Source organism: Bos taurus, chromosome 14, assembly GCF_002263795.3.
Source record: "Bos taurus isolate L1 Dominette 01449 registration number 42190680 breed Hereford chromosome 14, ARS-UCD2.0, whole genome shotgun sequence".
Lineage (NCBI taxonomy): Eukaryota > Metazoa > Chordata > Mammalia > Artiodactyla > Bovidae > Bos > Bos taurus.
Window position 1 is genome coordinate 25,932,960 of NC_037341.1, and position 144,179 is coordinate 26,077,138.

Below are 144,179 nucleotides of genomic sequence, written 5' to 3' on the forward strand. Positions count from 1 at the left end.
TCAAAGCCAGTGCTCTGTGACAACCTAGAGGAGAGGGATGGGGTGAGAGGTGGGAGGGAGGTTCAAGAGTGAGGGGGCATATGTGTACCTATCGCTGATTCACATTGATGTATGGCAGAAATCAAGATAATATTGTAAAGTAATTATCCCTCAATTAAAAATAAATAAACGTTTTATAAGCTGCCAAAGTGAAATGACAAGGGTTCAGTAAAGTTTTGTAAGACACTTTATAAAGACCCTGCTCTTCCCTCCAGATGACACCCATGACCTAGTCCCCTTTGGCACAACCTACTCTGTACTGGAAGTTAATATGTGGCTGCATTTTTATCAAGGCTAATGAAGAAGTCTCAGGTGGGTTAAACAATAGGAGAGCAAAACTCACACCATAAGGTCTAAATATCTCTTGTCCATAAACCATTATTTGGAAAGAAGTAGACATATTTGACATAAAAAGATTTAGAAGAGACAGAAATAGACACTTTTACTCCTTTGCATTGCAAATTTTATGTGATATCTTATCATTATATTCCCAAAATGTGTTCAGGGTTATGTGACATTGATTTGTTTTTAATAAACCCATGCTGCCTGAGTCTCAATTCATTTGACTGTAGAATTCTGAATAGACTATAAAAACAAATTTCTAGAGTTAATGACCTAAAAAATTGCCATTAATTGAAGTACAAGCATCTATTTCAATTAAAGAATGTCACAATATTTAGTTTACATCTCATAGCTACCACTGTAAATTTAATCATTGGCATAATTTATACTGAAGAGCAATTTGAATAATACACTGTACTTAATGTTGGTCATTAGATGTAATTGCAAATTTATACTATTATAAATGCAATATGCACTGTACTAGTCTTTATTCTGTTTATTTCCTGTTATATTGTTTACCATTAAAAAACAAAACAGAGGAAACTCTCTTAACCAAATAGCCTTAGAGAAAGTTTACCCAGTGTAATCTCATGGGCATAATCCATCTTTCATAAATAAACTCATAAAAACAACAAACTTTATAAATATTTAACATGCAAGTACTTGGGATTATTCAGCAAATTAAATACCTATATTCTGATTTCTTTTTTTGTGCCAATTAGCTCTTATTCAGCCAATATTCAATTTTTATAGAAAAAAAGCAAAAATCTGAGGTATGATTACTTCCTACTTCTAACATTCCCGTCTCCAGGAGATGAAGGCTGCCATCATCAGGGATGAGTCGGGAAGAGCATGGCGCCTTTATCCTATGGTGAGATGTTGCCTCCCCTCTGTGGTCTCCTTCCCCAAAACATCATCCCAGTCAAACTAGGGAAACCTATCAGACAAACAAAATTCTATTTTGTAAAACTGAGGGAGGTTCTACAAAATACATGCCCAGTATTCCTCAAAATTGTCAAGGTTATCAAAGAAAGAAGGCGGGGGAAGCCTGCGAACATGTCACATCCAGAGGAGGCCCAGAAGACTTGATGACTAATGCAGCCTGGTGTCCTGAATGGAAAAGTGCAGCAGGAAAAGAGCACTGGTGAGAACTAATCAAATGTGAACTCAGTGCGTTGATGTTGTTGTTGCTGTTTAGTCGCTTAGTCGTGTCTGACTCTGTGCAACCCCATGAACTGTTGTCCACCAGGCTCCTCTGTCCGTGGGACTCTCCAGGCAAGAATACTGGAGTGGGTTGCCATTTCCTCTCCAGAGGATCTTCCCAACCCAGGGATCAAATGCACATCTCCTATGTTGGCAGGTGAATTCTTTACCACTGAGCCACCAGGGAAGCATGAATTAAGTATGGATTTAGTTCATAATAATACACCAGTATGGATTCTTTCATTGTGACAAATGTGCTACAGTAAGTTGAAGAGTTAACAATAGGGGAAAGTGGGTGAGGGGTATATAGGACCACACCGTACAACCTTTGCAACTTTTCTGTGAACTGAACATTAACATGGAATAAAAAGATTAAAGTTGAAAAGCAATACTATGAAAGGACCCTGTAAGAGAATACTCAAACCGTAATAAATGACGTAGGATTAATATCCAGATTATGATCTACAAACTGATTAGGGGAAAAAGCCCCAAAAAATAGTGAAGTAAGGAAAGCACCAGAACAGCTTTTTTCCTGAAAACAAATAACAAATAATAAATATGAAACTATGTTAAATGTACACAGAGATCAAGGAAACACAAATTAAAATGGTCACTTTTTAACCATTACATTAGGAAATGTACACTGATTAAGTCTAGGTCAAGATTAGAGAAACTGGGTGGCCATTCACTGCTGACAGAGCTGTGAATTATTATAGCATCTTTGGAAAGAATTTTACAGTTTATATTAAAATTATAAATGCTTAGACCATTAAGTCCAGAAATTCCAAATGTGATTATTTATTCTAGAAATACTGTGGCCAGAAAATATGTATAAGGACATTTGTTGCTGCAATGTTTATCAAGGTAAAAACTTGACAACTCTTCCCATATTCATAAATAGCAAAGTGAAGTAAAAGTCACTCGGTTGTGCCCAACTCTTCACAACCCCATGGAATATACAGTCCATGGAATTCTCCAGGCCAGAATACTGGAGTGGGTAGCTTTTCCCCTTTCCAGGAGATCTTCCCAACCCAGGGGTCAAACCCAGGTCTCCCACATTGCAGGTGGATTCTTTACCAGCTGAGCCACAAGGGAAGCCCATTCACAAACAGAGCAATTACTAAATAAGTTACACTATTTGATAGTATATATATACTATGTATATGATACATGAGATAGTATTAAAAAAGGAGAGAGACCCAAGATTTTGTTGAGTGGGGAGAAAAGCAAGCTACCAAAGAGTAAATTGCCACACTTTAAAAAATAAATAGGAAAAATGCTAACAAAATTATATATTTCATCCGGGAACCCTAAATTATGTAAACACACAGAAAATAATGTAGGAGATGCTTCCTAAATGGATGGTAGTGGGTACATCTTGAGAGCTGGGGAAACACAACATGTGTTAAGGATCCTTAACAAAAGGACTCCAGCCAGTACTGTCTGCTACGGATTTGACAACCAACTCTCCCACTGGGGCTTCCCAGGTGGCGTCAGTGGTACAGAACCTGCCTGCCCATGCAGGAGATATACAGGACGTGGATTTGATCCCTGGATCAGGAAGATCCTGGAGGAAGAAATGGCAGCCCACTCCACTATTCTTGCCTGGAGAATCCCATGGATAGAGAGGTGCTTGGTGGGAGTCCCTGAGGTCACAAAGAGTTGGACATGACTGAAGCAACTTAGCACACACATCTCCCACTGTAGTGTCTACTGGTTTCTGAGGAATAAATCCATCCACCATGAATAATTTTATGGCTTCAAAAGCTACTATTTTAACAGCTGTATCTTCCAAGCCCATATAAAATGGCTCTAACGTATTACTGACTCTAGCCATGCTCCTTTTTTTGACTTGTATAGTTAGAACTATTTTTAAATAAGAAATAAAAATACTCTATCTGTATTATTCAGAGAGTCCAGAATCAGAAAGGTCCTGAATGGCATTTAAAAGTCCTTGGAATGCTACCATGCACTCTTGATGTTATTTAAAATTTCTATGTCAGCAATAGCAGGAATTGAACTCACATGCCCTGCGTTAGAAAGCAAAGTCTTAACCACTGGACCACCAGGGAAATCCCAAAGAGCAAAAGTTTTAGCAGCACCAAATGTGAAATCAATGTTGTATTTATGAAAGAACTCAGATGGAGTTGAAAGTTTCAAGATGTATTCGGTACCAATCAGATGAAGGCACACTGACGTCTATAGACAATAGGTAGGATGCAGCAAGGTTAACCAGGGAAGAAGAAAAACAGACTAATTGTATTCCTTCCACACAGAGAAGGAATTTGGTTCTTAAAAAAGACTGTCTTGTATTTTCAGCTAATTGATACAGACACCGTAATATAATCTCCACCTTTTGGTAAGTATGTGTGATATCTAATTTAGTACTACAATAGTTTGGTCAAGTACTCAAAGGGTTTCAAGTTTGTTAACTGTTAAATCCAACATGAAGACCAGATCACAAAACCCAGAAGTTGGGTGCTGCATGGTGCTGAGGTTCAGGTGCTCAAACTGGCATCTGGTCTCCTCACCCAGGGAGGCAGGTCCGCCTCCCTGTTGAACATTCAGTGAATTTTACATAGTGAAGGAGCTTAAGAAATCTAATGAAATATAATCTTAGTCTAAGATGCTTCAGATAGCTACCTTGTTCTTTTCTTCTCCCCTCCGTTTTATACCCCTCAGAACTTCAGTCCAGAGATCATTGTTTTGAAATAACAGAAGCATTAAAATGATCTTAAGTTGATGTGAATGATTAAATGATCTTAAGTTGAAAGTGAAAAAGTATTTGAATTTTTGAGAAAGATAATGAAAATGATATGGTTATCTCTGCTTCCTCCCACCTCAACCAAAAAAAGCTTTAAAAAAACTGAAGTGAGAAATTACTACTCCACTCAATAAATAAGAAAATAAAAAGCAAAGAAAAATTAAATTACTTTCTTTTCAGAGTAGAGCAAAATGCAGAGTTTCCTTATATGAGAATGAAGGGAAAATCCATTTCTGCATTTTATCTCATTTTTCTTTCATTTTGTTTTGTTTCAATATAATCTCCACTAGGAGATGGTAATATAATGAAGAAAAGAGGTTTGGGCAGAAAGAAAGGTAATAGATTCAAATAATGTTAATTCTCTCATTATCTGCTCTTATATCTAAAGTCTGGGTATGATTGCATTCCCTGCAGAAAAAGGAAAATATATCTGGTGGTCCAGTTATAAATAGGCCAATATTTTATTCCTATGTTACAAAAGAAAGAAATTTTAAGTAAACCTACATGTGTGCTACTTATTTGAGTAATATATTTCTAATCCTAGAAGCACTTGGGAAAATAGTATAATGCAAAGCCTCATTTTCCCCAAAGGAACAATGCTATAATCAGAGGGATAACTGTGAGATACTTTCAGTTAGAAGTAATAAAGTTGAAGAAAGAGTTAAAATAAAGTAAGATAATAGTCTGGCAAGAAATGAAAATGAAAAGGGAACTTCTATGACTTGCTGCAATTTGGTTTTATCTTCTTGTTGGAATGAATATTGAATTCAAGGAGGCACAATTATTGGCGGTTCCTAGAAAAGAATGAATTCCATGCTTAATAGTTAATAAACTCAAATTATATCAAAGTAACTTTTAAAAACTTATTTCTTTTATCTACAATATTCTATAATATCAAGCAGGTAGCTATTGGCTATAATCTCCAGGGAACTGTATCACTGTGATCAAAATCTCATAGATTCTGTACAAGGCCAACAATATAATCAGGACAAATTACAGTGTAATATAGTATGACTGTTCTTGTGCAAATGTAACGTGGCTGTCCCATTATTTGCATCTCATATTTTAAGATAGTAGGAACAGAAAGAAACCATGTGTAGAAATTCACTTTTTAAAAAGAACATTAATCTTAAATTCAGACAATATAAATACATTTACTAATCAATTAAGACTATGAAGGTCAGGTGACTCAGAATATTATATCTGGAATAATTTTTTTATTGTTCACAGTATACAACAAGAAGCTTAAAAGGGAAACTAGAACATCAATAAAATCAGTTCTAATGAAATATGCAAAAATCAGGGATACAAACGCTTGGTCCAGAGTTAGCTATTAGATCAAGTTAATTTCCCCTATTTAAAGCTTTTAATGATATGAATAGATAGATTAAGGTAGAGATACACATAAACTTTTCAACAATACAATGGAATCACATTAATTTGAAGCTCACAAATTTTGTAGATAGATCAAAAATTTTTATAATTTAATAAGTACCCTAAAGATATTCAAGAAAAGTTTATATCATCTGGGACCTCAGATTATTCCTATAATTTCAGATGTTAAACAAGGTAAAAGGTAACTAAATAGCTGAAAACACAAGACCCTATATATAAGAATCAGCAGAAATTACCGAAAACTGAAATGGATGCATAGGAACTCTCAGTTCAGTAGCTCAGTCATGTCCAACTCTTTGCAATCCCATGGACTGCAGCACATCAGGCTTCACTGTCTATCACCAACTCCCTGAGCTTGCTCAAACTCTTGTCCATTGAGTCAGTGATGCCATTCAACCATCTCATTCTCCGTCATCCACTTCTCCTCCTGCCTTCAATCATTTCCAACATCAGAATCGTTTCCAATGAGTCAGTTCTTTGCATCAGGTGGCCAATGTATTGGAGCTTCAGTATCAGTCCTCCAAATGAATATTCGGGACTAATTTCCTTTAGGAACTCTAGATAGTAGAATTATTGAACTACAAAATAAGTAATTTATTATAAGCCAAGGTTAAAATTATCCACAGCATAATGGAAACTGTTACACAGTGACTTAGATGGTTTGGAGAAAAATCAAGTATAAAGTTTAAAGCTGAAAATATAGTAACTGAAATTAAGAACTCAGTGGGAGAGTTTTCACAAGACATCCAGCTGAAGAGTTAGTGAAACAGAAGATAGGGTTAGAAGAAATTAGCTGAGTGAAACACGGAGTAACAAAAAGATTTAAAATAATGTTTAAATGTAGGCGATGCTGTTGCCGATGTTCAGTGGCCAAGCCATGTGAGACTTTTTGGGACCCTATGAACTGCAGAACACCAGGCTTCCCTGTCCCTCATCATCTCCTGGAGTTTGCTAAAACTCATGCCTATTGAGTCAGTGATGCCATCCAACCCTCTCATCCTCTGTCGTTCCCTTCTCCTGCCTCCATTCTTTGCCAGCATCACAGTCTTTTCCAAAGAGTTGGCTCTTTGCATTAGGTGACCAAAGTATTGGAGCTTCAGCTTCAGCATTAGTTCTTCCAGTAAATATTCAGGGCTGATTTCCTTTAGGATTGACTGGTTTGATCTCCTTGCTGTCCAAGGGACTCTCAAGAATCTTCTCCAGCACCACAATTCGAAAGTATCAATTCTTCAGCGCTCAGCCTTCTTTATAATCTAACACTCACATCCATCCATGACTACTGGAAAAATCATAGTTTTCACTATATAGACCTTGTCTGCAAAGTGATGTCTCTGCTTTTTAATACACTGTCTAGGTTTGTCATAGCTTTTCTTCCCAGGAGCAGGTTTCTTTTAATTCCGTGATTGCTGTGTCTGATCTGATGTTAATCTCATTCAGTCTATTTTTGTGTGTATATGTATCGTATTTTTCACCTCTCAAAGTTTCCTTTGGTCCTTTATCATGTTTATCATTTCTTTCCTGATCTTTTCCATGTTTTCTTTTATATCCTTGAGCATATTTAAGATTTATAAATGTTGTCTTAAGATCCTTGTCTCCTAATTTCTTTCTCTCTGTCATTTTTGGTGCTGATTTTCCTCTGGGTATTGGGTGTAGTTTCCTGCTTATCTGCAAACAAAGTAACTTCTTTATCATTTACTTATCACTGTGAGGGTTATGTCATTCAGATTTTTGTTTGTTTGTTTTCTTTTAATGAGTATTTGCTTCTCTGGCACTTTCACTTGTACACCATTTTGAGCCCTTCAAGGCTTGTTGCTAATCTTTATCAGTGAGCCCAGAGAAGATGACTCTAGGAGTAATTTAGCCCTGAGATGATGGTGTAACCCCTGGGAGAATTTTGCCAATACCCCATGTCATACCAGGAAAAGGCAATGCAACCCACTCCAGTACTCTTGCCTGGAAACTTCCATGGACGGAGGAGCCTGGTAGGCTGCCATCCATGGGATCACAAAGAGTCAGACACGACTGAGCGACTTCACTTTCACTTTTCACTTTCATGCATTGGTGAAGGAAATGGCAACCCACTCCAGTACTCTTGCCTGGAGGATCCCAGGGACGACGGGAGAGTTTGTGGGCTGCCATTTATGGGGTCGCCCAGAGTTGGACACGACTGAAGCGACTTGGTAGCAGCAGCAGCAGCATGTCATACCAAATTTCTTCATGCAGGTTGCGAAGACCATGAACTCTCCCCAGTCCTGTGTGAGCTCCTAGAATCCTTTGGTCTACTGCTTCCTGGTGGCTCTTTTCTTGGCTTCTGTAAATTCACCTCCTACATGTGCAAATGAGTATTTAGCCAAAGACTCAGAAGGAACCCTCTGCAGATCTCCAGCACTCTCTAATTTTCCTGGCCCTCTGCCCATGAAGTGTGACTGCATCAGCCTCCCCAAACTGCCGTCTCTGTCTCCCTAAGTCAGTAAGCCACCAGCTCCATGTATGTCCTCCCACCCTCTCCCACAGCCTGGAAACTGCTTCAAGCAAGGGCTCAGTCCATTGTTTTCCTTCTCTTGGGCTCACAGTCCAGTTTTCTAGGTTTTGTGAAAGAAGAGCAGCTTCTAAAGCATTTAATTCTTCCTGGGAAGAAGTGGAAGTCCTGCAGTAGGTACTCTTTTATGCTTTCTTAGGATTTAATAGTGCTAATGCAGCCTACATTTAAACCTATCTAAAGAACTTCCCTGGTGGCTCAGATGGTAAAGAATCTGCCTGCAATGCAAGAGACCTGGGTTCAATCCCTGGGTTGGGAAGTTTCCCTGGAGAAGGAATGGCTACGCACTCCAGTACTCTTGCCTGGAAAATCTCATAGACGAGGAGGCTGGTGGGGTACAGTTCATGGGGTTGCTAAGAGTCGAATACGACTAAGCAATTAACACTTTTAAACAGCTTACAAGTTTAATCATAGGCTGCATTAGCACAATTAATTACTAAGAAAGCATTCTTGCCTGGAGAATCCCATCTACAGAAGAGCCTGGTGGGCTGTAGTCCATGGGGTCGCAAAGAGCTGGGCACGACAGAAATGACTGAAATGCATACACACAAATGTAAAAATACAATATTTTGTCTATTTGTGTCTGAGAGTTTTTAACCCAATCAAATCCCAGGACAAAAACTGTTGGCATCTAAGGTTTTCTTCCTCCTCCTCCTCACCCCGTCACTTGACTGTTATCTCCTTTTGCTCCTTCAAATATTTGCTTAAATTCCTGTCTCTCATTATAAAATATTCAGTGATAAGATCTGACATATAAGGGAATGGATATGCCCTGCATTGGGTAGGCTGTCTACTGCCCCTCACTTAGGGAATACCAAGAAAATCTTACTGCAATGAGCTGGTTGGTCAAGGGTTAAAGATTAGTCATTTCTGTTTCAAAAATGACTATACATTACTTGTCACTTCCTGAGTGTGAGTCATTCATATCAGCCTGGTAGCTGGCATTATAAAGAATAGATCTTTCTTTATGACTTTTTTCCATCAGATTTATTTTTGCTATTTCTGAGGCAAGTGTCACAGGAAAGCAATATGTATATACATTCTCTGAGCAACTGCACCAGGAAAAACATTAAAAGGATCGGAGGCTGGCTTATAACTGTGTCTGTGAGGAGGGGCAGGGGACATGTGGAAGGGCGGGGTAATTGAGGGGAAGGATGGAGAAAGAAATTTTGAACACTTGGCCAACAAAGACACTGCTGTCAGTGCTGAAAATGTGAACAGAATGTTAGCATCAACAGGACTCTACCCCCAAAAGAATTCTAAGGTTTTAATGCTGTTTCATAATCTTTCCTACAGTACCAAAATGTTTAAATGCTGTATGTTAGAAAATTTCTCAAACAGACACAAAGGTGGACATTGATGACATCTTTGGTGGCTAAAGGGAAGATTTCTACTTCATACCATGTTTCACATTTTTGACAAACAGGCTGAGCTAATATGACAAGTTTTCTTTATTGTTAATTCTTTATGGTGAGAAAATACATATTCTTAATTTTATTACCATTCTTTTAACTTTCTCTAAACTTCAAACTTACAGATTTATTGTTCAAAAGGAAAATAAAAGTAAAAAGATACTCAAAATGAGAATTTAGCAATGATTTCAGTAGTTTGGCTTGGTAATAAAGAGAAGATGGAGAGAAGATCACAAGAAATCTTTAAGGAAAATACTACTATTATTCTAGCTTTACCAGCAAAGAACCAAAATGTCCTCGTCAAGACTCAAACTGGTCTAAACAAAATGAAACAATAAAAAGTGGGGGGGGGGGGGGGTAGAAAAAACTTGAAACATTTTCCTCTATACTTATAAGTTCTTTTGGCTGATCGAATTAAACTGATGTGAGATAGATTAACAGGAGAAAAGCAGATGTAATTTCCAATGTATGACAGGCTCACAAAGACATGAAAGGGTCAAAGGCAGTCAGGCAATTGAGGCTTATCTCCCATCCTGAGCTAAGGAGGCTGGGGTGGGGGGAGCGCGGGGGCGGTGGGGACGGGAGGCTGGGACTTCAAAAGGGAGGAAGGTGGTTCACAGGGAGATAGGAAGAGACCACGTTTGGTAAACAAATGTTTGCCGTGCCAGGGAGGAACAATGGGACACACACGCCATACACACTCAAGGGGACACAGGCACTGCCGACTCCCTCCTGCTCACCACACCTGGCCCGTATCCTTTGCGGTTCTCTCTGCTGACGGTTCTCTTTTCTTGTTTGTTTATCTGTCCTTTTTACTCAGCTTGTTTCATTTCACATAATTACTTTGAAATTTCTCATTTTGTGTATATCATGAGTGCAGTCCATTTATTCCTAAATAGTATTCCTTTATGGGGACATTGTTTTTGTTGTCTAGTCACTCGGCCATGTTCAGCTCTTTGCAACCCCATGGACCACAGCCCAGCAGGCTCCTCTGTCCATGGAATTCTCCAGGCAAGAGCACTGGAGGGGCTTGCCACTTTCATCTGCAGGGGATCTTCTGACCTGGGGACCAAACCCGTGTCTCCCGCATTGGCAGGAGGGTTCTTTACCACTGAGCCACCAGGGAAGCTTTATGTGGATATACCACAGTTCATTTTTACGTTTACTTGTTGATGTACATTTGGACCATTTCCTGTCTGGGGCTGTCACAAACATGATACGAATATGTGTGTACAAATATTCATATAGATATGTGCTATCCTTTGTCGTGGAGAAACTACCAGACTTCCCACAGTGGCAGTACCATTTTTCATTCCCACCGTTAATGTATGAGCATTCTAGCTGCTCCACCGGGAGCAGACAGTTCTTAGACCAGGCCCTCTATTTAAATCCTCTAGTCAGTCAAGGGGGATGTAAAAAGCTCTTTCTGAGCCTTTTGGACCTTGGTCATCTTCAGCTTAGAATAATCCACGTACCAGAGTGGCACATTTTGGAGAGGCTCATTCTGAAGTCCTTTAATTCCATGGAACTAAAATATCCAGAACTGGATCCAGTAAGCTTATATACAGCAACTCAAAGCACATTACCAGAGCTCTATTGTGTGGACTCTTTACAGCTCCACAGACCTCCTCCTCTGTGGCTTAAAATTTACTCTCTACGTGGTTTCCCTGGTGGCTCAGTTGGTAAAGAACCCTCCTGCAATGCAGGTTGGGAAGATCCTCTGGAGAAGGAAATGGAAACCCACTCCGGTATTCTTGCCTGGGAAATCCCGTGGGCTGAGGAGCCTGGCAGACTACAGTCCATGAGGTCACAAAGAGTCAGATACAACTAGAGCGGCTGAGTACACAGGCATGTGAAAACTAAGTTACCATCCTCATAACTGGCGATCGTGAGCAGCTGTGTCACTCCTCTGTCCAGGAAACTCCAGCAAAATTCTCAGACTGGCTCAGTTCAGGCCATGCGTGCTCAGTCACTTCAGTCACGTCTGACTCTTTGTGACCCCATTGCTGTAGGCTACCAGGCTCTTCTATCCATGGGATTTCACAGGTAAGAATACTGGAGTGGTTACCATGCCCTCCTCTAGGGGAATCTTCCCAAAATCAGGGATCGAGCCAGCATCTCTCGTGTCTTTTGCATTGGCAGGCAAGTTCTTTACCACTAAGCCATTTGGGAAACCCTCAGGCCATGGGCCCATCCCAAATTAATCACAGTGGCCACGGGGGTTGAGTGTTTAGACTGCCCTCTCTGAGTCACTTTATGGAGGAGGTAAGACCTTGGACTTCCCTGGTGGCTCAGCGGTAAAGAACCCATCTGCAACACAGGAGACTCAGGTTTGATCCCTGGGTTGGGAACATCCTCTGGAGAAGGGAATGGCAACCCACGCCAGTATTCTTGCCTGGGAAATCCCATGGACAGGCTGGCAGGCTATAGTCCATGGAGTCACAAAGAGCTGGACACGACTTAATGACTAAACAACAGAAGATCTTGGCAACTTTGCTAGGTGGGAGAGTATATTCCACAGAAATATACTCAGAAAAACTAAGTTGAATATTCAAGATTCCATAACCATTCGAGGCTGAGCACTGGAATGAGTAGTACGTAAGTATTTACTGACTAAATAAACTTGAGTCTGTGTTCTAAGATCCAAACCCATGTCCTTTCCTGCACATACAGCCTCTTATATTTTGAACAACATACCCACGTCTCTTATGTCTCCTGCATTGGCAGGTGGGTTCTTTATCACTAGAGCCGCCTGGGAAGCCCTACTGAACTACCCCTACATTCTCAAAGTGAATAGAATTCACCATGTGGATTGACAAAGAAAATTGAAACATAAAATGAGTCCTTAGAAGACCAATGCTACATGACACTGCTCTATTGTCAGTTCTTTGTACTACTCTTGGTTATAAGGATTTGCTAATGATCTTGCTAATTCTTTGAAAATGAAGCATTTTCATTGCACTCAACCCTCCAACATCAGGGGTAGTTTAGCTTAAGAAGAATGGTAGAATCTGCTGCCTTAAGAGCCAGAGAACAGGACTATTATGCTGCTACTATTTCCACCTGTGTCTTTCATCTATTGTGTTTTATCTCCTCTTTTTCTCAGATTCTATCAATAAGAATGCTTGATTTGAATTAATGGGAGAATGAGCTGCTAGTGTCTGTTAAATGTTTTTAAAAATCTGTTTTATCCTTTAAAAATCAAAACGATTTTTCTTTTCCTTTCAAAGTGAAAAAGGAAAGAGAAACCTGGAAATTATCAAGCATGGAGGGAGACATTTGCATTTAGGCTCTGGCACTAAGTTATTTTTCTGTTGTCAACAAACAGAGAGCTTGATTTTAAGTGTTGCCAGCTTCTCTCTAAGCTTCATTATTCCCTTCGGCTCCACGATAAAAAGAAAGAAGTTACAGATACTCTTTCTTTATCATCTAGGATTCCTGGGGAAAGATTGAAGCATCCTTTCTGGCTTTGAGGGAAAATGTGTGACTTTCATTAACATGAACAGGAGTGCTTTGCGCTGGTAGAAGAGACTCCATGTTTTAAATGCTTGAGTGATGATTCCTGCAAAGCTGGAAAAGGCTTTTTGTCTCAGGCGGCTCTGCCTACTGTTGCAGGACCAGAATTATGAATCACAGTAGGCCGTCCTTTTAAGACAGGCTCTCCATCCACAGTGATTCCAGGACACTTGTGCAGAAAAAGATGTCATTGCAAGCAATGCCATGTACCAGGCACGCTTCATCACTCCAGCACTACTAGAGAAGGCTTCCCGGCAACACACTTGTTACCACTGGAGAAAGAAAGACTAAGCTAATTGAAACACTATGTAACACTCTTCTTTGCTCTGGTAGGTTTAAGGTAAAACAAAAATAATAGTATTGCTTTTGTAGTTGCAAAGGCTGAAGAAAACCCACTGAAATACATGTGTACACAACCAGCTGATCCTTTTTTTTTAACATCCCGTATGTACTATGTAAACAGAGATACATACTGTTTTTTATGTTCACATCTGAATAAGAAAAATAGCCTTTTAAGTAAAATAATTATGGAATAGGAAGAGATAGCAATGGTTTTTTAAAGATCCAATAAATCATATAAACTGATCTTTCAAAAAATGTTTGTAAGTTGCTAAAGATATGAAGAGAAGAAGAAATGACTGAAATTAATTCTGAAGACAAAGCCCCATCAAAATGAGAAAGTGCACCAGCTTACACTAAATGAAAAAGCACTCATGTGGCATAAAGCAGATAGAATAAATCAGCTTTTAAAGGAGTAAAAATATTCAAAAGGAGAGCTGTTTGAAAACAAACAAAAAAGAAGTTAGAAGATGATGAAACTGCCAAAGTGAGGAATGGGCCAGGCCAGTGGCCCAGGAGGGTTTACCAGTTCTCTTGGGGCTGCCCTGCATCTCCTAAGCTGGAACCCTGCTCAGCCTGGGGATCCACCCAATCCACCAGCTGGTACCCTCAACTCTCAATGTGCGGGCAGAGGCCCACCCAGTGCACACCAACTCACCTGGCCTTGTAGACACCCAGCTCCAAAGTCCTTGTAGATTGGTCTTATGCTGCTTCGTCTGGAGAAAGGAGACTGGCAGCAGTCCAGGATGTTAAGACAGAGTTGAAGGGTCTGGGTGTGTCAGAGCTGACCCAGACATCCTCTTAGAGAAAGTGTAGAAAATAGAAACAGAATCAGGAACTGCTAGGACAACCACATGTGTATTATTTTTTACCAAGAAGACACACCCATTTTGAGTGCATGACCCCTAACAATTGTGTTGTCAGCAAGTTGGAAAGAGAAAGATGCTTGCCTTTAGGATAATATTAAACACCAAGAATTTACTGGCTGTTTTCCAGGGGCTTTTTTTTTTTTTTACCACGAAATCATGAATTTAGCAATGAGAGTTAAGAAAAGCTGGAGGAAGACACACACAGAGGTCTATTTTGCATTTCCAAAAAGATAGGTAAATCTGAAGTTAGTTGTTACTGAGGCTGGCTTGTGTCTGGTGCAAGTTCAGAATCTTTTGTGTTACTGGGAAATCTGTCAGCCAACAAGGATGTGGGGGGAAGACACACAGTGGGAATCTGTCAGAGAGTCTGGAAACACAGTCCTTACCTTTGAGGTGCTTCAACACTACCTGGGAGAATCAGACAGGAACACAGTGCAGTTCTTTTAGGGACAATTTACAAGCAAGACATTTCACAAGACAGAGAGCTATTTCATATCTCTTAGAGCCTGAGGAGTCATGTAAAAAACTTGCAAATGACTCTCCCCCAACAGTAAGCTGAGGACAGCAGCTCACTCACACCTATTTGTTAGATGAAGAGGCAAAGATGTGATACAGGAAGCAGCTTCAGGCACTGGCTCTCAAGCCAGCAGGTAGAGCAGGCACTGTCCTGTCTTGTCTGTTTCTCTGTTTTGCTTCTTGGCCCTGACCTCTCACTCTATGCTCATACCTCTGGGTGACATGCTTGTCAACCCCCAGTTTTACACCATTCCAGTCCATGATGAATTACACATGGGGTAACCTCCAGGAGACATCAACCTCATGGTCGAACCTCTCTGAGTCTTGCTGCTGCCTCTAGTTGAAGGATGTGGGTGCATCATTTATCTCCAGTCTTTCTGGGGTCTATTCCAGTGCCTGCTACTCAAGGACTCCATAATTAACATGCATAATGGATCGCGTGAAAGAAAGTTGCTCAGTCATGTCCAACTCTTTGAAACCCCATGGACTGAACAGTCCATGGAATTCTCCAGGCCAGGATACTGGAATGGGTAGCTTTTCCCTTCTCCAGGGGATCTTCTTCGAACCCAGGTCTCCCGCATTGCAAGCAGATTATTAACTGAGCTGGTCTCCCATAAATAAAGGTGTAACATCATCATCTCGCTCTCAAAATCCTCAGGCTGACTCTTTCATCCTGCCTGTTATCATAACATCTCTCCACTCTCTTGTAGGTATTTTAATTCATCTATAATGCTTCATGCACCGACTCTGTATCGGGTCACTGGCTTCGCTTTCTTCACACCTTTTCTCCTACTGTTTTGCACGCCTGGACCCCTTCCTCTCACCTGCCGCACCACCTTTTAAGTCCTATGACACCTTCTCCATAAACATGCTGTCCACCTCGGGATAGTCTTTTTTTCTCTTCTGAACATATAATTTGTGCCACTCCTGTGGCTTTTTGAATTCTAATTGGGTGTGTTCTGGGCAAGTTTTGAATTTTCTTTGCACCAGCACAGTAACTGACAAACAGTAAGAAATCAATAAAAGTGTTTGTTGAATAAATGAATAGCAGATTTGTACCCTGTCCCCCTCACTGTTAAGGGAAAATATTAGACGTTAGCAACCATATTTAATTTGCAGCAAAAGAGGAAGAAGAGATGCAAATAAGGGAGAGGGGCTTCATTGTTGCCCTTGATTTTGCCCACTTTCCCGTGCCATCCACACCACCCTCCATGTACCCTTCCTACTGCCCAAATGCCCATGCATTTGTGGATCCAGATACCCACTCTCCAAAACAAAACAAAACAAAACAATCTGCATCAGGACCGGCATTGTACTAGAGACAGCTAAGGACTAGGTGGGGGCTTCCTTAGTGGCTCAATGTTAAAGAATCTGCCTGCCAGTGCAGGAGACTCATGTTTGATCCCGGGGTGGGAAAGGTACCACGGAGGAGGAAATAGCAAACCACTCCAATTCTTGTCTGAAAAATCCCTTAGACAGAGGGGCCTACCGTGCTACAGTCCGTGGGGTCACAAAAGAGTCGGACATGACTTAGTCACTAAATGACAGCAACAGACTAGATGACAAGCATCAAACGAAATCATCGTAATGGGCTTTTCTGACCCCAACAACACATAAACCTCATTTTATTCTATTTTCTGCTTTTGAGTGAGCCATACCATCATCCCAGGCGGCATCCCAGTGAGTAATAATCCTCTCTCTCCATCATTTAGGGAGCCATGTCAGAGGACTGCTCTCCAGAAATCTCTGCATCTCCAAAAAACAGACAATGCACCAGTTAGATGCAAGTATGAAAGCACTTTGCTTCAGGGATAGTTTTATAATAAACAATGGGGACACTTGTTAAATATTTCTGATAGATAGAAGTTGAAAGGCAGATAATAATATGTTGCTACATAAATTTCACTGGTCCTAAGCGGTCATGAAAATAAATGGAATGTGTATATTAAGAAACCTTGTCAATGGTGATACTATACATTGGGGGTTTTTAATATAAATATAAAAAGGAGAAAAATAAAGCAGTGGTCCAATATGGTATGATTAATTAGGAATGTGGAGGGGGCAGAACTAAAAGGACTACTGTTACCTCATACTTGTGTGAGGATCACCTCCCACAAGCTGACATCCTGTCACGGAGGGACTTGTCCAATGTGTAAGGAATCAGGAATTTCAGTCTCAGGAGTCCTCAAGCCTCCTTGTCACTTAATTCAGAAGTCAGTGTGCTGCTGACAAAAGTCTTGCTCACTTCTTACCTTTGCAATTCACTAATTCAGCAATTGCTGACGTTTTTTTAGCGATTCATCTAAAATCCAGTTAAGACAAAACTATCACAATTTTAATGCACTAGAACCAGATCGAATTCCACAGCTTACGTGACAGCGAAAGTGTTAGTCATGTCTGACTCTTTGCAACCCCATGGACTGTAGCCCACCAGGCTCCTCTGTCCGTGGAATTTCCCAGGCAAGACTACTGGAGTGGGTAGCCATTCCCTTCTCCAGGGGATCTTCCTGACCCAGAGATCGAACCCGGGTCTCCCATATTGTAAGCAGATTCTTTACCATTTGACCCACCAGGGAAACTGCAGCTTATGACTCACATGAATCAAATGACCATCTGTTTTATTTGCTTCAGATTCTCTTGCTAGAATATTTTCAGGCAGAAACTTTGGAAAGTTCAGCTACTGTCATCCATTTGGTTGGTAGCAGGAGGACAACTGAAATCTCTATCTGTGCAGGTTTGAGAGGTCTCTGTATACACCAGGATGAAGTGAAGGGTCCATGCACTGCATTCATTGTCTTCAATGTTCTGACATTATGACAAAGTAGGATTTATCAGTGTGGATGGGAAAATTGAGGAGCATATTTTACTCATCCATCTGGCCCTCAAAGATGTCTTATTTTTTTATAATTTTATTTATTTATTTTGGCCTGTGCTGGGTCTTCACTGCTGCAGGGAAACTTCTTTAGTTACAGTACACCTGCTTCTCATTTGAAGAAGGCAATGGCACCCCACTCCAGTACTCTTGCCTGGAGAATCCCATGGACAGAGGAGCCTGGAAGGCTATAGTCCATGGGGTCGCTAAGAATTGGACATGACTGAGCGACTTCACTTTCGCTTTGCACTTTCATGCATTGGAGAAGGAAATGGCAACCCACTCCATGTTCTTGCCTGGAGAATCCCAGGGACAGAGGAGCCTGTTGGGCTGATGTCTATGAGGTCGCACAGAGTCGGACACGACTGACGCGACTTAGCAGCAGCTTCTCACTGTGGTGGCTTCTCTTGTAGTAGAGCATGGGCACCAGGGCACGCAGGCTCAGTGGTCGCAGTTCCTGGGCTCCAGAGCACGGGCTCAATAGTTGTGGTGCAAGGGCTTAGTTGCTCCATGGCATGTGGGATCTTCCTGACCCAGGGACCGAACCCATGTCTCCTACATAGGCAGGTGGATTCTTTACCTCTGAGCCACCAGGAAAGCCCCCATGGTGTAGGAAAATAGTCCATTAATTACAGGGCTCCAAGCAAGGAGAATGGGCAACTCATGCCCAAAAGACCTGAACTACCTGATTGTTTTCAAGGAAGGGTTTCTAAAGGGTCTGGGGATTGAAGGTTGCAGCTCGTGGACTTTCTTTTCATTGGGTGGTAGTAAGAAAACAGGGCAATGTTTCGGGAATCTTAATCCTTTGCCTTTCAGTTCCAGCAAGTCTGGAATCTATGAGCTTGTGGTGAGGGTGTAGTCACCACCTTCCAAGGGGGTGAGTTAGAATCCTAGTTTCTGCAGAACAACTCAAATATATGGATCAGATTACTATGGATATGCCTTGAAAAAGAATTAGGTCTCTGTTTTATAACTGAACTATTATCTAAGCTGTTAGCAACCTGTATCTGCACATTCCACAGGGAGTTTGGCTTCATTGCAATTCTCTGCTCCTTTACTTGGCTTCTCTCATGTCTGCACCCACCCCAGATACATTCTCTTATTAGACACCACATCCTCCCGGGAGGTGCCCTTGGCCTCCACTGACTATTGTGGTTCTCTTCCCACATATCAGCTGGAGAAGCTGTACCAAGCTTCCGGCTACTCATCTTCTGCCTCCCAAGGTGGTTGTGGAGACTTACACTGTTGAGGAAAGCTGGAAATATCCTAGAGAAATTCAAAATTAAAATAATTCTTCATCAGATGCATAGGTTTGACCATATGAATACTTGACACATTTTTCTCTCTGGTTAAAAATAGGAAAGAAAGTTGCCCTTTGTTAAATCAGAGGACAGAATTAAGAAACCCCAGAAAACAATTACATCAACCTATGTGGCCAGTTTTTAAAATATGATTTAGAAAGGAAAATATAAAGCTTCTTTGGGCTTAAATGTTATTTGTCTCCTTTAAGCTAACTCCCAACCTAGTGATTATGATGACTAAAATATATCTAACACAAAGGCATGAGATGGCAAAAACAATACAGACCAATTGTTGGTAATTCAGAAATAAGAAAAGGTCTCCAAGGATGGTTTTGAAAATACATGTTCTCTTGCCAAGGACGTAGACGTTAGCAAGAACGGACCATTTAGTCTTCTGGGGGGAGTGGGTGGGAAGGGATTTTGAGAACAGAGAGATGCAAGGCTGGAGCCCAAAGGTGGGAACTGCATTGAGAAATAATAGGTGTACAACATCCATCAAAGAAGACAATGGCACCCCACTCCAGCACTCTTGCCTGGAGAATCCCATGGATGGAGGAGCCTGGTGGGCTGCAGTCTATGAGGTCGCGAAGAGTCGGACTCGACTGAGCAACTTCACTTTCACTTTTCACTTTCATGCATTGGAGAAGGAAATGGCAACCCACTCCAGTGTTCTTGCCTGGAGAATCCCAGGCACGGTGGAGCCTGGTGGGCTGCCGTCTATGGGGTCGCACAGAGTCGGACATGACTGAAGCGACTTAGCAGCAGCAGCAGCAGCACAACGTCCATGAAATGTTTTCCAATAAACAGTTTCATGCAAGGACTAACAGTAAGCGTGGCCCCAGGCTCTGGGAGATGCCCAGCTCCTTGGAGTTAACTGCTCTCCTGTACTTATCTGGCACAAGAGGGTACCACCTAGAACATTTCTCACACTTATGTAAATGAGAAAATCACCTCCTTGGTGCTTTGGAAGCATTAATTCCTCCTCCTAGAAAAGCCAATTGACCCATAAGAAAAACTGCATTCACATTTCTTTTCTGTGGATATAGAAAACCAAGATCTGTGGAAGTATAGGTTTTTCTTACCTAGTCCCTGTATTTTCCAAACTGCTTCACGTTTCTGGTTATGTATGAAAATTTGAGGTTGACCATCATAACTATTGAGCTTAAGAGGCAAAATCCTTATAAGAGACTTCACTAGACACGCAAGTGAATTGTCTAATAGGGCCTCAAACATCTCTCTTGAATTTTTGGAACTATATCATATACAGATCATTTCTAAGTATGAGTAGAAGAGTAAGGGGAAACATGTTAATTATAAAGATTTTCTTAAGATTATTTTATTCAAACAAGATTTGCTGAAAACAGCTTCTATTAGGAAATTTATTTAATATGATTGAAATTTCCAGGAGTTAATTTTCATCCCAGTCTTTTGCTATAATAACACTGCAGATTTTCTTTATGCCACAAAGAAGCATCTTTATGTTATAAAAGATAACATGTTTTTCATGCAATGTATAGACTTTATTATGCATTTTTTTTTAAATCCCTTTGGGCCAGATTCTAATATAATTTCAGAAGAAAATTCCTATTGAAGTTGACTGAATTCCAATGTAAATTGAAAGCAATCAAAGTTTATCAAAGGAATTTTGCGGTAGAGTCATTCTGGAAATGAATCCAGACCAAAAGGGAATGACACAAGCGTATACAGGTCTTTGGAGCAGCGCTAAGAAATTCCTTAATTTTATTGACTCACTAAAACTACAGTGTTGCATTGGATGGTAGATGTGTAAAAGCCTTACAAGGTCAGTCATTCATGCAGATTCATTGAAGTTTTAGAAATTGAAAAGTTTCTTAAAACTCAATAGCATCATCCCCAAATGGGTATTCCTATATAACCAGAATTAGAAAATTTCTAGTATACTTTATTAAAGTGTAATATAAGTCAAATACAACATAAAGTTTCCAATAAAACTTTTTCTTCCATGTTGTTATTATTCTTAAAAAAAAAGAAAAAGAAAAACCCATGTGAAGGGTCATGTGTCACACCACATGACCTGAGTGTCAGTTGCCAGGGTCACACAGAAGTGGCACAGGAGAGACTTCCTGCTGGTCCAGTGGTTAAGAGTCCATGTTCCACGGCAGGGGATGTGCTTCCGTTCCTGGTCAGGGGACCAAGATCCCACATCTAGCCCTGACTGGTGAATAACACTGCAGGGACGACTAGAACAGTGTGCCCCAACTAAAGAAGACCTTGAGCACCGCAATGAAGACCCAACACTGCCAAAAATTAAAAAAAAAAAAAAAGTAGCAGAAGAAAACACCTCTAAACAAAGGAGGGAATGCAGCAAGAGGAACAAATGTTTCTGTGAGCCTCTCTTTAGGGATTGTGTTACATCATTGATGTAGAATGTCTCATCTTTTACATAATACTCTACACTATGATACAAATAATATTCTGTATGAAAAAAAGTAGAGGTTGCTTTTTATCATAGCGATATCTGCTATATTAATATACTCTAACAGAAGTGCATGCATTCTGAGGAAAATGAGGTTTCTGGGGTGCCTCTTCATGCACATGCTATCTTGAGGCACAGTCTTGTAGAGGTCAGACTTGAAAGTCATTAATCAGCACATACTAATTAATTGCTCTTAATTAAATAGAAAAATAAAATGGAGAAAATTTCAGAGTAAGTAATAAACACAGTAGGTTAATGACTATTATTGTTATGTCAACTTCACTTTCAAGAAACTTTAAGGTATCCAAAAGCATGAGTCTACCCCAATCACAATGATGGTATTTGACACACAATTTTGCTTACTCAAGTGAAAATTCCAAAAGGAACTTGACAGCCTAAGCTTTTGAGTAATGTACCATCTTAGATGACAGAGCATTATAGCCAGAATGGCCACATGAGAAGCTCCACAGACCTGCTTCCCAGTGATATAACCATACCTGACAATTTTTTTAAAAAGTGAGGGGAGAACTTCCCTAGTGGTCCAGTGATTAAGATTTTGCCTTTCAATGCAGGAGGTGCAGGTTCAATCCCTGGTCAGGAAGCTAAGATCCCACATGCCTCATGGGCAAAAACAAAAACATTTAAAAAAAAAGAAGAAAGAAACAATATTGTTGCAAATTCAGTAGAAACTTCAAAAATAGTCCAGAAGAAAAACTTTAATTAAAAAAAAAAAAAGGAGAAGAAATGCAAAGTGTCCAGAAATTTTCCTAAGGACATGCAACAAATGGAGAAAAATGTATTCAAGAAAACTCTCCTGAATCTCAGTAAGATTATTTGGAATCTGAGCCATAAACACACTCATTCCAGTTTAGTAGGATTAAATACCCATTTTAGGTGGGTATGGCCAGGAAGATGGGGTTCCTTCTTCCCTCAAACCTCAATCAAAGGATCCTTAAAAGGTTTACAGAGGCTAAGTTTCAAGAGCCCCTAAGCCCCCTTCCTCCACCCAACCCCCACTCACAGAGCAGAGGTTTTCCACCCAGAGGCAGACTGAGAATACCAGGACCTTGCTCACCTTAACCTCAGCTTATTCATAGGGTGGAAGTTTCATGCTGGGCGAGACAAGCCACAAAAACCAGAGGCTTCGCCTGACCCAGAACACTGCTTGAAAAGCAGGAGAGTCAATCCACAAGATGCAAACCACTATCCCACCCACAGCTCCAGAGCTATGACTCCACTGCCCAAGTCTCCACCATGAACCATCTTGGCTTCCATTTTCAGGGATATTTGGTGTGATTTTTTTTTATTTGCATTTAATGCTTTTCATTATTACAACCTCCACCCAACACATCTAAAATCTCTCAACACATACTTCCTAATTCCATCTGTATTATTTCTAACTTTGATATTTTGTATCATGAAATCCCTCAAAATTGGGTCTATGTTACTGAAGTCATTAGTTTTACAAGAATAATTATAATGACGACTAATAACATGTACTAAGTACTAGCTTTGTGCCAGGCACTCTACTGCTTTACATAAATTATCTCGTTCTGCCACATCTAATCGCATCTAAGCATACGCTTAAATTTGCCAGTAGCACTTAATATTAATTAAAATAAAGATATTGATCATCTTCGAAAGAAATATCTCAATATACTGATGTGAAACCTATAGAATAAAATATTTTAAAGACATAAAATGTACACCACTTAATTATTATGCCATACTATTAAATTTATGTTTCTATTATGGAAAATAAAGCTATAAAATAAAAATAAAGTATCTGCTTTTTATCCAATTTATTTCTTACACCTTTCTCAAATTTCTAGAAACCACAGCTTCTCATATGTCAAGTACGATTAGATTCGTATATTCAATTAAATCGTCTAAGAAAGTAATATATAAAGTAAGTACTTGCATTAACTCCCAAATTATGTTTTATAACAAATCACCCTGACATTAATCATGGTATGAGGGTTGAAAAGTAACACAGGATAAGATTTTTACTAATCCTTCACATTCCATTTTGAAGCTGTATGCTGCTCTTGATCAGAACTTTCATTTTATTATCAAGAATTACATTATTCTCCGAATGAGTGAATTTTCTGTTGGAGACAGGAAATGAAGGACTGCAAATGCTGGAAATGTATTTTTCCTGTCTCAGTGTTAATACATGATATATATGCATTCATATTAACAATAACTCTGAAAACTAGTTTCATTTCCTCTACACATAAGCAATAAACAGTAAGTGCAAAAATGTGAATACTAGCAGCAGTGATGTGGATACAGAATATGGGGCTCCATTTGAATGTACAGCCATTTCTAACATTTCATTAGAGCTCATGTACAGGCAACTGTCGCAGATGTCCATCACAGTTGGCTTAGACGAAGAAAACAATGCAGGCTCTGAGGATAAACCGAAGCTGCAGCTCAAAGTTTCCGTTTCTTATCCAAGAACACCATAGGACCATTGTCTTCCTCCTTCAAGGCAAAAAAAAAGGAGTCAATTACGTTACTGATATTCTTCCACAGCAAACTGAAAAGTCTTTTCTACAGTCCAACAGGAGACAGCAACAACGAGAAGTTTTGTAAGAAAATGTGGAAATTTCAAAAATATCTTCATGCTCATGTCTGTCACCTCTGCAATTTTTCCACATTTCTTTCTTTGACAGAATCTATTAATGCAAAATTTCATAGAAACATGTATTTTCAAGCCAAATAAATGAATGCTTGAACTGTTTTCTAAATAAAAAATGTGTATGTCATGCAAAATAATAAATAAAGCTTTTAGTTGTTGTCATTAATTTTGGGTGTAATAATGGCAGGTGGTAACTAAGCACAAAGACCACTTTTTCCTAGTCCCCAAATTCTATTGAATAAATGAAGAAATAATAAATACAGAATAACACAGGAAACAAGTAGACATTTTGAGATAACTAAGAGTCTTCTCATTTAGAAAATAATATCAGCTAAGATTTTCATTCAATACATCTACTCGTGTTACAACAGATGGGCTGGGGAAACACAACTGGTTCATACAGTTGTTGAATATGAACTAGTCCAGTTTTTTGGGCAACAAATATCTATTAAAATTATGCATATACTTTTCACCCAGAATTACACTTCTTGAAACTTATGATAGAGATACAATCACCTAATTATATAAAAATTTATGTGTAAGAACATTCACTGTAGGAAAAAAAACTAGAGAAAAACTACGCAATTTCCTTTTTTAATAAACTATGATACAATACTTTAAAATTGTTCATACATGATACATGTATGGATTTCCTTGTATATATGTACATACACATGACCACACATGTATGTATATATTCACATCAGTTCAGTTCACTTCAATCGTTCAGTGGTGTTCGACTCTTTGTGACCCCATGAACCTCAGCATGCCAGGCCTCTGTGTCCATCACCAACTCCGGGAGTCCACCCAAACCCATGTCCATTGAGTCGGTGATGCCATCCAACCATCTCATCCTCTGTCATCCCCTTCTCCTTCTGCCCTCAATCCCTCCCAGCATCAGGGTCTTTTCAAATGAATCAGCTCTTCGCATCAGGTGGCCAAAGTATTGGAGTTTCAGCTTCAACATCAGTCCTACCAATGAACACCCAGGACTGATCTCCCTTAAGATGGACTGGTTGGATCTTCTTGCAGTCTAAGGGACTCTCAAGAGTCCTCTCCAACACCACAGTTTAAAAGCATCAATTCTTCGGCGCTCGGCTTTCTTTATATTTCAACTATCACATCCATACATGACCGCTGGAAAAATCATAGCCTTGACTAGACGGACCTTTGTTGGCAAAGTAATGTCTCTGCTTTTTAAGATGCTGTCTAGGTTGGTCGTAACTTTCCTTCCAAGGAGTAAGCGTCTTTTAATTTCATGGCTGCAGTCACCATCTGCAGTGATTTTGGAGCCCAGAAAAATAAAGTCAGCCACTGTTTCCACTGTTTCCCCATCTATTTCCCATGAAGTGATAGGACCAGACGCCATGATCTTAGTTTTCCAAATGTTGAGCTTTAAGCCAACTTTTTCACTCTCTTCTTTCACTTTCATCAAGAGGCTCTCTAGTTCTTCTTCACTTTTTGCCATAAGGGTGGTGTCATCTGCATATCTGAGGTTATTGATATTTCTCCCAGCAATCTTGATTCCAGCTTGTGCTTCCTCCAGCCCAATGTTTCTCATGATGTACTCCACATATAAGTTAAATAAGCAGAGTGACAATATATAGCCTTGATGTACTCCTTTTCCTATTTGGAACCAGTCTGTTGTTCTATGTCCAGTTCTAACTGTTGCTTCCTGACCTGCATATAGGTTTCTCAAGAGGCAGGTCAGGTGGTCTGGTATTCCCTATATAGAACAATTTATTAGAAAACATTAATAATGCTAGGGTATATATTTCCAAATTAAATTTCAAATAAGATAGTGAGCCATGATCAAATATTTTAAGATTATGCCTCAAAGATATGATTTTGAAGGTAAAATAGGATGCTGTTTATATATGCATTTGACAACTATAACCCAACAAATTATAAATCAAAGTGACTGACATAAAACTAACTGATGATCCACATTGTCAAGCCTCAGAATTTTAGAGCTTTTTAAAGGAAGCCTAAAGGTCAGCATGCATGAATTTTTTGAAAAAGGAAAATAAACTGTAGGCCCCCCTGCCACTTGCTCAAATATGTTTCACATAACTCTGGAAGTTAGGTGGGAAAAAATGGATCTATAGTCAAAAAAACAGTGAAAACTCTAATCAAATTGAGTAAAACATGATTCTTTCATACAAAATCATCTGTCTCTAATACACTAATGTGCATTGTTAATCTCCAAAAGGAAAATATCATATTCAGGATTCCCCAAATGTACAGGAACAGTCACCTCTTGATTTAACAAACACCTTGAGGGAACACTGCTCTGCAGAACACATTTGGGAAAGGGTGTTCTAGAGGTGGAGATTCCAAGTTTATGAAAGTAATTCAATTTCATTTTAAGAATATATCCAATTATTCTAAAAATTAAGCTGTGTGCGCTGTGCTTAATCACTCAGTTGTGTCCAATTCTTTGCAATTCCATGGACTGTAGCCCATCAGGCTCCTCTGTCCATGGGGATTCTCCAGGCAAGAATAATGGAGTGGGTTGCCGTTCCCTCCTCCAAGGGATATTCCCAACTCAAGAGATCAAACCTGGGTTTCCTGCATTGCAGGTAGATTCTTTACCATCTGAGCCATGAGGGAAGCAAAAAAATTAAGCTACCATGGTCCAAAACATCAATTAGACAAAAGACAGATAGACAGATCCTCTTTTCCTTCTGTCAGCCACCACCCCTCTACACACACACACACACACACACACACACATCACACACACACACCACACACACACATCACACACTGTAAACCCTTCCCTTCAACCTCCCAATACAGGATAGAGCAATTTTGGTTGGATCAATATTCAATTTCTTTTATTGTGATGATGTAAATATTATCCGGCTTCCCAGGTGGTGTTATGGTAAAGAACCCACCTGAGAATGCAGGAGACATAAAAGACGCAGGTTTGATCCCTGGGTTGGGAAAATTCTCTGGAGGAGGGAATTCAAACCCACTCCAGTTTACAGAGAAGCCTGGCAGGCTACAGTCCACAGGGTCGCAAAGAGTCGGATACCACTGAAGTAACTTAGCAAACACGGAAATATTATTCAGAGCTGAACTACCAGTATTAATATATCATTCATTTTCCTTTCTTGCACAACTTTTTGTTTTCTCTGGAATGAATCGTTATCTCAAGCTTTCCTCACCTAAGTACTCAATCCCAAATTGCCTACAATTGTCTGACTCTCCTCTCAAGAAGTTAAGACATATCATGCAGTTTATCAACTCTGTATTTCTGGAGGAAGCTCTTCTAGAACCTTCTCGCCTGCTAATATCCAGACTCACACCCTCCACGCTGGCCACCTCACTTCACCATCACTCTGGGGATCTCCTGTTTCCTGGATCCCACATCTGTTTTCTTGGATTACTTTGGTCAAGCACATCTGCTGTTTGAGTAGACGTCTTCCTGCCAGGGTACTGACGGATGAGTAGGGGAGGAGGTGCACAATAAAGATGTTACTTAATCCCCCAGTCTTCAGAAAGGTTTCCCAACCCTCAATCGAGCCTCAGTGCTCTAAGAGAGGAACTCTCCCTTCATCACAGCATAAGGACTTACGGGGATTCACCACAGATTAGAAGGGCTCCTAGAGATGTAACTGCTTCTCCAACAGCTACTAACAAGTCCGGATGATTTGAGCCTCCTTCAACTTCTAGACACATCCGTTGCCACCAATTCCTGGGACTTTGAGAGATACTGTCATGTAAACAGCCTTGTTCCTTGTGTGTGATAAATCCATTCCCACACAGCCACCTGCTTCCAAAATACCGTTCCTGCCGTCTCTTCTTTTGTTTTCTCTATTCTTGTAAGTTTTGACACTTTAAAAAAAAAAAAAAACTCTTTCCTGTTATTTTAACACACTTCATGGTGGAAACAAAACTAAAGGCCTTTCTATTTAATGGATTAGCATGATTTGATACATAAGCTCCTTTTTATGCATTTGTATATTTTCTGCTGCTGCTGCTGCTAAGTCGCTTCAGTCGTGTCTGACTCTGTGCAACCCCATAGACAGCAGCCCAACAGGCTCCCCCGTCCCTGGGATTCTCCAGGCAAGAACACTGGAGTGGGTTGCCATTTCCTTCTCCAATGCATGAAAGTGAAAGTGAAAGTGAAGTCAGTCGTGTCCGACTCTTCACGACCCCATGGACTGCACCCTACTAGGCCCCTCCATCCATGGGATTTTCCAGGCAAGAGTACTGGAGTCGGGTGCCATCACCTTCTCCATGTATATTTTCTAAACTTTCTCTAATAATTCTATCATTTGGTAATCAGAACATAAATTTACTTGCAGGGAAGGAAAGGTGACACAGATGTACAGAATGGACTTGTGGACACAGTGGGGAAGGGAGAGAGTGGGACAAATGGAGAAATAGCATCAACATATATACGCTGTCATGTGTAAAGCGGATAGCTGGTGAGAAGTTGCTATGAAACACAGGGAGCTCAGCTCTGTGCTCTGTGATCACCTAGAGAGCTGGGATGGGGGAAGGAGAGGGAGGCTCAACTGGAGGGGGATATATATATAATTATGGCTGATTCATGTTGTTGTATGACAGAAACCAACACAATATTGTAAAAAAAATTTTTTTTAATTTATCTGGTATAATAATCTAAAGAAATGACATTTGGAATATACAAAGGTAATCAGGCTGACTTTCTCCCTCCTTAGGACTTCTTCCAAATACTCATTTATCTATATATAAATAATAAGAAAGTTTAACTATAAAAGGAAATTTTCTATTACCCAATGATCATTGTTCATAATGAGACCTTGAAGTAAGGCCATAATCTTAAGAAGTCTTCTAAATCATCAGCTATTTCAATATAATTATAACAGATGCTATCTTTCATGTGACTATTTCTGAACCTTAAATTACCTTCTATGAAGACACCCTAGGGAATGAGCGCAAATCAAATTACCATTGAAGAACTTCCTGAAAAGCTCTCAAAAATAAAAAAGCACATGTGCACGCGTGTCCTTCTTAGAAGTTGCAGAGTTGCTTGGCTGACCTTTGTTCCAAGGAGTTTGGTTCAGCCAATTGATAACCCACTGCCGTGTCCCTCTTTAAGTAAGATAATTCAGTAAAAAATCTCCAAAAGCAGAGAGTCTTTATACTACAATAAAAAATATTAAAGAATTTTTTTAAAAGAACGAATTAGACTCAGAGATATCAGTAACTTTGTCAAGGTCACACAGCTAACTGGTGGTGGAGTCAGAATGGTACCCAAGCCATCCATCCACCGCTGTGCCACCGGGGGCCTCCACTTTCAACCCAGTGCTCGTCACTGAGAGGAGGGTTTGAGAGACACTTGTTGCTTCATTCTTTTGTGTATTATTTGAATTTTCTGCCGCGAACATGTATTCTATTTAGAGACACAGGGACAAAGAACAGAAAGAAAATCAAAGAGTGACTCTTGCCACAGAAATTTCAATAGGTAATGGAGATGAACACATTTCAAGACAGTGAGGAGTAAAAAAGGAGATGAGAAAGGGGTGAAAAGTATAAAGTGACTGATTTTTAAAAGGGCAAAAACACCTTGAACCCATGATGCAAGCATAAATTAGCCTAACACTTAGGGGATATTGGGGCTTCCCAGGTGGCACTATTGGTAAAGAATCCGCTTGCCAATTCAGGAGACACAAGAGACGTGGGTTCAGTCCTTGGGTTGGGAAGATTCCCTGGAGAAGAGAATGGCAACCCACTCCAGTATCTTGCCTGGGAAATCCCATGGACAGAGGAGCCTGGCTGCCTACAGTCCATGGGGTCACAAAGAGTCAGACACGACTGAGTGACTGAGCACCAACTGGGGATATTAGCAATGTGATACCAAAAATGAAAGCTTGGATGTCCTTTTTCCCTAGAAATCTCAATCCTAGGAACCTATCTAAAGAGATAAGGAAGGACTTCCCTGGTGGTCCAGTGGTCAAGACTCTACCTTCTAATGTATAAAGCACAGGTTCAATCCCCCCTGGTCAAGAAGCTAAGATCCCACATGCTTTGTGGTGCAGCCAATAAATAAATTAATAAATTTTTTTAAAAGAGAGATAAGGAGGCAAAGATATGCAAGGATTATCTGCCCTTTGTTATTTGAAATGTGCAGTGAAAAGAGCTCAGGGTTTGCAGTGAAACCCACCTGGATGTGAACCTTGGGTTTGCAGTGTACTGTCTGTGACCTGAGCAAGTTACTCAACCCCTCTGACTTAGGGTCTTTATTTCTAAAATGGAAATGAAAGAACACGACTCACGAGATCAATGTGAGGATTAAATGAGATAAAATATAGCCCAGGGTCTGAAACACAAAACAGCGTTCATTCTTTCCTGTCATCGCTCACTAGAATGTGTTACTTAGAATGAAGGTGTAGGGTTTCTCTGGTGGTTCATGGTAAAAAAATCTGCCTGCCAGTGCAGGGGACATGGGTTCCATCCCTGGTCCAGGAAGATCCCACGTGCTGCTGAGCGACTCAGCCTGTGTGCCACAAGTACTAAGCTTGTGCTCCAGAGACTGGGAGCCGCAAGTACTGACACCCACACACCTAGAGACCGTGCTCCGCAACAAGAGAAGCTGCCGCAAGAAGCCTGTAAACTGCAACAAAGACCCAGCACAGTCAAAATAAAATAATAAACACATTTTTAAACTTTAACCAAAACTCAAGAACACATCAGGTTGCTTTGTATATTGCATACATATTATTGTTTAACTGCTAAGTCATATCCAACTCTTCTGCACCAAAGTATCATAAACCACTAAACTTAGCTTTTAAAGTTCTTCCCAAGCCAATCTACCTTATGCTTTTTTGACACTTTCTCAATCTCAATTAGCACTCAACTCATTAACAAAACTGTTTTATACACAACAGTGAGTCACATTTTTCTTCCTTCTTCCCTAATCCCAAGTGTGTTGTAAGGGTGATTGAGTATCTAATTACTTCTTAATTGAATGCACATATTACACATTTTTCACTAGGTTCAAGTTTAATGCTTTCAGTCCAGAAATCAAAGTCAATGAAATTAAGCTGAATTGGGATTTGAGCAACTATTTTAAGGAGAAGGTTTGTATTATGTCTAATTATAAGTAAATGTGGATTTTAGCATTATTTCCTATGGAAATATTTCAGGTCCAGAAATGTGCCATAAATGACTAATTTAGATGATTAATAACACTGTTATTCATATTTATAATCTTTTATTCCTCATTACAGTGATTTTATTGCTGGGACCCACTAAATATAATTATTATTGAAATAAAAGATACCATTAGAGAACCATTGGTTGTACCCTGACTAAAATTAGAATCAACATTCATTCGTGTTTGTGAAAAATTACATGAGTTTCTCTGTACCATAAAGGTTACTGGAAATCTCACATGCTGCTAACACAAGAAAAACATAAATCTTGGAATACATTCATCAAAAATATTCATTTATGGTAAACCATAAAAAATATTACTATCAAAATGGTGCTCCAATTCAGTTCATACTTTACCAGGAGACTATTTCTTGAGGTTTTTTGTTTTTATTTTTCCTTTTGCATTATGCAGGAGTTAAAATAAAAAACCTCTGAAGTAGTTATCTCATACAATGAAGGTTTGTTTGCTTGTTCCTAGATATGGAAATCAACCATCTGTAATAATTTAGCTGAAGGCCTCTTCAGGCAGAAGACTAGATTAAATAACTTTCTGAGATCCAATTCAACTCCATGCTTCTAAGATGTCTTTGAAAATATATTCTACAGACAAGCCCTCAAAACTTATGAGTTTCTAACCACTAAAAGTATAAGAATTCAGAAATTGTGCAGGCATTTAAAGAAGCAATGTAATAGAAAATTTGTTTTTTTTTTCAGTCGATAAGCCGTGTCTGTTTTCGACCCCACAGACTTCCCTGTCACCATCTCCCAGAGTTTATTCAAACTCATGTCCATTGAGTCTGTGATGCCATCCAAGCATCTCATATTCTGTCATTCCCTTGTCCTCCTGCCTTCAATCTTTCCCAGCATCAGCGTCTTTTCCGAAGAGTTGGCTCTTTGCATTAGGTGACCAAAGTACTGGAGCTTCAGCTTCAGCATCAGTTCTTCCAATAAATATTCAGGGTTGATTTCCTTTAGGATTGACTGGTTTGGTCGCCTTGCAATCCAAGGGACTCTCAAGAGTCTTCTCCAGAGCCACAGTTCAAAATCATCAATTGTTCAGCACTCAGCTTGCTTTATGGTCCAGCTCTCACATCTGTAAATGAATACTGGAAAAATCACAGCTTTGACTATACAGACATGATAGAAAATAGACTCATCCAAAACCAAAATGGTTTTATTAGTTTAACAATTAATTTATTCTGAGAATGGTATTGCTGTGCTTAATCGCTCAGTCGTGTCCGACTCTTTGGACCTCATGGACTGTAGCCCATCAGGATCCTCTGTCCATGGGGATTCTCTGGGCAAGAATACTAGAGTTAAGTTGCCATGCCCTCCTCCAGGAGATCTTCCCAACCCAGGGATCAAACCCAGGTCTCCCACATTGCAGGTGGATTCTTAACCATCTGAGCTGCCAGGGAAGCCCATTAATACTGGAGTGGGTAGCCTATCCCTTCTTCAGGGGATCTTCCCCACCCAGGGATTGAACCAGGGTCTCCTGCAATGCAGATGGTTTCTTTATCAGCTGAGCTACCAGGGAAGCCTGAGAATGATATTACATAGTGTCAAATCTCTTGATAGGAGAAACCTCCATATTATCCAACAAATATTTCAGATTCTGTATAAGATATTGGGCATTGTCTAGACTATTTTAGCATTGTATGCTATCAAAACTAGTTTTAACTGGCATGTTTGTTTAATTAAAACTGAAGGATCAGAATGATCAGAATGGCCATCATAAAAAGACTACAAGCAGTAAATAAGGGAGGAGTGTGAAGAAAAAGGTACCCTTCTGCACTGTTTGTGGGAACGTAAATTGGTACAGCCACTATGGAGAATATACAAAGGTTCCTTAAAAGACTAAAAATAGAGTTATCATCAGTTCAGTTCAGTTCAGTTCGGTCGCTCAGTCGTGTCCAACTCTTTGTGACACCATGAACCGCAGCAAGCCAGGCCTCCCTGTCCATCACCAACTCTGGGAGTCTACCCAAACCCATGTCCATCGAGTCAGTGATGCCATCCAACCATCTCATCCTCTGTCATTCCCTTCTCCTCCTGCCTTCGATCTTTCCCAGCATCACAGTCTTTTCAAATGAGTCAGCTCTTTGCATCAGGTGGCCAAAATATTGGAGTTTCAGCTTCAACATCAGTCCTTCCAACGAATACTCAAGACTGATCTCCTTTAGGATGGACTGGTTGGATCTCCTTGCAGTCCAAGGGACTCTCAAGACTCTTCTCCAACACCACAGTTCAAAAGCATCAATTCTTCGGCGCTCAGCTTTCTTTATAGTCCAACTCTCACATCCATACATGACCGCTGGAAAAAACATAGCCTTGACTAGACAGACCTTTGTTGGCAAAGTAATGTCTCTGCTTTTGAATATGCTATCTAGGTTGGTCATAACTTTCCTTCCAAGGAGCAAGTGTCTTTTAATTTCATGGCTGCAATCACCATCTGCAGTGATTTTGGAGCCCAAAAAAATAAAGTCAGCCACTGTTTCCACTGTTTCCCCATCTATTTCCCATGAAGTGATGAGACCACATGCCATGATCTTTGTTTTCTGAATCTTGAGCTTTAAGCCAACTTTTTCACTCTCCTCTTTAACTTTCATCAAGAGGCTTTTTAGTTCTTCTTCACTTTCTGCCATAAGGGTGGTGTCATCTGCATATCTGAGGTTATTGATATTTCTCCCGGCAATCTTGATTCCAGCTTGTGCTTCCTCCAGCCCAGTGTTTCTCATGATGTACTCTGCATATAGGTTAAATAAGCAGAGTGACAATATACAGCCTTGACGAACTCCTTTTCCTATTTGGAACCAGTCTGTTGTTCCATGTCCAGTTCTAACTGTTGCTTCCTGACCTGCATACAGGTTTCTTAAGAGGCAGGTCAGGTGGTCTGGTATTCCCATCTCTTGAAGAATTTTCCACAGTTTATTGTGATCCACACAGTCAAAGGCTTTGGCATAGTCAATAAAGCAGAAATAGATGTTTTTCTGGAACTCTCTTGCTTTTTCCATGATCCAGTGGATGTTGGCAACTTGATCTCTGGTTCCTCTGCCTTTTCTAAATCCAGCTTGAACATCTGGAAGTTCACGGTTCACATATTGCTGAAGCCTGGCCTGGAGAATTTTAAGCATTACTTTACTAGCCTGTGAGATGAGTGCAATTGTGCGGTAGTTTGAACATTCTTTGGCATTGCCTTTGGGACTGGAATGAAAACTGACCTTTTCCAGTCCTGTGGCCGCTGTTGAGTTTTCCATGAGTTACCATACAACCCAGCAATCCCACTCTTGGGCATACACTGAGAGATAGTTCAAAAAGATACATACATATATAATTTAAAAAGATGCGTCCACCCCAGTTTTCACTGCCACACTATTTACAATAGCCAGGATGTGGAAGCATTCTAAATGTCCATCAACAGAGGAATGGAAAAGAAGATGTATTACATATACACAATGGAATATTACTTGGCCATAAAAAGAATGAAATAATGTCTTTTGCAGCAATATGGACGGACCATGAGAAAACTGGAAGAAAGGCTAGTCTGCAAATCACGATCATGGCACTTCTCTGGTGGGCCAGTGACTAAGACTCCATGCTCCCAATGCAGGGGGCTGGGGTTGCATCCCTGGCCAGGGGACTAGATCCCACATGCTGCAACTAAAAGAGATCCCATGTGCTGCAACTAATACCTGGCGCAGTCAAATAAATAAATAAAAATCAATATTTTTTGAAAAACACACAAAAGTAACCAAGTGGATTTGAATAGAAACAAAAGAATTTTTTTTTTAAAAAAGGAAGATCATAAATTCAATCTTTTATATACTGAGTCTGAAACTCAGTATATAGGTCTTTGGCACATGCAGAAGAAAAGTCATGCAAACAGCTGGGCATCCAATTCCAGAGCTTAACAGGGAGGCCTGGTGCAGGCATATAAATGAGGGTTATCTGCATTCAGGGGTAACAGAGGCTCAGGGTGTAGGTGATTCACCTACAAAGAGAGGAGGCCCACTAGGCTGAACCATGAGGACTCCAACAGCAAGTGCCCTCTGGCAAGGTCCCTTTATGTGCTGGGTTTTCATAGTTTCTGGGTTATGACAAACATGCTTTCCTAAGTTTTGACAGAGGGGATGACAAAAGACGAGATGTTTGGATGGCATCACCAATTCAATGGACATGAATTTGAGCAAGTTCCAGGAGATGGCGAGGGACAGGGAAGCCTGGCATGCTGCAGTCCATGGGGTTGCAAAGAGTCAGACATGACTGAGCGACTGAATAACAACAAAGTATCTATGAACTTCATCATGGAAAAGAAGAGCTGGAAAGAACTGACGGTGGAAAATGAAATGAATGCTTCTTTGTGAATAATCTTTTCTTAATAAGCCACAAACTGGAAAAACAAAATTTAAAAATTGCTTTGAGGAAATACCAATAATGAGCATCCATGAGGAAAGAGACACAGTACAACATGTTTAGGTGAGATGAACCTGGTCTTGGTGTCTTTCTTATGGAAAATATATGAAGTTTAAAATAACAAAATCTACTCTACTTAAGGTATCCTAACATATTAATGTTCAACATAAAAGCTGACCCATGACTGCAAAATGTTTTCCTTTCTTCCTCCCAAATACAATTTTGTTTAAATTCAAGTGAAGGGGGAGGGATAAATCATTTCAGCAATCTTACCCTCAATAAATTATTAACATTTCAATACACACAAAAAAAGAGACAGATATGGAAGTAAGGCTTATTTTCCTTCTTTGGTCATCTTGAAGAAATGTCTATACAGTTTTGATATTTTTCATTCTTGGGTTAATAACAACTTTTATATCATACAATAAACACATAATAGATGGGCTGAGTACCCTTGGTATTTTAATAGGCCTTTTCTTGAAATCATTTTGAAGTCCTTTAGGAAATTCATTTATTTTGGGACAATTCTATATGATATAGTAAATAGAAAACAGCTATATCCATTGAGCTCTCATTTCTCACCCTAATGCTGTATATCATATTAAATTATTAGAGTGAGTCAAGTCCAAGTTCTATTGACTAAAAATATGGCTCTGAGATTTCCATTTATCCTGGAAGGATAATAGCTTTTGCCTCCTTGGTCATTCAGAGTTGACATTATCCCTTCCCCACACAGCCCCTCCTTTTCCATAATGGCTTGGCCTTTTCTAACCTCCAACTTTGTCAGGTTATAAAAGAAAACTGATAAGAAATTGATGCTAGCTATAGTATTTATTAAACTTAAGAAGACAACGTTATTAACTGCAAAAGTATACATGAGGAAGAATTCAGTATAGTCTGAATGTGACTTTGAAGACCCAGAAAAGGTTTCTGCCCAAATATGAGGGTAAGTTTGACACAAGAATCATTCAGAGATACTTACTTATCTTTTCTCTTCTTACTTTTTTCTTTTTTTCTAATATATTTGGAGCACACTTATAGTTTCCCCTTAATTAGAATTCTGTGGCATTGGTTTTTACAGAAAATAATTATAACTAACTATAGTTACTGTAAACATGTGTTCTGCTTAACAATTAAACTGAGTCACAGGGGAAATAGGCAAATTTTTAAACAGAATAGCTTTCTAATAATTGGCTAATATTTAATGAAACAAACAGGCAAGTAATTATTTCATTTGAAGGTTAATATCAATATTATGATAGAACCTGAAGTCATGTTCAGACTGTACTCAACTCTTCCCCATGTGTACTTTTGCAATTTATAACATCGTCTTCTTAGATGTAATAAATGTCACAGGTAGCATCAAACACTATAATACTAACCTTCCAATGAAATAATTACTTGCCTGTTTGTTTCATTAAATATGAGTCAGTTTTTAGAAAGCTATCCTGACTGTTCATATATTTGCCTGAATCCCCTGTGACTCAAATATTGTTAAACTGCACACATGTTTGCAGTAAGTATAGCTAATCATAATTGTTTTCTGTAAAAACCAATGTCAAAAAATTCTAGATCATCTCCTTTCCCTCCCTTAAAAGGGGAAATGGTAAGTGTGCTCCCAATAGATTAGAAAACGAAAAAATGGAAGAAGAAAAAAATAGTATTTCTGAAAGATCCCTGTGTCAAATTTACCCACATATTTGGGCAGAGTCCCTTTCTGGGTCTTTGAAGTCACATTATTATGCCAAGGGCAGCAAAGAAACTGGTCAGAAAGCTTGGTCTTATTTCTGATTTGCTGTGCCTACGGTTTGGTTCTCCTACACCCATAAGTTCGATGGGTAAACTGGCTCCCAGAAATCTGAACTAGCCTTGGATCTGGATGAGTTACATGTGAACTCTTCAAACAAGTACAAAACCATAGTTCATACTTCTTAAATGGTAATATAAAAAGTCCCAGGTAATTCATGGGAATAATAAGTCTCGGTTATCAAAACCCTCCAGATGTCTAGACATGTCATGTAAAAATGAATGTCATTTTAAATCCCCAAACTAAAGTTATTTTAGTAAAGCATAGCTAAAATAAATCTGAATTATTTTGAACATTTTTTTAGAAAGTTATCAGAAAAAAAGTTTTTTTCCTTCTCAGTTCTAAGAGCTTAAATGAAACATTCATGCATTAAATTCAAAGTCTGACTGTCAAATCATTTCACTTTAATAAAATTTGAATTACCTGCCTTAGGGCATTATTAAATATCAAATAAAAAGCACACATCCATAAGTCTGATTTCCCAATATAATTCTTATGTAGAAGTATGACTAGATTTGTATTACACATTTCAAGATAAAAGGATCAAAAATGTATTCATGAAAGGATACAGTCAGAAGTGAACTCATCTTTGAGAGAATTTCTCACCATTCTGAAGAATCTGGGGAAAAATGACCCCCTTTCAGGAATCTCAGCCACCAAGACAAGGATAGCAATCCATCCTCTCTCTTAAAATATCTATACTGTAATTAATTGAAAACTTTGAGAATTACACATTGTCTTCTTATCATACAATGAATACGAAGCATATGTATATGAAATAGATGCAGTCTTCTCATAAACATTTAAGGGTGTGTGTGTGTGTAAGACAGAGATAACATAGGGATGATTATTTAGATATTTAGAGAGGCAATTTGCATGGAGGGCAAGATAAGGATCAAAAACTCAAGCCAATCATCTCATTTCATAAAAAGTGTCATTTATGGTTACTGATATTCACAGAAGAGTATACCAAACCTGCACTGGATAAATTCACAAACTCATGCTCACCAGCCTCACTGTGCCTCTCTGCCTGCCCTCCAATGAGTCCTGCCTGCACCCCTCCCCCCACCCTCTGCTCCCAGCTTCTTCAGCTTCCCTCCCCGACTCCCAGCTCTTCCCCAATCCCCCTTAAATGGTAAAGCAAGTCACAAAATGCTGTCTATAAACCACCACCTCCTTCCTTCCTCTGACTGCATGGAATGTGTCCATTCCCTTAACAAAAGTCAGCCTCCACTTGTGCTTAGAATTCCATCCCCTGGCAACTTTTCACAGACTTCACTGCTAGGATTAGCCTCTCGAGAAACAGCATCTTCAGCCCTGCCCACCTACTGGCTCATTCCCCACCCCTCATATAGAAAGTTCCAGTATTTCTCTTGTTTAAAAAAAAAAAAAGCCTTCATTTGGAATGAAACTGGGTCACCTGTAGAGATACGGACAGACCAAGAGATGGTCATACAGAGTGAAGTCAGAAGGAGAAAAACAAATATATTAATGCATACATGTGGAATCTAGAAAAATGGTACAGCTTAATCTATTTGCAGGTCAGGAATAGAGACGCAGACTTAGAGAATGAAGGTGTGGACACAGCAAGGGGAAAGGAGGCGGTGGGATGAAGTGAGAGAGCAGCACTGACACATACACGCCACCGATGCTGCTGCTGCTGCTGCTGCTGCTGAGTCACTTCAGTTGTGTCGACTCTGTGTGACCCCGATGGGCTGTAGCCCACGAGGCTTCTCTGTCCATGGCATTCTCCAGGAAAGAATACTGGAGTGGGTACACTCCACTCCATACTGAATACTATATGTATGAGAATACTGGAGGAGTGCCTTGCTCCAGAGGATCTTCCCGATCCAGAGACTGAACCCGGGTCTCTTGCTACAGGTAGCTTCTTTACTGCTGAGCGGCCAGGGAAGCCCCACATGTACACTACCATGAGTAAAACAGATAGCTAGGGGGAAGCTGCTTCATTACAAGGTATCGCCGCCTCCTCCCTTCAAACTCCACTTCTGCCCAGTGCAACCTACATCCCTCATCCTCCTGCTATCCTGAGGGCCCGAGTGTGGAGATGCTCCCTGATCTCTGACCCTTACTGCTTATGACAGAGGGCTCTGTCAGTCAGGCTGCCTGAGTCCAACTTCCACTTCCACTGCTCAGCAACTTTGGGCAAATGACCTAACTTACTGGTGCTTTGGTTAACTTATCATAAAGCAACACATAAGGTTTTATGAACACGTGAGGTCATCCCCATGTATTATTAGAACATTATTTGTACACACACATGCAGACACACATAATCTATGCCCACAACTCCCACATTCTGTTCAGACCTCTTTTCTGATCTCCACTTTTGAAATTCCAGCTTCCTTCGTGGCGGGTCCACCCACTGTTGTGATTGACAAGCCACTCTCAGTCCTCTCTATCTCTCCATCTCAGACAGAACCTATCCAGCTTCCCTGTTGTCACTCTGCCTATAGTTTCTAAAGCCCCAAACCCCAGCTGTTATCATTGATAATTCCATCTCCTCTCACTCACATGCAACTTACCCCTAGATATCACTTTCAAGACTCTTTCACAAACATAAACCTCTCTCCATCCGCACTGTTCCTAGTCTGGTACCCAAGCTTCCATGCCTTGCACCTTGGTTACCCAATGGACTTCTAAAATACCTTTCTACTCCCCCAGCCTGGCCCAGAGTAATCCAGTCCATTCATTCTCCAGCCACTGTGATCTACTGAGAATATACAGGGGTCAGGCCACTCCCTTGAGAACCCTTAGACGTCAACACATTGACAATGAGATAAAGACATCTAACTCGGCTGACAAAGCCCTTGAAGACAGGGCCCCGCCTGACTCTCCCTTTCATTTCCACACCCCAGACTCAGGGGGCTTCTTTCAGGTATCTCAGCGCACCAAAGTCTTACCATCTCCACAGAGAGGGGACCCTCGAGGATCTTTGCAAAGATATTCCCTCTAGCCAAAATCTCCTCCACTCCACTTTTTTGTTCTTCTCATTCACAGAATTTATTACAATTTGTAACTGTACTTTTGAAATGTTTTTACATTGTCCTGCTCACCATCTCAGGCTTAAGCTCTGTTTTTTAAAATATTTTTTGATGTGGACAATTTCTGAAGTCTTTACTGAACTTGTTACAATATTGCCTCTGTTTTACACTTTGTTATTTTGGCCATGAGGAATGTGGGATTTTAGCTCCCTGACCAGGATGGAATCCACACACTCTTCCAGGAAGGTAAGTCTTAACCACTGGACCACCAAGGAAGTCCCAGACTGTGAGCTGCTGGAGGCCAGAGATTTCAGGTCCTCTGTGACTCCCCCATCCACTGGAACACTGACATAGGGTGAGAAGACACACTCCCAACAGACCACTAAACAGTCAGAGCTCTGTGCTGACTCCTCGGAAACTGTTCCAATAGGCACTTTGCTCTCACAGGAAGCAGCGGTTTCATAGCAACACACTGACCTAGGTATGTGATCCTGGTCAATCTACAAAGTGAAGAAGTAACCCAGTACACAGGCATTTATATATATTTTATATTTTCCTTGTTTGTGATGTTTATTTTGTTAGCTCCTTAAGGGTAAGTAACACATACATTGAATCCAATATATTAAAATGTATAGATTATTAGAATATTCCATCAGTAAAGAAACATGCTGCATTTATATAATCACCAAGTGCTTCTTGATCTATCGAATAAAATCACTTACACAGGGTAAGTATTATCACTCTGGCCTGATCTACCCTCACTACCTACCCCAATAAGCAAGATGACCAATCTGCACTGGACAAGTGGCCAGCTTTGAGGCTCAACAACTCCCAGCCCCTTCCTTCATGCTCCCCATTCATCAGGAGATAACAGCTGCAGTTTCAAGCTACAACAACACAGCAAAGTACCAAAGAAGAAGTACTTGCGTATCATTTACCCTGCCTCAAGTGCCTTCCCTTATGAAAGCTGATATTAAAGCAAAACCTATCAATAGAATGAAAGGCTGCACTGCTGGAAAAACATATGGAATGTAGATTTTTCCCTAAAGGGTGTGAAATTTTTACAAACCACCTGACTTGTAATGAATGGGGCTTGAGAATGTGTCCTAAATTTCAATGAAGTGCATTCACATTGCAAAATTAACAGGTTCATCATGAGAGCTGCTTTCACGTGCAGGCTCAACTGTGTGCCTGTTTTCCTCATTTAATCCACACGTACCCAGATGAAGTACCCACACGTACTCTCAGCTCCTGTTTTCTCTGGCTACTGAAATGCAGCTCTAATGACTCTGTCACTGAGCGGCTGCGTGGGTCTAAAATTGTCTCCCAAAATCCCGTCACAGCCCTCCACGAGCTCTGCCCCCTTCACGTGTGTCCTCAGCCTTCGAAATTCTTCAATCTGAAAATAAAAGCAGAACAGAACAGATTAATTGTCGACCGGCCATGAGCAAGATGGGAATCTCATCGATAACTTAAAATATGCATAAATTACAAGCATTTAAAAAGAGAAAATTAAGCTTCGAAAAAGAGAAAAACTGAGTTCATTCTTCCAGAGCTAAGACATTAGACACAACCTCTACAAGAGGAAAGAAGACAACAGAAGCAGAGATAGGAAGGCCTCCAGATAAACCCAAACAACCGTCAAAACCTGCTGGATCTGTTCATGCAAAAAGGATATACATCTCTCTCAAATAGCTCTTATGGGGACATTTCTAGCAGTCCAGTGGTTAGAATTCGATACTTCCAATGCAGGGGTCACCGGTTCTATCTCTGGTAGGGGAACTAAGATCCCCACATGCTGCCTGTTGTGGCCAAAAATAAAAAAGATAAAAATAAAAAGGAGATAATCTGTAATACCTAAAAAAAAAAAAAAAAAAATTCTATGTCTGCCGTAACATAATAAGAAAAAGTGAACAAATGAAGAAATGTTCTGAAATGCTTCCCAAGTATATCTCTATAATGAATCATGGTGTTACTATATGCTAACTGATTATATGTTAAATATATTAGATTGAGGCTTTTTCATCAAAAAACTCCCTTTGCTGCTTGTTGAGCCCTCCAAAGAGCAAAGAATGCCTCTGATTTTTCAAAAGTTTAAGCCCATCTTCTTCCTGTGGCAACAGTGATTTTCAAGTTTATCTCCCTTCTCAGGTAGCCTCCCCAGATCCCGTGGTTTCCAGTTACGCACTATTGGTTACCACAGTCCCAAGAGACCATTCCCATCAGCTCACGGCAGTCTCCCTCACTGGCCAAGTTGTACCTCCTGAGAACTCATAGTCTGCCAGACACCACCCACTGGAAGTGTTTGAGCAACCAGCAAACACGTGAGGAGCTTTTGCCAAGCTCAATGCCATCTAGCAGTTGATTTACCTTTGTCAAATCATCTGTTATTTCCTTTAAATGCCACATAAAATCACATGAGACATTCTTCATTCTTTACACAAAAGGAGAAACTGAGGTCAGACAGGTTAAGGAAGATTCCAGATAATCTGGGTCTGACAATTCCAAGGCCACGTGCCCTCTTCCCAGTCCCACAGCCACCTCTTCAGAAATTCTAGTCATCAGTAGACCCTAGAGCCAGCATATAACCCAGGACATTGAGCAAACGTGACGTGAATAGCACCAATCGACCAAAGCATCACCGTCTGTGACTCAGAGGCTTCTACCCACAAAGGTTCACACAACACTGACACAGACTTAATCCAATCATGAGGGGGAAACCCACATGATAGTAACTAATTCAGGGTTCCAATAAAAACCTAGAAATCCACAGACTTTAGAGGACCCATGGGACTCCTGTAAAATTTCACTGGTGCATTCTCCTAAGAGGTTCTCTGACTCCAGAAGAGTCAAATCTCACAAGATTCTAATTCAATCCACTCACATATGAATTGGAAATCAGAGCTGGGAAAAATTAAATGGCTTGCTAGATCAGAACCCAAGTCAGAAATTTGACTTCTAGTTTCCCTGGTGGCTCAGCAGTAAAGACTGCCTGCCAATGCAGGAGACACGGGTTCTATCCCTGGCCCGGGAAGATCCCACATGCCACAGAGCAACTAATCCCATGTGCCACAACTACCGAGCCTACGCGCCAAGGCTCAGAAACTGCAACTGCTGAAGCCAGCGCACCCCAGAGCCTGTACTACACAGCGAAAGAAGCCACCACAATGAGAAGCCCTTGCACCGCAATGAAGAGCAGCCCCTGCTTGCTGCAACTAGAGAAAAGCCTGCACAGCAATGGAGACCCAACACAGCCATGAATAAATAAATAGAATTATAAAAAGGAAAGAAATTTGCCTTCTAAAGTTCTATTTTCCTATCTCTTCAAACACTGTTTGATTTCCCTAAATGGGTTAACCCTGATCCTATTAGGATTGTCCTGTTTTTTAAAATAACATCCACATGCTGTTTTTATATAAAAAAGTGCCAGTCGTATAAGCCATGAGATTTTTAATCTATATAATGGTTTCTCACTAGACCTTCTCACGGGTTTACAGGAGGGAATATGGCAGTACTCATATTGCTTGTTGCACCTGAAAAATGTCTAGAGCCAAGTCTTCATGAGAATCCCTTATAATTATTTGTGAGGTGCATTTGTCTTAGATTTCCCTGAGATGGAGTGAAAGGGAAACTTCTTAGTCAGAGGAGCCTATGATTTTTCAAAAAGAAGATGAAGCTCAAGGACAGACTGCATCCAAAGGCTGGTTCTTGTCCAGTCTCTGCTACCCAAGACCCAAACAACCCAACTGCTCTTCCTTTTCAAGCTCAGTTTCCACCTGTGAATAACAGAGATGAAGGTGATAACAGTATTCCGGGGTGATATGAGGTAAATAAGATCATTCATGAAAACACTCAGCACAGCTCCAAGCACACAGAGAATGTTCATAAATAACCACATGACTTCTGAAGTCCAAGCTTCTGCATTTGGAGATGATTATTTAGCTACAATTTTGTATGCAAGAAAGGAGACTAGAAATAATAAACCAGTTGACTGAGAAACAGAAGGTTCTCTTTCCTCCCATTCCCTGTGTGTGTGATCATATGTAAGAGCTGCAATCAGAACCTATAAACCCAGGACAGGGTCACCAATGAGCACTGTGGACTCAAAACTTGACTGCCTCGAGGTATTTCAAGAAATACTCCATTTCTTATTGACTCTGAAGCTTATTGCAAAGCTGAGTTAACTTTGTATTTACGTATTCTGAACTGAAGCTAAATCTTTCAAGCCCCAGGCCTCAGCCTGAAATACCTTCTGTGAAAACGACTTCTTCTAGAAGAGATCTGAGTCAACAGCCGGCCAGTCTCCAATCATTGCCTTCTCAGAGAGAACTGCTTCACAAGAAATGTTTTTCTCTGATCAGAGTGATGCTTTGAAGACTTCAAACATCAACAAAGATAGGGGAAAAAACACATCTCTCTGAAATGCCAATTTTTCTGAAGTAACCACCCCTCAGAATCCTTTAGTCACTTCAAATGGTTTCGAGTGCGCACTCTGTTATTGCACCAAAATGAGACAGAGTGAGAAAGAAGCAGAATAATATTCCGAGATAAAAGTCTTCAGCTAAATTCAAATGTCAGGGCCATACAGGGGCCATCATTATCAATCAGTATGTACGAGTTCATCGATTTTTAATGCTCCTCTACTTAAACATGGTATGTGTGTTCAGCCAATTTAAAAGAGAGAGATGGAGAGGAGAGAGATTTAACACTTGGGAGACACGTCCTCACCCGTGAAGGTAGAAAGCTGAGCAGCCACTGTTCCCTGAACTGGGTGGCACGCCCACCGGTCTACAACGTTCATTCCAGCCTTCACTGACGTCTGACCTTGATGGCTCACTCAAAGTTCAGCTTTGAAACTGCTTTCTTCATGACAGCAGTTAACAGGCTAATTTCTAGGGTCTGAAGTTTGGCACACATTGCTTTTAGTAGTTCCAGGGGTCCTACCCACATTTTGTAATAGACTTGTTTTGATTTACATCTCATGTGTCATCATGTTAAAAGAAAACTAACACATAAAAGTCCCTGTTCTCATCTTATTTTCCTTTATCACCAGGAAATTCATAACAATACATGAATTGCTGCTGTTGTTTACTCGCTAAGTCATGTCCGACTCTTTGCAACCCCATGGACTATAGTGGAGTGGGTTGCCATTTCTTTCTCCAGAGGATCTTCCCAACCCAGAGATCGAACCCACATCTCCTGCGTTGTCACTGACAAGCCAGTGACAATAGTTACAGATCACTTTTTTAAATGTTTTAAATTACACTTATCCAAATCCATCCAATTGTGTGGGTTTCTTCCCGTAGCATAGTCTGCTAACCAGAACAACACGAAAAAGTCAACCGACCAACCAGGGGCTCCCAGTCCCAGACACTAGGATTCTAGTGCTCAGGAAGACGTAAATGGTTCACGCTGGGCTCAGCTGTCAATACTACACTATAGGTACCAACTCCTCCTCCTGGACTAGCAGGCAGAGGATGGAACTCGCATCTCCTGCATTGGCAGGTAGATTCTTTAAGTTTGAGCCACCAGGGAAGCCCATAACACCCAGCTACTTAGTAACATATGTTACCCCTATAAGAGGACACATTATTTCTTCAATACAAAGCTTTGTTTCTCAAAAAATCAACTTAGTAGCCATCCACCTGCCATTTGCTATTCTTTTTGTTATTTTCTATATCAATCCTCTCTCTGCCTCAGTCTCTATGTTTCTCTCCTCCTCTTCAAGCCCAACAAGGTGAGGCTCCTCAATTCTTGGTTTTGATTCTAGATTCACACCTTTACCCTTAGTTCCTCTCATTTTTGCTGCCTCTCTGGACCTTCTCTATTTTGGACTCTGCTTTCTCTGGAACTATATGAGCAGCAACAGTGAAACATTCAAATCAAGGACAAACTGATTCATTTTCTCCTAAGATTATCATTTTTTCCCCTAAATCACTCTAAATTGCAATTTAATGTACATGTGAGTGTGTGTGTGTCCATTTCCACACTCCTGCTCTCTGAACAGATGCTGCAACGGAGTTCTGCACTAACAGCACCTACATCTTCTTTTCTTGAAAAGAAACTGGAAAGTTATCCATTTCCAAGAGCAGTTGAAATTATTCCTTCAAATACACATTCCTTTGGCTTTGGCTCCCTTTGAGGAAGACACAGCTTATTTCCCAGTAATTGAGGAGCACGACTTAGTGAGTTAAGGTTAGACTTTGTCACTGACCTCGCTCAGGGGGATGGTACAAAGCAAGGCTCCCTTTGAAGCCTGCAAGACCAAAAGGCATGATGAGTTGCCTCTGGGCTGTTGCATAATTTACTGGATGACATGGAAGTAAATCATCACATTACAGACTATTGGTTAACATCCCCAATACTGTGCTAGCGAGAGAATCCTTTGTGGAATTCTAAGTGGAACTGAGAATTTTCTGTGGCTCAGCCAGGTTCATTCAAATTGACTTTCAATAAATAGACATTTACTGTGGTTACAGAGGAAAAGCTTATTTTTCATTAAAGATTTGACCTATTTTTAGAAAATTGCCCCTAAACTGCTGAACAAATGTGACTGCAGACCCTGAGCTGCTTCTGTTTCCTCTGCCAGTCTGACCCCTCCGCTGTGACTAACACAGTTGAAACTCTTATCCCGGGTCCCATTCAGCTCAGTGCTCCACAGAAACATCTCACTTCAGTTAATGATTCAGTTAACTGGCAATGACATTCCTTGTTCATGAATCTTTTCTTGCATGATGGCAACTCTGAAAAGAGATGAAGGCTTTCTCCACGGCAAACTGGCTGGATGGGCTGGGGTGTGGACCTAGAGCAGCCAGAACAGCATAAAGAAAGGGATGGTGGAGGAATGATACTGGAGAACAGAAGCCAAAGCTCAGCAACAGAGAAGCACCAAGATCCACCAGTGAACACACTGGGGCAAGAAACAAGAGTCAAGCATGAAGATTTCCCTGGCTGTGGGTAAGAATCCGCCTGCCAATGCAGGGGACGTGGGTTTTATCCCTGGTCCGGGAAAATCCCACATGCCAAAAGGCAACTAAATCCATGAGCCATGACTACAGTGCCTCAACTCTAGAGCCCAAGAACCAGAACTACTGGCTTCTTCTCCACATGCAGTAACTATTGAAACCCGAGCCCCCTAGAGCCTGTGCTCTGCAACAAAAGATGCCATTGCAATGGGAAACCCTTGCACTGCAACTAGAGAAAGCCTATGTATAGCAACAGAGACCCATCACAGACAAAATAATAAAATACATAAATGGAATTAACTTTAAAAAAAGAGTGAAGAGTGAGAATCAAGCAGTGGCCTCCTGGGCATATGTTTATAAAGCATAGTTACAGTAAGTTCCCTACATAGGAAAGAGTTCTGTTCCAAGAGCATGTTGGGAAGTCCAGTTTGTTTGTAAGTCCTACAAAGTTAGCCCAGGTATACCCAACTAATACAACTGGCTACATAGTACTGCTCTATAATAGGTCTATACTTTTCACAGAAATAATACATAAACAAACACAAGAAAGAAAACATTTTTAACCTTACAGTGCAGTACCTCGTTCGCATCTTGAAAGTTCACAACCTAAAGCTTCGTATGTAGGGCACTTACTGTATTTTCTACCTGCATGAGATGCACGCATCTTATTTAGAGTCTCTGTAGCATCTGTCACTGTTTACCTCCCTTCTCCACAACTTGGAAATCCTCTCTCCTGTCCTGGATCCCAGGACATCACTCCCTCCTGGCTGTCCCCAAGGCCCATGGGCAAGCCCTTGACTCCCTGTCTCCTCCATCTGCACTGAGGTTTTGCATTCAGCTGGGCTCTCTTGTCTTTCTCAACTTGAGCTGAACAGATCATCAAATTCATTTCTATTTCCTGGACATGAAGCTAGAATTCACTTCTCAGCTTCCCCTACAACCAGGTGTGGCCATGGGTTAAGTTCCAGCCAACAGAATGGAAGCATAAATGGTGTTCTCCATTTCTCAGTCTACACTTTAGAAAGCAGTCTCCCTTCAGATCCTCCACATGTTTTCCCCTCCTGCTCACTATATTCCCACACCTAAAGAAGAGAGGTATTAAAGATGGCAGAGTGTCTTGCAACCCCATTTCCTGAGTGGCTACACAGAGAAAAGCCTTGACTGTGAAGAAAAAATACATCCGTTAGATTTTAAGAGTGTAAAAAAAAAAATAAATTCTTACTGTGATAAGTCATTGAAAAATTTTTAAGATTTTTGTGATGTGGACCATTTTTAAAATCTTTATTGAATTTATTACAATATTGCTTCTGTTTTATGCTTTGGTTTTTTGGGCCCTGAAACATATGGGATCTTAGCTCTCCAACCAGGGAGAGAACCCACATTCCCTGCATTGGAATGCAAAGTCCTGACCACTGGACCACCAGGGAAGTCCCCAGTCACTGAAGTTTTGGAGTATATCTGTTACAGCAGCTACCATCTTTGCTGTTAAATTTCATCTATATCTCTTTAGTCCAAACCTCTATTCTTAACATTCAACTCAAATTTCTAATTTCTTCCCTCTCCTTTAACAGACTCACTCCTAATATTTTTCAGGAGTTATTCCCTGGACCTTCCAGTCTGAGCTGGGTTTTTGCCCTGTGTGTTTCCAGAGCGCCTTACTTATGACACAACACAGTTGCCTGTATGAACATCTGCCTCCTCAACTCCACAGTGAACTTTTTAAGAATAAACACTGTGTTTTAATCTCTGGATCCTCTGTGTCTGGTTGGCACTCAGGAATAGTTTCTCATAAGAAAAAAAAAAAGACTGACCAGATAAAGGAATTGGGATTTGTCATATGAAAACCAGGAAGGCCCAAAGGTGGTGTGATCAAAGCTTCTAAAACAATGAAACAATGAAGATGCTGAATGGGTATCTTTTAAAGTCAATCCTCAGAAAAAGAGAAAGAAGAAGAAACTGTTCAGAGCTGAAAGAGGTGTTTTAAAGATTTAAGGACAAACAAAAGAAAGCTTTTCTGAATAGTGAATAAACTTGAACTTGTTATAAAATATAAGGGGTATAATAGTTTGTAAAGAATTTCTAAAGGAAATTTAGCTTATTTATTTAGCATATTGCCTAAGTCTTTGAGAGTGATCATTAATAATGCTGTCTTCTTAGCATTAACAAATGGTACATTTAGTATCAAATATTATGATACTAATAACGTCAAAATCAATGTTGAAACACATTGTAGTGAGCATGCATCCTGCCCCACCAGTGACATCCCAGTGACAATTCACCTTGGTGCCTCACACGCTGCATTAGCATCTAGAGCACCTATGCTGAACCCAAGGTGGGGGACAGCAGACCAAAAGCGGCTAGAGAACAATCCAGAACTTTACAGGGCATTCTTTCTAGGTCCCCCACTCTCTCCATACAGAATTTTCCTATACAAGCCAAGAAAGAGCTATTACAAAGCCCGAGTGTGAGTTACAGAAATAACCAGTGTTCTCACCTCACCTCCAAGAACTTTCTCCTCTCCAATACCTGAGAAATCCCACATGAAACAGTAACTAGACTAATGAATAGTTTGGGTATTTCACTGACTTCTATTTACTCTATAAAAACTGACTTTTAAAGTACAGATGGTAAATGGGAGCTGGGTTTTGTTCATCCTTAACCTTTCAACTGCTTTTACTGGCTCGAGACATTTAACTTTATCTGAAGAGATGTGACTGATCTAATTGAGCCGAAAGGAGCAAGAACATGAAACAGACATTTCCCTTTTACAGAGAGAAAATTTACCCTTTAATGCAAAACTTCGTCCTGGAAGGTTAAAGCCCTCCTCTCACCTGTAGCTGGGATATTGTCAGAGGGTATCGGAATAATATCCAGGTCACACCTTCGCTGCAGGGCGGGATGGTGAGAGAGCCTTCATAGACCCAGTAATCACGCAGCAAGGGATCTGTGCCACCACATGGACCAATCACGGAAAGATGAGTTAATGAAAAATAATTTGGAAGAGTCCAACAATCATTTTCAAACTTACAAACCATCCAGATAACATGTCTCAGAAAGATGTCATTTTTAAACTGAAGCCTCACATATATATTTTAAAACTAATCATATGAAGAAAACAATCAATGGAGAACATGATGTATCCTCTATTATTTATAGTGATTTTGTATCAATGAATTCCTATACATATTTAAATATGGTTATATAAACTAGATATATAAACACTTGATATACTATACCAGGGGTGTGTGTGTGTGTGTGTGTGTGTGTGTGTGCTCAATTGTGTCCAACTCTTTACGACCTCATGGACTGTAGCCCACCAGGCTGGACAGAATACTGGCAAGAATACTGGAGTGGGTTGCCATTCCCTTCTCCAGGGGCTCTTTCCGACTCAAGGATCAAACCTTCATCTCCTGCACTGCAGGTGGATTCTTTACTGTCTGAGCCACCAGGGAAGCTCAGTGGTAAAATGTTTATTATCTCAAAAAGTTTACTCCCAAGTTTAGAACAATCTGAAACTGGTAACAACTACAAAGAACATTAATTATAAAGAAAGCTTACTAACTCGTAAGACACAGTGTTGTATATTCTGAGAAAAACAATGCAGTCACAGCCACAGTTAAAATTCACCCTATGCAACCCAATAAATGCTTACCTGGTAATAAAGTGTTAGGATTAAAGCAGGGTATTGTTTTGGATTTCCCCTGAAAAAAAGAAAATGTACCCCACGTTAACACAAAATTTTAGAATAAGAACATTTATAAGCACTAAAAATCGAGGTTGAAGTCTTTTCTTCTTGGCCACACTGTACATGTGGGATCTTACTTCCCTGACCAGAGATCAAACCCATGCCCCTTGCGGTGGAAGCATGGATCCTTAATCACTGAACCCGCCAGCGAAAGCCCTGAAGTCTTTTCTGAATGCCAGATCCCACAGGTTTGTGGGTGTGTCAATCTGTCTTCTCACTGGAGTGACACGGCTTGGTTCCAACAGGACGTTCCTGCTCTGAGTCTGTAACTATTTTTGCTATGGCCACAGCTCAGGAATTTCCCTATAATTCCTGGTGTGAAACTTAAAATTGTCCGTCCAGTGTCTGTCTGTCCCTCATCACTGCCTTTCCTGCTCCTGGAGTAGAGATGAGGGCCTTGACCCAGGGAGTCTTTAGAAATGACTTTCCTCCTGAAACTCTGCTCTCAGTTTCTAACCTTCTTGGCAGCACAGTAGGTACATGCTCAGTTGCTTAGTCATGTTCGACTCTTTGCAACCCCATGGACTCCAGAATACCGGAGTGGGTCGCCATTTCCTTCTCCAGATTTTCCTGACCCAGGATCGAACCTGGGTCTCCTGGGTCTCCTGTGTCTCCTGTACTGCAGACTCTTTATCTGCTGAGCCACTGGGGCAAATCAACCTTAAGTCACCTTCTCAGGGAGGTATCACTTATGACTTATGTGAGCTTGTGTTGCTTCTCTTTTCACATAAATACTCTGAAGTGTGGTCGCCACAATTTTTATTTCTTTCATTTATACTACCTCCCTATATCCAGAGGGCAGAAAGATGTACACAGGAGGCCTGGGTTGCTCAAATCCTAAACAATTCCCCCCAAAAGTCCTGTCTTCAAGCCTAGCCCTTGGCTGCCTCCTGGGAGATCGTCTCTGAGTCCTTGGAATAAGCCTCCTGATAAGAGTGGCTCTGTGTGCCTGAGGCCTTGGGCAGGCTGTACCAGTTGGACCAGATAAGTTTATCCCAACAAAGTAATTTATGGTGGAAGCCTGGTTTTGCTCAGGGTGGGGGCCGGAGGGCTGGAGTCAGCATAGCTGAGGTCAGTCCCTGAGGCACTGCCCAGGCGTAACTGACCCCCAATAAAATCCCTGGACACCAAGGCTTGGGTAAACTTCCCTGACTAGCAGCGCTTCACAAGTGCTGTGCCATCACTGCTGGGAGAATCAGCTGTGCCCCCAGGCACCTCGACTGGGAGCTCTCAACTGAGAGCTTGTACCTGGTTTCTCCAGGACTGCGCCCCACCCACCTTTTCACTGTGCTGACTTTTTTTGATCTGTATTCCTCCACTGGAATAAACCACAACCAGGAGACTAACGGCTTGTCTGAGTCCTTTTAGGGAATCTCCAAGCCTGAGGATAGACATGGAAGGCTCTTACCTAACCAGTATTTTTATTTTCTTTTAGAGAATGACTTACCTTATACTGAATATCCTGGAGGATTTCAGTCACAGCCTTCAGGCCCACGTGCTCTTTTCCGATCTGCAATGTATAAAGTATAAACCATAGCTACTAAGCATTTAAATACATAAGTAAAATAACCAACTGAAGTGAAGTTCAAGTTCACCTGAAAGTCCTTCTTGGGAATACAAGACTTACTTCTTAATAAATAGGTCAACATCTACTAAAGGCAATTAAAGTACAAGAAAGTATTAGATATGTTCCTGGGCATTTCCAAGAATCTATTCTAAATTTACCTTGCTAGGTATAGATTTTACCCACTGTCCTGCACATTTATATTTATATATTTATTAACATATTTATGTTTATATATATATATAATCACATAACACTGTAACATAAAAGTTTTGAGGATATTTCTAAATTAGAACTATTCACACACGCCCAAAGCCTTCTATTTTTACTTTTAGCATTTCTAGATCATTATTATAATGACTGTATTCATGTTGAAAATTTTTTATTAACTCCAAAAAATAAGTATGTGATTTCATATGCTAAAGTCACTGAAATTGAGACACTTATTTCTTATCATTGGACATAACTCTGTAATCACCTATTTATTCTTAAATAAATAAGAATATGCTGTTTGTAGCTTTCTATTTTAAAGCATTATATATCATCACATATTTTCAGTGCATAAAATGTCCCAAGGAATTTGAGATTTTAAAAAGAATATGATGTGAGGTATTCTTGACTCTAACTTTAAAAATTATAAGTGTAATCTCATTTCTACTTTTCAGTCAAGTTTCAACAGTTTCTGTCCATGCTAATGGAAGGCAGTCACAACAGAGACCACTTATGTCAGATAAACAATCCCTGTTATGGTTTGCTTTTTCTTTTGCACATAAATTTTTGGAGAATGATCCACAAGGACCTACAAGAGTTGTCACCATGTTCACTCGCCCGGCTTCTCTCCATTGTGAACCAACTTGGAAAAACACTAGGTCAAAGGGGATCAAAGGAAAGAGGTGCGACAGGAAACTCATACAACCTAACACAGGCCACTGAGTTCCAAATAATCAAGATTATATTTTCCAAATGTTTGCAATTCCTGAGATAGGCTCTAGAAATAGAAAATGAATTCTCTTAAGTTACTCTGTGTGTGTGTGTGTGTGTGTGTGTGTGTGTGTGTATCTTAGGCAAAATGTACTCCTTGGTGTCAAAGTGTGGACCTGTAGGCAGATGCCTGCACCCCACCTTCAGGGAAAAACAGACTCCTTTGCTGTATTGGTGGCTCAGACAGTAAAGAATCTGCCTGCACTGTGGGAGACCCAGGTTCAATCCCTAGATCAGGAAGATCACCTAGAGAAGGAAATGCCTACCCACTCCAGTATTCTTGCCTGGAAAATTCCATGGACAGAGGCCTGGCAGGCTACAGTCCATGGGGTTGCAAGGAGTCAGACATGACTGAGCAACTAACACTTCCACTTTCTGTTGTACTGGTTTAAGCAAAATGTAGTATTTGGATGCTTACACCCACAGGTGGGCTTTGTCGTCACTTCACGCATCTCTAATCAGAGCATAATTCTCTGAACAGCCCACGTCTGAACACTGTGAGGCCACACAGTTTAGTGGCCCAGGAACAAGGTCACTTGCATTGGATGCTGGGTTCCGACCTTGACTCACTTTTCAGTCTTGAGCAAGTTTACCTAACCTCTCTGTCCTTCAGCTTTCTTCTCTATACAGCAGGGAGGATTAAAGTGACGGAGTTGAAAAAAAGACTCAGTCAAACAAAAACCTTAGAATAGGGCACGGTGCATCGAAACTCAGTGATTATTACCCAGATCACTCTTACTCAGAATGCCACACAGCATCAAATACAGCATTTAATAACTATTACTGCCTCTTTCTATCTATAAAGGTTCTATACTTTGTGGACATAACTATATTTTGCAGCCAATTCCAGCTATCGCTCCATCTCGTTCCTTCCATTCTTTGTCAAAGTCCTGCCTGAAGAGGTTACAGCCACCAAAAAGAAAATATAGATGATGCTCTGCACAGCCCAGTCCCTAAAATCCTACAACAGTGTGGGTGACAACGCAACCTGGGGCCAAGAGTCCACCCGCTACTAGGTAACTTCTGACCTCTGCCCTTCGCCACCTTTCACCACTGCCCAGAATGCCAGCCCTCCGGTCAGTTTCCTCTCCAAGAACCTCAGCCCTGCAAAGCCCTGAATTTTTCAACTTCTACGGCTAATCCCCTCACTTCCCACCACACCCTCTGGAATGGGATGATGCCACATCTTTGACAAGCTCCCTGACACCTCCTGGTCTCTGTGAACCCCTTGGATCTGCTCAAGGTCTTCACTCCAAGCCTTATGAGTGGACACTGTGCAGCCCCCCTCAAAGATGAGATTAAGAGCTCTGGCCAGTGCCTGGCTGTTACCTTCTGATGGGTCTTCTGTTTCACAAGCCCAAGGCCAGCCCCCTCTGAGTGGACTACCCTCCTCCCATACTATCCTGGCTCCACTATCACTCACTGATCCACTGGTAACAACCAATGGTCGTTCCCTCCTGCAGTCACCCCAGAGGACTTCAGCATCCCTGGGTGTGACCTATGCCCTCCCTGGCCTCTCTCTTGACCCCTCACTCCATGTCCCTCAGCTCCATCCCACCTCTGTCAGCCAATCCTGAGAATGTGCCCTGGATTTGTTTCCACTCTGACACCCACAACTCCACAGACCATCCCCTCTGACCGTACCTGCCCACCCATCCATCCCTCTCCTCTCTTCTCTTTCTTCCTATTCACTGATCACAAGGAGTCAAGCCCTGGGGTCCCTCTTGGCTCTGTCTCTTTCCTTTCCTGCCTACCCTGGAAGACATCTCTCCATCCTCTAGTCTCTCTGCCCTCCTAAATCAACTGCTCTGCAACCCATCGATGCCACAATTAATTTGCTAGAATTCTCTGCACCTCACAGTGGATGAAGAGACTAGCCCACTGTCCGCTGTCCTAGACTATCTGTGATGTTCAATTTCAAGTCGGTCTCCCACCCTGACAGTCAAGTCTGTTGTCATTCACCTCCTGAGCTATTTCAAAACTCAATCCCACACCCACATTTCCTCTGCTCTATAAATAATTTTGCTGTGCGTGTCTGGGAGATAATACAGGTCATCAGGCATGAACTCCCCTAATTTCCTGTCTTTCTTCACCTAAACGTGCTTGCCATTGGTGCCCACCCTTTCCTCCTAGCCCTCTGTTTTGGAGAAAGGGTGGGCCCTTCCTGTCCAGGGTCAGTGCATCCATATAACTCTCATCTGACACCCCCCACTTCCTCTGGGGCTCTTCTACATCAATCATCTCCTTTCCTGCAGTATTTTCAAACTATATCTGCACTAGTTTTTTTTTTTTTTATATGTAATTATTTATTTGTCTACACTGGGTCTTAGTTGGGATAGGAAGGATCTTCAATCTTCACTGTGGCATGAGGGATCTTTTTTTTTTCAGGAAGCAAACTCTCAATTGCAGCATGTGGCATCTAGTTGCCCAACCTGGGATCAAACTCGGACCCCCTGCACTGGGAGTGCAGAGTCTCAGTCACTGGACCACCAGGGAAGTCCTGCACCAGCTCTTTTTGCTCAGAATAAAAACACAGGCCCACCCTGGATCTCAAAACGAAACAAACTGAACCTAGCTGGGCACCTCATCGCTAGTTATCACCCCTTCTGTCTTTGAGTCAAGTTTCTTGAAAGCCAAGTCCATCCTCACTGCCTGGACCCTCCCCTCCGCTTTCCCAGCCTCTGACCTAAGTGCAAGGCCCAGATGTGGTCCTTTCCTCTCTGCCTTGGCTGACACTCAGGATCAGCCCTTCTTTCCTCCGTGAACATCTGTGCTCAGTTTCTGTGATATTGCTCTTTCCTGAGAAAGGCATCGTCACATAGATAATATGGATCTTCCTTCATGCCCTGCATTGGCAGGAGGATTCTTTACCACTGAGCCACCTGGGAACCCCCTCCAGGGTCTCTTTCAGCTCTAAATCTTTTATTGCATCAAGAAGACGATACGACAAAGTTTAAAAGAGTCACCTGAAAAACTAAAATCTTACCTTTGAAAGCATACGGTCCAATTTCTACATTTTACTGTAAGTATGTTAGATGTTCAGTTGTGTCCAACTCTTTGCGACCCCATGGACTGTAGCCCACCAGGCTCCTCTATCTATGGGATTCTCCAGACAAGGATACTGGAGTGGGTTGTCATTTCCTCCTCCAGGAGTATATTTCACTCAATGCATATAATGTTCTTTGCCCAACAAAGAGTTCATATCTAAACTCTTTATCCACCAAGGTTTTTGTCAGTCTTATTTCATCCATGTTTTTCTACAAGGCTCTTCCAATCATCTTAGAAAAAAAATTACTCATAACAAATAGCTAAAGGAATCTACTGCACGATTATACTGTGGACTTTTCTTAGATTTTGCAGTGAGGCAGGGTCCAAAAACATTTCCTGAAACTCTTTTTCATTAATGAAATGAACTCTGCCTTTAGGAGACATTTTCTCATTCATTTCTCCAATGACTCTGAATGCCATTCTGAAAAAAATTTCTGATAACACACTGAACCATTTTCTACCAGTGAATATGGCTGAACTTGATCCACAGAGACCACAGTTTCTTTTTCTTTTTTTTAATTTTATTTCTTTATTTTTGGCCATGCTGGGTCTTTGCACAGATTTCGCTAGTTACTCTGAGTGGGGGCTACCTTCAAGCTGTGGTCCCCAGGCCTCTCACTGCCGTGGCATGGCTTCTCTTACAGAGCACAGGCTATAAGGCCCTCGGGCTTCAGTAGTTGCCGCACATGGGCTCAAAAGTTGCTGTTCCCAGGCCCTACAGCATAGCCTCAATAGTTGTGGCACACGGGCTTAGATGGTCTGAGGCAGATGGGATCTTCCGGGACCAGGGATTGACCTATGTCTCCTGTATTGGGAAGCAAATGCTTTACCATTGAGTTACCAGGGAAGCCCCAAGTTTTCTATTTTTAAACTACCAATGTTCTCTGTATAAGCACTTAATGTCCCTTCTAAGTAGTAAAACTGAGAGAGAACAAAAAACCTTCTGCACAATGAATTAGAAAAGAAGCATCTCTGAACAATGTAGTAATCTTAACAGGAGACCGTTTACCTGGACAAACAAAGCGATGATAGCGATTCCATGGGGCTTCCCCACAGCCTCATCTATACTGCCAAACAAGGTGGAGTTCCAGTGGATCAGGTGGAGCTGGATGAGCAATGACAGAGAGGCAACCTCGTTACTAAAGGCACTTCTGTTTAGGAAAACAAAGATATATCAACTTCTCCTTGACCCTATCCATATGGTATGGTATGCAACAACAGCATTACAGACAGATATAAAGAGATGACTGGTTGAATCCTGGTTCTCTGTGTGAATTCCTTCCTTCTTACTTCTCAACAGAAGCAGGGCTCAGTGCCTCTCAAGTTCTGCTTCTGTCCTGATCAGGAGCACATCTGAGGGGACTTGCAGATTTCAAATTGATTTTGTTGCCTTCCTTAGAGACATCCCCTCTGGCTCTTCCTGAAATGAAACTCCAGGTCTGATCACAAAGAACTCATTGAAAGGATTAGTACCTATACACTCCAGGACTGTGTCACCCACCATCTCCATCAAGAATGACACAAAGCCAGTCTCACATTCTGTAAATTAGTTCAACTTTCTAAGAATATGTAGAGATAGCATCCTATGAAAAGCACTGCATCATTTTTTAAAGCATGGTAAAGTAATGAATGCCAATGTGGAGCTCTTTTTTAAAAAAGGGCATTTCCTGCACTGCAGATAAAATTTTATCTGTGAAGGAATGTCAAACAATACTCTAGAGGACTCTCTCACTCTTAGCCCTATAGAGCTCTGTGGTTTCCAGGTTTATCTAGAATACGCACTTGCTTCTACAGGGCTGATAAAACACTTAAAAGAAGCCAAATTCAACTCCCTGGTTAAAATCAAATGGCCGCTGAGGTTCTCAGTATAACAGTAGTTAGGCAAACCTTCTGCCGAGAATACTAATCATCGCTTTACATTTTAATCAAGTTATAATTACTTACCTCCTGAAAACACTGCCTCATTTAAGAATTCATCCAAAAAGACACACTAAAATTCAGACACCTTGTCCTTTTAGCGTCCATATTAAAATATGAAGGAAAATTATCAAGGAAGATCGCTCTAAATTTGAAGCTTCTCTTGTTTTCCCAGCTAGAATTCAAATTATAAAGCTGACCACTAGAGGGAAGTAATGAGACCCTCTGTCTATAATTTTATAGAAATAATAAACCAGGACAAGACTCTTCAGAGTTCTTGGACTGCAAGATCAAACCAGTCATTCTTAAAGGAATTCAACCCTGAATATTCATCGGAAGGACTGATGCTGAAGGTGAAGCTCCAATATCTTGTCCACTTGATGTGAAGAGTCCATTCATTGGAAAAGACCCTGATGTTGGCAAAGACTGAAGGCAACAGGAGATGGCAGCGGCAGAGGATGAGATGGTTAGATAGCATCACGGACTCAATGGACGTGAATCTGAGCAGACTCCGGGAGATAATGGAGGACAGAGGAGAAAGATATGTTGCAGTCCATGGGGTCGAAAAGAGTCAGACACAATTTAGTGACTGAACAACAAAAACAAGAACCCAGGACAGGTCAGGCTATGAAAAGCTCTCATGAACTTGGCTGTTGTTCAGTCGCTCAGTCGTGTCTGACTCTACAACACCATGGACTGCAGCACGCCAGGCTTCCCTGTCCTTCACCATCTCCCAGAGCTTGCTCAAACTCTCCATCGAGTCTGTGATGCCATCCAACCAACTCATCCTCTGTTGTCCCCTTCTCCTCCCACCCTCAATCTTCCCCAGAATCAGGGTTTTTCCTAATGAGTCAGCTCTACACAGCAGGCCAAAGTATAGCAGCTTCAGCTTCAGCATCAGTCCTTTCAATGAACACTCAGGACTGATCTCCTTTAGGATGGACTGGTTGGATCTCCTCACAGTCCAAGGGATTCTCAAGAGTCTTTTCCAACACCACAGTTCAAAAGCATCAATTCTTCGGCACTCAGTCTTCTTTATGGTCCAACTCTCACATCCATACATGACCACTGGAAAAACCATAGCCTTGACTAGACGGACCTTTGTTGGCAAAGTAATGTCTCTGCTTTTGAATATGCTGTCTAGGTTGGTCATAACTTTCCTTCCAAGGAGTAAGCGTCTTTTAATTTCATGGCTGCAGTCACCATCTGCAGTGATTTTGGAGCCCAAGAAAATAAAGTCTGTCACTGTTTCCACTGTTTCCTTATCTATTTGCCATGAAGTGATGGAACCAGATGCCATGATCTTAGTTTTCTGAATGCTGAGTTTTAAGCCAGCTTTTTCACTCTCCTCTTTCACCTTCATCAGGAGGCTCTTTAGTTTTTCTTCGCTTTCTGCCACAAGGGTGGTGTCCTCTGCATATCTGAGGTTATTGATATTTCTCCCGGCAATCTTGATTCCAGCATGTGCTTCATCCAGCCTGGCATTTCGCATGATGTACTCTGCATAGAAGGTAAATAAGTAGGGTGACAATATACAACCTTGACGTACTCCTTTTCCTATTTGGAACCAGCCTGTTGATCCATGTCCAGTTCTAACTGTTGCTTCTTGACCTGCATCTGAGTTTCTCAGGAGGCAGGTGAGATGGTCTGGTATTCCCATCACTTTAAGAATTTTCCAGTTTGTTGTGATCCATGTAGTCAAAGGCTTTAGCGTAGTCAATGAAGCAGATGTTTTTTCTGGAATTGTCTTGCTTTTTCTATGATCCAATGGATGTTGGCAATTTGATCTCTGCTTCTAAATCCTTTTCTAAATCCAGCTTGAACATCTGGAAGTTCTCAGCTCACATACTATTGAAGCCTAGCTTGAAGAATTTTGAACATTACTTTGCTAGCATATGAAATGAGTGCAACTGTGTGGTAGTTTGAACATTCTTTGGCACTGCTTTTCTTTGGGATTGGAATTAAAACACCTTTTCCAGTCCTGTGGCCACTGCTGAGTTTTTCAAATTTGTTGGCATATTGAGTGAAGCACTTTTACAGCATCATCTTCTAGGATTTGAAATAGCTCAGCTGGAATTCCATCACCTCCACTAGTTTTGTTCATAGTGATGCTTCCTAAGGCCCACTTGACTTTGCACTCCAAGATGTCTGGCTCTAGGTGAGTGATCACACAGTTGTGGTTACTGGGTCATTAAGATCTTTTTTGTACAGTTATTCTGTGTATTCTTGCTACCTCTTCTTAATATATTCTGCTTCTGTTAGGTCCATACTGTTTCTATCCTTTATTGTATTCATCTTTGCATGAAATGCTCCCTTGGTATCTCTAATTTTCTTGAAGAGATCTCTAGTCTTTCTTATTCTATTGTTTTCCTCTGTTTCTTTGCACTGAACTTGGACTGCCCAGTAAATGTAACTGTCAAGGCACTGCCTTTAAGAAAGCAATGTTCTATAACTCTTCAATTAATAAGGAAAGACAGACCAACTTAATCTTTCCATTTCTGGCTGCAACAGTATCTTTGGTGTCCCAGTGGTACAGATAAGTGTACAGTGGAACAGATAAGAACTGTTTGCCATAATTAAAATCAACAAGAAAAAAAGGCCAAGGTTGAAATCTATCTTGATTTCACAAATTACAAAGTTCAAATAAATGATTTTCTTACTTCTTATGGTAACAGTAAGGAGTATTTTTTTCTGAAACAAACTAAAAACGCATGTTTTGAGGTTGGCTGCTTTCAGTTCTTCTGTTTTCCTTTCTGTTCCTTTGGCGCTCCTCCTAATTCAGTAACATCCCATCACTCACACCCGTTCCTCCAAAACTACTTCACATGTTTTTGTGTTTAAAAAATGGAGGGTCCCCACTCCTTGAGTGTGTGCTGCTCATGGTGATTTTATTTCAAAGAGTATGGTACAGGATACCTGACAGTGGAGAAACATGGCCAATGCCACCTGGGCCAGGTGAGCAGACCAACATGAGAAGTCATCAGATAGCGCTGACACAGGCACCCTGGACATGAATGATGAATACGACATTTTATCTCTATGTTCTTCCTCCCAGTAACCCATAACCCCAGTGTAACCATGAAGAAAACATCGGACAAATCTTAACAGAGGGATATTCTACAAAATATCTGACCAGTATGTCTCAAAACTGTCAAGGTCATCAAAAACAAAAAAATAGCCTGAGAAAATGTCACAGCCAAGAGGAATCCAGGGAAACAGGAGAATGTAAATGTAATGTGGTGCTACAGATGAGGTCTTGTAACAGAAAAGGGACTTTAGGTGAAAACGAAGGAAACAATAAAACAAGGACTTAGCATATCAAGACTGGACAACGAATTACGACCAATGTGCCATACCAAGATGTTAAAAACATGGGAAACTGGATCTGAGTTAGATATGAACTTTCTGTCGCTCAGTCATGTGCCCAACTCTTTGCAACCCCATGGACTGTAGCCCACCAGACTCCCCTGTCCATGGGATGTCCCAGGCAAGAATATTGGAGTGGGCTGTCATTTCTTTCGCCAGGGGATCTTTCCAACCCAAGTACTGAACCCGCATCTCTTCTGTCTCCTGCATGGTCACTCTTTTACTACTAGCGCCACCTGGGAAGCCCAATTTTATAGAATTTTCTGTACTATTTTCATAATTTTCCTGTAAATCTAAAACTGTTCTTAAAAAAAAAATACAATCTATTATAGAAAGAAAGAGGGAACTTCCTAGCAGTTCAGTGGTTAGAACTCCACACTTTCACTGCCAAGAGTGGGCTCAATCCCTGGTCAGGGAACTAAGATACTCCAAGCTGCAGAGTATGGAAAAAAGAAGAAAGGAAGAGAAAGAAAGAAAAGAAAAATTAAGGGAAATGCTGGCACTTTCACCAATCCAAGCTAAAAAGGATAACAGAAGATTGCTATGACCTTCATGTGAGTGGTAAAATAACAGAGAACGAAAACAGCAAGAGAATCTCTGCCACCTGGCTTTCATCCTACCATCTGGATCTTAAATAATGACTGGAGACGGGATGGTAGTTAAGGAGCAAAACAGAGTCTTCCCTCACAGTCCACAAGGAACCCAAGCTTTAGAAACAAAGCTCTGGTCTGGGATTTATGAGAAACTCTTTTCTCGTGGAGGTGCTTTCTCTTGTTGTTTCGTTGCTCAGCTGTGTCTGATTCTTTGCGACTCCATGGGCTATAGCCCACCAGGCTCCTCTGTCCATGGGATTTTCCAGGCAAGAATACTGGAGTAGGTTACCATTTCCTTCTCCAGAGTATCTTCCCAACCAGGGTTTGAACCAGCATCTCCTGCATTGGCAGGTGGACTCTTTATGGCTTTGCCTCATTAAGACCAAACAAAACATAATCAGAGATCCCTTTTCCACAAAACTAGAAGATAGTTAATTGAAGTACCAGGAAAATTTCCAGCGCATTCTGAAAACCAGTTTAACTATTACTGCTGACTTAAATGCTCAGTCCTCATCCATCACACACTCTACATTTTTGCCACCTCTCGGCTTTAGCTCCCTCTGTGTTCCCTGAGCCCTGCCTCACTCCAACCTGTATAAGTTTGCTGCCATAACATAGGACCACAGACTAAGTGGCTTAACCACGAAATCTATTTTCTCAGAGTTCTGGAGGCTTGATGTCCAAGCTCACGGTGTGGGCAGGGTTGGTTTCTCCTGAAGCCTCTCTCCTTGGTCTTGCAAACACCCACCTTCCCCCTGTGACCTCACATGGTCTTTCTTCTGTGCATGTCTGTGGCCAGATTCCCTCTTCGTGTAATGACACCAGTTACACTGGACTAGGGCCTGCCCCAATGACCTCATTTTAGTCTAATAACCTCTGTAGAGATCCTGTCTGCAAATACAATCACACTCTGCTATATCAGGAGCTAAGACTTGAACACATGAACTGGTTGGCAAGGGATGGAGGGATGCAGGGTGGGGAGAGAAGATCCAATTCAGCCCCAACACGGCCTATTTTCCCCTTTCCTTCCTCCCCAGCTTAATGAAGTTTTTCCAGATCTGAAAATCTTGAACTACCCACATCAACTCATCATCTCCCAGGGCCCCTTCTTCATTCCTATCCTCTTGTTGCTGTTCAGTTGCTCAGTTGCATCCAACTCTTTGTGACCCCATGAACTGCAGCATGCCAGGCCTCTCTGTCCCTTACCATCTTCCAGAGTTTGCCCAAGTTCATATCCATTGAATCAGTGATGCCATCCAGCCATCTCATCCTCTGTCACCCCCTGCTCCCCCTGCCCTCAATCTTGTCCAGCATCAGCATCTTTTCCAATGAGTCAGCTCTTCACATCAGGTGGCCAAAGTACTGGAGCTTCAGCTTCAGCATCAGTCCTTCCAGTGAGTATCCAGGGTTGGTAAGTATTCGTCTTCTGTTCTGCCTTATATTAGTGTTGGTTCAGTTTCACAGAGCAAAGTCACTGTGCTTCAGTGCCTGTGATGAACTGAGAGCACTTTGGGGGTAATGGGGCTGAAAAGTTAGAGGGCTTCAGATAGCACAGAGGTTTAAAGATTAATCAAAACTGTGCTTTGGGAAATGTTAAAGCAATATATTATGGCAGTGACTATGATTATTACTTATGCTGCTTAGAACCAAACTCCCCCACGCTGATATCTTTCCTTCAAAGGTCTTCTTAGCAGAATAGGGATAGATGGAAGTATTTGGCATGGGAGGTGGGAAGATAAGCTAGGTGGCTACAACAAAAGTTCCGACAGAAAATTATTCTAAGGGTGCATCCTTTGTGCTAAGTTGCTTCAATTGTGTCTGACTCTTTGTGACCCTGTGGACTGCAGCCCGACAGGCTCCTCTGTCCATGGGATTCTCCAGGCAAGAATACTGGAGTGGGTTGCTATGCCCTCCTCCAGGGGATCTTCCCAACCCAGGGACTGAACCCGTATCTCTTATATGTCTCCTTCATTGGTGCTTTTTACCACTAGGATCACCTGGGAAGCCCCTTTTAAGGGTATCTGATGGTTAACTTTGTGTGACACCATGGCTCTGGTGCCCAGTTGCTTGGTCAAGTACCAGTCTAGATGTAGCTATGAAGGTATTCAATATTTTTAGCTCTGATAGGGTTTAAATCAGTCAACTGAGGGACTTCCCTGGTGGTCAAGTGGTTAAGAACTCGCCTTCCAATGCAGGGACACAGGTCTGATCCCTGGGCAGGGAACTAAGATCCCAAATGCAACTAAATTCATGCTCCACAAAAGAGGCCCACATGCTGCAACTGGAGAAAGTCCACAAGGAAAGGGCCAGCACAGCCAAAAAAAAAAAAGACAAACAAAAACCTATTGTTATTTTCTCAGCATCATGACCCTCATCCCTTCCTATTTAAAAAATCTGACCTAGGATAAAAACTGTAAAGCTTCGTTTAACTGTTTTAGAGGAACTCTCTGCTCTTCTGCTAAAGAGCTCACAAATTCCAATTTCCTGCCTTGATGATGCCACTAGGCCATTAGAATCTGTGAAATGTTCATCTTAATGTACTTAACTCACAGCAATGGATAAATTTGTCCAAAGTTAGGAAACTGTGACAGGCCATAGCCTTATCATCATTTATTTGTCACCAAGAAAAATAAGTTTGAAGAGTTCATGGCAGCTTAACAGAAAGCTATCTTCAAGATAAATGAGGTTTATTATTAACATAAATAACATGCCAGCATTAAAGTACAAAAGAGTAAATCGTGAGGAATGGAAAAAGCAGTAAAAACTGAAAAGGCAATTATGACTCACATGTTCCTCTCCCGGCCCTGTATTCATACAGGTTCACGTCTTCTACCTTCAATGCCTGATGCAGTTTTCCTTTACAATGGCTCCATGTCTCCTCAAGCTGAGCATTTCCAAAACTGACATCCAGTCCCTGTTGCTGTTTCCTCCATGGAGCTCCCAATGCCCGGGGACCTCTACTGTTTTATCTTCAACTCACCAGGGCTCTCTTGACCCCTAACACAAATGCATTTCAAAGCTCAATTGGCATAGCCAAATAAATAAATTACAATATTTTAAGTGAATATTTTTTTAAAAAGTTCAACCAGTCTCTGACACCACTCTCATCATATTTCTCTGTTCAAAATATCTACTTTCCTCATTTCCTACCCATGAAAGTGTAAGTGTGAAAGTGTTAGTTATTCAGTTGTGTACGACTCTTTGTGACCCGATGGACTGTAGCCAGCCAGGGTCCTCTGTCCATGGGATTCTCCAGGCAAGAAAACTAGAGTGGGTTGCCATTCCTTTCTCCAGGGGATCTTCCCAACCCAAGGATCGAACCCAGGTCTCCTATATCACAGGCAGATTCTTTACGATCTGAGCTATCAGGGAAGCCTACCCATACAGGACTTAAATTTCTCTAACCCTATCCTTCCCCATCCTATTATAACTATCCTTCAAGTATTCAAATCAAGTGTGACTCCTGATCCCTCATGACACCCTCCCCATTCCACTTCTGTTCCGCTCACTTGGAATGCTGGCCTCACTGTCATGCCACTTACCCAAAATCTGCCCCCACTCCCCGACAGGCATCTGGTAGACAGATCAGAGATAGGGATGATGGAGATGAAGACAAATATGAATCACCAGATACAAAGGGGAAGGGAGAACTGGAGCTTCCACCCTAAACCACTGCCCAAAAGAGGGATGAGTCTAGATTTAGGGAAGAACTGAAAGTTACATCTTTAGTCAAACTGTTTCCCACCAACTTCCCTTGGTGGTCCACTGGCTAGGACTCCACACTCCCAACGGAGGGTGCCCAGGTTCAATCCCTTGTCAGAGAACTAGATCCCACATGCCACAACGAAGACCTGGCACAGCTAAATAAATAAATATAAGTATTTTTAAAATTTGGAATTTTAATAAAGAAAGAAGACAAAGTGAAATGTCTGAATAACAAAATGAGAGCTCTGAATAACTGAAAAACAGCAAAGAAAGCACCTCCTCCCTCCAGAGCCACTCCTAATTATACGGTGCAGTCATCCATCTGTAGATAAATTGAGATTTAGTGTATATTATTTTCAGGTGTGCCGGCGCTTAAGATGTCATTGTCAATATATTACAGTGTTATTATTCAGAGAAGGACATTCAAGGTGTAGACAGAATAGCGACAAAGCACGTAAAGCAAGAAATGGAAAATAAATTATCTGAACTTCTATCTCTGTCACCTACTTGTTATGTTTGCCTAAATTTAATTATATACTTTCTGATATCATTAAAAGAGAAATAGGAGGCTGTGTTGGAACATTTCAGAGCAAATTCATCTACTAATATATTAATACCAAAAGCTATTTATATGTTCTTAGGGTTCAGAAACCTCAGTCTGAAATGGCACTCGTAAATCAACTATATTTCAATTATTTTAATGTTAAAAAAAGAAAAGCATTACTTCCGTGCAATTTATGAAAAGATTTTTTCCAAAGCAGAATGATTTCCTCTTTGAATGCTTATCTCCTTTTGTTTACTTTGATTTGGCTGCCCTCTTAGGAGCAGGGCATTGTAGTGTGGCTGGTGTTGCTGTTCAGTTGCTACGTTGTGTCTGACCCTTTGCAACCCCGTGGGCTTCAGCACGCCAGTCTTCCCTGTCCTTCACCACCTCCTGGAGTTGGTTCAAACTCAAGTCCATTAAGTCCGTGATGCCATCCAACAATTTCATCCTCTGTCACCTCCTTCTCCTCCTGCCCTCAATCCTTCCCAGCATCAGGGTCTTTTCCAATGAGTTAGCTCTTCAAAAAAACATGGTCAAAGTACTGGAGCTTCAGCTTCAGGAATAGTCCTTCCAATGAATATTTAGGGTTGATTCCCTTTAGAATTGACTGGTTTGATCTCCTTGCAGTCCAGGGGACTCTCAAGAGTCTTCTCCAACATCACAATTTGAAAGTATCAGTTCTTCGGTGCTCAGCCTACTTTTTCGTCCAACTCTCATATCCGTACATGACTACTGGAAAAACTATAGCTTTGAGTGGTTATGACTCTTTTCCCCCCAAAAAAAGAAGCCGACTTAAAGCAATTCACTGTGAAAGGTTGGGAAAGGCTCACTGGAGCAGTCATGTGAATCAAAGAAAAAAATACATCATTTTGAAATATTTTATATTTAATGTAAGATCAGAAGCAATTAACATGATTCATTGACATTGGTTTCTTGGTTTTCCAAGAAATATCCTCTGTCTTATTTTCGAGTTATGGCTGCAATTAAGCGGCTGTAACTTAAATTCTCTGCATTTCATGTGTCATTCTATAAAGCAAAGAATGTAAAGAGACCATGTCAAAGGCTCTTGGCATTATAGAATGTAAGTCATGTAGAGACTGCATCTGTCATCCGAGCCCCTCTGCCCCCAGATGAAAACCACATTTGACAACAGAGCTCTGAAATAACCATGGCATTTATTAAAACATTTACTGAGCACCAGTAACATCAAGGATTTTCGTGTACTCTGCTTTCAACATTGGAAATACAAAGACCTCAAATAGTTTTATACAAGAAGCCAGGATGTGAATAAATAAAACTATGCAATTGACAGCTCATCAGAAGAAAAAGATGAGCAGAAAGGGTACCTGTGCCCGTAAGTGGCAGAGGATGCTCTGAGGATATGTATTTATTTAATGGGGCTTCCCAGGTGGCTCAGTGGTAAAGAACCCACCTGCCAATGCAGGAGATGCAAGAGAATTGGGTTTGATCCCTAAGTCAGGAATATCTCATAGAGAAAGAAATGGCAACCCACTCCAGTATTCCTGCCTGGGAAATCCCATGGACAGAATAGCCTGGTAGGCTACAGTCCATGGGGTCTCAAAGAGTCAGACACGATTTAGCAACTAAACAACAACAACAGTTTATTTAATGAGCACTGGTGCTATCTGCTCTGCTAGGCACCTTCCTTGCAAACATCACCTTGCTCAGCCCCCATGATCATCTCCATCAGTTGTTGTTGTTCTTCAGTCACTCAGTCGTGTCTGACCCCTTGCAATCCCATGGACTACAGCACGCCAGGCTTCCCTGTCCTTCACCATCTCCTGGAGCTTGCTCAAACTCATGTCCACTAAGTACCATCTCGTCCTCTGTCATCCCCTTTCCCAGCATCAGAGTCTTTTCCAGTGAATCAGTTTTTCACAACAGGTGGCCAAAGTAATGAAGCTTCAGCTTCAGCATCAGTCCTTCCAATGAATATTCAGTGTGGATTTCCTTTATGATTGACTGGTTTGATCTCCTTGCTATCCAAGGGACTCTCAAGAGTCTTCTCCAACACCACAGTTCAAAAGCATCAGTTCTTTGGTGCTCAGCCTTCTTTATGGTCCAACTCTCACATTCATACATGACTACTGGAAAAACCATAGCTTTGACTATACTGACCCTTGTTGGCAAAGCAATGTCTCTGCTTTTTATCTCCACCATGGTAGATGCTATGACTGCTGCCAACACCACACCTGAATGAGAAGGGAATGGAGGTACAGAGGAGGGAGTAGCCTGCCTGGGGCTGCACAGCTGACAAGTGACAGAGCCAGAGCCGGGCCCAGGTGGCTCCACCACCTCTATGCCAGCTCTTTCCTCCAAAGAGAAGACTGATCAGAGTAGAACTCACAGCATGATTATTCACAAGACACATGGAGGAACGACAAACAATGTTCTCTGTAGAGACAAGAAAAACCAGGAAGGAAGAATGGAGAGTGTACTACCCAGGAAGCAGCTAGAATCCAGCCAGGCTGTGCCCAATGCCAAGGGCACAAGGTGCCAAGCGCACACTCAGTATGAATGAACACTCTTTCTCACTATGAGCTCCTGCAAAAATTACCTGAGCCCTGGGGTCTCAGCTGTAAAAGAGGGATCAGACTACCTCACGTATAAAGCCATTACAGGAACAAGGAACCTCATTTGGAAAGTTGCTGGTGAGTATCAGGTATGTGCTGGAGAGAGCCAATTAGCAGAGGGAGAAGGAGGAGCTGCCAGTGGAAAGGTGGGCAGGGCTGTATTTAAACAGCTCAGTCTTTGAAAAGGAAGATGTGCTTATCTACCTTCCGTTTGGTTATTTTCTCTTTATACTGCCTGAACTCACTATTTACTTTCTTAAGGTTTAACGATAATTAATAATGCTTTATAGAAAAGCAGGTCACCAAAGTCAGTCAGCAATTCAAAGGCCTCCAGGAAGCAGGCTGATAAATGGGGAAAAGATGGAATGGAGCAGGGAGGAGGGAGCTATGAAAAAACAGAAACTCGGCGTCCTGCCCAAAGGTGCTTAAATTCCCAAATTTCAAAACCATGGCACCAAGGAGGATTCAGCCCTACATCCAGGCCCTCGTGAGCACCATTAATATTCAAACACCAAAGTCTCCTGCCTGGAAGTGAAAATTAAATCATCCGAAAGGAACTGTCTCTCTCTCCTTCCTGCCAGGGCCCCCCTCCTGCCTCCGCATCTCCCTCCAGCCCCCTCTCCACCCTGTCTCCTTCCTCTGGTCTCATGGCCTACTCAACATCTGCCTCTGCTCTGTTCTTCCCCGCCCCCTCCATGGACCTTGAGTCTTTGGCCTCAAGCCTCCCTCTCTATTAGCTCCTTTGTCATCATCACTTAAATATGTGCAGATTTTTCTCATCTTAAAAAAAAAAAAAAAAACACTTCCTTGACCTCACATCCCTTCCTACTACTTTCTCTTCACAGCAGATTTTTTCAAAAACTTCTCTATTCTCCGCATCGCCACTTCCCCCATGATCCACTGAAACCCATCTCTCATCCTGTCACTTTAGTGCCACTGCTCTCCCTGAGTCCATGCGGACTCTCTTCTACCTCACACATCGGGCTTGGGCTGACCTGACTGCCCTGGAGCATCTGAGACCCTCCTGATCTTCTCGAACCACCCCTTTCTATGTACTCGGTGCATCACACTCTGCAGGTTTCCTTCTCCTCAACCCCAGCTTCATCTTGGCTTTCTTTCCTGGTTTCCTTCTCTTGACACCCCTCTCCACCACCCAGAGGGGTGACACTATTAGGGCTCCATCCTTTCACCTCTTCTCTTCTCACTGAGAATATTCTTGCTGGGTGACCCAATGGCTTCACTTGTCATCTAGATGCCCATGATTTCAAGGTCAACATCTTTAACCAAAATCTCCACCCCAAGTCTAGATCCTGCTACTTAACTGCCTACTGAGATACTTTATAGTCAGCATTTCATAACTGAAGTTCCTCCACCACCCCTCAGACCTCTGTCTCCCTCTGCTCCCAACTCAGTTAGCAGACTCAAGTCAGAAAACTCTTCTGTCCATCTCTTGCCTTACAAACAACCAAGAATTACGTCTGGACATTTTCCATCTCCTTACAGTCTCCCAGGTCCAACCACCCAGCTTCTTCCTAGGAGCAACTCCTTTCTTTAGACATCCATGACCATTGCTAGAATTATGGCCCAGGTCTCTTAGCTAGCTTGCCTCTTTGCCTCTGAAGCTGGCTTTTCAAATTCACTAAAGACTTCACCTTGCAGTTCTGTCATGTTGCCTGAGTAGGAAAGTTCATCCGAGGTGTTTCCCTGTCCAAACTCTTTGGGCACAGTCCAAACTCTTTGCACTAAAAGAATATGTCTTTCTATAATCTTGGAAAAGTGTGGCAAATTTGGTTTATCATGTATTAACTGTTTCAGGTGAGTTGATGATAAAAATTACAGAAATAAGCTCTTTTTAGTAGTAAGAATGCATAAAAAGTGACTTTAATTGAATTTAAAATTCAGAACTATTTCATTTCTTTGCGAAATACCATTGCCAATTTTCACCCTCAAACTTTACATACCCCAGTCCACTGCCTGATAATCTAATTTTCAAGAAGCTTTTTTTAAATCCAGTTACAATATTCAAAAGATTACAATTTATAATAAAATGCATATATCTGAAAATGTTAAAGAAAATCCATTTTACTCCTCACTGTACCTGAAAAGGTACTCATCTGTGAACACAGCATACTCAGAGGCTTTTACTTTCTGAATGGCAATTATCTAGAGCAAAAATCAGGACCATTTCATTAGAAATATGAGAAAGCACAGACTGTATACAGAAAACAACGGTAGTTGGTCCACGGCTCAGCCATTCCCAATGTAACCTTGGGCAGCTTATTTAATGCCTCTTGACCTGATTATTCAGCTGAAAAACAGACATAACATCTACCTCTAAGAGATGTTTTAATGATTAAATAAGATATATATGCCTGGCACATGGACAACCTTCAAAAGCGTTAACACGGTCCCCACAATTTCCTGAGGACTGCAGTAAACTGAATCTTGCATTAACTCCATGGCTATGAGATAATGCAAAAGACATAAAACTTTGCAACAATATGAAAAATGAAAGTGAAGGTCACTCAGTCGTGTCTGACTCTTTGAGATCCCATGGACTGTACAGTCCATGGAATTCTCTGGGCCAGAATACTGGAGTGGGTAGCCTTTCCCTTCTCCAGGGGATCTTCCCAACCCAGGGATCAAACCCAGATCTCCCACATGGCAGGCGGATTCTTTACCAGCTGAGCCACAAGAGAAGAAGCATCCTGAATCTTCGAATTATGGTGAGAAGAGTGAACTTTGACAAGTTACACAAATAAATGTATACATAGAGATATATGTAACAGAGTATTACCAAAACCATTCCCCAAGAAATGGTGGCATTCTCCCCACCTACCCACAACTAGATGAGGACACAGAAAGGCTACCCTAATCTCATGGACAAAAAAGCTCTGTAAATATCAACACCTATGCTAGTCCCACAAAGTGCTTCCTTATTTATATAAGTCTTGTTATTTACTTTAAAATCTTAACAAATTGATCCAACTCACTCGTTGCTCAAGAGAGTTGGACAAAGGACCATTCTTTGGCAAACTCACCCTAAACCACATCATTTCTCAGGGCTCATTAAAGGGGACCGTGCTTCCCAGGTAAGTCTTCAGCATAAGACTCTGATGCCAACACAGAAGCAGAGCTCTAGGGAACCAACCACGAATCAAATCATTTTCAAGGCCATTCTAGAAAACTGGATTTTGACTTGCTACTGACCTAAAACACGGAGCCCAAGTTCCTTTTCAATGCCATGATAAGGTAAAGTATCAATTTCCTTGATTGAGGTGGAACTTGGACCAAAACAGCCTAGGTCAAAAAAGGTCAACTAGGAACAGGAAAGACATCAATGGGTGTGAACCAGAAAAAGCACAATTCAGATAGGAAACTTCACCTACGTTTACACTGCAAAGCACTGCAATTTCATGCAGTTCATATTGACATAGGGGAAAAGGATTTCCAAAACAAGATGATAACGTGTTGCACATATTCCAAAATGTATAATCAGCAAAGCTGAAATGCTTTAAAGGCTAAGGGGGCAGATGTAGGGTACCAATTAGGAAATGAGGATTTTTACCCCTGGGCTAGCTTCTCCAGGACTGGCTAGAGTCTCTACTTTAAAACACTCCTGATTGACTGGTCTGTGTAGTCACTGATGTCTAAACTGGTATATACTTTCTACTACTCCAAGCCCTTAGCATTTTGGCCATCCAACTCATTCTCTAAAAACCTACAGAAATTCAAATAATACAAACAAAAATGTTCCCTAAAAGTATATATTACAGATAGCATATATGTTTCAGAGAAATGAAATATGTTAATGAACAAAATATTTTTATATATCTATGTACTCACTGAGATGCTTCCTAGGAGGCTTTGTGGTAAAGAATTCGACTGCTAATGCAAGAGACTTGGGTTCAATCCCTGGGTCAGGAAGATCCCCTGGAGGAGGAAATGGCAAACCAATCCAGTACGCTTGCCTAGAGAACCCCACGGGCAGAGGAACCTGACAGGTTACAGTCCGTGGGGTCGCAAAGAGTTGGACAAGACTGAAGCGACTTAGCACACGTGCACAGCTGATCTAGACATCTTCCCCCCATTCTCTCTCCCTCCTGGTATCCCCACATCATTTAACAACACCCAGTGCTTCCCAAGCCTCCCATTCAAAATCTCCATTCATTTTTGACAAGAATAATACTATGTACATGCTCACTGAATGTTATCCGCCTGCCCCCCCCACCCCCACACCCTCCCCTCCCCGGAAAATTATAGTAGCTGGTCATCCCCATTTTGCACATTCTATCTTTCCCACGCTTCTAAAAACAAGGTCAGGGAGAGAAAGGCAGAGTCATCTCCATTCTCTCAAATCTTTGTCCCCGCGGGGCTCAATATTTATTCAGTAAGAGATGCCACCTACATGTTTCTGACATTAGACTCAAACAATCAAGGATAATTTTGCCTACCAACAGGGCTCAAATTTAACTAGAATCAAGAAGCAAAAAGTCTAGTTCTCCAGAAGTTTTTAGCTCACCTGGATCAGTAACGAAAGTAAGACAAATTCTCATCATACAAAGAAAACTTCCATGGTGTTTGCACAAATATGATCCCGCACAAATTTTGAAATGAAGTCTTCATTAAAATTGAGATGGATGTAAGTATAAATAGCCACATAATCTGAAGCATCTTCATTTGTTTTTTCGAAGTCAGTATCTTTCTTACTTCTGCCACTTCTTTTAATTTTTAAAATACAGAAACTTAAGAGAACACATGCTAGTAAAGCAATGCTCAAAATTCTCCAAGCCAGGCTTCAACAACCATGAACCGTAAACTTCTAGATGGTCAATCTGGTTTTAGAAAAGGCAGAGGAACAAGAGATCAAATTACCAACATCCACTGGATCATTAAAAGCAAGAGAGTTCCAGAAAAAACATCTATTTCTGCTTTATTGAATATGCCAAAGCCTTTGACTGTGTGGATCACAATAAACTGTGGAAAATTCTTCAAGAGATGGGAATACCAGACCACCAGACCCGCCTCTTGAGAAATCCGTATGCAGGTCAGGAAGTAACAGTTAGAACTGGACATGAAACAACAGACTGGTTCCAAATAGGAAAAGGAGTACGTCAAGGCTGTATATTGTCACCCTGCTTATTTAACTTCTAGGCAGAGTACATCATGAGAAACGTTGGGCTGGAAGAAGCACAAGCTGGAATCAAGATTGCCGGGAGAAATATCAATAACCTCAGATATGCAGATGACACCACCCTTATGGCAGAAAGTGAAGAACTAAAGAGCTTCTTGATGAAAGTGAAAGAGGAGAGTGAAAAAGTTGGCTTAAAGCTCAAGATTCAGAAAACGAAGATCATGGCATCTGGTCCCATCACTTCATGGCAAATAGATGGGGAAACAGTGGCAACGGTGGCAGACTATTTTGGGGGGCTCCAAAATCACTGCAGATGGTGACTGCAGTCATGAAATTAAAAGACGGTTACTCCTTGGAAGGATTATTAACAACCTAGACAGCATATTAAAAAGCAGAGACATTACTTTGCCAACAAAGGTCCGTCTAGTCAAGGCTATGGTTTTTCCAGTAGTCATGTATGGATATGAGAGTTGGGCCATAAAGAAGGCTGAATGCTGAAGAATTGATGCTTTTGAACTGTGATGTTGGAGAAGACTCTTGAGAGTCCCTTGGACTGCAAGGAGATCCAACCAGTCCATCCTAAAGGAGATCAGTCCTGAGTGTTCATTGGAAGGACTGATGTTGAAGCTGAAACTCTAATACTTTGGCCACCTGATGCAAAGAGCTGACTCATTGGAAAAGACTCTGATGCTGGGAAAGATTGAAGTCAGGAGGAGAAGGGGACGACACAGAATGAGATGGTTGGATGGTATCACCAACTCAATGGACATGAGTTTGAGTAAACTCCAGGAGTTAGTGATGGACAGAGAGGCCTGTCCATCATGCAGTCCATGGGTCACAAAGAATCAGACACGACTGAGTGACTGAACTGAACTGAAGAGGCCATCAGGCACACTGATGAGATACAGACATCAATGTTGAAAAGTGATACCAAGGAAAGAGTGTGACCAAGGAAGAGAAAGACTCTGGAACCAGCAACTCACAACAGCAACATGCAGCAATTCCAAGGAGGTTCCTACTGCTGCTGCTAAGTTGCTTCAGTCGTGTCTGACTCTGTGCGACCCCATAGACGGCAGCCCACTAGGCTCCCCTGTCCCTGGGATTCTCCAGGCAAGAACACTAGAGTGGGTTGCCATTTCCTTCTCCAACACATGAAAGTGAAAAATGAAAGTGAAGTCACTCAGTCGTGTCTGATTCTCAGCGACCCCATGGACTGCAGCATGCGGGGCTCCTCCGTCCATGGGATTTTCCAGGCAGGAGTACTGGAGTGGGGTGCCATTGCCTTCTCCACCAATGGGGGACTCCACTGGTGGTTCAGTGGTTAAGAATCTGCCTTCTAGTGCGGAGACTCCAGTTCAATTTCTGGTCAGGGAACTAATATCCACAGACCGAGGAGCAACTAAGTCCTTTTACCACAACCAGAGAGTCAGAGCACCGCAATGAAGATCCTGTGCACCCCAACTAAGATCCAACACAGTCAAATAAATATTTTTCAAAAACACCAAAGTGGAGAGGTTCTGGTGGGTGCTACCCAGAAAACCCGGACAGAAATGCACACGACCCTATGAAAATCAACAAATTCAGACCATCAGACTACAGAGAAGGAATGGAAAGTCCAACACTGAAAATGTTCTCCCTCAAGAACACAAATCAACTCCAATTAACAAGTAAAAACTGAAATCTAGTCATCTTGAGTTTAACTCATTCTTCCATTGTGTAGAGAAATATTAGCTCTAATTAAGACTCAAATTACACAAGGTTTAGTGCAGCTTCAAATATTTTCCTCTTCACACTACCTTCAGCAAAGGGCATCTTCACAATTTCTTAAAGAACTGTGACCCCAATTACTACTGTTCTTTACTTAATTTGAAAGAATGCTGGGATTAAAAGCACTGCAGGCAGTAAGAGGATAAAATGGCACTTGCTAAAATAATGTCATTTATTAATCCAATTTTATTAGCTTCTCCCCAGCATGGTCCCTCACTTGCTGACTCCCTCTCTTTCCTGTTAATTGTGCCATCACTATTTCAATTACTTGAGTTCCATTTCACAGCATCATGCTGGCTGTTCCAATCATTCCTCAAGCCCCAGCCCATGTCCTCTCCTACATCTTTATACCCACCTCTTTTTTTTTTTTTCCATCCGTGTCATTTTTATCCAGCAAACTCCTGCCCAGCCATCAAAAGCCCACTTCCAATATCCACTCCTTCCCACAGTTTTCTCTGAGGGCAGCAAAAATCCATTATTCCATGATGTGTGTCCCCACTTACATTTTATCCCTTAAAGCTATTTCCCTATATAACAGGCATTTTTAATAGGTCACATCTTCTTGGAAATAGAAAGTTCTTCTAGACCTAGATTATTTATTATGTATTATCCTATATCAGCACCAACCACAGCAGCAAACATGAAGGAATTGTTTCCTATGTGTATCATGAACTGTTTTTCGTTGTTGTATAACCTTTCTGAAAGTGAAAGTCGCTCAGTCGTGTCTGACTCTTTGAGACCCGATGGACTATACAGTCCAAGGAATTCTCTAGGCCAGAATACTGTAGTGGATAGCCTTTCCCTTCTCCAGAGTATCTTCCCAACCCAGGGATCGAACTCATATCTCCCACATCGCAGGTGGATTCTTTACCAGCTGAGCCACAAGGGAAACTCACAACCTTTCTAGAGTTATCAACTCACATGCGTGCCCCGCGTGCATGTGTGCTCAGTCGTGTGGGACTCATTATGACCCCATGGACTCTAGCCCGCCAGGCTCCTCTGTCCATGGAATTTTCCTGGCAAGAATAGTAGAGTGATTGCCATTTCCTCCTCCAGGGGATATTCCCAACCCAGGGACTGAGCCCTTGTCCTCTGTGTCTCCTTCTTTGCAGGCGGATGATTTATCACTGAGCCACTGGGGAAGTTCATCATTTCACATGTTTCTATCTTAATTCTGCCTCTTCCAACCAGACAACAATATCATTAAAAACAAACACTATCTAGGAAAACAAAGGCAGAACACTCTAACAGAAATCACAGCAGTACCTAAAACCAAAAATAAACAAACCGGACCTAATTAACTTAAAAGCTTCTGCACAGCAAAGGAAACCATAAACAAAATGAAAAGAAAACCCACATAAGGGGAGAAAATATTTGCAAATCAAACAACTGACAAAGGATTAACCTCCAAAATATACAAACAGCTCATACAGCTCTATGTCAAAAAAACAAACAACTCAATCAAAAAATGGGCAGAAGATCTAAATAGTTCTCCAAAGAAGAACATACAGATGTCTGTAAAGCACGTGAAAAGATGCTTAACATCACTATCAGGGAAATGCCAGTCAAAACTACAATGAGGAATCACCTTACACCAGTCAGAACGGACATCATCAAAAAAAACTACAAACAATGCTGGCGAGAAGGTGTGGAGAAAAAGGAACCCTTCAACACCGTTGGTAGGAATGTAAATTGCTGAAGCCACTATAAAAACAGTAAGGAGGCTTCTTGAAAAACTAAAAACAGAACTACCATATGATACAGTAATCCCACTCCTGGGCATGTATCCATAGAAAACCGTAATCCAAAGGCATACACGCACCCCAATGTTCACTGTGACACTGCTTACAATAGCCAAGACATGGAAACAACCTAAACATCCAACCAGATGAATGGATAAAGAAGATGTGGTATACATATACAATGGGGTATTACTCAGCCATAAGAATGAAACAATGCTATTTGTAGCAATAGGGGTAGTCTTAGGCATTATCGTACTAAATGAAATGAGATGAAGACACATATCATGTATCACTCATACATGATATCTAGTATTTTTTTTTAAGATACAGATGAATTTATTTACAAAGCAAAAACAGACTTACAGATATTGAGAACAGACTTATGGTCATCAAAGGGGAAAAGTGGGCAGGAGAGAGAAATCTGGAGCTTGGGATGAGCACACACACATTACAATATATCAGGGTAGATAACCAACAAGGACCTACTACACAGTACAGGGAACTCTACTCAATATTCTGTGATAACCTCTATGAGAAAAGAATCTGAAAAAGAAGGAATGTATGTATCATTGAATCACTTTGCCGTACTCCTGAAACTAACACAACACTGTAAATCAACTATACTCCAATAAAATTAAAATATAAAACAACAACAAAGCCTGTCTTCTTACCTTCTATGTTTCTCACAGAAAAGTGTGAAAGTGTTAGTCTCTCAGTCATGTCTGACTCTTTGTGACCCCCAGGGACTGTGGCCCACCAGGCTCCTCTGTCCATGGGATGATTTCCCAGGCAAGAATACTGGAGTGGGTTGCCATTCCTGTTTCCAGGGGATCTGCCTGAATCAGGGATTTTTTTCCCTGGGTCTGCCTGGCTTTAAATACAGACACTTAACCAATGTCTGCTAACTGAATGGTATACATCAACTCTACCATCTTGCCTTCCTAGCAGACTCAAACGTTAGCAATATCTTTCTTTTCACTTGCTCGCGAGCTACAAAGTAACCCACTGAGCTCAGCTGAGGAGAGGGCAGCAGGATCACTACAGCCTTTATCCCCACTATGACCCAAGCCACTGACCAAACACAGTCAAGCTCTTTAATACAGTCAAGTTCTACATCAGCGAGAAAACAGCAAGGTTAGCAACACAAAGCACATCAGGGCTGGTAAGTTCATTAGCAACAATGCCCGCTGATAAAAATCTGTAATATTTGTTCTCCATAACAAGGTGGATAAGTGATATTTGCGTTTAAAAATTATTGAAAAATATTTCCAGAGTCATACAATGCAAATTCGGAACAGGATTAACCATTTAAGTCCTGGGCATGGGTCACGAGTTCTGAAAAGTGAAGCATCTGTAAACTGTCACCATCTCTTTGGTTTAAAAGCTGGTCCAAGCTGAGATGGTGAATTGGGCAAAACTCCACCCAAGTAAATTATAAAGAAAAATAAATAAATAAATCCTGTACATGTTTCAAAATCTCTACTCACTCCAAGTCCTCAACTCCTTCTAGAAAGAAGAAAACTGTGGGACTACATTAGGTATAATGGAGCACAGGCAGGAAGGGATGTGGTCCCAGATGGTTAAGTGAACAAACCTTCAGTAAAAGGAAGCCGGACTTCCTTCACTGACCACCAGATGCAGCTGGTCTCTTGCTCGTGTCTAATGCCATAGAACTGTAAAGGCTACTTGGGAGAATTTTGAACAGTTAGTCTTATTAACAGGAAATACCTCTTCCCTGTTCCTTGTTCCCATAAAGAGAGATTTTTCCCTAAACAAAGCTGACCTGTCTTCCACCCCTTCAACTAACTCCTCCCTTCTCTTTATTCCTCTTACGAAATTTGAGCTACCCTTAGAAAGCAGGCTAATAAAGCAACCTAGAACCTCTCCCCCACAACCCCTACCTCCTTACCCACCTTCTTTCCCTCCCTTCTCACTTCCCCCCTCCCCACTGCCTGTGACTGAGTAGGCCGACCCTTCCCTCTCTCATACTAAGCTACGTCTTCGACATCCTTATCTATAACAAAGGTGATGCTTTATTCTCCATTATCTGATGACTCTAACGATGCCTACTTCCTACTTGCTCAGAGCTCAGGCTGGGGAGAAGCGATCTCTTTATAGGATCTTCTGGGAGAACTCACCAATTTATAGACCCAAGAAGGAATATCCATGAGATGTACATTAACTCTGAAGGCAAATAAATTGGTTCCACTGAATAAACTCTCTCATTCAGAGTTCTAAGTGATTCAGTAAGCTGGGTTTAGAAAATACACTTGCCTTAGGGTTTCCAAGTGAAAACATTAATTGATTAAAAAAAAAAAAAGTCCATCTTTCATTTGCCAGGTCTAAAAATTACAAATGTTTTCCTTTTATACTTAATGTTTAAAATCTGGATTTCTTTTTATCTACTCATTTCAAGGTTTTTTAGAGGGAAAAAAAAAAACTGTACCATCCCAAGTTACAACATTTGCATCCAACAGAGCTAACTGTGCCCTTACAATGCTTTTAGGAAACACTTTAATACCAGATTTTGTAATTAAAAACAATTGAGAAATGGAATACTTCCTGCCATATCAGTAAACAAAGACATTACAGCCATCAGCGATTGCGCCATCCCAGGGATGGTGAACTGGTGAGCCCTGAGGGGACTCAAGAAGGAAAGAATACCTGCCCTCTAGCAGCCACCAGACTGCAGCCAACTCCCTAAGGTGAGCCCTGAGGAAACTCAGGATGTGAAACACAGGACACTGGCCGGAGAGAGCTGAGGTGCAAATCAAAGGAATAATTTCAGTGAGCTCAGACTCTTGCATCTTCCCATACATAGAAAAGCACTGAAGTCCTTAACTTGGGATATCTGCTTTTCCTTTAATTAACAATCATCTTTTGACACTCAGGCTACCTGTTCTTTATTACAAAACTTCTATATAACCTGGCTCCTCCCTTCATTTCCTTGGGGCAGCTCTCTCAGGGTCACTTGAGATGCTGCCTCCTGAGTTTGAAGTCCTAAAAATTTCCACCAAATAAAACATAACTCTCAACTTCTAGGTTGTGAATACTTTTTTAAGTTGACACAATATTTTCCACCACCATATTCAGTGAATTGTGCTTCCAGTATTACACCATTAATTTTTACAGCCTCTCGCTAAGTTTCATAAGGGTGGGAAAAACTCCATCACCCTTATGTATCAATGAAGGAACTGAGGTTAAACACCCATAGAGAAGTCTGACAGCCAGCACCATGGTGAATGGAATGAGAGTGCAGCCCTCCTTGACTGGCAATCCATGTCACCGTGAAGGAGGAAACAGAACAGGCTCTATCTTGAAAGCAGGACTCCATCTTGGGCCAGACTGTGAACTTTGAGCTATATGCCCAGTATCTATGGAAACCACATACCAGCTGGAAAACCAGGCCCCCAGAAGGAAGAGCCCCAGGGCTCTCCATCACCTAAAAGAATACCCTAATTATCTGTGTAACCGAATAGAATCATACATTCTATTATGCTTATTGGGGTATGACCACAGGCCTATTGATAATTGTCCATTGTTAACTACCTAGGCCTAAGGCAAATGAATCACCGGTTAACTTTGATTGTACACTTCTTTTTCCTTTGTTCAGACTAGTTTCAGGGAATTTGGGGAGGTGGGTTTGGGCACCTAAGCTTAGGGTATATAAGGTTTTCACAAAAACTGGTCGGGGTCCTCGGCTGAGAGGAAACTCTGCCTCGGGTCCACCAGTGTAATGAACTGCATTCCACTATCCGCATTGTCCTTCTGAGTGAGTTTGTTTCCCGAAACACGTGACTACAACCAGAGCAGTCTTCCTGCTAGGGAACAACAGAATCAGAAAGTCCAGTTTCCCATAGGATTCATGGTACATTGCTCCAGATTAGACAGTGAGTTTCTGTTGTGTGTAGTCTTAAGAAGCTAAAAGAAAAAAAAAAAAAAAATGTATTCAAGCACAGCAACGCAGTGGCCAGGGCAAAATTATCTTACTAATAACTTTACTGTGTCATTTTGATCTATCGCTCTTAAATCCAAAAAGAAAAACAACTAGGAAAATGTAGGCGGTTTTTATACTGATTAAGATCTCATGAAATTAAAAATCTCGTAGCATCCTTCTATTCAATTAGAAGTTTTATCACACTGTTACTCAACTATTTTATGCAGGAAATAATTACTTGCTTTTTACTACAAAAGAAGCCAATAATATAAATTCTAGTGCATATGCACATATAGCAAGCATAAAGAGATGTGTCAGGAAAAATGACCAGGAAATGTCCTACTAACTGGACTTGTAGAAGATGATATATTCAGGGGAGGCACTGAAGGAGGAAATAGAACGGGTTCTATCTTGAAAGCAGGACTCCATCTTGGGCCAGACTGTGGACTTTGAGCTATATGTCCAGTATCTATGGAAATGACATACCAACTGGAAAACCAGGCCCCCTGGAAGGAAGAGCCCCAGGGCTCTTCATTGCTAAAAGAATACCCTAATTATCTGTGTAACTGAATAGAATCATACATTCTATTATGCTTACTGGGGTATGACCACAGGCCTATTGATAATTGTCCACTGTTAACTACCTAGGCTTAAGGCATATGAATCACAGGTTAACCTTGATTGTCAGGGAATTTGGGGAGGTGGATTTGTGCATGCACACTTAGGGTATATAAGGTTTTCACAAAAACTGGTCAGAGTCCTTGGCTGAGAGGAGACTCTGCCTTGGGCCCTCCAATGTGATAAACTGCACTCCACTATCTGCATTGTCCTTCTGAGTGAGTTTGTTTCCTGGGACTCGTGGCTACAACAGCACTAGTGGTAAAGAATCTGCCTGCCAATGCAGGAGATGTAAAAGATGTGGGTTCGATCCCTGGTTCATGAAGATTCCCTGGAGTAGGGCATGGCAACCCACTTAAGTATTTTTGCCTGGAGAATTCCATGGAAAGAGAAGCCTGGCAGGCTACAGTCCATGGCACTTAGCACGCACACAGGAGTTTTAAAGGAAAAAAAAAAAAGACTTCAAACTTTTTTCTCCATTCATAGTCTCTGCATTTCTTATCTGTAGAAATAAAAAAAAAAAAAAGCTTTTGGTTTCGCTCTCACGGTATTTTCACTAGATTTTTATCATCACAACCACAATGACATCCCCCATCTCTTCCTAATGATAGGAAATACGTACTGAAGGGTTTACTCTTTGCCAGCCTCTGATCTTAGGCTTCCCTGGTGGCTCAGACAGTAAAGAATCCGCGGTGTGAGAGACATGGGTTCAATCCCCGAGTCAGGAAGATCCCCTGGGGGGAGGGCATGGCAACCCACTCCAGTATTCTTGCCTGGAGAATTCCCATGGACAGCAGTTCCTGGCAGGCTACATGGGGTTACAAAGAGTCAGACACAACTAAACTACTAAGCACAGCACAGCCTCTGATCTAGTTTCAAGCCCCTTCTAAGGATAGGAACATCAAGGCTGTATGCAGTTTACTAGCTTGCTCAAGGCTGCAGAGCCTGGATTTGGATCCTAGTTTTCTGACTTCCAGCTACAGCATCCTGACCCCTCCCGCGAGGCTCCACTGTTACTGGAGGCAGCAGCACCGGAGTCAGGTTCTCCGGTTGCTTTTCTGAACAAAGACCTTTCCCAACTCTTCCCTACCATCTAAACTCTCCTGTCCTGTCTCTCACTGATCCTAATGTTGGCCAGGTTATCCTACTTACGCTAGCCTACAGCTACTGTAATAGGGTTGTACCTAGCATAGTGCCTTCTGCATACTAGTTGACAAACATTTCATCTGGCTGACAATCAACTACATCTTAACATATCTGCTTTCTAATAAATGCCTTCAAGTCTTCCTCTAGATATATCCAGAGAAAACTATAATTTGAAAGGATATAGGCCAGTGTTCACCGCAGAACTATTTACAGTAGCCAGGACATGGAAGCAATCTAAATGTCTATCAACAGACAAATGGATAAAGAAGGTGTGGTACACATATACAATGGACTATTACTCAGCCATAAAAAGAACAAAATAAAGCCATTTGCAGTGACATGTAAGGACTTAGAGGTTATTATACTGAGAGAAGTTAAGTCAGACAAAGAAAGATACATATTACATTGCTCACACGTGGAATCTTAAAAAAATGGTACAAATAAACTTATTTAAAAAACAGAAGTAGAGTCACAGACATAGAAAATAAACTTATGATTACCAATGGGGAAGAGGGAAGAGGGATAAATTGGGAAATTTGGATTGATATATAAACATAAGAACGCTGAGCACCAAAGAACTGATGCTTTCAAACCGTGGTGCCAGAGAAGACTCTTGAGAGTCCCTTGGACAGTAAGGAGATCAAACCAGTCAATCCTAAAGGAAATCAACTCTGAACATTCACTGAAAGGACTTATGCTGAAGATGAAGCTCCAATTCTTTGGCCACTTGATGTGAAGAGCCAACTCATTGGAAAAGACTCCGATGCTGGGAAAGATTGAGGGCAGGATGAGAAAAGGGTGACACAGAATGAGATGGTTGGATGGCATCACCAACTCAATGGACATGAGTTTGAGCAAACAAGAGTCTATTTTTTATTGGAAGGCCATTTAAGAGGATATGTGTTTTACTAGAGGATTTAGATCTGCTGCTGCTGCTAAGTCACTTCAGTCATGTCCAACTCTGTGCGACCCCATAGACAGCAGCCCACCAGGCTCCTCCATCCCTGGGATTCTCCAGGCAAGAATACTGGAGTGGGTTGCCATTTCCTTCTCCAATGCATGAAAGTGAAAAGTGAAAGTGAAGTCGTGTCTGACTCTTAGCGACCCCATGGACTGCAGCCTACCAGGCTCCATCCATGGGATTCTCCAAGCAAAAATACTGGAGTGGGTTGTCATTACCTTCTCCATTAGATCTGTTAGAACCCAATTTTGAATATTTCTAGGGACTTTCTCATGGCCCAGTGGTTAGGAATCCACCTGCCAATTCAGGGGGCATAGGTTTGATCCCTCATCCAAGATCCCACGTGCCTCGGGGCAACTAAGCCCTTGAGCCACAACTACTGAGTCCCGTGCTGCAACTGCTGAAGCCCACACACCTAGAGCCCATGCTCTGCAGCAAGAGAAGCCGCCACGGTGAGAAGCCTGTGCACCACAACTACAGAGTAGCCCCCGCTCACCCCAACTTGAGAAAATCTCCGCTCAGCAATAAAGAGCCCGTGTGCTGCAAGGAAGACTCAGCACAGCCCCCTCCAAAAAGGATAGCTTCTGTATTAAAAAAATAAATAAACATTTTTTTTAATGTCTACATGGAGCAAGTATATAGCCACCTATAAATACATTATATATCATATTCATTTATAGGAACTAATTTTTATTTTGCACAAATTTGCCTTTACATGGTAAAACCAGCTACAATATTAATCCTTCTTTCAGTTAGTTTAGCAAGAAAAACCTCCCATACATTCTCAAACAATGATAATGAATAATCTACTACGAGAAATCCTTATAAATGTAAAATTGAAGGTAGGTTCAAAGTAACTACTTTAAGGTCAAGTTAACCTTACACAATTCTGTTTCAAAGAGGAAATGGCAAACTGCCATATCACGTGGTGCAGCCAAAAGAACATTTCTGTTTGTTCAGCACTATAATTTAATTTCTACTCAGTAAACTGAGATTTCTGCTCTAAATACATTTTAATAAATGGAAAAAAAAATAAACATGCTGAATCAGAGCAGGAGGTATGATTTTTATGGACTAAAAAGGCAAGTGTTCATTAGAATTCAGGAAATATAAAATCTGTTTTTATTTTTCTTTACCCAAATGTGAGAGGGAGTTCCCCATTAAGACCACTGAAGAGGCCACAGCACAAGGTTCTAATTTTTCCATCTGACTATCCAAGAGGCTCAATCTACTAGTCCTGTGGATAATTCCTGGATACCCAAATGATCATAATCATTACAGTTGAGAGAATTTTTTCTGGTCAAAACGATAACACCACCCAGAGAAGCTGAACATTCAAATGTGAAATTGCTTCCTTTAGTGTCAGTCTTAACTCTTCTTATTGGCAAGATTCCTTTTATTTCCCATAAAGCAACCACAATCCCAAGTATTAACTATCATGGCAAATAAACTGCTCTCAAACTAGAGCTTCTTTTCATAGTAAGACTTGGCTTTGGTGAAAAAATAAAAAAGCATCTCTCAGAACAGAAGTCAGTTCACAGATCCTGCGTATCCTTTGCCATTTCCTGCAACATCAGCTTCCTCTCCAGATCTTTGGGAGCATCTCAGGAGGGGTGGGGGGAGTTGATGGTCCATTAAATCCACCCCAATTCTCAGGAGGTTGCAAGGTTGCTCCTTGGAGACTCCTGTACCTTCACAAAGGCCCTCTGAGTTTTATCTTCATAGCCCATAAGGCCCAGGCACAAGGTCACAGTTTCACTAGAATAGAGCAAGGTTAAAACAAGCCCACCTTGGACATCCCTGGCTGTCCAGTGGTTAGGAATCCACCTTTCAGTGCTGGGGATGCAGGTTCAATCCCTGGTCTGGGAACTAAGATCCCACATGCCTTGGAGCACAGCCAAAAAAAAAAACAACCAAAAAGCAAAAACATGCCCACATCTAAATGTGGGTGCATGCAGACATAAATGCCAGGGGCAGTGGAAAGGGGGACATAGACTCTGGTGTTGTCTCCTTCCATCTAAGTCAGCAAAGGCAAGACCAGTAGTAAAGGATAATTCTTAAATGGAGCATTTAATTAACCAAAGGACACGCTTCTACATCATGGTTTCCTATAAAGTGCTCTGTGACCCTCAACCTTTGGGAGCCTCAGATTTTTCTGAGGTTAATAAGAGTTTAGAAAGTTACTTCAGTATAACTTTTCTAGGTGATCTCTAAAGTTCTTCTTACACATAAAATATTTGACCATATGCCTTGTATGTCTAATCCTCACCATGGTCTAACTCACTGAAGTTGTCCTGTTATACTTCCTTGGAAAGTCGATGGAAGTCTATTTTGGAAGAGACTGACAAACTTAAAGCTCAACTTGGGATGCCTGTGGAAATCAAATAACTTGAGAAGATCATCAATTCACTATTAACCAATGAAACTCTTCTTGCTATCTCCTCAGGAAATGAATAAAAATCAACATCTTTCTGTCAAATAAATATGCAAGTGAGTTGAAAGGCAGCACCCCAAAGGTCAGGAGTTACTCACTCAAAGAACACTTAAATGGTAGACACTACTATTTGCCTGAAAACAACAGAAGAAATGTGGGATATCTGGAGATCTGGGGCATTGAGGGGACGCGGTATAATATTCAGGATTGGCACTTTATTATAAGATACATTCTTCATAGTGTTTTGTTGGCCTATTTTACAACCAGGGTCTGACTCTTCACAACTGAAGACTCTGCTCAGGACTTCTCTGAGGATCCAGTGGTTAAGACTCCTCGCTTTCAATACAAGGGGCACTAGTTCAATCCCTGGTCGGGAAACTAAGATCCCATGCCACACCATGTGGCCAAAAAGTTGGGTTTTCTTTTTTTGATTTTAAAAAAGGACTTCTGCTTCATACAACAGATCTTTATCTTATGCACTCAACTTTCCATAGACAGCTGGTATGTAGCTCAGTTCTCACTGAGCCCTTGAGAGTACACAGAGCAAGAGCTTCTTTTGTCTATAGTGTAAATAAAGATAAGAGTCGGCCCTACAATAGCTGTGTCTCTGGATAATTCACTCTCAAAGGGTAAACTTTTAGGTCCAAAGGGGACGACAGTCAAACCCAAGCTCCGATCTCCTGCTGGTGTGTGGGCAGGATCGGTGCCCATTCTGATAAAACCACCATTCATCTGTAGTGAAATGAGGAAAACGGAAATAACCCAGGGAGGTTTTTTAAAGTTCAGTAGATAGATAGCTGGTGAGACGTTGTGGTATAACACAGGGAGCCCAGCCAGGTACCCTGTGATGACCTGGGGGGTGGGGTGGGGGGAAGGGAGGGAGGCTTAAGAGGGAGAGAATATACGTATAATTACAGCTGATTCACCTTGTTGTATGACAGAAATCAACACACATTGTAAAACATGTACCGACAATTCTACATGCAGGGCAGCAAAGGTGACACAGATGTAAAGGACAGACTTTTGGACTCAGTGGGAGAAGGAGAGGGTGGGATGATTTGAGAGAATTGCATTGAAACATATGCACTACCATGTGTAAAAGAGATGGCCAGTGCAAGTGTGATGTGTGATGCAAGGCACCCAAAGCCAGTCTCTGTGACAGCCTGGAGGGATGGAGCGGGGAGGGAGGTGTGAGGTGCGGGTCAGGATAGAGGGGACACATGTATACCTATGGCCGACTCATACTGATATATAGCAAAAACCATCATGCTATTATAAAGTAATTATCCTCCAATTCAAATAAATAAATTTTTTAAAAGAAATATTTAATGTGAAATCAAAATAAATAAATAAAAATTCAGTCTATTCAACGTATAGGCTGGTGTTTATCCTGAGACCTTACTCTTCCTACATTTAGTTATTAAATTAGAGATTCTCTCTTTGCAAAATGATAGGGAAAGCAGAGAGCTAATATTATTATTTGAAGGAAAAAAAATAAAACTTAGCCATACTATTGATCTCTCCATTCCCCAGATTTTTTCTTAATTTTGCTGCTCTGGCACAAAACCTGAATGCCTGGAATGTACTCTCCCATAAAAGTATGAGTGTAGTGATCCCTGTGTGAAGATTAATCGCAATTTACCAGGAGTTAAATGTTTAAGTGGCAAATGTTAAATGTTAGAAGTGGCAAAGAACATGACGGTCTCCACATATAAAATGACTAAAACACAACTCATATCCTGAAAGTTGAATTTGAACTTAAATATCTGGAAGTTTCTCCATTAACTGGATTTGAAACGAAATTAATATGAATACAATAAATAATTCTAGTGATATGGTGGATGCACCAAGGATAGAGCTAATCACAAAATTCATAGAGTATTAAAGTTGATCATCAAGAGCTAAGACATCCAATGACGTCCAAAGAAAATACGAAGCTTCTACAGCCACGAGAAGGACAGACAGGAATTAATTTGACTGGATCCCATACTTGGCTTAAACCAACAACCTTCTACTCACATTTGCTGTCTTGATTAAATATCATGACGCAAAATATCCACACAGTAAGAATTCAAGCTGGTAGACATCACCCAGACGCTTGTAAAAATAGTTAATACATTGCAAACCCATTATGTTTTAGGTAACAGGAAGAAAAATGCAGCACAATTTTCTTTTCTCTTGTTAAGCACTGTCATTTAAGCAGAAATCTGGAGTCTTCATAATGGAATTTAGTTTACAAGATGAAAACATGGCAAGAAATGTCAGGCAGCCGTGAAAGCATGCGTGTTTCTGAAAACTGAAAATCTCAAGTAGGAAAAGCAGAAAGGACACGCTTGATCCATCTTGCTGAGCACAAGAGCTGCAGTTTAAATTGTCTAATGTCACAAATTGCGTTAATTTTTGAAGTGATGTGGCTGACTACTAGTAGTATCAAACATACATTCAGGATTACTTTTAGGCCTGTATTTATAATTTTAAAAGGGCTTCCCAAGTGGCGCAGTGGTAAAGAATCCTCCTGCCTACGCAGGAGACGCAAGAAATGAGGGTTCAATTCTTGGGTGGGGAAGATCCTCTGGAGTAGGAAATGACAGCCCACTCCAGTATTCTTGCCAGGAAAACTCCATGGACAGAGAAGCCCAGTAGGCTATAGTCCAGGAGGTCACAAACAGCTGGACATTATTGAGCACACACAAATAATTTTTAAAAGTCAACAGGCAAGCTTGATGAATTGCTGTTCAAAAGCTATCCCCATGTTATATGCAACAGACAAGGTAAATATTTGTTTACAATGTTTGTTGAATAAACCGTCCATCTAAATTAAAGTAAAATAAACAAAAAGGAAATATATATTGAAATATCTTTTGGAGATTAAAGTCAGTCTTAAACTTTAAATAAGATAGAAAAAGTATCCTAGAAAATTATTATTTTTTAATTATGTACCCCAAACAGTACCTGGTCCCCTCACTCTCTACTGTTCCTTTGGCTATGTCTTTATATTCCAAATGGATGGCAGTTCAGGACAGGGGGATGGTGGCAATTTATCTACCTATCTCCACTTAGGCATCTCATTCCCTCCTCAACTATTCTAAGTGGAGTCCTTCTCTCTTTCACTGAGTCAGCCCTCTCCTCCTGAAAACCCAGCTTACCCTTCACAGCCTCCATTAAAACAAAACAAAACAAAACATACCTGACTCACAGTTACCTCCCTCTAACTCTGTGCACCCACGGCACTGACACACTCATCAGGACCCAGCACTAAAAACCAACATCAGATGACCAATAGAAGTACTTTTCTCAGGACTGGATCAGAGATAATCTGGGATAACACAGAATTCAAATATTATTCATCATCTATTTTTGGAAAAATGACAGTCAGTAATTCCATCATTCTACACATAAAAATATTTCTGCAGAAACAAAACCAGAATTTAATCTCCACTCAGCACAAACCATTACCTGCGCTTAATGGACCAGGACAGTTAAACTTTCATCAAGTAGCAGGACCAGTCTGAACATTTGATCCGGAAGTTCTTTTTGACTTTGGGGAGAAAAGCATATATCGCTGACTCACTTAAGCGATTAAAACTCCCCAAGGCTGTAAGTTCTGTGTGTCACAAGCAAAGTCACTGAATCTTCATCCAGAAGTTGGTGCTTTTCCAAGGACTCCCATCTCTCCCTAAATTTTTGATTAGACCAATATATCTTTGAAGGCTGGTTGAAATGGAGAAGCTTTTCAAACACAAAGAAGAGGGCAGGATGACAGCCCAGTGTCTTCCTGTCCCTCCACAGCCCTCGGCTACTCTGCAGATTTATTTGGAATTGTCTTTGGTCCTCTCTCTTCTTTCATATGTTCTGGCATGAACTCTTCCTTCTCACATTGGATGGGGATAGGGCAGCAGCAAGAGGTGACACAGAGATGGGGTGGAACTGTTTCAAGGCACTAGACGTGAAAGGATGTCTGTGGGCACTGAGGGAAAAAGCCCCTAGGAAAGGTAACATTTGAAGACCCAACGTCGCCCATCAAGGCCTTAAAGAAGTATCTCCTGTTATTGTCTTCAGTATCACATACCACTTAGGACTTCCCTAGTGGCTCAGACGGTAAAGCGTCTGTCTACAATGTGGGAGACCCAGATTCAATCCCTGGGTCAGGAAGATTCCCTGGAGAAGGAAATGGCAGTCCACTCCAGTACTGTTGCCTGGAAAATCCCATGGACAGAGGAGCCTGGTAGGCTACAGTCCATGGGGTTGCAAAAAGTCAGACACGACTGAGCAACTTCACTTCACTTCACATACCACACATGCTATTCAACACACTGCAATTGGTTTTTTCCCTCCATCCTCAAAACACATAATATTTTTTCATTTAATATTTCTTTAAGACCCTGAGTTTTTTTAAGGAAGGGATATTTTGAGCTTTCAAAATAAAACTTCTTTAATGATTATTCAAGCAACATTGAAAAATATTTTCTCTGATTTCATTCTTTAAGGTATATGTATCACTTATATAAACAGTAGTGATTTCCAGGCAATGAGGTAGATATGAATGTGGCATCTGGTCATGAGCAATTCCACACTGCAGTACATGCAGCTGGGAATGATAGGAAGACTGGCATTTTGATGGCCCCTCAAATATACCATTACTTGTCACTGATGGGCTATTTCCCAGGAGAGAACTTTGGTCCGTATAGAAAGAAATATGAACAACAGAGGCATCCTGTCAATTGCACCAACATGCGTTGTCTCGATGTTCCTGGCACTGGACTCAATGTTGGAAGGAACCCAGAGAGTGAGAAGGAGACTGTCTTAGCTTGGGCTGTAATAACAAATTACCATAGACTGGTAGCTTAAACAACAGAATTTATTTCTCACAGTACTGGAGGCTGAGAAGTCCACAATCAGGGTACCTGGTGAGAGCCCGCTTCCTGGCTTGGAGATGGTCCTGTGTCCATCACCCAGCAGTGAGCAAGAAGAAGCAAGCTCCCTCTGGAGTCCACGAGGGCACTAATTCCATTCATGAGGGCCCCACCCTCATGGCCTCTTCTAATCCTAATCACCTTCCAAAGGCTCCACCCCCTAATATCATCGCATGAAGGGGTACAGTTTCCAACATATGAATTGAGGGGGGCAGTGGTAAATCACAAACACTTGAATCCATAACAAGAGCCCACAGTTAATGAGAAGGACTCTTTAAACACTAACGGTTACAATGCATGAGATCAATTCCTCAGCAGCCATCTATCAAGGAAACTAGGAGCACAGAGGAGGGAGAAATTAATTCTGCTTTGGGAAGGAACTCAGAAAGAGTCCCATAAAGAAATGACATGCTAACTAGATATTGAAGAAGAGCAGGAGTTGACTAAGAAGGTAAGCAGGAGAGTGACTTCTTCAGACAAAATAACTCTCTAAAAATCTCTCTCTCTCCCTCTAATTACTTGAGATGAATAAATCAACTCACCAATTTTAATCAGAGCTAAACTAGACTTTTAATTACCATTGAAGTTTCTCCAAAAGTTGTTTTCTGTTTATCATCCATTCATAGTATCCACAAAAGTGACCTGGTGAATCTATAGAATTTTTACAATAATAATAATACAATGATGAAACTTAACAGCATAGATTACCTTTATAACCAACAGCCCATGGGCATTCTCCAGGCCCATTAAGGCTAATGGGAAGTTTCTTCTGCTGCCAAAAGCTTTTTTATTTTAATACAAATTGATCAAATTCAAGAACTACACAGCTACTTGGAAACTAAATCATTTTCAGTAAATCACCAAATACTCTACATGAACAACAAAGTTTTAGTGCTGTTCAAGCTGATTTGTTCTTCTTACCTCCATGGGAAAAGCTTTGAAATTAACTGTGTGCTCAGAACCACGCTGGTTTTCTCTTCCCCAGTGAAATCTAACTTCATACAGCTCAAATTCATGTCCTTGAGGCAATGGACCTCCTGATAGAACTGGAAAAAGAAAATAAGTTCTACTTAATTACATCTCAAACACATTCATCGGCACAGCATTATAAACATTTGGGGACATTTTTTGCCAAGAGGTCTCATAAATTCTACAGATTAAATTCACATAGCCAAAATGAGGAGAGTATAACTACTTTGGGATGAATTCATACTATCATCTTGATACAGCAGACATTCAGAAACTCTAAAATACTTGAGAATGACATGTATATGTTAACTTCTTATATATTTTAGGCATAGGAGCAGACAGGAAATAAACACAGCAGCTATCACAGTTTCCCCTGAGACTTAAACTTAGCATTGATCAGGAGACAAGAATATGACCTGAGTCTCAGACTGACCAATAATTTTCTATAGACTTATCACTAAATTAAACATTGTTTATAGATAATCCATACACAAGCACACTTTCAATTGAGAGAACAGATGTTAGCTGGCATAATTACCCATGAAGCCAATTATTATTAAGCCAACCTGGTTTTTTAGCAATGAAATCACAATTTTTAAAAAGCCATCTATCATCCAGTGTCACATAAATGCAAATAAAATAAAACTGTGATAAAATATTCACAATATTTAAAATGTTAAATTTTAGTTCCATGGGGCCCTGTCTCTGTGTCTCACTTCTGGAGATAACCTAGAACTCCGTCCCAAACAAGGGCACTCTGAAGGATGATGGAAAATACATCTAGTCTTGAAGCAACAAAACACTGGACAGGGAACCAAGATCCCACTTCAAGCCACTGCTCGCTGCTGTCTCCCTAAGATCGAGATCAGTCTCCTGCTTGCTGCCCCCCAGCCTGCACCATCTGAAACGGAAGCACCCTTCACCCTACGTGTCTATGACCCGACCTAAGGCTTTGGGGCATTCACGGGGTAGGATGGGGGGGGCACGATTCTAACACTCCACTCTTAAAAAAGAGCAGAAAATTGTCTTGGATGAGGCTTAGCTCCACAAGGCTAAGCAAAAAGAAACGGGAGCATTGTGAAACAAAAAGGATTAAAAATACCTTTGCCCAAAACATTTTCATCAGGTACACACACACACACACAAACACACACACAGAGTTTCTGAAACCGTTACAGAGCAGTTCACTAGTATTTTCTTACACAGCGGATGAAGCTGATCCTGCTAGTGACTTCAGGGGCAGAAAAGAGAGCTCTGAGCTTCACCTGTACCTCCCACCTGCCTAGTGGCCAATATTTCCTCAGATTAAAACTTGGAAATTGAGATGATATTTTTAAATGCCCTGAAAATCCAAACTGCACAGATGTATGTTTTATTGAAGAGAAGTTCCGGGCCCACAGGGGTTTCACTGAAAAATACTTCAACAAATACTTTTTGATCACCTACACTGTAGTAGGTATATGGTGTTTAAGAGACATGGATGTTGTCAAAACAGACAAAACTCACTGGCTTCATGGATCTTACATCCGCTAGGATGAAATGCAAATGTATATATTTATGAAGATCAGACTTCTACTGTGATATTTATTTGGTCATTACAGGGCTTCCCCAGTAGCTCAGACAGTAAAGAATCTGCCTGTAATGTGGGAGACTCAAGTTCTATCCCTGGGTGGAGAAGTTCCCCTGGAGAAGGGAATGGCAACCCACTCCAGTATTCTCGCCTAGAGCATCCCATGGACAGAGGAGCCTGGTGGGGTCGCAGAGTCAGACAAGACTGAACAACTAACACTTTCACTTTTGGTCATTACACGGTCCTCATGCTTAAGAAAATTCTAATGAAACCAGATCCTCAGGGTCTTTCATTCTATGGGGTTGAAAGGAACACAAAGAAGGGAAGCGTTTTAACCAAGCCTGGTCCCCAGGGAGAGGTGACAAAGGGGAAGCTGTCAGCCAAGAATTGGTTCTGGTACCATTCAAGCTGCAGACAAATAATCCAAAGTTAAACCACACTAAAATCACAGGGCCGTGCAAAGCCATAAAAACTGACATATCCTGAATTCAGAATTTTATGAGGTTCCAGGTAAAAGCATTACCCGTTCATCCCCCACAAATGATTGTGTTTACAGACTACAAATAAATAGCAGCTCTATTTCACCCATCTGGCAGCATCCTCTCAAAGCATTATTCTTCCTTTGGACCATTTACTTGCTCTACAAGAAACTAGTCATACCAAGAGAAGAACACTTATCCTGCATTTATGAATATCAAATTTTGCTGAGTGATATTTTGTCACTCTATGGCATCACTGACTCCATGGACGTGAGTCTCAGTGAACTCCGGGAGTTGGTGATGGACAGGGAGGCCTGGCGTGCTGCGATTCATGGGGTCGCAAAGAATCAGACACGACTGAGCGACTGATCTGATCTGATCTGATCTGATGGCAGGTTTATTAGTTGTGGTATCATCACGTTCAATAAAATTACAATGAAACATGAAACTCACACTGATGATGTGCTGCATTTCCTGAGAATAACAAACTTGTGAAAAGGACACAGGATACACTGTTACCATTGCTACCACCTCCCTTGTCTTGAAGGCTTTTTCTCTGATAGGCATGGCTATTACACTTATAGACATAAAAGAGTTCCTTTCAGAAGCTTCTGCAAAATTTGAGAATCCCATAGAGACGTGACACATACACACTCCCCTGAAACTATCTAAGCTTCTATAACCCTTTGCTGAAAACAGATTTGCCAGAGAGTTCAAAGGTTGAGTCCCCCTCATTTCATTTGAGTTCAACACACATGTTTTGAGATGGACTCCATGCCTGGCCATGTGCTGACCACTGAGTGTGTAAAAGGAAGGATATAGCCTTGCACTGGCAAAGCATTCTCAGTGCTGAAGGAACTAAAAGTGATTCCATCGGGGCAGAAGGGAAAGGGGTTTCCCCAATGGCTCAGCAGGTAAAGAATCCACCTGCAATGCAGTAGATAGGAGTTCAATCCTTGGGTCAGGAAGATCCCCTGGAGGAGGAAATAGTAACCCACTCCAGTGGGTTGCTATTCTTGCCTGGAGAATACTATGGACAGAGGAGCCTGGTGGGCTACAATCCAAAGGGTAGCAAACAATCAGACATGACTAAGGACAGAAGTAAAAAAGAAAAAAAAAAAAGAGCAGAGGAAAATGCACAAGGCAGTCAGAACCCAGCAGGATCCAAGCCAAAACCAAAGGTGGGGGTTTGTGGGGGGAGGCGAGCAGTTAGAAAGTAAGTCAGGGAAGACTTTACGGAGGAGGTGACAGCTAAGCAAGTCTTATGTTATGTTATGTGAAGTCACTCAGTCATATCCGACTCTTTGTGACCCCATGGACTGTGGCCTACCAGGCTCCTCAGTCCGTGGAATTTTCCAGGCAAGAGTACTGGAGTGGGTTGCCATTTGCTAAGTGTAGAAGTGAGAAACTATACTTTAGAAGCAGAAAGAAGAGGCTCAGAAAGACTCAGAGGTGGGAAATGGCCAGAATGGGTGCCAAGAGAATAAAGTCAGAGTTGTCCAATGGCCAAAGGCAGGCCTCAAGGTATGAAATTGGCTGGGCTGGGGTGGGCAGATGGCAGGCCATGCAGACAGGCTGGAGTTTATCTTGGAGAATCATCACTAGTTTTTAAGCAGTGGGCTAATATTTTTGCATTTTAAAATATTATTCCCAAGTCTGGGACTTTCCTGGTGATCCTGTGGTTAGGACTCTGTGTTTCTACTGCAGAGGGGGTACCAGTTCCATCCCTGGTCTGGAAACTAAGATCCTGCATACCATGAGGCACAGCCAAAGAAAAAATGGGATTAAAATATTACTCCTAGGTCTGCATAGATGGTAGATCAGCAAAGTGCAAGCCCAACTGTTGAGAAAGCTGCAGCCATAGCCAGACAAAGACAGCATGACCAGGAGACAGAGCCTGATGGAGTCATGACCCCAAATTCAGGAAGACCAACACCAATGACCCCTGATGCATCCCCCAAAGGATGAGAGGTCCCTAAAGTTCACTCTCTATAAGTTTAATTTATTTTTTATTGAAGTATAACTGCTTCACAATGTTCTATTAGATTCTGCTGTACAACAATGTGAATCAGCTGTAAGTACACACATATCACCTTCCTTTGCAGCCTCCCTCCCACTCCCTTCCCTCCCCTCTAGGTCATCAAAGAGCACTTCTCAATAGGTTTAAAGATCTTATGACCTCAGTTTAATTTTTAAGGAATCCGAAATGTATTCATAAAACATTCTAAAAAAATAGTATTAATCAGTTCTTTTAACATTTGAAGTCTTCAAAGCAACAATCAATATGTTTAACAGTCCTTAGCTTTTAACCTATAGCTTTATTGCACATTAAAGAATAAATATCATCAGCTCATAAATGCAGTGCTAACATCAAACAAGAGGGAGAGGAGGCCAGTTAAGCAGGGTCTATAAGCAAAGTGAAGCAGATGAAGATGACAGTCCAGATAATTTAAGTCCCCCAGAGTCAGCTAATAATAAATATGATCATAAAGAAATTCAAGTTTTGCTCTCCTAGTTGTCCTCATTTACACGAACTTCTCTAAGAAGAGAAAAGATAATTTGTATTTCAGGTAGTAAATGATCAATAAATATGTATTCATGGAGGGAGGGCTATCATTTGAGGACCAGCTGAAGGAACTAATTATGTCTGGAAAGGAAAAATAGCAATTTCATGGTATGATCTTGTAGTCAGTATTTTAAAGAACGTCATGTGGAAGTACAACTGCAGGACCTCCCTGGTGGTCCAGCCCGCCTGCCACCATAGGGACACACGTTCGATGCCAGGCCTAAGATCCCACATGCTGCAGGGAGACTACACCCGTGTGCCGCAGCTGCTGAGCCTGCACGCCCTACAGCCTGTGTGTGTTCTGCAACAAGAGAAGCCACCGCAATGAAAATCCCATGCGCCACAACTAGAGAGTAGCCCCATCTGCCACAAGCACAGAAAGCCTGCAAGCAGCAAGGAGGACCCAGTACAACCAAAAATACATATTAAAATAAAATTTTAAAAATAAAAAAAAGAAGAAAGTACAATTACATGTGTTCTGTATAGGTCCAGAATTCCACAACAGAAGCGATGACGGAGATCCCAGGACTTTTTGATGTGGTTTCACTCGAAAGCAAAATGGATCCTCTCTCAGTGAGGCATGAATATCTTTTCCTGAGCTGTTCAAGCTGAAGACATGCAGCTACTGGCCAGAGGGTCTGAGATCGGGGGCTGGAATGGTGGCCTCCTGGGGGTCAACCCATTCAGTGAATCTGTGATTCAGTCACCTTCCTAATCTCATCTGCTGCCTTATTGTATCACCTACACAATCAGACTATTTTCTTCTCAAAAAGAGGGTCGAAGAGGAAACTTTGAGAAATTCCATCAATTAATGATAATGGGGGATGAAGAACTGGCAGAGGAAAGGTAGTCAAAATTAAGAAGAAACATCCAGAGCTGGTGCGTCATAGAGACCAACAGGAGAAAGAGTTTCCAAAAATTCCACTGCAAATGCAGCAGAATTAACTTACTATAAGGATTTTAAAGTGGTCCTTTGATCGTGGGATGAGGAGCTTATCAATGACCTTGGTTTGGGAACTTCCAGCAAGAGGTCTGGAGTGAAATATTTGTGCTCATGACATCTCTCAAATTTAAAACCCCAGATAGGGTTATTAAGGGCTTCCCTCATAGCTCAGTCAGTAAAGAGTCTGCCTGCAATGCAGGAGACCCAGGTTCGATTCCTGGGTCAGGAAGATACCCTGGAGAAGGAAAGGGCAACCCACTTCAGTACTCTTGCCTGGAGAATCCCATGGACAGAGGAGCCTGGCAGGCTACAGTCTATGCAGTCTCAAGAGTTGGACACGACTGAGCGACTAAGCACACTTATCTAAGGAAACTACACCATAAGGATTATGCTAGAAGCTTTCACTTAATAAGTGGAAGTATTTAAATTATACTACAGTTGTCGTAACTTCTTTTAGTAATTCTGTACTCTTTTTTAATACAAAACAAAAAAACATTTAAGACTTTTTATATCGACCATTTTTAAAGTCTTTATTGAATTTGTTACAGTACTGTTTCCATTTTATGTTTTGATTTTTTGGCCACAAGGTATGTGGGCTCTTAGCTTCCCAACCAGGGATCAAACCCACAACTCCCTGCATTGGAAGTGAAGACTCAACCACTGGACCACCAGGGAAGTCCCCCCCAAAAAAATTTTAATTGTGCTTATTCTGCAAACTTTTTATTAAAAAAAAAAAAAAAAAAAACAGGATCCAAGGAAACTTCAATGCATTCCTACCAAGTGAAAGAAGCCAAGCAGAAGCCTGTAAAATGTATGATTCCAACCACATGACATGAAAAACACAAAACTACAGAGCCAGTATAAGGATGGCCACAGTATTGTGATCGCCAAGAGCTGGGGAAAGAGACAGAAGAACAAAAGGAACACAGAAGTTTTAGGGCAGTGAAACCATTTTGTGTGATATTACAATAGTGGACACATGTCATTAAACATTTGTTCAAGCTCAAAAACACCAAGAGCAAACCCTAATGTAAACTATGGACTCTGGGTGTTGATGAGGTGTCAATGTAGGTTCATTAACTGTCGATGTACCCTCTGGTTCTTTTTTCACCTGCGAGCAACAACCAGCATACGGACAGCCAGGTGTGAGCCATCACACGGCTTCCCCCGGAGAAATCCATAAACCTACAAAGGCTCCTGCAACAACACAGCCTGCTCCTACATAACCGCGTTACTGTGACAGCCACCAGACCTCAATCTCTGCCCACATGCAGAGCCTCTAACTCGACTTTTAGACCCATTACTAAACGTGAACAAAGCCAAAGATCACTGGACATTTGAGAAGAACCTCCAGCATAAGACAGAGAGACCAAAACAAACAGAAGAAGAACCCCAAAATAAAACAGAAACAGAACAGGAAAAAAGATCCTGTAATCAAGAAATAAACACTGGTAGTTTTTTTTTTTAATTTTTAAAATTCATAGAATAAGCACCACATTTTAGAAATTAAAAATTTAAGAACAGATTAGAGATAAATATACGACAATTAGAAGACAAATACAAGAGAGTAGAAGTTTAATAGAAAGATATAAGTTGAGGAAATCTAACAAAATAGAAGAAAAAAGACTAAAAAAAAGAGTTAATGGAAAAAGAGGGAAAAAACAGAAAACTTCTCAATTAAATAATATAAGAAAGTTCCTGAGAAATAAAAGACAATTATCTTTTGATTTTGGGGCCCACCAAGCACCCAGCACACAGACACACGAGGTATCTAAATATTTACTCTCACAAGGCCTTCTTCTCAGCAAATTACTAGGAGATGAACTGTGGGAGGGAATAAACCAAAAACTCTCTGAAAGGAGGCAACAGTCTCAAAAGAGGATCACATCATCGAGCAAACATGGGATTGAACACACAGACGGTCAATGGACTTCTTAGGCCTGAGATCTAGGATGCTGCAGGCAATGGCAGTCCAGGTGGGCTGGAGGAGAGAAGGGTGGATATGAGGGACAGAAGGACTTCAAAGGACTTTCTGAATGTCTTGGGAGAAGATGTGCCTGCCAGCCGTCAGAGAGTGTGGAAATGAAACCATGATGGATAAACAAAAAATCAAACAAAAATACACTAACGCCAGGGGTGGGGCCCCCCACATTATTCAATAAAGGAAACAACATAGCCTCAGCTGGAAACAATATTTGCACAGTCATAATAATAAAAACACTGAGCTAATTTAAATAACAACTATAATTTAAGTATACAGGGATGATGAGGGGCAAAACTTCCATGTGCTCAGTTGCTCAGTCAGGTCCAACTCTTTGTGACCCCATAGGCTGTAGCCTGCCAGGCTCCTCGGTCCATGGGATTCTCCAGGCAAGAACACTGGAGTGGCTTGCCATTTCCTCCTCCAGGGGATCTTCCCGACCCAAGGATAGAACGTGGGTAAATATAAACTGCTCCAGACACATGTTTCTTTCTTACTTTTTTTTTTTTAAGTATGGAGAAACACTGAAAAGGGAGAAACAATTAAGAAATGACTGACTGTAGTGGAAGAAAGGAGACAGGCATCTGATGGAGCAAGGTCTTCAAAGAGGATGGAGGAAGGGGTCAGAGTGTGTGCGCCAAAACAGGCCCAGACAGAAACACAGACAACTCTTCCTCGGTGGTCAGGGGAGGACCGTGTGGGCAGAAAAGTCGAAACAATGCTTGATGGGCTCTGTTTGGGGGTGCAGTAGGGGGCCACAGAAAATTGTGAATGCTTGAGAAGGCACCAGAAAAAACATGGCAAACTCAATCTGATGGAGTAAATTTGATCTTCAAGCAGGAATGAACACAAACTGTCTTAATTGATAGCATTTGGACTTGTTCATTCCTCTACACTCTTGTGACACTTTTAGAACACCAGGTTGCATTTACACTGACACCATAGAGGACTATGTTGTCATTAATAGGAATCTTCAAGAACCATCTTACCCATCTGTATACAAACCAACACTCAGTCACCATGATGCCCTGATGTGAAATGCATGTTAGTTGTATAGATACGTAAATGTTTATTTACAGAAATGAAACAGTATGTCAACATAACCCAATACACTTTACAGTGTAATACCAACATTACCTTAATATGTTTTTTATGTCAGGACAGTCAGCATTCAATAATTTTATTACGTATTTTAAAATTAATACATGATGTCCCATCATAGCCCTCCCCCCAAAAAAACCTGACTTAAGTTTGAGTTTATATCTGACTCTGTCTCTTTGACTACACCTTAGATTCTATTTTGGGAAATATCCATACCTCGTCTAGACTCAGAGTAGCTGGGAAGACTCTAAATTAAAGCTCAGGAATATTCACAATGAATAAAATATTCATAGTTGGAAATCAATACCTGCCCTGTCTAACATTAAACTGAAAGATTTTATGGCTTGAAATATCAAATTTATCGATTCAGAATTAATTTGAGTACAGTTGGTCTCTGTTTATTAAATACTTCCCAATATTTCAACACATTCCTAGTTTTACATTCTTCCCATGGAGTATAGTTAGTATTCACTATGAAAAGCCAGAAATTAATGCTAATTTTAAAATATTCTGCTCTCCTTTCCCCCTATATTTAAGCAAAAAAGCAATTTCCTTGGCAATTATCCAATAGTTTTTCTAAAAAACATTTCAGATCCATTTCAAATAGGTTCAAAAGGGAGGAAGAGAGTTAAAAAAATAAAAACTAAGAGCTTTGTTTGCCATTTAAATCTTTCACTGAGTTTAGAGACTGATTTTGGCTGCTATTAATTAAAATTCTTCTTGCCATATTAATTACATTTATATTACTATTAATTATATTATATATAATTATATATTAATATAGTAAATTTAATTTGAAAAGTCTATCTTGGATGCCAAATTATATCAATAAATGCTAATCTTCAGTTTTACAAAGCAGTAAGACAGAATTATAATTATCTAAATGATTTGAGCTAATCAACACTTTGGACAAAACGAAGATTCGTATACTTGTGTATGTTGTTGCTCAGTCGCCCAGTCATGTCCAACTCTTTGAGACCCCACGGACTGCAGGACTCCAGGCCTCTCTGTCTCTCACCATCTCCCGGAGTTTGACCAAGTTCATGTTCATTGCATGGTGATGCTATCCAGCCATCTCATCCTCTGACACCCTCTTCTCCTTCTGCCCTCAATCTTTCCCAGCATCAAGGACTTTACCAATGAGTTGTCTGGAGCTCCAGCATCATACATTTGTATATACTTTTCCTCAAATTTCACAGAGCTGGAATTTGACCAACTAAGGTTGTTCCAATAACATCATATAACATGGGACAACCAACTGACACCTTCATAATTTCATCCTTGCAAAATGTTTCAGAAAATAATTCCCCCAAAAAGCATGCTACGGTATATAAAGGTATCCTGACAATAGAGCTAGGTTAGTCCTACCATTAAGGTCATGCAAGCTAAATTAGTTTGGCAATGACCTCTAGTTTAATAAGAAGCACACAGAAACATCTAAAATACCTGATTTCGACTTCAGGATAACCTGAATGGTATGCCCGTCATTGGCGACCTCACAGTCCCGGCAGACCACATAATTCGGGGAGAGGCGGATATCCAGCAGTGAGGGGTCATATCGAGCTTCTCTTGAATTCAAGTTAATCGGAGACTGGTACTCCCCATTAGCATCCGGAAACACCAAGCCCCACTCAACACCTGAGGACAAAATGAAGCAAACTTAGAATGGATTGAAAAAATAAGTTACAGCAAACTTTAACATGTGAAAACTAGTTTAAACATTGTTTATGATCCTTGCCATTATTAAGAAAGCAATGACTACTGTCGCTTTATAGAAGACATGGTATTAACAAAGTGTGTGCATTTTTGCATTCATAGGTTGAATGATCGAATGTTATCAAATATCACATTCAGAGTCCCAGACTAACAAAATGTTCTATTTGCCTACATAGAGGTACTAATTTATGGCTCTAGGAAATTCAGATCATCTTTAAGTGATTGGAAAAAGAAACAATACCACAAAAATTTCCTCTGTTCATTAGTGCAATTATGTTAAGTACTTGGAAAATTCCTGTAACTTTCAGTGTTCCTAGTGTGAGTCAAAAAATAAAAATCTAATGCTAGTGAGTAAAAATTTCTTAAACAGTAGTTTGAAGTGTGCATATTCATATATACAGGGCTTCCTGGGGGGCTCAGGGGTAAAGAATCCACCTTCCAAGCAGGAGACATGCGATCCCTAGGTTCTGTCCCTATGTTGGGAAGATCCCCTGGAGAAGGAAATAGAAACCCACTCTTGTATTCTTGCCTGGGAGATCCCATGGACAGAGAAGCCTGGCAGGCTGCGGTCCATAAAGTTGCAGAGTCAGACATCACTTAGCAACTGAGCACACACACACATACTCCTATATACATATATATATCATGCAAATATAGATAATACTCTTTCCATATTTGCATAATGCAAGTTATAAACTCTACATTTGTTGCAGATATGTAGTCAACATCAGCACCAGTTGTTAGCTCCATCAGGAGTCCTACACCTTCAGGGATACATTTTAGGAAACTAAACTTTTTTATACAAGGTCAATCCCCATCTTGCCAGGCCCACTGATTCAGCTCAAAAACTTAGGACTTGTTCAGAAAAAGTTGAAAGGTGTCAGCATCCTTCTAGAAAACTCAGTAGCTCAAATAGATACTTTCTCCCCGCAGGCAAGCAAGAAACAGTTTCACGGACGCGATAAGAGACAAGAATCTGGAAAAGAGTGAATATATGCGTTTGTATAACTGAATCTCTTTGCTGTACTCCTGAAACTAACACAACGCTGTAAACCAAAGAATTTTTTTTTTTTTTTCAAAGAAAGAAAATAAGAGTTTCAGTAACGCTGCATTCTCAAGGTGTTCAGTAACAGTTAAGGCTGCTCTTCTGGCTACTAGCCAGATGGAACTGTCACCAACGCAGCCTTCGGGCTCGCCCACCGGACTGGGGCAGATGCCAACCGCTGCCCGGCACCAAGGTCGGGCTCCAGAGAAGCCCGCTCTACCCGGAGCACCTGCTGCCCCTAAACGGGCCGGGGACCCACGTGAGAAAGAGGGGCGGCGGAGGCGCAGGGAACTCGCCAGAGCAGCGGGACCCACCCCGCGGGCCAGCCTCAGGACGCGCGGCGGGTTACCTTCCTCGTAGCCCCACTCCACACCTTCCTCCTCTTCCTCCTCATCCTCCTCCTTCTCCGGGAAGGCCACGGAATCTTCGATGAAGCTCAGGTCAGCCATGGGGAGGCCGTGAGTCCCCTCGGGCTCTCGCCGGCGGTGCCTGCGCGCCCCTGCAGGGCGAGCGCTCCGGGGCGCTAGTGGGTGTGAGCGGTGAAGTGTGAGCGCACGTTCCAGGGGGAGCGCTCCCGTAAGTGTTAGCGCGCGTGTGTGAGAGGGTGATGAGTGTGAGCGGGGATGAGTGTGAGAGCGTGCGGTGAAGGGCAATGTGGATGCGAGCACGCGCGCGTGCCAGGCGGAAGTCTTTCGGGCGGCGGGCCGGGGACTCTCGACCCGATTGCAGCAGGAGCGCAAGAGAAGCTGCGGCTCAAGGAGCGCGAGCAGGCAGGTTATAAACCCGACCGGGGCGGGGCTGGCACGGGAGGGACCGCCCCTGCGCTCGGGCCGGGCCTGCGGTGGACCGCAGGGAAAGGCCGGGGCTCCGGGCCGAAGCCGTGGAAACGGCGGACCCCGCCCCCAACGACACACACACCGGACCCCTCTTCCCCGCAACACGCACACACCCCGCTCCCGCGCCTTCCTTCTAGAACCCCGGGGTCTGCCCTGAGCACCCAGTGCGCAGAGCCTTGGCCAGGGCTCCCTACCCTTATGTATTGTCATCTGACTCCAGGAAATACCACAAAGAACGAAGGGGGTCGGGAGAAGAGAAATGAATTACCCCGATGAGAGAGGGCTTGAGAACCCCTTACCAAAACCAAAAAACTTTCCCGCTCCGAATCTTTATCATTGAATATTCACTTTTTAATTTAATTCATCCTTAGAGACCAGTGGAAACGAGTACAGAAAAATTTCCAGGAAGCCTATAGTTCCTACAAATATTTAAGGGAAAAAAATTGTTTTAATCTAGAGAAGTAATTTAGGGAAATTTTTCCATTTAAAAAAGGCATAAGGAGTGAAAGGCAATAAAAGAAGGCTGTTTAGTTTTATTTCAAGCCTGGGTTGCTGCTTCGGACGCAGCTGGCTGTGTACACAGCTCCCAATCGCCCAGGGAAATCGTGTAAATAATGAAACACACATATTACATAACAAACAGGAACTTTCCTGCTCCGAAAAGTCATCTCTTGAATATGCTCCTCAATCCAGCGTGAATGACTTCAACCTCCTACCTAGGACAGGTTAACCTCGCATTTTTAGGACTGTGTGCCTAATACAACCCACACCAGTATTCTTGCCTGGGAAATCCCATGGACAGAAGAGCCTGGCAGGCTACAGTCCATGAGGTCACAAAGACTGGGACACGACTGAGCATGCACGGGGGCGGCGGGGGTGGGGGATTGGGGGGGGACGGGACAGAGGGGAATGGGGGAGATAGATATAGCCTTAAAAAATAATGAGCACTGTCCCAAATATTAACCACTTTCTACTTAAGTTCTTCTAAAAAGAACATTTTATTTCTCTTTCTGTTTTTTTTTAATCTGTTTTATTTATTTATTTATTTTACTTTACAATATTGTAGTGGTTTTGCCATGTTGACATGAATCAGCCATGGGTGTACATGTGTTCCCCATCCTGAACCCCCCCTCCCACCTCCCTCCCCATCCCATCCTTCTGGGTCATCCCAGTGCACCAGCCCCGAGTACCCTGTATTATGCATCGAAACTGGACTGGCGATTCGTTTCACATGTGATAATTTACATGTTTCAATGCCATTCTCCCATATCATCCCACCCTTGCCCTCACCCACAGAGTCCAAAAGACTGCTCTATACATCTGTCTCTTTTGCTGTCTCGCATACAGGGTTATCATTACCATCTTTCTAAATTCCATATATATGCATTAGTATACTGTATTGGTGTTTTTCTTTCTGGCTTACTTCACTCTGTATAATAGGCTCCAGTTTCATCCACCTCATTAAAACTGATTCAAATGTATTCTTTTTAGTGGCTGAGTAATACTCCATTGTGCATATGTACCACGGCTTTCTTATCCATTCATCTGCTGATGGACATCTAGGTTGCTTCTATGTCCTGGTTATTGTAAACAGTGCTGCGATGAACATTGGGGTACACGTGTCTCTTTCAATTCTGGTTTCCTCGGTGTATATGCCCAGCAGTGGGATTGCTGGGTCATATGGCAGTTCTGTTTCCAGTTTTTTAAGGAATCTCCACACTGTTCTCCATAGTGGCTGTACTAGTTTGCCTTCCCACCGACCGTGTAAGAGGATTTCCTTTTCTCCACACCCTCTCCAGCATTTATTGCTTGTAGACTTTTGGATAGCAGCCATTCTGACTGGCGTGAAATGGTACCTCATTGTGGTTTTGATTTGCATTTCTCTGATAATGAGTTTCACAGTCTTGAGCATTTCAATTAAGTTTCCTTTTAGAAGTAGGTTCATAGGTTCATCAAATAATGCAACTCAAAGAACCCAGGAGGATCTTGATAATAGGATCTCTTAGAGACCTTGAGCTCATCAACAATGTCAACTCCCCTCTGCCCCCAAAATTGCATGGATGCTAGGTGGCAGCCATTGTGTGACCACCAATTTCATTTAAAGGAGCATGTGAATTATAGAGATGTTTGCCAAACCAGAAGACAGCAAAATCTCCTAGAAAAGCTCAGTTTTCCGTGAGTAAAAGGTATGCCATATGTCATATGCCATATCTCCCCACAGATAGGCTGAAAGATTGAATAGTTAATGCTGGATTTTGCTTCTCAAAGACCAATTTGCATATACCCCACAATGTATCACCATTCATAAATCCAGTTAACTACTAGACAAATGTATATTTACCCATATTTGTTCTCTGTGAATTTTTCAACTTAATGTGTATAATGTAACTGCTCTCTGCCAGTCTAGGGTACCCTCCCCAACAACATATGAGCCATTCCACCATGCATCCACATATTCAATTAACAGCCTTAATTGCTTTGAGACTGTGTGCTTCAGATTTCTGCTAATTAATAGCACCTTAAGACCTTCTCTTCTCAGATCCCCATACTGTATTATCACTAAAGATGGAATTTCTATTTCTAGTTATTATAAGGTATCTGTCACCATGAAAACTTAAACACATAGATCAAAGATATAGGCCAATTCCTTGATTTACAAAATAGAACAAGCACACCTAAACCTAATATCAGAAAGTCTAAAAATATTCATGCTCTATATTATGAACATAAGTATTCTACATAGCCCTCTGTATCATTATAATGCATTTCAGCCTAATATATTTAAGTCCTTAAATTAACTGTATATTGCTCTCTTCCAGTGTTTGCATAACTGAGATCAAACCACATCCTAAAACAATTTATTGAAACTAAGACCTATGTAACTAATTACTATTTTATACTAAGAAAAGAAAAATAGAAACACCTAAAAGGAACAAAATAATCTTGATGGCACAAGAACAAAGAGATACTGGTATTGTTTTACAGAACCTCTCACTTACACAACCCTTTGCTCCCAATCTATTCTCCCCTTTTGCCTATCTTACCAAGGCTTTCTTACTGTACTGGTGAGTTTGAGCCCTAGAAGTGTCATTAACAATCATTACCTTCTTCTTTTATGCACGTATGCTCTGGGAACACCTCAAGAATGGAGCTAGCATTTGCCTGTCAAGAGACTCCAAACAAGATCCTCAATTTCTGAACTTCAACAACCATGATTTGTGTTCCTTTGTGGGCACTTCTCTGTACTAGGCACTATGGGAGACCCTAAAATGTATAAAATCCTGTTTCTGCTCTCAAGGAATTCACAGTTGTCTTGGGGGTGAGGAGGTAGAAGTAAATCATTAACTATAATAAAGGCAATATATTAAATAGAGACACAAGTACCATCACATCTAAGGAAGATGCAATTCATACACAAAGGAGTCATCAAGGAAAGTTTCTGGGAAAAGACAGCATTGGAGGTAAAGCAAAAAAGCTGAGTAGAGCTTTTGGTGGCCACTGCGTGACAGAGTAGCATTGCCAGCGCAACCGATGATGCTAATCATGGAAGTGCTTGTTTTCGATCCATTTTCTCCTCTAAATGCCTTGTGTGACCTGCCAAAACGCATCCATGATCCTCAAAACAGGTGGGCTTCAGTGGGCCCGTGTCTGAAGCAACACACTTCTCTGGTTGCTTTGTTTGCTAGTCTGATTTTTGGTTTGTCGGTAAAGACATCAAAATTTTCCTCACTATATACATTTTTGATTTCTGAAGTTTTTAAGCTTTGTTTTTTAGGCAAGTTCTGATTCTTTTTTTGGGGGGTGGGGGCGGTGGTGTGGGTTCGATCTTCATTGCAGCACTTGGGCTTTCTCTAGTCGCAGAGCACAGGCTCTAGAGCATGTGGCCTCAGTAGTTGGGCTGAGCAGGCTTAGTTGCCCTGCAGATTGTGGGATCTAAGTTCCCCAACCCCGGATAGAACCCAAGTCCCTTGCCACTGGGAGACAGATCCTTAACCACTGGACTACCAGGGAAATCCTTGATTTTTTCATATTTCTTTCTTTAGCAGATTACTCTCATATTTTTCCTGCTTCAAGTTGCACTTGTCAATCTAATTTGTATGATATATTCTTGGTCTCTTGTCTTCAGAACCATCAGCTTTTAATCTTAGGGTTCTGTGTAGCTGTGGTAAATTGTGTAAATTATATTCCTGTCATTTTCTTGTCCCTTCTGTGACATTGCACCTCATTGCTTTGACCAATTAAATATGAGTGACGCGCACATACCACTTCCCAATAGAAGCTTCAGGAGTTATTGTGTTTGTCTCTCTGCCCCATAATGACCCAGGCCAAGAAAAGCACTGCTCCTTCAGTCAGTCTGGGTCCTGGAATGAAAAACATGGGGGTCAGAACCACAGCCATTCTGAAGTCAGCACGTAATGTCAATGAGAAATACACCACTGAGATTGTGGGACTGTTTGTTACAGCAGCATACCCTAGCAAAAGCTGACTGTTACAGTCATTCAGGTAAGTACAAGGGTAATCTTCATTGGCCCAAATGCTGTTTTACATCTGTCTCTCTCTCTTTTTTTTTTTCATAGTTAAAGTGCTTCTCTGACCTGTAAGGAAACCAAACAGCCTTAAACAATGCCCTTATCTCTTCCTTGCAAACTTTTTAGCAGCCCTGGCTCTACGTGGGATCCTTACCAGACCATGAGAAAGTCCTTATACATTGAAACCCTCCCATCTCTTACAGTAAACATGGGCCATTGCTCCCCGCACTTCTCTGAGATCACACCAATCACACCTGGGATGCAAAGCTTCCTCCAAAATGACAGGGGCTGAAGTCGGGACGTCTGAGATCATTATACTGATGGCTCCATATCTCTCTTTATAGCAGGTAACACTTTCTGCAGAGAGCCTTCCTAGTAGTCTGCCAAATGATAGCCTCTACTGTGTCATGGTGTGTGTGTGCTCTGTTGTGTCTGAGTGATCCCAAGCACTGTAGCCTCCTAAGCTCCTCTGTCCATGGGATTTTCCAGGCAAGAATACTGGAGCAGGTCGCCATTTCCTTCTCCAGGGGGTCTGCCTGACCCAGGGATCAAACCCGTGTCTCTTGGGTCTCCTGCATTGGCAGGCAGTTTCTTTACCACTGTGCCACCTGATATCCCCTACTCAAGTGGTTAAAGTGTGTCCCTAACAACCCTGTGTAGATCTCTAGCCCTGAAATGAAGATCATGTTTGAAATTAATATTGTATAACTGCCCCAACAGACAATGAGCTCCCCAATGGCAAGAGGTTCGTCTCATTTCTCTCTGTATCCCCTCATGGCAGGACTCAGACATTAGCCCCCATGCTCCCTCTGATGAACCCTTATCAATATGTTAGTGCAATAAAGTTATGCTTGCTACAGGGGAAGCTTTCAGGGTGCAGTGGAGCCGCAAGAAGGGAGTGACCAAGTTTACTTGGTGGCAGGTGTGTCAATAGGGGCTTCATAAAGGAAATGACATGCGAGCTGGGTTTTACAAGATAAATAAGTGTTCTTTTGCCCACAGAAGGGAGGAGGAAGCCAGGTAAGAAGGGCATTCCAGTGCAAAGGAAAAACAAACAGCAAAAACTCGAATATAGAAGCCAGCCTGGGCTTACTTTTCAATCAGGTTTATTTTCTTTTTCTGAGGTGTTAATAGAAGGTTTTCTGTGCTGTCAGTGAAAAGGTAAAATGATACTTTTAAATGGTATGTCTCTATGTTTCTGTTTTAGTGACTTTTTAAAAAAGAGTCTCAAAATAGTCTCATGACATGAAATAAAATACAAAATAGATGATAGGTGGGTACACACTGTTGGCAGAACAACAATACTAAGCATGTATTGAGGGGAATTCCCTGGCGGTTCAGTAGTTAGGACGCAGCACTTTCACTGCTGAGACCCAGGTTCAATCCCTGATTGGGGAACTAAGATCCTGCAAGCCACAAGGCACAGCCAAAATTATATAAATAAAATTAAACATAAATAGAATAAAATAAAAATATATTGAGCCCTCTTGACATGAAGGGATGATGCAGCAGCTAGGTTAGAGTAGCCCACTGGCCATGCTTGTACTTCCGTTCCCTCAACAACAGTGACACCTCCCTCTGCCTCTCAACATGCTGTTGGCAGTAGGAGATTGCTTGTCGTGTAAAATGACAGGGCAATTCACAGGAGAATATTGGAGCACTGCAATCATCTCCGGCAATGGCTGCTGTCATTCCTGTCCTGAGGCACATGAGGGGCGACTCCTGTTACCCTTCCCCCAACTCAAGGCTGGCTGTGTGATATGCTTTGTCCAGGAGACTGTGGTGGCATGACCCTGGGCAAGTTCAGGACTTAGCCTCTGAGGGGACTGGCCAATTCCAATTCTGCTGTTAGGAACCAGTCATCATGGAAGAAACTCTACCATCCTGAGCCAGCTTTGCTGCAAGGAAGCCCAAGTTAGCCACGTGACTACACCGAGGCACAGGTGAGCAGGACCTTCCAGCCCCTAGTAGCCCCAGCCAAGTACAGCCAGGTGAGTGGCCCCAGCTGACAATATGTGGAGCAGGAAAAGTGCCCGTCTGAGTCCTGCTGGAATTCTAACCCACAGACTTGTGAGAAATCATAAATCATTGTTTAAAGCCACTAAGCTTCAGGGTGGTTTATTATGCAGCATAAAGAACTGAAACAGCAGTAACAGTGTATTGTACACTATGCCAAGCATTCTCATAGACTGTTTCCTTTAATTCTCATAACAGTTTCAATAATATCATCCCACATTCAGATGAGAAAAGAAAGGCTCAGATGGTCTGTGCTCACAGACAGAGGAGGTAGGTGACCTAAGGTCTATTTCTCTCTAGAACCTATGCTCAGAATGGCCAAACTGCCTGCCTGCAGAGCTGGTGAACCCAGCCACCATGCTCTATCTCCACAACCAGGAGAACAGCCAGACAACTTAAATTTGCATGCCAGCTCTATTGCATCCTGTCTCTGGGCAAACTGCAGGATCCTCTCTCATGGGCTGATGATTTGCTAATCATATATTATATATGGAGCTTCCCTGGTGGCTCAGTTGGTAAAGAGTCTACCTGCAATGTGGGAGACCCGGGTTCAAACCCTCGGTTGAGAAGATCCCCTAGAGAAGGAAATGGCAACCCACTGCAGTACTCTTGCCTGGAGAATTCCATGGACAGAGGAAGCTGAAGGGCTACAGACAATGGGGTCACAAAGAGTTGTACATGACAGAGTAACTAAGACTTATTATGTGTGTGTAATGTGATTTTGATCATTAATTCATAGTAATACAACAAAAGGTGTTTTTTAGTAGATGAAGAAACTGAAACTCAGAAAATTAAGTGCTAGACCAGTCTTGGCAACCAGAGTCAAGAGTATCAAAAATAGAAGGATCAGGCAAGCTAAGGAAGGAAGCTTGGGAAAAGAGCCGTGCAAAACTAAAACTTTTTTTAATTAATAGATTTTATTTGCTGAGCAGTTTTTATTCCAAAACAATTAAGCAGAAAGTACAGACAGTTGCCACCTACCCCCTCACGTCAGCCTGGTTTCCCCTATTATTAGCATCTTGTATTCGGTGGTACATTTGTTTCAATTGATGAGCCAATAATAACACGTTATTATTAACAAAAGTCCATAGCTTACATTAGGATTCACTGTTTGTGTTGTACATTCTGTATATAATTTAAGACTCTGATTAGGTGTAAGTTATTCTGCGACCATGTATGGGTCCATCTCTGTTGCTTCTCTGACCTCTCCCCTATCTGTTCTTGTATTTGTCTTAGCCTCTGCTCCAACCTCAGGCTTGCCCTGCTGACTGATTTGATTTCTTCTCATAAACTTCAAGGTCGTCTCTTATTAGCTGGAGATTTACTAATCACCTTTTACATATTATATATGTAATGTGATTTGCTCATTAATTCATAATGATATGACAAAAGGTATTTTTTATTGATGAGGAAACTGAAACTCAGAGAATTAAGTGCTTTGCCCTGTTCACACAGCTAACAAGTGCAGGAGTTAACCAAGTATAACCAGCTCTATAGCCAAGACTTATTCCATACCCATTTCCTACCTGTTACCTTAGAGTCAGTTTTTAGCCACTCTTTTACCAAAATCCCATTCAGAATGTCATTAGTTATTCATCCATTTACATTTGCAACCATCTTTCAATGGGATATAAATTAAGTGCTTCCTTAGTTGATCTAGCTTCCCTGCTGGCTCAAGTGATAAAAGCATCTGCTTGCAATGCAGAAGACATGGATTCCATCCCTGGGTCGGGAAGATGCCCTGGAGAAGGAAATGGAAACCCACTCCAGTTCTCTTGCCTGAAAAATTTCATGGATGGAGGAGTCTCATAGGCTACAGTCCATGGGGTCGCAAAGAGTCGAACACGACTGAGGGATTTCACTTTCGCTTTAGTTCATCTAACAGGGGCTTCCTGAATGGCAAGTGGTAAAGAATCTGCCTGCCAAAGCAGGAGAATCACAAAACTCAGGTTTGATCCCTGGATTGGGAAGATCCCCTGGAGAAGGAAATGGCAACCCACTCCAGTACTTTTGCCTGGGAAATCCCATGGACGGAGGGGCCTAGCAGGCTACAGTCCATGGGGTTGCAAAGAGTTGGACACAACTGAGCATGTATATGCACACACTCTTGAAAACTCTGATGGAGACAAGTATCTTATTAAATAGATTATTATCCTGAGCAGAATATACTATGTTGGAAGGTGGGATAGTATAATGACTGTGTTGTGTAACAAGCTTTGATCTTGATCAAGTCATTTAAGCTCTCTTTGCCTCAGTTTCCTCATTAATAAAATGAAGACAATAATAGTACCAAACCAAGCAGGTGTTGAGAGGATCACCTAAGTTCAAATAGGTAAAGGACTTAAACTAAAACAGTCAGTCCTAGTATTAATAGGATAACTGTTGTGAAAATGCAGATTTTTTCCGATGGAATTGACATATTAGTGAACAATTTGAGCACACCAAGACGTCCCTGTTTGCTCAGGCGACTTTAGTTTCTGTGAGAAACACGAGGCAGAAGCGGAAAAAACCGCACCCAGTTGGCCTGAGACTTGTAGGGACCATACACGCATAAACTCAGACATCGGCCAGCTACATCTGACCTGACAGCTGTCCATCAGACTTCAGGTGACCTTCTTTTCACCCCTTCGAAGTAAGTCATACGCTGCAAAACTTCCACAAGAAAAGCGTCAGGTCTTTTCCAAGCTAAAATGTCACACTTATTTTTAGCATTTATGCATTTCTTAACCTTAAACAAGTGTTAAAAATCTCCTTCCATTTTATTCAGTTCCTTTGGTTTTTTTCAGTATGTCCCTGATGAAGGGTTTGAATGTTGTACCCCAACCCCATGTTCCCCAGAAGCCTTGTGACTATTTTTGCCAATTTTGCAGAGCACAGTGTTTTTTAGGAACACATGTATCACATTATAGCAAAACGGACTGTATCTGCCACTGATAAGCACTCAAATAGTGTAATTATTGTGGTTGTAATTATAAGAAACTGACATTTGGTGTACATTACCTGGCTATTTTTGTAGATCATGTTATATTTGAGTTGATTATTGTCATGATTAGTTTGATTATTGTCCATCTTGCTATTATTATTGTTGTTGTTGTACTCATATTCAGGAATGTCTCTATGATTTACATATTTGTAAGGCTGCCCCAAATTCTAAATGTTATGTTTATTTTTTCATTGGAAAATAATTGCTTTGTAATGTTGTGTTAGTTTCTATCATACGACGTAAATCAGCTGTATGTATTCGTATATCCCTCCCTCCTGAACCTCCTTTCCGTTCCCCTCCCATCCCCCACCTCTAGGTCATCACAGGGCACCAAGTTGAGCCCTCTGTGCTATACAACAACTTCCCACTAGCTATCTATTTTACACATGGTAGTGTGCCGGGAGCCCGTGAGGCATTCCACTCGTGACAAAGGTCATGAGGAAGGAGGCTCGGCATACGCAAAGGCGGGATCGAGCCTCAGGAGTCCGCCCGGATATTCTCGAGCATCTACCCCCCAAAAAAACCAGAGTCTGCCTACTTTATTGCTTTGTGCTCTCACCTCTGACTTTACTGGGGGCTGTCCCCTACCACCATCTCGCTCTCTCTGTCAAAGAGTTAACTTACAGCTCCAATTAATAAAATTCCTGGGCAATTAGGAGTGTTTAAATCCAAACCCCTCAGATGGCTCTCTAACTCGCCTGACAAGTTTACCCGGACTCCTGCAGCTATGCATACGATTGTTTACAGTCTCCCAGCCTCCAGAGGCACGGGAAGCTTAAGATATTCAAATAGCTTAGAGCCTCTCAGAGAGTTAGAAACTGTCAGAATAAGACTAGTAAAGGATTTCATTGATGAGTCAATGCTTGTTGCCAAGTTTTCACATCCCCTAAATTGTATCCTTGAATATGTATTAATTAATAGTTGGTATATAGAAAAAATAAGTAGTGGCCTTGGTGTTAGTAACTTTAGACGCTTAAGGTAATAAATTCTTTCCTTTGTTGTAAACCCATTACACATCCGGCCTATAGGAATGCAATTTTATCTTTGGAAGATGGCGCCAAACCTTAAAATAATTACTCTTAGAGAAAATAAGTCTTTGTTGATAAGTCCTTGTCAAGAGTCATAAAATGTTAGTAGGCCTTCTGGCCAGAAGATGATGTAAATCACCTAAACCATTTGTATACGATAAATTTGCAGGAAAGAAACCCTGGTTTTTGATAAGAATCAAAGACTGCTGACTTTGCACCCCCTATTATCCTCTATGTGTAACTTAGGGTATATAAGCCCCTGTTGAAAATAAAGCTACGGGCCTTGCTCACCAGCGCTTGGTCTCCCCATGTCATTCTTCCCTTTAACTTCCAGCTGAGTCTCCATCTGGAGCGCGGAACCCACCACGCTTAGTAATTATGCCTGGGCTTCTAAGACCCACTCGAGAAGGTGTCTAGGGTGAGGCACCTTCCGCTATTCGAGAGGGCGCCTGCGGCCTACGTAAGTGGTGCAAACTTCTTGTCTTGAAGTTTTATTGGTCTCCCGCGTAAACCAAGCTACTCAGCCTCTTTTCTCCACTGAATTTTCCTACTGAGCTATCCTCATTCTATTATTCTTTATATCTCTAATTAGCATATAAATAGTCGCCTAGGCCGTCTCTCCTTCGAATACCCTGGATCAGCTGGGGCTGGTCCCCGGCAGTAGTGTTTTATATATATTGGAGAAGGCAATGGCACCCCACTCCAGTACTCCTGCCTGGAAAATCCCATGGACGGAGGAGCCTGGAAGGCTGCAGTCCATGGGGTTGCTGAGGGTCGGACTCGACTGAGTGACTTCACTTTCACTTTTCACTTTCATGCATTGGAGAAGGAAATGGCAACCCACTCCAGTGTTCTTGCCTGGAGAATCTCAGGGACGGGGGAGCCTGGTGGGCTGCCGTCTATGGGGTCACACGGAGTCAGAAACGACTGAAGTGACTTAGCAAGTGTTATATATAGGGCTTCCCTTGTTGCTCAGCTGGTAAAGAATCTGCCAGAAATGCGGGAGACCTGGGTGTGATCCCTGGGTGGGGAAGATGCCCCTGGAGAAGGAAAAGGCTACCTACTCCAGTATTCTTGCCTGGTGAATTCCATGGACTCTATAGTTCATGGGGTCATGTTATATATATGTGTTGTATATATTGGTGCTTCCCTGGTGGGTCAGTGGTAAAGAATCCACCTGACAATGCAGAAGGTATGAGTTTGATCTCTGGTCCAGGAAGATCACCTAAAGAAGGAAATGGCAACCCACTCGAGTACTCCTGCCTGAAAAAACCCCATGGAGCCTGGCGGGCTGCAGTCGATGGCATCGCAAAAAGTTGGACACAATAGAGCAACTGAATAACAGAAACAACAGCAAAGTTTATACATGTCAATGCTACTCTCCTTCTCCCCCCACCACTGTGCCCACACGTCCATTCTCTATGTCTGCATTTCTATTTCTGCCCTGCAAATAGGCTCATTAATTCCATTTTTCTAGACTCTATGTATATTCGTTAATATGTATTTGTTTTTCTCTTTCTGACTCACTTTGCTCTGTATGACAAACTCTAGACTCATCCACTACAAATGACTCAATTTCATTCATTTTTATAGCTATCACTTAAATAAATGCGATCAATGTTAATCCTATAAGCAGACATGGGAAAACCACACTTCACACCAAAGCAGGGCGGGAAATAGGCAGTGTGGACAAGTACAAGTCAAATACTGTTGAACTTACTTACTCATTTAATCCTTATGACAATTCTGTGATGTCATTACCACTATTTGACAGATAAGGAAACTGAGGCTCAGAGAGTTTATATAACTTCTCCCACAATAGCAGAAACAACAACTGTGAAATTAGGATACACACACAGTCTGCTAGCTTCAGAGATCGTATAGCTCCCATTATTCCCATAATAGAAGGTTGTGAATCAAGAAACAGGTTGGACAACCAGTAAATACCTACTGCCTGACCACTGAGGAGCTAAAGTCTGTCTTTCAGAAAGTCATTTGACATTCAAAATGTATTCAATTCCTACCAATATACACCATATAGTGTCAAGATGTTAGCTAATTAGACCTCACTGTTTCTCACCCTGACTACTGCAGTTGCTTATTAGCTGCCCACTCTTCCCAACTCTATCCCCCACCACCACCCTAAAGTCTATTGGGTTGGCCAAAAAGCCCATTCAGGTTTTTCCATAAAAGAGTACAGAAAAAACAGAATGAACTTTTTGGCCAACCCCGTATCTTGATTGTTCTATGCTCTCAAAACTCCCATGTGTGCACTCCACAGAATCTATCTCGGCTAGGTTGAATCAGCATTGCTCTTCTGTAACTCTTACAACAGTCCATGTTTTTCACAATGCCTGTGGTGTTTCCCCCTCCAAATGGAGAACCTGTCTGGCTCATCTTCCTGTTCCCCCTCCTCACCATCTACAAAACTCTGCTCAAATTATTTCTTGCTGGTGGTCCAGTGGTTAAGACTCTGTGCTTCCAGTGTAGGGGATGCAGGTTCAGTCCCTCGTCAAGGAACAAAGATCCCACATGCCCATGCTGTGTGACATGGCCACAAAAAGAACAAAATAAATTCTTTCTTTCTAGGAAGCCTTCCCCCACCTCCCACAGTTTTCCAAAGAAGGTGCTATTCTTGAAGCAATTGCACCAGCATCATTGCTTCCATATCTTTCTCCAGCACTTGAGTATAAGCTCCCAAAAGACAATATCTACATTTTGTTCATCTTGGAATCTCCCAGACTTAGTAAGAGTCAGGTACTCAAATAAAATGCTTGTTAACTGACTCACATGACCAGATTTTCATCGTTTTAAAAATAAACCAGAACAAATGTTTTGGAAAGTCCATAATTTGACTCTAAAATGAAAATTCTGGCTCTGCTAAGAATGGTTCGGAACACTTCCAAGCAAATGTAACTGAATTGTATTGTTTCATGTATCACAGACTTTGAAGGTCAAAGTCCTATTCTTACATGGAGTCTCTGAGCCACAGTACAACTAAATCAGTTCTTTTTGATAGAACACTTCATAAAATTTTATTACATTTTGAAAGTCTTTACATTTTTATCTTTTAAAACCACTGAAGTTTTGTCCTCCTTGGGAATTTCCCCAGCTTGGATAAGCTTTTCTCTGTAACAGAAGCCTGATGGGAACCTGCTGTTCCAACCAGGGAGCACATCCAAGCCCATTTATGTTTCCAGTTGATGGAAACCTTGTGCATTTGTGATGACTAAGAGAAAATGACCCTGCTGCCTGTCAGAACTTCCAAAGGAGAAGAAACAATTTGTTTCTCTGTAAGGGTCTGTATTTCTTTGTATCTTCTAAGAAGAAACTTTGGTCTTCTTGGCTACCAAGACTACCCAAACCTGTCTCCTTTTCCAGAAGACTGAAATGCAACTCCCCTTTCCCTTTTCTCCCTTTTCGTAACTGTTTTGATATCAGCCTGGCGTGCTGCGATTCATGGGGTCGCAAAGAGTCGGACACGACTGAGCAACTGATCTGATCTGATCTGATGATTTTTGAGGGGGCAAACCAAAAAACTTGTGCAAGAAATACATGTTTTGATAGCATAAGTTGAAAGAGGATATGGGTGGATAAAGTCATTGGATAAGCACCAGTGGGCAAAACCCTAACTGAGGTTCCCAAGGAGAAATCTAGATACATTCCAGTTGGGAAGTGATTTGGTGTCAGTACATGAGATGCAGTTTGTTATTTGCCAATATCTGGAATAATAAAATTAAGAAAGCTCCTCTTAGAGATTAAAAGATTTTTAGGAAACATTAAAAGGCCTATTTTATACAGTTAATAAGTTTTGAAAAATTATGATATAATTTTTAAAATCTATAGCTTCAAGAAAGATTGAGATACATTCAGGGCTTCAACAGCCAAAAGAAGTTGGGTTGTTTATGCTTCCCAGGCCTCACACACTGGAAAGTTGTGTCCCATCACTGAATGCCCTGTATAAGAGTGTAACAATATAAAAGTACCCTTTGACTTAGTCTTGTGTTAATGTTTACTTAGTCTCATTGAAATCTGTAACTGGCTGTTGAAAGTCAAATGCAAATAAAACACTAGGTGCTCAAGACGAGATAATGATATAACAGAGGAGACTTTAACAGAATTTGAGAAAGGCAGAACCCTTTGGAGTCCCACCCTGAAAGTCTTGATTTCACTGAACAGAGTCAGACCCAACTTAGCAACTACACAACAACGAGGCTAAAGCTTGAGAATGTAAATCTCTATGACTCAAAAATATTATTTTAAGTGAATTTTAATTAATGAGTTAAATAAAATATTTGACACATACACATTTTATTTTTGTGGTTTTACCGTTTTAAAAATTATGCCGTAACACTCCTGAAACGGGACTCCTAGCACACAGGAAGACACGCTGGAAGCTGTCTAAGCACCATGGCCTCCTCTGCTTGCCTGGTTACTCCATCTCTCCTAACTCCAGGACGTTTTAGTGACCTCATTAGCACTGCTGAATCAAAGCACTTCATTCTTTTCTTCACAGATGATACTCCTAGCTGAGTTTCCACCACCCAGTACCTTTAATTTTATAGCTCAAATGCTAGATTTTTTTTTTTTTTACATCTATGCCCTTCAATTTTAATGTTGAGAATTTGAGTACATTATTCCAGCCTGAAGAAATGACTGTCATATCATTTATATCTTTATCAAAGTGCAACTGCGTGCTCAGTCACTTCCAACTCCTTGTGACCCTATGGACCATAGCCCACCTGGCTCCTCTATCCATGGGGTTCTCCAGGCAAGAATACTGGAGTGGGCTGCCATGCCTCCTCCAGTGGATCTTCCTGACCCAGGGATCGAACTCACACCTCTTATGTCTCCTGCATTGGCAGGCAGGTTCTTTACCACTAGAGCTACCTGGGAAGCCTATCAAGGTGTAAACGGGATACTAGAAGTCTCTCATAACTCAGTCAGAACTCAAGGAGGCATTTGGTGAGCAAAGTCTGCTTCCATAGGTGGGATGAGAGGCAGGAGGAGAGAAAGGAGGCCTCGCTGTAAACGAGGTCAAGCAGAGGCTGCTGCGGTGATGTACTGCTGAAACTTACACAGTCTGCTCTTTAGGAAGGACAATGCAGAAGTGTCTGCTATTAATGCCCTTATGTAATATTATACTTCAATAAAATGACCCTCCTAAAAAGTATACAAAATTAAGACTATAAAATTATTAGAGCCCCTTCAAGGGCCTTGCCAGGGACCCCATGGAAGTGAGGGGCACTGAGCCGAGCTTCTTTGGCTTCCCCGTGAATCTGCTCTGCATCTGCCAACTGGCTGGCACAGAGCAGGTCCTCAGTACCTGGTGGGGCTGATTTACATACAGTCACAGTTTTCATGTCATTTGTTTCTGTGACTCCTGACCTCTTAAGAAAGGTATGTATAAGACTCTGTGCATCTGGTTTTTAGATTTATTTCAAAGTTATCCTGAGCTTATTCTATTTTCTCTTTAGATATCCCATCCACAGCTATTTTCAAGTGCCTGAAGTTGTTATTGTTCAGTTGCTAAGTCGTGTCCGACTCTTTGTGACCCATGGACTATATAGCTCACCAGGCTTCTTTATCCATGGGATTTTGCAGGTAAGAACACTGGAGTGGATTGCCATACCCTGCTCCAGGGAATCCTTCTGGCCCAGGGTCGAACCTGAGTCTCTTGAGTCTCCTGCATTGCAGACAGATTCTTTACAACTAGCACCACCTAGGAAGCCCTACATAGCTTTAGAACAATATACTTAAACAATACTTATATGGCACTGAATCGCTATATGCCATTCTAAGAATTCTGCCATTGTTAATTCAATTAACAATCCAATTGGGTAGTGCTGTTATTCCCATTTTCCAGATGAGAAAACCGAGTCTCTGAGAAGTTGAAAAGCTGTGTGATTCAGACTGTAAGTGATGGAGACAGGATTTGGACTGTCTAGCTTCAGTTTCCACACTTTTACTGCTGTGCCAGGCCACCATAAGAACCTGAGTTTAACCTGATATGTTTGTCAGGAAATGCTTCTAAAACTTTAATAGGCATACACATCTTTGAGGATCTTGTTGAAAAACAGATTCAGGTTTAGTTGGTCTGGTTTGAAGTCTGATATTCTACATTTCTGACAAGCTCCCAGGTGATGCCAGTGTTGATGGTCCAAGGACCACACTTTGAATTCAAGGGTCTAGAATCTGCTATAGTTTTTTTTTAATATACTCATTCATAGATCTCTTTTTCCATGTCTACTCCTGTACTTGTGGGGAAATTCTCTGCAGACTTTATGTACAGCAAGTCCCTTGCATACAAATGAGTTCTGTTCCAAGCTTGTTCGTAAGTCCAGTTTGTTCATTAAGTTGAACAAAGTTAGCTTAGGTACTCAACTAACAGTCGGCTATGTAGTCCTGTACTGTAATAGGTTTATAATACTTTTCACACAAATAATCCATAAAAAAAAAAAAAAACATTTTTAATCTTACAGTACAATGTAAAGTACAATAGTACAGCACAGCAGCTGACGCACAGGGGCTGGCATCAAGTGAACAGACAGGAAGAGTTACTGATGGGAGGAGGGAGAGGAGGTGGGAGATGGTAGAGCTGAAGGACTGTCAGCAACAGGAGACAGCAGGTGAGCTGAGCTTGACTCAAGCCTGATGTTGATGGCACACGTGCAGCCTCCTTGCTGGAACTAAATGCATGTTAGCATCTTTGAAAGTTCACAACTTGAAGGTTTGTATGTAGGAGAATTACTGTATCATCACCACCTTGAATACTTGTGGCTCCAATCAAAACCATCCAGCACTGGCACATCCCAAGTGGAGCAAAGAGGTGGTCAGAAGTCAGGAGAGAAGCAGAACCAGGGAAGCAGGAAGAAAGAAAGTCCGGGCACAGGTACACCCAAACTTCTTGTGAAAGTTATGATGCGTGTGTGTTCATGTGTGTGTGTGTTGTATGTGTGTGTATAATCCCCCTCTGGATTTTAATTTCAAAACAGTGCATTTCCAGGCCTTATAAATCATGCATTCTATACATATATGTCCTTAGTCTGCTGAAGATTACCACTGTGAGGAGCATCTGTGAGACGAGGTTATTGCAAATATCTGCATCATCGCTGGGCCTAGATTCATCCCCTGGATCAAAAATAATGAAACTTAAACCACCTTCTCCTTTGACTGACTTTTCCAGACTGCCTCGTTTATTTTACAAACTACGATTCCTCAAAAATTCCATGAACTCTGTAGTGTTGTCTTTTCACCCATTAAATAGGCGATTTCCTTTTTCTTAAAGGAATTCAGGACTTGCCCCTCAACTCTTTTGAGTGCAGATGACTTCCAAAGGCTTTGTAGTTTTGTTTTGTTTTTATATTAAGAGTCTGTTCAGTCGTGTCTGACTCCTTGTGACCCCATGGACTGTAGCCTGCCAGGCTCCTCTGTCCATGGGATTTCCCAGGCAAGAACACTGGAGTGGGTTTCCATTTCCTCCTCCAGGGGATCTTCCAGACGCAGAGGGAGGACTTATTTCTTTTGAGGCCCCTGAGTCATGAACCACTCTCTAAAAATCCAGCCTATGTCAGTGGGTTATTTCACAATTCACGTCAAATTCCAAAAATTTAGATTGGAAATTGGAGGCGGTAGTCCAAGCTCAAGAAAGTGTATTGATTTAAACATGATTGCTTTATATTTGTGCCAAATGATACTGTGACAATAGTGGCTGAGGTACACAGAGCGTTCTCTGGAAGCCAGGTGCTCCTGTAAGCACAAGCTAACATCGTTATGCCTGAGCACCCTGCAGGACTGTTCTCATGTAGTTCTGATGGCTCTGCATTCTAAAATAGCTAACCATTTCTAGTCCTTATACACAAGAGGTGCATGGTCATCTGTGCCCAGTATTACTATCATCCAGTGGTTTTTGGTTGTTTTTTTCCTTTTAGATTTTGTGTGTGTGTGGACCATTTTTAAAGTCTTTATTGAATTTGTTACAATACTGCTTCTGGTTTGTTTTGGTTTATTGGCCAAGAGGCATGTGGCATCTTAGTTCCCTGTTTAGAGATCAAACCTGCACCCCCTGCATTGGAAGGCAAAGCTTTAACCACTGGACCATCAGAGAAGCCCCTACCCAATGTTTGTTTGAGTTCACAGGTGCACAGAGAGGTGAAGCAGATTGCCCAAGGTCACACAGCTCCATGTGCTGGGCCTTGGCCTCCACCCAGATGAAAGGGATGAGAAGGATCAGGGTCTTGGGTGGAAAGCCTGGCTTCAGGTCCCATAGCTGAAGGGCAGCTCCTAAGACGGAGAAGGTGGTTTGATGTGAGTGGTTGAAAAGGAGTCCTCACATAAACAAGATAAATGGTAAGAGGCATTGGACATGAGTACGGCGAGATCTGCTGTGGGCACATTCATCAGAATGACGTCTCCCCTGCATACATACCCCTCTCACTGTGGCCATTTCCCTCAGAAACTCTTGACTCCCTGACCTCCTACTAAGCAGCAGACACTCGATTAATATTGTTCAGTGACAGGGATTTCCCTGGTGGTCCAGTGGTTAAGACTTTGCCTTCCAATACAGGGGGTATGGGTTCAATCTCTGATTAGGGAGTAAGATCCCACATGCCTTGGGGCCAATGAAACACCAAAACGTAAAAAGAAGCAATATTGTAACAAATTCAATAAAGATTTTAAAATAAAGTCCACATCAAAAAAAAATCATTAAAAAAAAAAACATTGTTCAATGATGGCCAGTTGTGGGACTTGCTTTAATCGGATGTGGTTGGTAGGAAGTTAATCCATGGACCCTGCAAGGGGACAAAAATGGTGCTCATCTAAGTTTTATCAATTGCTGCATAATAAATTATTCCAAAATGTAAGGTTATAAAACATCATCTCACGATTTCAGTGGGTCAAGACTCTAGGCTTGGCTTGGGTGCCAACCTCTGCCCCTTACAAGGCTGTGGTCAAGGTGTGGGCTGGGGCTGCTGTCATCGTGAGGCTCGACTGGGGCAGGGTCTGCTTCCATGCTCACTCACGTGGCCGTGGGCACTCTCTGCCCCTGGTAACTGGTGGCTGGAGATGTCAGTTCCTTTCCGTGTGAGCCTCTCCAAATGGCAGCTCAGGACATGACTGCTGGTTTGAGAGAGAGAGACAACCAGGTGAATCCAGAGTTTTTTTTTTTTATAACTTAACCTGGAAGAAGCATTCCATCGCCCGCCCATGCCCCATTCTATCTAACAGAAGCAAGTCCCCAAACCTAGCCTACACTCAGGGGGAGGAAATAACGCAAGGTGTGAGTGCCCTCAGGGCCCTCAGGGCTGTCTCAGCAGCAAAAGGAGGACAGAGATAGTGGGAGAGGTTTGATGAAAAGTCTTATCGAATCTTAAGATTATAATGTTTGATACAAAAACACTTCTCCACCCAGCTAAGCTGCAAGAAGCGTATCAGTCAAGTCATAGAAATATACAAGAAAAACGCAGTGATGCTTTCTTTTCGTAGTTATCTCCAAATCCTCAGCAGTTTTCCTTTCCTAGCTGCACCATTTGACCCTTTCAGGTCCCAAGACTGTCATCAGTGATGAAGCCAGCGTTTGGGGCGTGTATCTAGGGTAACAATTTGTCATCCATAGTTGATACTTTTAGAGTGAAGGGACACTATTTCTGATTATTCAAGGACAACAGGCAAACCAGGAAGTCTGAGCATTTACCTCTGAAATATCATCCGTGCTTTACTGAGAGCCCTTCTCCCCTCCTTCATTCTCTCTCTCATCCTCCCGCTCACTTCTGTCCTTTCCTCCCATCACTGTCCACACTCTCTGTATCACTGCTGTTAAAAGTGAGCTGGAGGACTTCTCTGGCCCAGGGAATAAGAATTCTTATGGCCCAGGGCATAAGAATCCACGTTGCGATGCAGGGGACACCAGTTCCACCCCTGGTCCCGGAGGATCCTACTTCCTGCGGGGCAGCTGAGACCATGGGCCACAACTATTGTGCCTGTGGTCTAAAGCCTGGGAGCCGCAGCTACTGAAGCCCACATGCCCCAGAGCCTGTGCTCCGCAATGAGAAGCCCACATACCACAAGGAAGAGTGGCCCCCGCTCACCACAACTAGAGAAAGCCTGTGCAAAGCAATGAAGGATCAGCACAGCCAAAAATAAATACAATTTTTTTTAAGGGAGCTGGAGACAGAGGGGTCATCCTGGAGCAGCCTGCTAACGATGCTCCGTGGTTCACACCCCAAATTGTCCTCCCCATCTCCTGGGTATCTTGTTCTGCAGCTGCCTTCAGAGATAAAGGAGCACACACATGTGCCCCCTGCCATGACTAGGGTTCTCAGCCCCACCCAGCAGTGCTACTGCAGCCACTGAGGGGTGTGTCCTCTGTCCCCATCATCCACAACTCAAGAGGCATGTACGTGTCATGTGTCTGTCTGTGTGTGTGTGTGCATGTGCGTGTGCGTGTGTGTGTGTGTGTGTGTGATATTCCCAGATAAGATACTGGGAAGAATTAAGAGAAGTACATGAGTATGGGTGGATTGGTTTTTGTTCCTTTTCAAAAAATATTTATTTATTTATTTGGCTGTGCTGGGTCTCATTTGCAGCACACAGGATCTTCCATCTGTATTGCAGCATGCAGGATCTCTTTAGTTACAGTATGCAAACTCCTGGTTGTGACATGTGGGGCCTAGTTCCGTGACCAGGGATCGAATCAGGGTCCTCTGCATTGGAAGTGCAAAGTCTGAGCCGCTGGACCACCAGGGAAGTCCCAAGGTTTGTTCTTAAAAAGCATCTCTTAAGCTAATGTACCATCACTTTGTGGTATTTAATTATGCATTTACAAGTTAACACATCATTAAAAATATGTACTCCGGTGTTTGCCCCAACTCAGTAATAGGAACTTGTTACTAAAATTGAATATAACGATGAGGAACCATTGACCTCACTGACCAAGTAACTCCAAGCCTGGTCCTTCTCTAGGAAACAGATTTTTACAGTCTCTTTTAGCTATCGCCCATGGATAGGCATTAGCCCAATTGTTGTTAGAGAGGTGAAATCTAAGAAACTACATCCATGAACTGAGTTATTCATTACAGTGATGCTGCTTTCCATTAGTCAGTTACTCTCCTGTCTTTCTTAGTAGACATCCTTTAATTCATCCTAAGAAAGCATGCATGTGAACTGAAGAATATTTTCTTAAAACTGAAAAAGAAATTTCTTACCATCTTAATAGCAATGATTTCTGGATCATAAACACAAGAGCAATTCACACTGAAATTAACAGCTATAGTTTCTAATGATCTGGAGAAGCCATATGTCTTTTTAACTGCTCAGTCACTCAAGACAGATGAACATAAAAGTGAGTTTTCTTCTTTTTCTCACCTCAAGCAAACTAAATTGGCAACAAATAGGAAATCATTTTTCAGAGCTGTTGCACTATGCATGTACAGTATTATCAAGTATAGTCTAGACTGCTATTAGTTTTGCAGCAAAGAAATATTTCTATCATATGGTCCTTATCAAGAGAATTAGCTAGAAGGATTGATAACTGGTAGGTAATATTCTCTCGTGAGCTGGCTTTTAAATGGGTCACATTGTTCTCCATTTCATTGGAAACTGAAAATAGATGCTATATCAGTAATGTTTGTGAAAAATAGCACATTATCTGGGACTGACTGGGGTAAGGGGGGGTGTATATTTCTTTATAAATTAACCCTCTAGGAAACCATAACAATTTAAAATCTTACACAGGCTTCATAGCTCATCTATTCCCAGCCCCTCATTTTTTTAATCTGAAGAAGCAGATACCCAGAAATATTAAGGGACCAAAGTAAAAGAACTATTTAGTACAAGTATTATGATTTCAACTGTAAAAATCTGTTTCAACATAAGCACACTGCATGCAATTATTTTCTGAACAGAGTGGAGAAAAGCATAATTTGTCCTTGGATTGTTGTTGTTCAGTCATTAAGTTGTGTCTAACTCTTTGTGACCCCATAGACTGCCCCATGCCAGGCTTCCCTGTCCTCCACTGTTTCCCAGAGCTTGCTCAAACTCATGTCCATTGAGTTGATGATGTCATCAAACCATCTCATTCTCTGTTGTCCCCTTCTTCTTCTGCCCTCAGTCTTTCCCAGCATCAGGGTCTTCTCCAATGAGTCAGCTCTTCACATCAGGTGGCCAAAGTATTGGAGCTTCAGCATCAGATCCATCCTTCCAATGTCAGGCTTGATTTCCTTTAAGACTGACTGAGTTGATCTCCTTGCAGTCCAAAGGACTCTCAAAAGTCTTCTCTAGCACCACAATTCAAAAACATCAATTCTTCGGCTCTCAGCCTTCTTTATGGTCCAACTCTCACACCAATACATGACTACTGGAAAAACCATAGCTTTGACTACACGGACCTTAGTCAGCAGAGTGATGTATTTGCTTTTTAATATGCTGTCTAGGTTTGTAATAACTTTCTGTAATAAATATCCTTTCGGAGTCTATAGACTTTTACCCCTCAATGAGCTTTAATTGTAATAAAAGTCAGCAAATTGTAATAAAGAAAAACAAGGCAGGGGAACAATTTCCACCACAAATAAAATGAAAGTAGTCTTTTTCTTTCCCCTCTCAGCAAACAGGATCTGGACCCTGCAGGTCTGAGCACTGAGTGTCATGTCTCCAGCCTGAAAATCACAGCGCAATTGTCCTTTTTGTATGTGGAGCCAAAGGACCCGCAGCCTCAGCTACAACCAGTTCAGCCTGCCTAAAGTCAGACATTAATAGAAAGGGGTCAGCAAAGGCTTGTCTCTCCCTGCTCCAGAGGGGCCACTATTAACCTCCCAGAGCCCAGGTGACAGTCAGGCACATCCATCTGAAGCCGGCCTGCAGGAGCCACTTCTAAACAGATCAGATCTTCCCTGGTGCCAGATCACCTCTGAACTCCCGGCTGCTCACCCTGCACTGAGTAAGTTACGGGTTGTATTTCATGTATTTCAGGCTTGATGGGGCTGAAAGTGAAAGTTTTGTGTCCAGAACAGACTAAATCAAGTTCCCACTTAGAGCAACCTCTTTCCTGTCCTCTGCTTGCCGCTAAAAGCCATTTTGAAAACCCAGAAGATGAACAGCTAGCAGGTTAAGCAATTGTATTTTTTCTTCCCTATGTACTTGATCTTCTACATCTCAGCCAAGGACACAAAGGGAGACACTGGGCTCTGCTAAATTAGTAGCTGATGGAAGTCCCTTGATAAATTAAAAAGAAATGAATTAATATCAGTGCTCAGTAAGGTGAGGCCTGAAGCACCTCTCCGGCAGAGATAACTTAGGATGACCCAGTTATGATTATAATGAAGGGCCGAATAGGATGATATTCCCACTAGAATTTGAAGAATTAGAAGATTGAGCAGTAATGTAACCCACATATAAACAGCAGCTACCATTCTCTGCAGACACTGCTACCATTCTATAGCAGACACTGCTAAGCTGGTGACAAGCATTTTCTCATTTATTCTTATCATAACCCTGAGAGAGGTTCAGTTTTTATGTCCATTTTAGAGATGGTGCCCAGAAGCTCAGAAAGGTTCAGTAACCAATCACAGGCCACACAGCCAGGAAACAGTAGTGTCAGGTTTTGAACCCATGGAGTTTGACTCCAGAATCCATACTTCACTGCTATTCTGTAATTACGATAAGGAAGAAATGTATCAAGTTAATCAAGCATTTTCAATATGCAAAAATTATTTAAAGATCAGAATCAAGGGACTTCCCTGGTAGTCTGATGGCTGGGACTCTGCTTCCAATGCAGGGAGCATGGGTTCTATCCCTGGTTAGGGAACTAGGATCCCCCATGCCACACCTAAAAATTTAGAAAAAAAAAATCAAAGTCAAAAGAGTTATGATGGCTCCAACATTAAGCTACATGATGGCTCCATTATTTGTGAACAAAGGTCTGCATAGCCAAAGCTATAGTTTTTCCAGTAGTCATGTATGAATGTGAGAGTTGGGCTATAAAGAAGGCTGAGCACTGAAGAACTGATACTTTTGAACTGTGGTGTTGGAGAAGACTCTTGAGAGTCCCTTGGACTGCAAGGAGATCCAACCAGTCAATCTTAAGGGAAATCAAGCCTGTGTATTTATTGTAAGGACTGATGCTGAAGCTGACAATCCAGTACTCTGACCACCTGATGCAATGAGCTGACTCATTGGAGAAGACCCTGATGCTGGGAAAGATTGAAGGCAGGAAGAGAAGGAGGTGACAGAGGACTAGATGGTTGGATGGCATCACTGACTCAGTGGACATGAGATTGAGCAAGCTACAGGAGTTGGTGATGGACAGGAAGGCCTGGTGTGCTACAGTCCACGGGGTCACAAAGAGTCAGACAAGACTGAGCAACTGAACAACGTTGAAAGGGGGAAGGTTTGCAAAATTGGGCCAAGACATAGATATGAAAGTGGGAAAACCTGTACAAGCCCGGGAGGAGGATATTACTAACTGTTGTAAGAGAAAGAAGCAAGTACAATACTCTGCATTTTCTCCTTCTCAGCAATAACATAGAGTGAATTTTCCCCAAATGGCCCTAATTGCAAATAAGTAACAGTAAAGAAATTCACATGAGTGGCTTTCATTCCTTTTCATCCTCATTGTTCTTCTCTTGGAAAATGTCAGAAGTGATTAAGAAAGAACTGGTCCAGTGGCTAGGACTCCACACTCCCAACGCAGAGGGCTGAGGGTTCAATCCCTGTCTGGGCAACTAGATCTCACATGCAGCAACTGAAGATCTATGCCACAGCTAAGACCAAAGATCCCATGTGATGCAGCTAAGACCCGGGGCAGCCAAATAAATTAATTAATTAAAAAAAAATAAGAAGGACTTCGAAAGGGGAGTCTGTGAGGCACCCCCTGCAGAATTCAAAATATGAGTTTGGGCCTCAAAAATCTCCATTCCGCATCTGTATCTTTTTGTTACTAGTGTGAAGAAGTCTGGATCTTTGGTTTCTAAGAACATTCCAAAGATATTATATAGCTGGGAGAATGGGGAACAAAGAGCAACCCTAAAGGAAAATGAAACAAATTTTAACTCAGAAAACAGAAAATCCCCTATTTTATTCCCATGAAAAGACCTATTTTAGAGAATGATACCAGCCTTATCCCCAGTTTGTGTCATTCATGTTGTTTTTAATCTTGGATTTGCACATCTGAGAAGTTCTAAGATTTAGTGTTATTTTGTGTAAACAGTTTCTAAACTTGGGTAATAGGGTTTCTCTGTGGCCAAGAAGGTGGGACTTCCCACATTCATGCCATTCAGCTGAAGTTTTCTCAAGTTCCCTTTTCCTCTGCAGAACAGCTAGTCAGTTGATATAGCAGTGTTTAGACTAAAACATTTTGCCAAGTCCTGTACCAAATCCCCGGACAGTTTTATTGCAATTTACAAAATTAGAAAACCACATGCATAAATTGTACCTATTTCTAATGTATTTCACTTAGCACGTGATATTTTCCTGTTCCCTACAAGTCCTTATTTTTAAGTGTTGAGATATTATAGGAATACACATTGGATTACAAGTTGCTTCCAAAGATCCTTTTGTTCAAGGGAAAGTTACAACATTGGAAATGTAAGCCGTATTCATTTGTGTACTTTCCATTGAATCCAACATTGTGGCTTTTGCTGATTTAAGAGAGGCCAAGTGCCTGCAGAAGTTGTATAAACAGTCTGCTAATCTTCCAAAGCATTTCTTAAGTCATTAATAACAGAGCCTGCTTATGCTTTAGAGGAACTGAGCTGGGCTTAGACAACATCAATATTATTTCATTTCCAAAAGCACTTGACAGGTTGGAAAGGCTTGTTAATTAATGCAGTTTGACCTGAATGAGAAAATATTTATTAATTTTATCTCACTGTGAAAGGAAGTGCAGAGGGATAAAGCAATGACAAATGTGAGTTACATGCCTTCTATGGGTCATAGACTCTTCACGTGATTGAACGCTGGACACAATGACTCTCAAGAGACTTCTAGAACCACCATCCTCCTGAAGTTTACAGTCCTGCTTAAGGGTGGGGTGGGGACAGCCATTTAAGGCCTCAGTGGCTGGGGTCTGTGTTAAGTGCTGACATCCAAGGAGAGGTCTGAACAGGCTGTGTGCAGAGCAGGAGGGGGAGGGGACTGAGGCTGGTCCCAGTTGTAGGCATCAGAAGATTTCTTCAAGGGATACTTGAACTAGAACTTCAAGAATGAACAGGATACCAGGAGGCAGGGGTGATGGGAGGATTTCCAACAGAGCAAAAATTTGGAGGCAGTAAGACAGTGGGAGAATTCAGGGGACAGCAGGCTGTGAAGTAAGAGAGCAGAGAACTTAACTAAGAAGTGGAACCGGGGAGGCAGGTGTACAAGATTTTCAGAAGGGTGTCGGAACCCCAGGACACGCAAAGCTAAGTCTTCCCTAAAGCAAAAGTGTAAGTTCCTAATACGACTTTGCTCCATGTTAAACTATTAATTCAATACTAGAAACACTGATTATTTTGCTTCCAAAATCTCTAAAAGCAGAGGTCTCCCACAGGCACAGCCTTTGGAGGAATGCCTGAGGCAATTCCTGTTCTCTTTCAAATTCCATTTGCCATTGGATTATTTATCAGGCATTCAGAGAGCTTGGCTCTGCAGTCTGGTTGCCTGGAGTGAAGGCATGTGGATGCCTCTTGTGCTGTCAGTGTAGGCTTACAGTGCTACACTTTGATCATTTTCTATCACTGAAAATCGGGGAACTTCTGCCCTGTACTCTAGTGACACCACACCCCTAGAGTTTGTTGTAAAATGCTGTCCCTCTAAAGCAATATCATAAAGACTTTTTTGTGTGTGTGTGCTGGTCACTTTGATAAAGTTCAAAACACAAGGCAGGGCAAAGTTTGACAAATCTTTAAACCCCAGAGCAGGTTTATCCCAAATAAGCAGGATTTATCTAGATGCTGAAATCCCAGATAATTGCTTAACGGGTTCAGGGATTACTTTTGCCAGTTGAAATTGCTCTACTGTCAAGATTAGATTTCTCAAAAGCTAGACTTGTATATATTCACATCTTGGCAGATTACAAACATTATAAATGTATTTTCTTTTGTTTTCCCAACTATGGGATTGGTCTTTTATCTGACCAATGGCTTCCATGAAGGATTACTTTGGTTTTTTTCCCTCTCAAACACAATTGGTCTTTTAAAGTACATTCTATGAAATTTTAACCCTTTATGATTAGATATTGTGAATTAATGAAAGATAATATGAATGCTTTTGAGTTTTCCTATGGTAATTGAGATACATTTTACTTAAAAGATGGGGGAAGTGGAATTTTAAAGAAAATCAACTTCTTATCCATGACCTTGGCATGAGGCCTCCACCTCTTCCAACATGAAATTTTTATGATGCTGTTTTAGTGCCATTAAAACTGATTTCTTCAATAAATGTCAATTTATTAACTGTGTAAAGATTACCTGAAGAATTTTAAGTCGTCTTATTTCTACCAGGAATAAAACTGGATCTTACAGAAGCAGACTCACAGACATAGAAAACAGACTTGTGGTCACCAAGGGGGAGAGGGCAGGTGGGGAATGGATGGATTGGGAGTTTGGGGTTAGCAAATGCAAATTACTGTATGTGTATATGTGTTCAGTCGACCAGTCATGTCTGATTCTTTGCGACCCCATAGATTGTAGTCCACCAGACTCTTCTGTCCATGGAATTTTCCAGGCAAGAATACTGGATTGGGTTGCCATGCCTTTCTCCAGGGGATATTCTCAACTCAGGGGTCAAACCCACATCTCTTGCATCTCCCGCATTGACAGGCAGTTTCTTTACCACTGCGCCACCTGGGAAGCTCAATACTATTGTATACAGAATGGATAAACAAGGTCTATTTTATAGCACTGGGAACTATTTGCAATATCCTGTCATAAACCACAATGGAAAAGGAAAATAATAATAATAATAAAATTGGGTCTGTCCAGTTTAGACACCTCAGCAAGTGAAAAGTCTTAAGAATTCTAAGTATGTCATGAACCAGCCACTGGTGTACATGTGTTCCCTGTCCCGAACCCCCCTCCCTCTTCCCTCCCCCACAGTATTGCAAAGTAATAAGCCTGAAATTGAAATAAATGAATTAAAAAAAATAATATAAAAGAATTCTAAGTGTGATGGTATGGTTTCCAAAGTGAACCATCTCTCAGGTTTTTCAAGAAGCTATTCTATGAATGAATCTGAGGCCCCTTTGGAATAGACCAGAAGTGATCCAGGGCTGGGCTGTAGAGAAGACAGAAGCCCTCAGACTTCTTGGAGCTGTGGTTTAGATGCCCTATGGCAACCACAGCCAGACAGGTCTTGGTGGGACTGAGTTCGTGCTGTTGGCCCAGGCACAGTCACCGTGGCCCTTGCATTCAAGTGCTGTTCCCATCAGCACTAGGGTGACTAATAACATCAACTTTTTAAAAAATGCACAACATGAAAGTTGCAAGACGAGTTCTAATTTGGGGCAGAATAAGGACTGCAGCCCTGGAGACACAGCTCAGATGGCTCTGAGAAACTGCTTCAGAGAGGCAGGGCGAGGGTCATTGTGTATGTGATTTTGGTGAAGGGGAAATACATGTGATCAGGCACATATTTTTTCAGAAGGTTTCTACTAGTCTTATGCAGCTTTCTGCTAGTCACGAGAAACAGTCGTCACCATGAAGGATTTTAGTGCTTTTCTAGGTATGAGGAGATATAAGAACTGGGCTCATAAAATCAGGTCCTGAGAATATCTAACTACCTGAAAACTCGTCCTGCCAGTTTTTCCCAGAGTGCAGAACACCTCGTTTCTGCTCTCCACCCTGAACTCCTTTCAGAGGGTGTTGAAGGTCAGCAGCTGCAACAGCTCATAATTTACTCCTTGCAGAGGTAGATGGCAAGCAACCATGGCAAGTACCAACTTGCAGTTGACAATAATGAGGCTGGGGCGCTTTGTCTGCTCCGTGTTTAGTGCCTCTTCTGAGTGAGAGGATACGCACTCTCGTATGAACATGTGACATGGTGGTCGTCAGGGCCCCCCAAGTGTCTGTCCACATACATCCATGGTCTTCCAATCTTTCTCCTTCTACCACGCCATTCACTATGTCCCAGGATTCCCATGATATTCTAACTCTGGGCCACTTATCTTTCAATATAAAGTGGGAAACTAGGCACACTGCCCACAGGAAGGGTTTTCTCTCACCATACTCTAGCAAGGTCAACTTGCAGGGAGCTGGGAGCATGGTGGCCATCCCCCACTTGCTATTTGCACCCACCTAGCAAGCTCATGCTCTGTAAGCAAGCGTGAGCTTTTTCTTCCTCCCGTGGGATCCCCTGTCTGGCTGTGGGTGTAAGCCACGTGGCAACAGAACAGCAGACATAGTGCACTGGGAGCTGGACTGCTGTACATGTCTGGACTGCAGTACATGTCTTCTGCTTTGCCCACTAGTGCTGCTTGGGCTCAGTGCTGGACTACCTGTTTCATCTCATGCTGGATTGTTGCTAGGCCAGCCTGACTTGATGATTTAGTAGGTCTGCCCTGCTCGTGAGGGATGGGTCCCCCAAGGCCCAGTAACATCCCAGAAGATGCTTTGCAAAAAGCATGTCATTCCATGCTCCTCTGAAATGGCTTGACGGCAGAAGGCTGGGGGCCTGCTTTGTGATTTTCCCCCTTGGGCTTGACACATGTTACACACAGCTTCTGCTCCCCCTGCCAGTACCTCCAATACCTGCTGCAGGGACCCTGATGACACCCAGTCACATTCAGAGCTGGTAGGTAGCCTTTTGGTTCACTTAGCATTGGGGCTGGAGCAGTATTTCCAACCTTAGAATCTGCTGCTACTACAACCCACAGAGGCCAGACAGGCATTGTGTCTGCTTTGTGAAAGGAAAGGCAAGATGCAATACTTTAGAGGAGATGTCCTGGCACAGCCCTGACCATCTGACCACCGGCAAAATTTTACTAATACGGCAGGCATTCAGTCTACCATAAATTCACTACTGCTGCTATGCATGTGCTCAGTCATGCCTGACTCTTTTGTGACCATAGTCTGCCAGCTTCTCTGTCCATATGTGATTTCCCAAGCAAGAATACTGGAGTGGATAGCTATTCCCTTTTTCCAGAGAATCTTCCCTACCCAAGGATCAAACCCATGTCTGCTGAGTCTCTTCCATTGCAGGCAGATCCTTTACCATCTGAGCCACCAGCAAACCCTATATTCCCTGCAAGGCTGCCAGATCTCTGTATTCCAATGTAAGACTGACTTTCTAGAGAAAATCTAGAAATTCTTGTCTCTCCCCCATTCCAGTGGTTCTCACACTATGGTGTACACAAGAATACATTTGAATGCTTGCCAAGATGTGAATGATCCGGCCCCACCCACAGAGATTCTGATTCTAAATAAAGTTACATGAGTCCAGGAATCTGCACTTTGAAAGGATGTCCCACCCCCGTGCTTCTAAAGGACTTTGAGAAGCTCTGCTTTATGTCTTTGAATATGCTGCTCACTGTGTCTCTGACCCCTTCCTGTTTTCTAATTTTTAAATTTATATATTTATTTGGCTGCACTGGGTGTTAGCCTCAGCAAATGGGATCTTTAAAAGCATGAGAACCCTTTGTTGGGGCATGCAGGATCTAGTTCCCTGATCAGGGATCAAACCTGGGCCCCCTGCATTGGGAGCATGGAGCCTTAGGTTCCATGATGCCTTCCTTCCTTCCTCCCTCTTCAACTCCTACTCATTCTTCAAGAGTCCACTTCAATCAATGTCACCTCTTTTGTGAAGCTTTTCCTAACTCTCTGTAAGTTGGAGTTAGTCCATCAAGATGTCACAGCAATTTTCACACCTTCTTTAATTTCTATAGTGATTTCTGTGAAGTCTTGTATTCTTCCAAGGCTATAAACTTCTGAAAAATGGAAATTTTCATTCACCTTTTATCTCCAACAGTTATCCCATTGCCAAGCACGTGGCAGGCACTCACTGTACACTTCATGATAACTGCATGAATCCTGGAGATCTAAGCGTGAAATTGTAACTGTGAATTGGTTGAGTTCTACAGGATAAAAAGGTAATATATCAACATTTAGTCCTTTCATTTTCTCACTAAGTGAATCGCATATTCTTGCTCCAGAAATCTCATCATATACTTTTCTTAATCCCTTTGTGGAGTTTAAGATAAGACCCTAATCCCACAAAGACTGATATTTGATCAGGACTTAAAGGCTTTTTTAAAGAGAGATAACTTTTTACTCATGGTAAGAAAAAGGAAATTTTTCCAGGAATGATTTTCTAAGAGTTTCTTGTCCATTTCAATGGTGAACTTCTTTTGCTAATGAAATATTAATTTGCTTGACCTGACCCATTTTTGCAGTTCTTCAAGTTCAGTCCTCTGTGAATCCGTGTGTTTAATAAAGCACAACGGGTTTCCCTGGTGGTCCAATGGTTAAGAATCCACCTGCCAACCTGGGGGACACAGGTTTGATCCCTGATCTGGGAAGATTCCACATGTCATGGGGCAACTAAGCCCATGCACCACAACTACTGAGCCCTAGTGCTCTAACTACTGAGCCCTCACGCCCTAGAGCCGGTGCTCCGCAACGAGAGAAGCCACCGCAAGAAGTCTGAGCACCACACAAAGAGTAGCCTCTGCCTGCTGCAAGTAGGGAAAACCCGCTTGCAGCAACGAAGACCCAGCACAGTTATAAATAAGTAAACTTTCTTTAAAAGCACAGCATGACAGAGACAGACGTCTTTACCTTCACCCTGTGAAGTCCCACAAAGAGGAATTCACTTCAAGCCAAGCCAGACTCAGGTTGTTGATGCTGGGGACAGTGCTGGTCCTGGCAGTGTGAATGCGCTTTCTTAAATGCTGTGATCCATTTTAGAAAAGAGCAGAATATCAGTGTGCTAATGGAAGTTCATACGGTCAACGTTATTGGTATTTGGAAAGAACGAATCAAAGAAATTAAAACGTCAGAGCAACATTTGATGCAACTGGAAAAATGTCTTCTGTAGAAACAACCTAAGAAGTGAAGAATTTCTCTTTTTTTCAATATTTATTTATTTATTTAGCTGTACTGGTTCTTAGTTGTACCTCGTGGAATCTTGGTTGAGGCATGCGTGAACTCAGCTGTGCAGCCTGTGGGATCTAGTTCCCTGACCACCAATTGGACTCAGGGCCGCTGCACTCGGGGCGCTCAGAGTCTTAGCCACTGGACCACCACCGAAGTCCCAAAACAAAGAATTTCTGACCAGAGTCTTGGTCTTCTTGTGAGATGTTTATTACCTTTACCTAGATTTTAGCTGCTAAATTGTGCTAGGTCAACTCAACAGATCTACAAGGCACATTCTCTTTTGTGGCTCTGAGCTATTTTCTCACACTGATGAAGAAATCTTGTAGCTTGATCCTCCCAAAGAGGAGCTCCTGGTACTTTAGTACACTGAAATGAAGTCATTAAAAGTTGGGTAATAAATAAAATGAAAATATATGGAGGTTTTTCCATGCAATACTTGGCAATAGCTATCCTAAAAGACAAAAAAAAAAAACTTTTCTTTTTAGAGTTTATGCATCTGAACAAAATTAAAGGCAAAATTACATAGATTCTAATGTATACTCTTCATTGCCAAAAGGATAAAGTAAAATTTTCTTCTTAATAAAAGCACATAAAATAATTTAAAAGATACATGCCATGAAACCACACTAGAAAAGCGCCTGTTTATTTGAATACAGTCTCTTCGATCTTTCTTTGCCTTTTATGAATAGATATTTATACCTTAAAAAAAGTTTTGAATTCTAAAAGAACGGGAAGCGCTGGAGTATAAAATAGGACCAAATGCATTTATCTTATTTATCACTTATAAAACCCTATGTGTTCCACTGCTGCTGCTAAGTCACTTCAGTCGTGTCCGACTCTTAGCGACCCCATGGACAGCAGCCTACCAGGCTCCTCCGTCCATGGGCTTTTCCAGGCAAGAGTACTGGAGTGGGGTGCCGTTGCCTTCTCCATGTGTTCCACTAGTGACTAGGAATTGTAGCAAATTTTTCTTCTAGTTCAAAAAGAAAACAATAAAATATGCAAACATTTCCAGAATAATCATGAAGAAACTTGCTGAAATGAACCATGGAGGATTTTTTTTTAACAATGCAAGAAAATAGTGATTCTCATAGTAATCAAATCACTGAGAGCTTCTAAATTCTGCTCCCGTAACAGTAGGAGAATGGAAGGCGTGTACAGAACTGTAAACAAAAAAGGAGCTTCCACCAACCAAATGGCTGTTCATGTTGACAAACTGTCAGATTGAGCGACAATCCTTGAGCCGAACAAAAACAACTGCCGTACAAAGCTATATTCCTCTATGATTTATTTTGACATTTCTCGTCCTCTTACCACAAAATAAATATACATCTCCATAAACATGTACATGGGCTTCCCTGGTGGCTCAGTGGTAAGGAATCTGTCTGCCAATGCAGGAGACACAGGTTCAATTCCTGAAGATCCCCTGGGGGAAGATCCCCTGGAGAAAGAAATGGCAATTCACTCCAGTATTCTTGCCTGGGAAATCCCATGGACAGAGGAGCCTGGCAGGCTACAGTCCATGGTGTCACAACAGAGTCAGACAGGACTTAGTGACCAAAAAACAACAACCAAACAGGTATATACACGTGGAAATGGCAATGAAGCACGCATTGGGAATTAATTACTTTTTTGTAAAGGATGCCCTCCTTATTGTGAACCTACTTTGAAATATTTCTAGAAGGAGTAACACGTGTTATTATCAATTTACTGAAAATTTGTTTATCAGATCTTTCTTCTCTTTAACCCAGGCTACAAGAGAGGAAGTGGGAAAGACAGAAAATGAAGAAAATGTACAAAACAGGGAGGTACTAACCTCAAAAACAAACAACCTACCACAGGCTTGGCAGCCCTGAGAGCCAGCACTGAAATTGCTTGCCAACACATAGGTGAATTTAGTGCAAGCAGAGTTCCCAGCATAAAACCATTCGTTTCCACCACTAGCTATTCAGAAGACCAAGGAAATACCAAATTCTTGTCTCTGTGACAAACTTGGGCATGCATAAAAGGAAACTAGGCACAATAAAAGTTTTCTGGGTGAGAAGGAAGAATGCTGTTGCTGTCTACATCTGATTTGTTCAGACCTCAAAAAGAAATTTTGATCTGACATATAAACCATGGGTAATGTTCTACTGGATCGAATTCAGTTCACATTCACGTTATGGGAAGCAGTGATCATTTCTTTTCTTTTTTTCTTTTTTTAGGGATAACTTCTTCATTGCTAAATGTAAGCAATAGGGACTTGCCTGGTGGTCCAGTGGCCGGGACTCCATGCTCCCAATACAGAGGGTATGGGTTCAATCGCTGGTCAGAGAACTAAGATCCCCCATGCTGCAGGGTGCAGCCATAAAAAATAAAAAATAAATATGTTAAATGTAAGCAATACATATCCTGTCCTAAGAACTGATCATCAATTCCTCTAGGCAGAAAGACTGATGTAGTGGTGATGGTGGTGGTGGTTTCTCTAGACATCGTGGCCACCAGTTCACCAATGTCATTGGAGAAGGAAATGGCAACCCGTTCCAGTATTCTTGCCTGGGAAATCCCATGGACAGAGAAACCGGGTGGGCTACAGTCCATGGAGTTGCAAAAGAGTCAGACGTGACTGAGTGACTAAACCACCACACCATCATACACAGATGGCACAATGGCTGTCTTTCCAGGAGATGAAAATAGATTCACACAGCTGCAGATACAGATATTCTGTTGTAAATGATTCTATTTCATCACTATGAAGAACTTAACCCAAATGGAGCTATACTCTGCAGCAACTACACCTGCAAAAGTTACTTTATTTTCAAGTATTCCAAGCTCTAGATGAGTGTTTTTTGGGAATTTCTCCAGTGAAAGGAGAGGTGGCAGGTTCCAAGTGTAAGGCGTTGAAAAGTCGTGAATGCTCGCATTGTTGTACAGCAGAAACCAACGCAACATTAAAAAGCAATGGTCCTCCAATTAAAAGCTGAAAAAAAAATGTCATGATCACATTACAGCAATTATTAGAGACAAGGTCAAGTATACATCATAAGTCAGGATGGACCCCTTATGACAGCTACCAAACAGAGACACGAGCACTCACATTCAATCTGGTTCTAGCTTACCCATATCCTTCTGCTATCAATACTTGGAAGATTTAAGAGGTAATGATTTTTATTCCAAAACATTTGTCCTTGAAGTTTATGCCTGTCCACCATACCGCTAATGTTTGCTATCATGCAGGAAATCCAGCTAAGGGGTAAAATAGCTTTGGATACTAACCAATATTTACACTCCACTGGATGCGAGGCTTTCAAAGGCCTCAAAAATGTGCATACTGTTGACCTACCAAATTTCATTTCTAACGATTTTTCCAAAGAAAATAACTAGAGATTTGTGCAAGGACTGAGCTATAAGGATTCTCTATGTTGAATCATTTTATACTATAAAAAAAAAATAAGCAAACCACCTGAATATACAGCTATATAAAATCTGAAAAATAACTTGTGGTATAAAATATTTTGCTATCATTTAATAGTAATAACGATCTCTAAATGAATAGAAAAATATTTATAGAGTCATATTCATGGAAAAAGCTTGGAATGCCACATTTTGTACTGTATAAACTGTAAGAAAAAACTGAAGAACACCCCAATTCTAAGAGGAATTATATGTGAGTGATAGAATTAGCAACTGCCTTGTATGGTCTTCTCTCTGCTTTTCTGTATTTTCTAAATAATCTACAATAAATATGTATTAGTTTTATATTCAGAAAAAAGTAACTTCCAGAACAATAAATTTGGGAGCACAAATGTCATCATGGGAAGTTCTGAGCTCTTTGAGAGCAAAGGTTTGCAGATTAAGGTGTGTGTTGACTTGTATTAGGTTAAGCCGAAATGCGTGCTGTTGCAACTTTTGTGTTCACAAATGATAATACTTCTACTGCCTTAAATGGTTGAAGACAGATTTTTTTTTTTTCCCAGGAAGTTTTGGATGAGCATTTAATGTGGCTGATGGGTTGAAGCAAACAGCCAAGGGATAAAATGCCAGCCAAGAAGTTGTGTGTAGGCAGTAACACTTTCCTGCAGGTGTTGTGCTCAGAATTCCTGGGCATAAGAACACGCGTGCATTCTAAGTCACTTCAGTCGTGTCCAACTCTTTGCGACCCTGTGGACTGTAGCCCGCCAGTCTCCTCTGTCCAGGGGATTTCCCAGGAAAGAATAGTGGAGTGGGTTGCCATTCCTCCTCCAGGGGATCTTCCCAACCTAGGGATGGAACCCATGTCTCTTGCATCTGCTGCATTGGCAGGCAGATTCTTTACCACTGAGCCACCTGGGAAGCCCCAAAACAGGACTACGTAGACCCTAAAAAATGGCGTTTATTTGGTGTGAGGCTGAGACTGTGCTTTCAGGGCTCATTTCTCCAGTTTGTTACAGTGTGAAGCTGAAACAAGAGGGCAGAGCGTGGCCTTTGTTGTACCTTGCCTAGAAACAGGGGCATCAAGCAACTCCAATTTTTCCCTGTTCTGCACAGGTGTGTGTCCACAAATAACTGCAAAAAGTTCAGCGAGCATCCCTATGGGGTTAAAAGTTTAGCAACTGAGTGAATTTGCAAAAATAGAAGCTTTAAATTATAAAGATCAGTGGTGGGAATAGTACCTATTTCTGCAAGTTGTTGTAGAGATTCATGAAATAATTCAAGCCAAGCATTTGACTCAGCAGGGGGCACATATATGGGCTCCCCAGGTGGTGCTAGTGGTAAAGAACCTGCCTGCCAATGCAGGGGATGTAAGAGACAAGAGCTCGGTCGATGGGTAGGAAAGATCCCCTGGAGGAGGGTATGGCAACCCACTCCAGTCTTCTTGTCTGGGAAATCCCATGGACAGAGGAGGCTGGCAGGCTACAATCCATAGAGTCACAAAGAGTCAGAAACTTAGCATGCATGCCTGTGGCACATGTATACCAAATATGTGTTGGGGAAAAAACTGCTTTTGTGAATATTTGAAGCCCCTGTTAAGTTTAGGTATATAACAATACTCATATACTCCAAACAAATACTGTAGAAAGAGGAGTACAAAAACAACCTAATGTTAACACAACCTGATACACTGGTACAGTTTTTCACCATGATTTTTTTCAGATGAACTTAAACACTTCAAACCATCTGTGTATTTTCTGTAGAAGGTTTGTTGAATTATAAGCAAGACCTTTGGGAGACCTGGGCAGGGGCTGGGACCCAAATAAAATGTTGTTATAAACACTACCCGGATAGAGATAATTAACCCTTACTTAGAAGCAAATAGCACTGTTTCCTCAATAAAATATTAATAGGACTCAGTAAAGAATGCTTCAGTGTATTTTTTTTTTTAACGTTAAAAACTACCTGGTTTGGCATCTATTTTTGCTTAGCTGTGATAGTAAACACAAGGGATCCTCTTTATGTGGCACTGAAATCCCTGCCAGAAAGTAAATATTTAACGATTACATAAGGAGCTATAAACACAATTTCCCGAGAGATTTTCTAGGAAGACATTTACCCGCCTGAGCCAAATGGATTGAGATGATTAAAACCTAACCTTCCTTCCAAATGGGACAAGGTGAGCATTTTCTCCTAAATCATTCTTCACAACTCTCTGCAGCATTTGAAGCCTCTCCTTCTGCGTTTGGGGTCCAAAACTTTGCCAAACTGTTATTATTGTTGTTATCTAAGATATATGTAAAGCTTTACCTACATTGTCTGCAACATCCTTTTCAAGTGTCACAACTCCCAAGCTTACCCTTCCTGTTGCTGTTTGTTGTTGCTGTTCAGTCGCTCAGTCGTGTCCAGCTCCTTGCGACCGCATGGATTGCAGCACACCAGGCTTCCCTGTCCTTCACTATCTCCCAGAGTTTGCTCAAACTCTTGTTCTTTGAGTTAATGTTGCCATCCAACCATCTTATCCTTTGTCACCCTCCTCTCCTCCTGCCCTCAATCTTTCCCAGCAGCAGAGTCTTTTCCAATGAGTCAGCTCTTTGCATTAGGTGGCAAAGTATTGGAGCTTCAGCTTCAGCATCAATCCTTCCAATGAATATTCAGGGTTGATTTCCTGGTTTGATCTCCATGCTGTCCAAGGGCCTCTCAAGAGTCTTG

The 144,179-nt window shown here is 41.6% G+C and overlaps 1 protein-coding gene and 1 long non-coding RNA gene across 6 annotated transcripts; one reads left to right on the forward strand and one right to left on the reverse strand.

The window, feature by feature from the left end:
• Positions 1 to 23,347: 23,347 nt before the first annotated feature.
• On the reverse strand, positions 23,348 to 105,377 carry CA8 (carbonic anhydrase 8). Of its 5 annotated transcripts, none has more exon segments than NM_001083690.2 (9): positions 23,348 to 24,049; positions 41,800 to 41,979; positions 50,377 to 50,489; positions 51,198 to 51,246; positions 52,738 to 52,800; positions 57,893 to 57,988; positions 93,176 to 93,300; positions 103,310 to 103,501; positions 104,974 to 105,374. In NM_001083690.2, coding segments are annotated over 8 exon segments (873 nt in total). In that variant the 5' UTR covers positions 105,074 to 105,374; the 3' UTR covers positions 23,348 to 24,049; positions 41,800 to 41,844.
• A 16,099-nt stretch (positions 105,378 to 121,476) lies between these two features.
• Positions 121,477 to 127,143, forward strand: LOC132342196 (uncharacterized). The gene is made up of 3 exons (XR_009490482.1): positions 121,477 to 121,620; positions 122,759 to 122,908; positions 126,603 to 127,143. It is a non-coding gene; the product is annotated as an uncharacterized lncRNA (long non-coding RNA).
• The last annotated feature ends 17,036 nt before the right edge of the window (positions 127,144 to 144,179 follow it).

Excerpts from the sequence above, each read along its gene's own strand:
- CA8 (XM_005215441.5), bottom strand. The coding sequence starts at position 105,073 with ATGGCTGACCTGAGCTTCATCGAAGATTCCGTGGCCTTCCCGGAGAAG. Across the intron at positions 103,502-104,973 it reads GGAGTGGGGCTACGAGGAAG|GTGTTGAGTGGGGCTTGGTG; the intron begins GTAACCCGCCGC and ends TTTTGTCCTCAG. Across the intron at positions 57,989-93,175 it reads TCAAAGCTTTTCCCATGGAG|CTCCACCTGATCCACTGGAA; the intron begins GTAAGAAGAACA and ends TTGCTCATCCAG.